The following is a 142,177-nucleotide window of genomic DNA, read 5'->3' on the forward strand; positions in this document are numbered from 1 at the left end:
TAATAAACATAATAATTTAAAAAAAATAATTTATAAAACTTAATAAAGTTAATAATCTTAATAAACTTAATTATTTATTAAAATTATTAAACTTATTAAACTTAATAAATTTATTAAACTAAATAATTTATTAAGTTCTGCAAATTTGTTATATAGATATATAAAGAATAATAAAAACTAATATAAAAAAGAAATATTTTCTATAATTTCGAATTATATGTTTTCAAATTCAAATTTGTTTTAAAAATACAATTTTTCTATTTTTCAAATTTTTGTTTTTAATTTTTCGTTTTGAAATTTGAAAATACTTTTTCAAAAACTATTTTCAAAATTTAATTATTTATTGTTATAATTATATATTCAAAATGATAAAACATAAATATAATTATATATTCAAAACTGTAAGTGTATATAAAAGTTAATGAATTATTGTTTTGGATATATAATTTGTATTAACGTTGGAATATATATTTGGTAAGAATTATCACTGGTTATATATGATATTTTGAAAGTTGAATCTTATGAGTAAAAATCAATAGAATTCATTTCCTAATAACACTAGATTTAGTGAGAATTAGAGAATCAATAACAACAAAAAAATTTGAACAACAAGGGAGTTCAATGAATTTCGAAATTTTTTAAACCAATAACAATGGATTCTATTAATATTTTTGAAATACAATAACCAATAACAATGAAATCTCAAAATTTCAAAGTTCATGAGAATTCGCTTACCAATAACCCCTAGTAGTGTTTTTAAAAACCGGACCGGAAACTAAACCGTAATATATTTGGGTCAATATGGTTTGATCATATCAAATTTGTGTTTAATAATTTAGTTCAATATATTTTAATACGATAAAATTTGAAAGTACCATAAATAATTAAAATATAAATAAATATCAAATATAATACATTGGAACATAGACTATTTTTGTTTATAAATTTTTAATAATTCTTATGGTGTTTATTCAGTTCAATAGGTTTGAGATCTAATCAAACTATGTTACCGGTCCATAATCGAATCATTTATTTTATTAGACTCAACCTGGCTACATGATCGGTTCATAGTCGAACATGATCTAACCACCAAGTTGGTTTGATTTTAAAAACACTGCATACTAAACTAATTCTTTTGCCCAAAAAAATCTGGTGTTGGGTTCGGCTTAGCGAATACTTTACACAAGTAGCTTTCGCTGGTGAAAAAATTATCCAGTGCACAAGTGAGTGGCTCTTACACCAGCTTTGTTAGCTTCTTAACCACAGGTTACAAAATCAAGACAAGATGAGCAGTAGACAAGATGAGGTCCTGAGGAGTCGCCACTTTAGAAAGGAAAAGAGGATAATCCAAGACAACTTAGTGGACCTGAAACTTTAACCACATCTAAATCAAATATGACACCAAATTGATCTACATGTTCACCAAGATTCAAGGCGGTGGAACCACAAACATCTATTTGATGCCGTGAAGCGTTAACCACAAGTATATTAAACCCAAGACCCAGTTACTCTACAAGTTACATTCAGGTATATTAAACCTAGGAATTACGGCTCCCTTGAAAAGTTGACTACATGAATTGTTCGGTCGAATGGCACCACAAGGATGGAATTCATTTGGTAAGCCGGTTGATCTTTAGAATAACACTAAAGATCAAAAGTTCCCAAAGAAAAAACATTAGAATCACTCTCAAAATGTTTCCAAAAATAATAAGCAAAATTCTGATTTATTTCAATGGAGATTTCAACTTATTCATAGTATTATTTATACTAAGTCCTTGACAAAATATAGTAAAAACATGCATAATAGATTCCTTGTAAATAACAACTACAATACTAAATCTTATGAAAATAAATGAGTTGTGGCTATAATCTAAATCTTCGACACTATAAAACTACAAAATAGGATGATGGCAATCTATGTTTCTTTTTGCAAAATTTCCCATGGGAAGCATTCAAGTAACGAGTCTGATGATACCAATAAAATATTAGATATATAAGGTACATTCACATTTAAAATATGAATCGTTCTATTGATAATGATACATATAGTCACCGATAATGGTATATATATTGTATTTGTAATTATATACTTAGTTCTGTTTCCTTATCTTGTTATGTTACTCTCATTTATATCTTGTTATGTTACTCTCATTTATAAAAACATCACTTTCTTTGCCTGCCACGGGTCTTTCCAGCTTCTTATGCAAGCTTACTCATCACTGTGATTGATTGAGCTACCAGAAGAAACGATGGAGAAATCTGGTTTAACACTAACCTAAACCGAGCTCATGCCGATAACTTTACTTGTTGCTTACCGCTTTCACCTCCATTGCTGTCATTACGTTCTTGTTCATCTCCAAGTTATATGTGTATCGTCGGGTAGAAACCAAGTCTAAGAAATCACAATACAAATTTGTTGACTTGTCAAGTCTAAGAAATCACAATATAAATTGGGTTGAAGGTGTAAATCGTTAAGGCTCTGATCCGATTCTTCCTGCTAACATTTCAACTGTGCGTAGAGTACCACTTCGTGTGTTGATGTTAGGAGTTTTGAGGCTCCTAAATCAAATGATAGTATAGTGGAAGTTGTTTGTCGAACCAGTTCTGAGGGATTCAAATGCAGAGAGAATGCAAGTATTTGCCTAATCTAAGTGCAATCAGTGAATTGGATGGTTTTTAAACTAAAACTAGAATGCAAGTAACAAAAATGATACTTTTAAGCTATTGGAAAGGAGAACTCATGGGTATAGGGATTTCAGACCTTGGGTGATCAAGTTTCGAACTAAGGATGACAAATGAATCAATCAAACTATTAACCTTAAGCCTAGACACAATTCTAAGCAAGCTCTATGTCTAGATGAATGCTCATTTGCTAACATGTCTCAAACATCAAATGTCTTTGGTTGAATAACATGCAAGCAATCATTACTAACAAGTCTATTAGCTATCTTAGCATCTTTAACAACAAATATCTTTGGCAAAGTACACTAAGAGCCTAGGAGAGTTGACTCAGGCATTTCATCAAACACCTTTTGGGTGGGAAATGCCTAGAGATCACCCTTTGAGTGGCCTACTCAAATGATGCATTAAGATCACTCTACTAGCAAGGAACAAGTATGATCTACACCTAAAACATCCTAGAACTAGCCTAATCACCCTTAATCACCCTAACCCATGAATTCAAAAGGTGATTACTCACTAATCTCCATGATTCCTCTTAAACTCATGATGGATTTCAGATTAATCATGTAGAGAAATAGATGAGAGATCACAAGAACAATAACAATCAATCCAAAAGAGAACTTTTCTTGAGAGAATTTTGTGTTCTTCAATAGATAAAAGATAATCTGCCAATGGTGGCTACAAAGCATACTTAAACATTAGGTTTTTCAGTGCAAAAACGTGCACAATAAATTGCAAAAAGGTCTTTCAAAAATAATAAAATCGTGCAGCTGGTCACGCGGAGCGACCCCAGAGAATCGCTCCAGCACGTCGCTCTGGCTTCGGGAGCGACCTCGGGTGGTCGCTCCGATGGGTCGCTCTGACCTTGTTTCTTCGTGTCTCCGAGTGATGAGAACGCGAGCGACTTGGAGTTATCGCTCTGGGAAGGTCGCTCTGAGAGGTGGGGCACAGCGACTCCGTAGGGTCGCTCCGGGAAGGTCGCTCCAGTGCTTTGCTCGTCCAATGATCACCTTTTTCACCTCTTTTGAGCTCCAAACACATCCAAATGTCTCCAATAACTTCACTTTGCACTCCAGTACCTAATAGAGACTTATGCATGCAAAATGCAACCTAAACATGTCTAAATCCTATTCTATATGATGAAAATGCATATGAATGAATAGCTAAAACAATGCAATTATGCAAGATATCATGTGTCAAACATGGTGAGCTTGTATAAAGAAGGGTTTGTTCATCACTTCATCTACTGATTAGTAATTTAGTATATATATATATGTGTGTATGTATCTGAAAGCAAAGAGTGATATGTATACAAAAGACGTGACGGATAAACAAAACAAAAAGGTACATCTTTGCATAGAATGGAACTCCATAAATTAATTGAATCCATGTTTTGAAGAAATGGCTTCAAGCGTCGGCCCTTAATTTCTTAGATTACGATCGGTGAAGAATAGCTGAAAATTTAGTGGAAGCATTAGATATAGTCAAACTAGGTGTTTTCCTGCACCATGTGCAGTAGAATTTTTTTATAATATTGTTTAATAGATAAATATAAATTATATTTATTTTTTATTAATATTATAAATTTTCTTTTTTCTTATCAATATTTTAATATAAATTTGATTTAACTGAACATTAAAATTAAGATATAAACAATTTTGTTTATTTTGAATATATTTAAGAATGTGCATGTATATATTTAAAATTATAATATTAGGTAGATTTTTCTATCTATTTATTTTAATTAAATATACTAAATAAATATGTAAAACTGCATAATTGTCAAAATTAAAATTAAACAATATTTATAAAATCTGTAGATATATATAAGAAACTAATGATTTTACGATTTAATTTGATTTTATGATTTAATTTTTATAATTTTCTAAAAATATGTATATATTTTTGAAATATTTTTAAATTAAATGATATTTAAAAATATGAAATGCCATAATTGAATATATTTATTTTAATAATGATTTATGAGTTATTACCATATTTTAAAAAAGTCCAAAAATATAAATCGGCAATAAATGTATATATGAGTTATTACCATATTTTAAAAAGTTTACCAAAAATATAAATTAACATTAAATATAATTGTCCATTTCATATTAATCTATAAAACATGTCATCAATTTTAGTAGTCATGTCACAATTATTAATCTAGGTGTTTCCCTCCACCATGTGTAGTGATAAATTTTTTAAAAGTTAAATTTTATATTTTAAATGTAATTTATTAATATTGTATATTTTATTATTTTGACCAATAATTAATATAAGTATCATTAATTAAGCATAAAATTAAGAGATTTTTTTTTAATTATATTTAAGAATATATATGTATATATATAAAGTTAAAATCTTAGATAAAAATATTATTTATTTCATTTGGTTAAATGTATTAAATCAACTTGTAAAAAATTACTAAAAATCATATAAAATTGTATAGTTATCAAAATTAAAACTAAATAATATTTATATAATTTGTAGATATCTAAAAGAAACTAATGATATTACGATTTTTTTTTTTAAATTCAGAAAATTTAGAAAATTTTAGATAATAAAAACTTCATAATTATAAAAGTAAAATTATATAATATTTCGAAATTTAAAATGTCATATTTGAATATATTTATTTTAGTGATGATTTATGAGTTATTAACATATTCTACAAAGTTTACCAAAAATATAAATCAATATTAAATGTAATATATGAGTTATTGCCATATTTTAAAAAGATTTCCAAAAATATATATAATCATTAAATGTAATTGTCCATGTCATATTTAACCATATGACATGTCATCAATCTTAATAGCCACGTCACAATTGTTTTTGTTAAAACGATTGTAGAGAAGACATGTGGCAAATCACTTCTCAAATATATACTAGGGGATTGGTGTCTCTTATCGGTGATAGGAGAAAAAAGTGCATGCAATGCAACTTGGCCATAGTGCATGCAATACTATTTATAAATGTAAATAGTGTTGTTTTATGTTTAAAATAAACGACATTGTTTCTCATTTTTTTGACACATCATAACTACCGTAAGGTGCCGCATGACTATTTTTTTGAGATAATTGGTTCCTATGCACCAACTAGCCTTCCTAATTAGCCATAAACACTCACAATGTTGAAACTAAAAGCGTTCTCATTTTACCCCTACCTTACTAAGCCAAGCTACAAGTATAGTTGTGTCAGTCAGTGTCGGAAACCATTCCCCAAGAAAAACAATACGCTTTGTTCGATGAAGTTCAAAATTGTGTCAGTTAATTGGAAGCTCATATCTTCTTCTCTCTTCTCTTATTCATTCTCTCTCTCTCTTTTTTTCCTTTTCTTCTTTTTTTTTTCTTAATCATGTTCTAGCTAGTTTATGAGAGAAAGATTCTATAAGACCAACTAAACCAACTAATTTTTCATCTATAAGAAGAAATCTCATCACTCTCAGGTGAAAACTAATTATTTTATTCAAATTTTTTTTTTTTGTATTGTTGATTGATTTGAATAAGTTCATGATAGATTCAATTATTCTATGATTTTTTTTTGGTGTTTGTGTTTTAACAAGAATAGTAATTGTCTCAAAAAAATTTATAAGATATGTTTTTGAGTTAGTAGACTGGATTCCAAGTATCAATTTAATAGAAAAAATCTTCATTTTACTGTCATGGTTTTTATGAAGGATAAATTAGGAGTTATAATCGTTTCAGACATATGTAGCCGTTATATTTTGTTTTTTCTATTAGCAGCTACTTAGTAGGTGAATTTGACTGATACATGTTTGTTGAGATTAAATAAAGTAGTTGAAGCTAACTGATAAATGTACTGATAAATGTTTTGTTAATTGTTACAAATCCCGACTGCTAATGTCTGATTAATAAAATGAAAGATGTTATAAGATAGTTATCGATAGTTGATACATAGTTTGTTGGTTGCTAAAAAATATACTGTCATTAGTTGATACATGCCAAGTTAGCTATTGCAAAAAAATGTGTGTTTTAATTGTTTAGATGTAGTGAAACATTATTGTTAGTTGAAACATGGTTTGCTAGCTGCTATGAAATTGACTGTCATTAACTGCTAAATATTTGGTTATATGTGTCTTTCAGAAGTTATTTTTTTCTTAAGCGTTTCACAAAAAGCAATTCTACTCCGGTGAAGACTGAAGAAAAAAAAGAAAAAGAAGTAAGTCAAAGGAAATAAAGAAAGAGACAATGATGTTGATCCTAGATGTTGAAGTATTTGATGCACTGAACACTAACCAATCTGACAACCTCGCGGCTCTATTCTAGAATCTATACACTACTGAGTTTAGATGTTGACATTTTCGTTTATAAACTTTAAATTATTCTTAACAAGTATGGTTACATAGTAGCAACTAACTAATATATTACCAGTTAACGTCAATTTGTAACAACAATTTGTATACTTGTAGTATTTTTAGTTTATCCTTCTAATGGTTCATTGTGGCTTAACTATCACTCAAGTATAAGTCTTCAATTTGCGCCTTATTTGTGGGCAATCTACTTATCACCATTTTGTTAACTGCTAAACGTTTTGGTTATTCATTATCAACTAATATCCTCATATAAATTAGCTACCACATATTTTTGCTGTAGTTAAAAATTTCACTAACCGCTACATTATATTCACAAATTACTCTTACTGCAGCGTTTCTATCCATGTTACAGCTTTAATTAATTTCTTCTTACAGGTTCTTCCTTTTGTGTCAATAATCAGAAATTTTCTCCCTGGCTTGTATATCTGATATTTGATTCGATAAATTGTTTGTCAGCTTGTGCACTATTTGATACTTGGGTTTTTACCTCATAAATAGATTGATACATGGTTTGTGTATTAATACATTGTTGATAAAGGACATATTTAGCTGATAAATCATTTTCTATATGATACATGTTTTGTTAGCTTGTTAGCTAATGTATATATTGATAGTAAATAATTCATAAAGTGATTAAGATGTTACAAAAGAGTTGTCTATAATTGATATTTGGTTTTTGTTTCTCATAAATTGTCTGTCAACTTGTATATTGTTTTATAATTGGTTTGTTAGCTGCTAAATGGCGGATACATTATTTGTGAGTTAGTATCTTGTTTGATAAATTGTTTGTTGTATGATACATAATATATTATCTGATACATGTTTTTTTAGCTGGTGAATAGTTTATTATTTTTTGATTCACAATACATGGTTTGGTTGTTCTTATATATGAGACTAATATAACATTATGAGGCTTGCTATCTATGAGATGATTGAAAATTTATTTCCAAAAATTTAGTGTGTTAAAATAGAAAACATACATAATAGTTTACACATTCTTTTATACCAAAAATATTAAAAGTATTATCGTCAGTTGATATATTGGATGTTATCTTCTCCAAAACAATGTACCGACTAACAAATTATGTACCAGCTAAGGATAACTATTGTGTAACAATTTACCGATTATTTATTACGTAACTGCAACTGGTTTTTAACAGCTACTAAAATATAATATCTACTAAATAAAAAAATATCAACTAACACATATGTTTTCGAAAGCGTGTTCTTCTTGAACTTCTGATACATCACTATATGAAGTATGGATTTCCATCGATTTTTTTGAACCTTTGTCGAAATATTTTTAAGAATTCATTAAAAAAAATTTGGATCTTAGAAGAAGGTTTGAGAGTAGACTGTCAAAAGTTTGAGACTGTTAAATCAGAGTTAAAGAAGGTTGAAAATTCAGCAAGACATGCAAATGAGATAAGAGTAAATAGTTTATATGGAAGTTTTGATTTCTCCATCAAACTGAATAAATTTGAAGACCAAAATTGTATCATGAAAAAAAAAATAAGAATCAAGTGTTTACTTACAGATGATATTGTAGGTGAAAATAAAATAAAAAAGGAAAAAATGTAAACGAAAGAGATGAGATAGAAAAAAAATGAATGTCTGAGGAAAAGAATGGCATAAGAACAAAATAATCGACAAAAAGAGAGAGTGAAAAGAAAGAGAGAGTAAAGAGAAGGAAAGAGAGTTAAAAAAGAGAAAAAATAGAGAGAAAACATGTGGATGAGAAGAGATGTAGCTGCAGTCTACTTTGGTGAACAGCTTTCTATGAAATCTGCAATCAAATCTTCATGTGTCAGTTTTAGCTGTATGTTGTCGACTAGTGTGTCAGACTCAAGGGGCTTCTTCGACATTTTTGGGGGTTAATTGTATGGGTTGAGCTCATAATGTTTAATCGATGGTGGATCTCTAATTTGAACCTCTTTTATGGGTAAGATGCTAATTGTCCCCTTCTATTTTTTTGTCAAAGTAGATTGATACGCTTCAATAAAAAGTGGGAAACATTTCAAATTAGTTCGAAGTTGGGTTGAAATATGCACTAACTTATCAAAGTTTCAAAAAAAAAAAATATGCACTAACCAATTGTATAAATATGAAAAAGCTCAAATGGTTTTGCACAGCTGGAAAACGCCTTTTTCATACGTGTAAGATTTGTTATGGGTCCCATAACCAAAATTGGTCATACCATTTATACCCTCTATTTGAAAAGAGGACAAAATCATCGCATGTGCTATTGCTCTCTTTTTCCAATCATTAAAATATCTAGAGACCATCACCGGCTACGCCCGGATTATTTCATTAATTTTTTTTACTCTAATCTATTGTATTTATTTATTACTAATATATATATATATATAAGACATAATATGACTACAAATAAAAATTGGTGAAGAGAACCTATATGTTCTTTTATGGTGCTAAATGTCTCAAGAAGATTCTGTTACCCATTATCTTGTACTCTCTTTATTATTATAATTGATGTTTATAAATTTTATTTTTGTTTCAATTTTGTGATTTTTTCAAATTTTGTGCAACATTTTAATGTAGTTTGGTGTTTTTGACCAATTATATTTTATGGAATGATATTTTATTGATTGGATTAAATTAATTAATAAAAAATTAATATTTTTTTAGTGATTATGCAAAACATTTAACATCAATTAATATGAAATTTAGAAATTACATTTCTTTATTGTTTGCTGAAACAAACATCTATTTTCATAATATATACATTTATGGTAATCCGTAATCATGAACATGTTCAGCTTTGGTTAGGATCACTTCAAAAAGGTTCTGAGGTAAGGTTTCTAACCTACTGACATATTTTTATAATCCGTTTTTGCTTTATGTTCCTTTGTTTTGTTTTATTTGTTGTTTTAGGTTTTTGAACATAAATTAATTAAATATTTAATTTCTATATATTTAGAAAATAAGAACATCATGACTTATATATTTAATTATATTTCAAACCAGTTAAAAAGTAAATTGGATAGGTAATAAAATTTGCATTAAAACTTAAACTACACTTATTTAGAAATTTACTTTGCAACGACAACTAAACCGAAATGTAAGTAGTATGTGGTTGTTGCTATTATCAATTTGGTGTTATTTTTTGTTTAAATAGTTGTGGGTTTGTTTCTTTAACAGAAAGAAGTTGTTGATTTGTATGTGATGTTGTTTTTTTGTATGCGATGTTGTTTTCTCTTGTAAACGTTTGAAGGTGGCTTTCTTTTATAATTATTTATTAGTATCTTGTTATGTTACTGTCATTTATATCTTGTTATGTTACTCTCATTTATATAAACATCTTGTTATGTTACTCTCATTTATATCTTGTTATGTTACTCTCATTTATATAAACATCACTTTCTTTGCCTGCCATGGGTCTTTCCAGCTTCTTATGCAAGCTTACTCATCACTGTGATTGATTGAGCTACCGGAAGAAATGATGAGGAAATCTGGTTTAACACTAACCTGAACCGAGCTCATGCAGATAACTTTACTTGTTGCTTGTCGCTTTCACCTCCATTGATGTCATTACGTTCTTGTTTATCTCCAAGTTATATGTGTATCGTCGGGTAGAAACCAAGTCTAAGAAATCACAATACAAATTTTTGACTTGTCAAGTATAAGAAATCACAATACAAATTGGGTTGAAGGCGTAACTCGTTAAGGCTCTGATCTGATTCTTCCTGCTAACAGTTCAGCTATGCGTAGTGGACCACTTCGTGTGTCAAACATGGTGAGCTTGTATAAAGAAGGGTTTGTTCATCACTTCATCTACTGATTAGTAATTTAGTATATATATATATGTATGTATCTGAAAGCAAAGAGTGATATGTATACAAAAGACGTGACAGATAAACAAAACAAAAAGGTACATCTTTGCATGGAATGGAACTCCATAATTAATTGAATCTATGTTTTGAAGAAATGGTTTCAAACGTCGGCCCTTAAATTCTTGGATTACGATCGGTGAGGAATAGCTGAGAATTTAGGAGAAGCATTAGATATAGTCAAATTTGTATCTCTTATAGGTGATAGGAGAAGAAAGTGTATGCAAATTGGCCATAGTGCATGCAACACTATTTATAAATGTAAATAGTGTTGTTTTATGTTTACAATAAAAGACATCGTTTCGCATTTTTTAAACATATAATCACTACCGTAAGGTGCCTCATGACTATTTCTATTTTTTGTCAAAGTAGATTGATACGCTTCAATGAAAAGTGGGAAACATTTCAAATTAGTTCGAAGTTGGGTTGAAATATGCACTAACTTATCAAAGTTTCAAAAAAATAAAAATATGCACTAACCCATTGTATAAATATATAAAAGCTCGAATATTAATTTTAGTTTTAGTGGACATGATGCACGAATATTAATTTTAGTTTTAGTTTTTATTTATTTATACTAAATAGTTTTTATTAATTTTAGTTTTAGTTTTTATTTATTTATACTAAATATTTAATTCTAAATTTTCTATGAAACTAATGATATATAGTAAAATTCTACACATACAATTAAATATTTTTTTAGTTATTGTATTAAAATAATTTATATATATACTATAAAATTAAGGAATTAATATGTGATTTATGCATTAATATGTGATTTTCATAGTTTTATTTTGTATTTGTAGTTTTTGTTTTAAAATATTTTTTGTGTGTTTTGATGGTTTTTTTTGGTAGGTAATTTTTTGGGTAGGTTTGTGTGTTTTGATGATAGTTTTTATATTTTATTATTTTGAAAATATTTTTTTTACTATTATTAATATTTTCATTTTATCAATTTAAAACCAAAAACTAAAACAACCATTCATGTTTTTCTAAAAACCAAAATCTCCTGCAAAATCAAAAAACAAAACTCAAAAACTAATATTTTGAGTTGTTCCTAGATTTGCGTATTCACACAATTTTAGAGGAATGTGTTAAGATTAGAAAATGCAATCATAACAAATTTAACAAACTTTGGAATTTGTAGATATCGTATTCCCTAGATGTAGAATATATATTGGAAGTACTATTACTGATTTTAATAAAAGTACACTGCCTAACAAATGTGGAATTGAATTTTTACTACGTCAATGGCTTTGATTGGTAACATGTATTACACTTGATTTAGGTTGAGTTAAACAAATAAATCAAAAATGTTACCAATCATAAATTAGTTTTAAGATTTTGAAGTTGTGTTTGAGTTAGAATTGATTGTTGTTGAGTTACAATTTTGAGTTATAGCCTTTGTAAAAATGATAACTCAAATCTTAAATCAAAATCAACAAAAATTCCATGTGTTAAGATTTGTGTTAAAGAAATTTTTAGCTTTGTCAACTAACTACCCACGTCTGTTTTTTTGAACATGAACAATTTAAAAATTTACAATACATTATACACGTAGCATAGCATGTACGTTTTGTTTACATTAATTAATACAATATATTTAACAATTTAATATTAGTTATATATTTGTTAGCCAAAGTTTTTTTTCTAAATTATACTAAAAAGCTTTTCTAAAATCATATTTTCATGATGACAAAAAAAAAATCATATTTTCATTTTAATTGCTCGAAAATTCTATCATTTTAGTTGTTAATTTTCTTTTGGTGAAAAAAAAATTACGTAAATAAAATATTTGTATAAGTTCTACTTAAATAGTCAGTTAAAGTTTTCAAATAGTTTTTCTTTTAAATATTATTGGATAATTAAAAATTATGTACACAAATTATTTGTATATATACAAAAATCTATATATCAACATCCTTAATTGATTTTAGTTTATATATTTTATTTTTAAAAAGAATCTTATTAAATATTATTTATATTTAAAAATAATATATACTGCAATTTATACATCAAAAATGTTACCAATCAACAATATTGATAAAAAAATAATTTATATTTTTATTGCGACTTCACCACATAAATCTACAGTTTTTACCACATAATTTTTACTGCAAGTTACATCAAATTGTAATTTTTATTGTAAATCAACTCTAATACAACATGTTACCAGTAGAATATGAAATCTGCTATTCCTAAAACAAAACCTAAAATATTTACATAACAATTTTTAGATCCCAAAAAAACTACTACTAAATTGATATGAGTATTTCTTCCGAAGTTTCTATTTTCGTAATATTTCCAGTCTATAAAATTATTTATTTCATTAATTTTGATAAATAGAAAAACAATTAAAATAAAAATGGGACCAAATGGTTTATCCCATTATAACAATCATTTTGAAATTTTGTTTTACATTTCTAATATTCCCAAGAAAAAACTGTGCTTTAAACTATAAAAAGGAAACCCTAAAAATATCTGCAAATCATAGACCAATAGTTAGCATGGCGGATTGGCTAAGGAGACGGCGCCAGCGACAACGTCGTAAAAAAACTAAACACCGCAAAACCAAACGAGCAAAGGATGTTCGTGGAGACTTCATCAGCTCCATGCCAGATGAGATCCTTCACCATATTCTCTCCTTTACCGTCACCATCTCAGCCATCAGAACTTCTGTCTTGTCCAGACGATGGAGGCATTTATGGCGCGAGTTAACTTCTCTCTACATCCAAGACTTTGGACCACAGGCTCGAGGGATAAATCAAATCCTAACTAACTACACAGCTCCCAAAATCATGAGCTTCCATCTTGGTATCTACATTGATGATCACTCTACTCCTCGGATTAATAGCTGGATAGAGTTCGCTATGTCCCGCAGGGTGCAGGATCTGTCAGTGACCTTCTATAATCGCAGGAAGTATATTTTTCCAGATTTTTTTTTATCATAGTTCTTCTATAAGGCAACTCAGCATAGAATTGGGGGATAGATATATGATTTCAGGAGTCACAGTCTCTTGGGAATCCCTAAGGAATTTGTCACTGCATAGCTGTCTTATTAGAGAAGAATCCATTGCGAATATTATCGCTGGCTCTCCAAAACTTGAAAGCTTGGCACTGTATGACTGTGGTGTATTTCAATGTCTTGACCTGAGTAAGTCATTGAGTCTGACAAGATTGGAAATAGAGCACCACCGTTGGAATTCACGACCAACCAAGATTATAGCTCCACATATCCATTATTTGAGATTGAAAGCCTATGATACATGTAATTTAGTGGACGTCTCTTCTTTGACTCAAGCTAACCTTGATATTGGCGTTAAAGGAAACTTTGATGTCCTTTTAACCATGGTGTTGAAGATGCTAGCAAAATTACAGAATGTAGAGAGACTTACCGTTAGTAGAACCGTTCTTCAGGTATGTTAGTTTGATGTTAAGGTCGTTAACTATTGTATAAATGCTTGTACTATCAATCAAAGCCTTGAAAACATGAACTTGCTATTTAGTCTTTGACAAATGTCCTTGACATGTTAGATTTAACCTTTGTGTGATTTTTTTCCAATGGATTTTTGTTAGATTCTATCTGTTGCTGAGATCCGCCGTTTTCCTTTCCGAGTGCTCAGAGTCCAAACTTTGACTATTAAAACCAAGTTTGTTCGATCTGGTATTCCTGGCACAGCATGGTTGCTACAAAATTCACCTGAGTTAAAGAAGCTAATAGTACACACTACACACGACTGACAAAGACAGCATGCTGGTAATATATCTATACCAGAAACCTCTTTTATCGTTTTATCTATGATAAGACTAATAATTAAGTAAGAACATAAGAGCCATGCATTTCTTCCACTTTTTGTGACCTAGTTTGATATAAGATTAGTATTTTTGTAGATCAACAAAAAAATAGTGAAAGTATGTCATAATTAATGTGCTTTTGGATTTACTCTTGATGTACGACATAATAACCATTGCAGCTTGTCTCTCTCCACTGATGTGTATGTTCATTAAAATATTTAGAGATTTAGAGTGCTCTCACTGAGATGGGATGGCACATGGCGTCTCATATTTTTTTAGAGGACCTGGATTCAAATCCAAGCCAATTCAGATTTTCCATTTATATGGCCATACGAGAAGGTATCAGTGGTCAATCCTCCAGAGGAGATACCCCGGGTAAAGAAGAAGATTATCTCTTTGCCTGTTCATTACAAGGGATAAAAGACCGTTTGGTCAAAGCTAACAACAAAACAAGCGATGCTTTTCTCTTGACAAGAACCGTAAGATGGAATAAATTCATAAAAAATCACAATCAGAAGATAACTTGACGTTACAAACCTTTTTTGTTTTTTTTTTGCTAAAAAAACAAAACCTTTAAACAGTTAAGCTTTGCTTTCTAATTTACCCAAACAAAAACACATCTTAATGATATTATCTACTTTTGAAGAAATTAAGATCCCATCGGCGTAATAACCCGTCTAAGAGGTTTCCTGATGTGCTACTACGTCCAACCACAGTCACTGTTGCCTTTGTTCGTGCTGACAAGTCAATAGCGTCACCTGTGTCCTGACTCATTTTGGGTGAAGCATAAGGAACAAAACCATTTACAGGTCCTGGAAGAGAATCTGATGTTTTGCATGTAGGATTGTCTTCAGAAGATGGTAGTGTTGGACCGGAAGCAGAATATGTCTCAGGATGTGCTGATTCTGGTTCTGTATCGGTCTTGGAAGGTTCTTTATTCTGATGAGTTTCGACCTCCACGTCCTTGAGCGATTTCATCACGGCTTCCATCAGCATCTGAAGCCATTTAAGATATGTGAGAACAAATGAATATCGAGCAAAGTCATAAGGAGGGATCAAAGGTGAGACAAATCCAAATTTTTATTTATTTTAATTTCTCACCCTCTCTTCTTCATCTGCATTAGATGGAAAATCTGCCAACTCGTCTACTTGAAACTCCACATATTGATCATCATCTAAAGCTACAGATAGATGAGGAGGATACGGATCCCCATTAGACAAATCAAAGCTGATCATATCAGAAGATGAACTACTGGAGACTTCGTAATTCTCTTTTTCCTGAAATAAAACATATCATGCAAAATATCAGTATATGTACAGAAGTTGGTCGCCCAACCACTAGTGTCTACTATTGTTGATCGAAAAGCCATCATATACATGAATCAAACTGATTAGAGTCAATCGCCAATGAACATGAACATGAACAGATAAAGAGAGAAAAAGAAGAGAAACTGATCATATACCTTGGTTTCTGAAGATGAATGATTAGATGGGGCGGTCGAAGGAACCTGAAAGTAAGTAATAAAAGGACCATCAAACACTGAGATGCAGAAGCTTACAATCCATACCACATTGTGGGTAATTTCTTTAAAGAAGCAAGCGAAGTAAACACTATTAGTTTGGTAGCTATGCAAAAACAGTTCCATGGCTTCTATGATTCCAAGTTTGGAAATAATCAGATGTGACTTCCTTTTGACGCTATAAGCACTGATGGTTCCATGTTTCTAGGAAATCAGTAAAGATAGAACCATATTTCAAACATGCAGAACGTAGTCACGAACCACCAACCTCTGTGCGACTCATAGGTCTTTTCATGCGGACTTCATTGATTGCATCAGAGGTACTGCCTGCAGCTAAACTTGAAACCAATGAGTAAAAGATGTTGCCACGTGGTTATATAAAACCTCCAGATGACTTACTTTTCTGAGCGGAGGATGGTTGAGAACTTAGCTCTTGCATGGTACTCCACCTGCCCTGAACATAGAACAGTTAACATCATTGACCTTTTCTCACTAAAAGAGACAAAACCACTCCAAAAGAAACTAAACAGTCTGATGCATCTCTGCAAGATTCACTACCTTGACAAAATACTCATGCACCGGGTCAAACAATCTGGTTCCAACCACCTCTGGAGGTTGAAGAACGTTATGGAAAAAGATGTTTATTGAGTCAAAGTAGAACTGTGGCCGCGGTGAATTGTGGTCTCCCTCGAATTTGATCATGTTTTTGTCTCCCTGGCATAAAATCAAAACGCGGCTACATGGTCAAGGGTTTATTGAGAACTTCTGAGAGGCTTAGAGGAAGTTAAAAGGATAATATGAAGAAAGTCATCTTCTGTGGCATGGAAAACTTACAATGTATGTTTCATATATACGCTCTGAGTGATGAGGGCGGATAAAGTCATCGTCTATGGCATGTCCAAATAAAACTGGAACAAAACATGACTTCGCTACCTGAAACAAAACATCACATACCATAAAAACAGAGAGCTAGAAAAAGAATCCTTCACTAACATCTGTATTTGGTACATGTACATTAAAACTTCTTTATACCAAAGAATGTGTGAATCTCAGAGGTTGAGACCTCACAGAATGTGAGCAAAATACGAAAATGATAAAAGATGTTATAAATTAGTTAAATCAACTAGAAAGACAAACTACCAGAGGAAACGACCTTAATGGTGTTGAGATCCGTTATGTCAAACTGGGCTTTCTTCTGAACAGCTCTCCGCATATATTGTATTGCAAATTTAATCTAAATACAAAAAATTGAAAAAGAGCTTAAGATAAAATAATGTGGAAACCTTGTTAGTAGGCAGAAGAAAAAAACTCACGAGAAACAGAAGTTACAAGTTTACTTTTAACTTACAGTAAACTTGGGTAATGGGAACTTATATGTATCTACAAGTTCCATCATCAAATCGACCAAATCAGAGAATGGACTGTCTAGAACCATCGCTGCGATAGAGGGATCCTCAGCTCCATACATCAAGCTAGAAAATAAGTGTAAGCAGTTCCAAACAGTTACTTGAAATGACAAAAGTAGATCAACAAATGAAAGACGTAAAAGGAAACCTTGTGACAGCACCCATTGAACGACCCCATAAGCCAATCAGGGACACATTTCCATCTGTGCGCAAATACTCAACCACCGCTTTCAGATCATCTTTCTGCAAGGAGACGCATCACGTTTAGCAATGATCAAAGAAGTAACTATTCTCACACTTGAGGAAAATGGCTAGTAAAACCCAGTGAACGAGGTAAATCTTTAACTATCGACAACCTAACCAAGACACCTACAATTCCACTTGTCACTATAACATGAACTAGGTAACAGTAAGGTAGCTCTACAGACCAAATCAAGCAGCAAATGTGTACTGATTTTGATTGGAAAAGACAAATACAGAATTCAAGAAACATATATAACCTAACAAATATCATTCGACAATCAAATATATCGACTTTGGACAACTTGTTTCCATAAAACAGCTATAACTCTAAGCCACAGAGAATAAAAGAAATTTTATAAAGAAAGGATCAGAGGAGCAATACTTCGTTCCATCCCAATGTGACATACTCCCCGCCAGAGAGACCAGATCCCGAGAAGTCAAGTGTGAAAATAGTGATGTTTGAAGGAAGTAAAACGATAGCAGCTTCACTGGCATCAGCTCTACATCCACTGAGAATAATAAGCCCATTAATGACTAATACGCTAAAGAAAACAACAATAACAACCAAGGAGTAGGGGTGGAATTACTGGACAATAAACAATTAATTATGACCAACTGAAGTACAAATATTATTACAGTGCAAAGCATGGTTGTCATAACAGCAATTGCAAGATGATTGATTTAGCTTATCTCACCAGTAGAGCTCAGATGGAAATCCTAATAAATTTAAAAAAAAAAAGAAAAGAAGTTAAAGATAACCTGTTTCCATGGCAGTATATAACACAAGGTAGAGGCCTATCTTCGGGACGCTGCTCAAGTGGCATGTAATGACTACACTTAAGGACATCTCCCCTGATGTTTTTGACCTGTCAGATATAAGATTCTCCACTATTAACCTTAGGTGAAGAAACGATTAAACTAAACTAAACTAAACTAGAGCCTCAAAAGGATTATATATATACCTCTAAATCTTTCCGCTGGTACCATCTCCCTTTGAGCAAGAACTCCTGTTCCAAGAGATCATGTTCCGGTTTGTATTCAGCTCTGCATCAGAAAACCAAAAAAAAAAAACAAATCTTGTAATGGAATTTGAAGATGTAAAGGGGTTTCCTTGAGTGATTTAACCTAATCTTGTAACTAGTCTGGTATAATTCATCTCAAAAGGAGATTATAATCACAAAAATAAAGTTACTAAAAAAAGTTCAAAATCTGAAACTCTAAACTTGATTCATAAGCAAATTGTAAAAATACTAAAAGAGGAAACTAAAACTCAAACTTCCAAAATAAGCAAGTTTTATAAGTTCTAAAAAAAATAAAGAGCTTCTTCACCTTGGAGGTCGAATGATGAAGTTAACAAGCTGCTCCATTTCAGAAAATCAACACCTTCTTCTCAGTCTTCTTATCTTTCTCACGATTTGTCGAATCGTTTGAGAAAAAGAACAATATGCATATAGAAGAGAAAGACGAAACGGAGGGACGAAGTGAGATGGAAAGGGGGGGGGGGACACACGCAGAGAAAGAGAAATAAAGAAGCAATAGAAACGGCTTTTTTGCCTGAGCTCAACTGTTTTTTCTTTTCTTTTCAATTCTCTCCTTTTTTATTATATAAAAACTCGTAAACTAGTCCCCACATTTTTGTCACTTTTGACATTAACGTCACAATATTTATTTTGGGTTTTGAAATTTACCCCGTTTTGAAGAGTAATTACGGAATTGTTGATATATAATCATTAACCATTATTGTTATTCAGAAGGTTTTCAGTGAAAGCTGACAAAGCGACAATTCAAATCAAAGCCTCTTTTGTTTTTATTTTTCTTTTCTTTTTCCGGAATTTTTTTCTTAATACTAAATTAAGGTTTTTACTTTTTACTCGAGAACACGTATTGTCGTTTATAGGTGGGCTTAGGTTAGGACTGTCTCATTTAGAAAGAAAACGAATAATAGGGTGACTTGGAAATTCCAACACCTAAATGCACATCTGGCACAGAGATTATCACAGCACTTGAAAGACTTTCTTCTCTTGTGGATATATGCTGGCACCATGTATGGAGTGGAAAGTTAGACTGGAAATACAGTTGAAAGAATTTGGATCAGAATCAGAATATCCGTATTTCTTAACATGAGAAAGAACACTCACGTAGAATTCATTGGTGTATTTCAATACCATACCTTTTCTATTTATTTATTTTTATACCTTTTTTTATTAGAACAAAGAAATCTTCTACTCTTCTTTATTTGCCAAAAACCGAATTGGCACCTTCAGTTTTATCCTCGTTTTTTGTTGTTGTTTGTTATTGGTTTACTGTATCTTCTAGTTGGATATTTGTTTTATGTTGTTTGATGATTGTTGGTGATTGATTTCGGGACTCCTAGAAATTTTCTAAATGAGTATTTGTCTGAATATTCACATCTCCTTTCTTTTCAGGTGAGTTTGATGAAGTGTAGGAACAGTCGTCTTGGTGTAGTGCAAAGTTTTTGGATGTTGGGTTTTCTGTATGTTGTTTCAATTTAAGATTTGGTAACTTTATTTAAACGTTTTCTATTTGTTTAATATCCTTTTATACGATTTTTGGTTCAATCCTTGAAAATAAGTTTCGCATTGATTTCAGTGTGTTTTTTGCCGGTGAAAACAATGTGAATAAATACCCCTTTTTTGAAGTACTTGAACATCTATGGATTCAATCAGATTAAGTCTTGTCTGATTAATGCTCTGTAGATCGTGGGGGCTAACATAATCAACGTTTCTTTTATAGAGAACGAGAACATTCTAGAATCTCTAACTTTAATCAAACTCCCCCTATTTTTACCACTCCTTCAGGTAAAATTTAAGATTTAAAAAAAAATCACTCTAATATTGTTCTTGGTATTAATGCTTTTTCATGAACAGATCAAGTTTCAAGTAGGTACTAGATTTTGACCCGCCCTTAGAAGGGCGGGTATATTTTTTGTTTTACATTTTTTTATAAATTTAATTTTTATATTTATTTTTTTATTTACGTTTTTTTTTTCATTATATAATATCAATATACTAAAACAGGAATATGACCTATTGATATATGTGTGGTCAAATTATTTTACGATAATTATTAAAACTTCTTATTAATTATTTAAAAGGAATATTATACAAAGAAAAATATAAATATGATTAAAAACATAAATATAAAATTAAATTTCTAAAATATGTAAAACAAAAAATATACCAGCTCTTTTAAAGACGAATCTGAATCTAGTCAATACTATTAAAATAGAAACATAACATATTGATATATGTATGGTCAAACTATTTTAATACAATGATTAAAACCTCCTATTAATTATTTAAGAGAAATGTTATACAATGAAAAACACAAATATGACTAAAACATATAAATATAAAAATTAAATTTCTAAAAGAATATAAAACTAAAAAATATAAAAGGGCGGGTCCAAATGTAGAAATCTATTTAAAACCCGTTAAACTAAAATCTGTAGAATATCGGATCATGATCATAATTTTTAATTTTAATTTTAGTTGTTTAGTTTTAGTTTTAATTTTATTTTTAAAGAAACATAATTTTTATGTTTGTGTGTTTGTATAATCATATTCTGTATGATATGAATTTAATAGAATATATAAGTTTTGTAAGTATGTACATGTATCATATGGTAAGGCTTGGTTTTTTTGTCAATATTCAGTTCAAATTATTTGTTTTTTTATTTGAACATAAAAACAGGAACATAGGGAAGTTACGAACGGTTAACAATATTCGAAGCTCAAATTATGGTTTCATATGCTGAGGGAAGTTACGAACAGTTAACAATGCTCTAGATATAATTATATTATATTTTATGCAGTTATTTTTTAAGTTAGACCCAACCTTTTATTAATTGGTCATACAGAAGAATTAATATAATAGATATATATATATATATATTTAATTAGATTTGATTATCTAAAATAAAATGTACTTTTAACTTTTAAAATATTAAATATTTACATGTGGAGTTCATACATTTCAGTTATGAGTCGTATAGGTATATGTATATGTAGTAATGTAACAAATAATTAATAATTAATGATAAAGGATATTAAGCATTGGAGTTTGAGTTAAATCGAGAAGTAGTAATAATTATTTTCAAAAGTAACCGTCGCCATATATAAAGATTGACAAAGAAGTGGGTTCCTATAATTATGGAGATAAAGTGGAGTAAAAACTGAACAATAACAACGTTTGCTAAATTAATAATATTGATATATGTTTGACTTTTTTTTAAATTGGACCTAACACATATCAATTGGACATATTGAAGAATTAATAGTATTGATTATCTTCCATCAGCTGGTCTCTTTGGAGCTATATACCCTAAGAGGGTGGAATCTTCTTCCACTCATGCTCGAGAGTTGTCCTAAACTACAAATCCTTAAAGCTCACCAACGTAAAGCATTTTCATTAGTTTTGATGATCTAATTGTATTTTCACCACAAAAATGTAATTCTGATTGCTAAATTAATCTGTTAGTTTTTCTCTCTGGTTCAATAATCGAGACAACGTCGCCGTCGCTGCTTCTTGACGCCGATAAGGCCTCTGGTCGCTGGCGTCGGGAGACTTGCTACATCTTTCTCATGGGTTTTCTCGCTCCAAGTCAAAGCTCTCGTCTTGTTTCTTGCTTCGCACTTACTCAATCAGTTTCTCTGGATCTGGTGTCGTCGAAACTGGAGAAGATCTTCGTGGTCTCTGCTCCGGTTTTCAAGACCACTGGAACTGCATCGTTAACCGGGGTCTCTCGGAAAAGTTGTACACGGTTCACCTTTCACCTCTTTCCCTACTCTGAGCCCGGTCTTCACATGCGCTCCAGATCTGAGAGGTCCTCCGTGGGATGTTCCGGATCTGAGCAGGATAAAGCTCAAAACTCAGCCATAAAGAGCATCTCAGGCCACCGCGGTGCATCATCTTCGAGTTATAAACGGGGTTCCGTTTCTCTTCTCGGTGGTTGCTCAACCCCCAACACTCCAATCATCACAGCCTTCTCTCCTCCATCTTGCGCCACCGATGAAGTGTTCCTTCACGTTTCCGCACGCACTCTCCGTTCCAGCTCCGCCTCCCATCCCGGATCTAGGGTTTCTCCAGCCAGGCTGGTTGTTAATGGGCCAAATTTCAATTGTTTGTGGGTCTGGCTCAATACCACTAAAGAAGAAAGCGGTCATTTGCTTAGTCAATCAATACCCACTGGTTTGATTAGTTTGGCTAGTTTAAAGATTTCTAAGGGGTTCCTTGGGATCTATGTTATGCGCGTATTGCTATATCAATCTTATAGGATGAATTGTTCGGTGGTTTCACCGACTTTTCTACCGGTACTATTATCCTCTTCTACAAAGAAGAGAATCTTATTACCATGCCTCTTTTCTGTGAAAGGAGATGATTCCTCGGTTATTTTACCGAGAGTTTGCTTCAACTTACTCACCGGTTTGTCACCTTGCGCAGCGGTCTGTACGGGATTTGAAGGTGCAAACGAGAAGACTACTTCGGTTCTTCTCGTTGGTGAGAGTTGGCTTTCAACGTCACAATATAAGATGATTAAATCCCAGCTGTATGGCTTTGTCGTACATGCTTCCTCGACGCATCTAAGCTTTGGCTTGAATTCGCTGTCATCTTCTGATGAAGACTTATCATGTTTAATCTTAATTGCTGTTGTAGCTTATGTTTATTTTCCAAGAGGATGTCTAATTCCCTCTGGTTATTGTAGTTCTTCAAGTTGATTTAACGAAAGAAAGTTTGTGTTCAAAAAAAAAATGTATTTTCACCAGTTGGCTAGCGAGGTCAAGGTTATTAATTCACGTCTCCTTTTTCTTACTACTACTAGTTGTTAACATCATATTTAGTTGTTACTTTCTCTTGACATTTAATCGACGAAAACAGAGTCTTTACTTTACGCAATCAACGAGTGTGGCTTCTTCTCTTGTTGTATTCTTAGAGGGCTAGAGAATTGTTTCTGGAAAAAAAAAGGAATTGCAGATTGTACATAAGATACAGTCCTTTGAGCTTTTCTGCAATTCGGGAAAAGGATTCTTCCAGATTCAGGTCTCTATGCGTTCTTGATCACTGCAGATCGGGCTTTCAGGTTCAAGAAAATGCTCCTGGATGTATATGCGGAAGAAAAAGATGTTACAACAAATCTTTTTTGCATGAAAATTTTTGATAGCAAAACCTGAAAGAAAGACTATAGATTTGCTTATACCAGCAGGAGGCGATGAAGCTGCCGAACAAGACGCGGAATTGCAGAGGTACATACTGATAATTAATCCATCCCACAATAGGCCAGAACTTTGTGTTACATACAATAAATTTCACAAACAAGATCAGAACACCACCAAATTGAACAACAATGTCAAAAAATGCAACATAAGTGTTATATGTTTTCACGTTTTGTAACTGAAATATAAAAGTTATTATGTTTTCTTTTACCTTCCAGGCTGTTAACTGTATGGTAGAGAAGTCTTTCCCAACTTTGTGCTTCACTAGCTTCCATGGCCTCCCTGTAAAAAAAAACGTTGCAAAGATTTTACTCCCACTAAAGAGAGAAACAAAAAGGGATTGAATTGTGAGTTGTACCTTCAACTACTAAACCATAGTAAGACATAAAAAGAAAGTTGTTCCAAGGAGAGGATGTAACTTGTTCCAACAAAACCTGCTCCAACACAGTTTTCTTGTTACTTAAAAATACTCGTTCCAAAATACAAGTAAGTTTCTAAATAAAAGAGGTGACTTTCTAGCTCTAATTCAGAGTTCCAAGCACATTCAACTTCATAATGCAGCAAAAAAGGTTTCAGGATATCCACATATATCTCAATATCAACTAAGGAAGAAGCGTTCAAGAGTAACATTTACATAAATTTGCTGCACATATGATCAGATTCATCCAAAGGAAGGTATGTTACCACACCATTTATTAATGCATTGTAAAAGAGGAGGCTTGTTTGGTAACTAAAAAAGAACAAAACATTTGAAAGCGAAAGAAATAAAGAAAAACCTTTTTGGCTACAGTAGTCTTGTCCTTCTTGCCTTTGAAAAGAGCATCCATCAATTTGTGGAAGTAGTGAGCAAATGGCCCACCATAACATAACCCATACAACTACACAGAGATGATCATCATCACTTTCGGAAACAAGAAAAAGGTGTTGAAATGATAGGAGGAGAAGAGAGCAAAGGAACGAACCATAAGGAGAAGCAATCTACGGAACTGAATCTTTTTAACTCCAGAGATCTTCTGAGCTATGGCATCACTGCAACCTGCCAAAACTCCAGCAGTGATCGCCTGACCCACAGAAACAAACATACAAAGAGTTAAAAAGAGCTCAAAAAGACAAAAAAAAATTATAACGAAGAAAACCATAACGAAATGATGATCATCGAATAATCAAAAAGTGAGGACCTTGGTTCGTAAAGGGTGAGCTTGGAGCTGAATCAGATATTTCCGCCATGCGTCTTTGGCATAATCCGACATGGCCCCAAGATATAGTCCTGATTCTTTTATGTCAAAAGAAAAAAAAAAGAGATAGAATGGAAGATAGTTAGGAAGAGCTAATGAGCAAGAAGACTAGGAGGGGATCCAGATTTGATTACAAGAAATTAATCATGTTTTTGCCTTTATTTAAACAGAAAACAAATAGATTTAAGGGTTAGGTGGAGATTCTCTTTGGAGTATCGAAACAAATAAACAAACACCTAAATCAGGAATATTTTTTAGTCTGTGCCTAAAGAAATTGCATCTCTTCTTGTGTTAGTCCACAAGTTGTCATGTAGTTTTCTGATTGGCTGTTTTATTCTTACAAGAAAAAGTTAGGTTAGAGAACAAATACAGTAATACTTAACACAACTATTATCTGTCTATTCATAAAACAAGCTTCATTGCTGTCCATGTCTATTTGCAGACTTTGTTATTATTGTTCACTCCAAGATAATTGATCTACCTAATTATGAATTTATGGTGCGACTTGCCTACTTGTTTTTGATGCAGCTCTTTCACTCTGCCATCCTGGGCATATTGTCCAAAAACCAAAAAAAAAAAAACAAATCTAACCAAGAAATCAAAATTGAACCAAAATTTACAAAAATGCGAATGGTTTCTATTTTTTCAAACCAAAAAACCGAAACCGAACAAGTACCTGAATATTTTATTATAATAAAATAGTGATTATTTTATTTTTTACATAAAATATAATTTATAAACAAAAATTCTAGATTATCAGAATTACCGATACTTTTTGTTTTTACGGGTTTTCCTTAATTTTTTGAGTTTTTGGTTTTAAACCCAAAAAACTCGACTATCGCTAATTCGACTCCGCTTTGGATTTTATAAAAAGAAAACTGAATTGAACCCAATATTACCCGAACCATTCTGATCCGAAAACATTTGGTTCCTAACCACCCCAACTCGAATAATATGAAAACCGAATAACCCAAACCGTAACAAACCAAAAATCTGAATGCCCATCACTAGCCCATCCTGGTCATATCTTTGATTTCATCTGATCTGATAACCTGTTGTCAAAAAAAAAAATCTGATCTGATAACCTACAAATAATCTGATTAACAAGAAACCTGAAACATTGATCAAAACACCACAATATATATATGTACAAACTCAAGTCCAATAAGAAGAAAGCAAACAACAAGAGGATTCATAAGAAACAAAGTTTGATAGCTTTTTTTGTCTTTAACACAGCATAAGGAGAATTGCCCATATCAGATTTTTTTGGCTGTTGCAAGGTCTCTTCTTTGGCAGCATCAAACACGAAAAGTCCCATACCAAAAGTAACCATGACACAGTTTGAATTTCACAAGACTTGGGTTTTATTGCAGAATGGTTTCAGGTAGACTGTACGTATTACTAGAAGCTGCTTAATGAGAATTGATGTACTTGAGAAGAATCAAACGTTGTTTCTTAGCAGATGAGGATTTCAGATTGGTACATCCCAAAAATACTCAATCTCCTCAAGATGATACACATTGCGCATTAACGCTGAGCTTGGGAATTCTAGCTCCAATGCTAGATATAGGTTAATTGTTAAGGAAATATGTTATACTCTGAGGTTCTCTTTGTAATAGTTAATACTTGTGTTTTCCCTATGTACACCTCTGTATAAATACTCTCTCGATACCTAATGATAATGTACTCAGTCTTCTATCTATATTAATTGAATCACTAATGCAGAAACTGCATTGTTGCCTTCAGCATTCATGGAACTTACTCTGCATTTCAGGTGACGACAAAATATTAAGTCAAATGAAAGAGATGCTAAAAGTATCTACTTGTTTTAGCTTCCTATATGTTCACAAATAATCCAACATGTAAGAAAAAAGCAAGGAGAATATAAAAAGAGGCTATGATGGTGAAATGAAGTTTTTAAAAATTTGATGACCCACCACAGGACAAAAAAAAAGGATTTTATGTATCATTGTAATAGCCAAGTCGATGTTTGATGGAACAGGACGTAGTGATGGAGTTAAGAAACCTGAAAACGGATCACAGTCATCATCACTACTATGGAGAAGACAGTTAAGGAGCAGCATGTCCCTCTAAAGAACCTTCGGAGTGATGCAATATAACCAACAGATGAGAGAACATATATACCGAGAGTGATTTCTATATTTTTGGGCGAGCGAGAAGAGAAAAGATTGTGGAGTGGAACTCGCCAGCAAAGTATCTAGTGGAGTCGAAGAGAAAGGAGAGGAAAGTGAAAGGAAGACCCTTTTGGGCGACATTTGTTTGATGTTTGATGCGAACCAAATGGTTTGATCAAGATAACCGAACCAAACCGGAGACTTGGCTAAGAAGATAGAAGGTATTTCTTAATTTTCTAGTTGCTGTTTAGTGTTTCCGTAAGTGTATGATTTTGATCTCCATATCTCCATTTATTATTATGTTTACTAGTTCTTAGGATTGTGGAACGATCCACTAGTATTCTTAGTTTGTATTTAAGAGGATTCATGGGTTTAGAATGGATATGCCGAGAAAAATTGTATTAACTCGTTCTTTAAGTTTTTGAGATCTATCATTGTTCCTCTGTTAATTGTTCCTCTGTTAAGTAGTGGAAGGCTCTCTATTGTATGACTATTTAAGTGGAAGACTTTGACTTTTATAAAAAAAAGCTATAAGTTTGGTTATTTAGGAGCTTTCGTTACTTATGAGTTGGACTTTGTTCATTCATATGACTGATGTTTTATCTCGCTTGGTTGCGTATACATTTTAAATTTGGGTGTGACTGATTAGATGCTCCAAGTTTGAATCTAAAGATACTAAGGAGTTAGAAAATATTTTGTGGATTAGAAGAACGTATGCACTGCAAAAAGCATAACACAGAACTCAATCTATACCATTAATGAAAAACTGAAGGGTTTGAGTATGATCAATTCCCTGAGATGGAAAATTGATCAGAGAGATTGTTACATGAATAAGATATAGACATAAGAAACAAAGTAAGTAGACTTGGAGAAGTTACTAAGAGAATAACTAATATACTCACTCCTCTTCAAGACTGCAGAAACTGAGTGAGATAATCAGAGAAGTCGGTGTCTTCATTCAAAGCAGAGGCATCATAATCACAAGCTACATAGTAACTATTACTCTCTTGAGTAGTAGTAGTGGTAGTCTCCACAAATCCATCACCAGACTCCAAAAGCCAATCGTCAAGGAATAGTGAAGTGGTGTCCAAGTCAAAATCAATGAGTTGATTGATATCTTCTATCTCGTAAGCTAAACTCATCTCTTCAGTTGAAAAGTCGTTGCTGTCTGGAACACAAATATCAGATGGGAAGATGAGTGGTTGATCCACGGGCTCTGTCATCTTGTTGTTGTTGCGGGGAAGACAAAAGCTTTCACAGGTAGACATGATGTGATCAAGCTCCTCCTCCTCTGTCATAACATTGTTGTTGCAATCTAGGGTTTTGTGGAGACCTAGGGTTTGTTCCACTGTGGGTTCTGTTTTCTTCATCTTCTTCAGAGGAGGAGGAGGTTGCTCTTGCTCGTCAGCAGCGTCATCAGCACGCAACTCTTTTATTTTTGACAACAACCTAGACATTGAGTTGACGGCACGGTTCAATTCTTGGAGATTCTTGGATTTGAGAAGAGCGTTGTCCTCCCACCACTGAGGTAACCCTAATTCTTTTCTTGCAAAACAGATCCCAAGGTCCTCCTTATCATCTCTTTCTTCTCGTACAGGACGCTCTCCCGTGAGAAAAGCGTTGACGATGGAATCAACCGAAGAATGACCGAAGGAGAAGAAGCTTACGTTGGAGTTAGCAGAAGGAGGTGTCGCCAATACGGCGATCTGTGCGTCAGTGAGAAGACAGAGCTGTGCGATTTTGCTATGGAGACCGTAGGTTCGTTTCGTGAAAGTCGTCGCCGCAGATTCACGTTTCGCGATCCTCTCAATCGTAGGCTTTCTCTTTGTACCTTTCTTCACCATTCTTCTCTTTCTTTCGAGAACAAACAGAATCAGAATCAGATTGTGTTTTGCGAGAGCTATTTTTCTTTGTTTTGTGTTGCGTGTGGACAAAGCAAAGTGATCGATGGACTCTGGTAGCTCTCTCTCAGTATCCCCTATATATTAATCCTGGAACATTATAACATGTTTTGTACCCACTTGTCATCACTATGATGATTCTCAGAAATCCTTAGAAAAATATGTTGGTCCATATACATATATATTATACTTTTTATTAAACTAATTATCATATTAATTAGTAGTCTTAAATTCTTTCCTTAAATTAAAGCTACGTAAGTTTATTTCCTTAAATAAAAGCTACGAAATTACCTAATATGATTAACGTATATATGATAATTAATGATTACAAATCAAAAATATTTGATAAAAAAATTTGTATCCTCTACATTTTATTTTAATTAATATTATAAAAAATCACTTAAACATATTTAAAAAAATAGATTTTTCATATATGTTATATTTTGAATTTTTTAAAACGTCTATAAACTACCAAAAATTGTAAGATGTTATTAAGATGATATTTTTTAGAACAGAACCTGATCCGAAACGAAATATTTTGAATATCGAATATATCGAAACCAGATTTATACACTTAAATATATTAATTATTTTTAGAATTTAATATCTAAAAGAATATAAAAATATATAAAATGTTATTAAGTTGTCCAAAATACTTGAAAATATTTACAAATAGTTAAAAATACATGATTAAAATAGTTAAATGATATTTAAAATACCAATACTTCAAATATTTATTGATTTCTTATCCGAATATTGAAGCTAACCAAATTTTATGTTAAGTTTAAGTATTTTAGCTTGCATTATACACATTTATATGTTATAAATAATTTTTTATTTTTATATTTTGAGAAATATAAAGTATATACAATTTTTTTTAAAAAATAAAATGAGTTATCTGAGTTCAAATCCAAACCGAACCCGCAGATCCGAACCGGATCAAACTCACAAAAAATCGAAACATAACTGGACCGAACCAAACCAAACTGAACTAAATGGTATCCGAATGTCCAAGCTAACCAAATTTTATGTTAAGTTTAAGTATTTTAGCTTGCATTATACACATTTATATGTTATAAATAATTTTTTATTTTTATATTTTGAGAAATTTAAAGTATATACAATTTTTTTTTAAATAAAATGAGTTATCTGAGTTCAAATCCAAACCGAACCCGCAGATCCGAACCGGATCAAACTCACAAAAAATCGAAACATAATTGGAACGAACCAAACCAAACTGAACTAAATGGTATCCGAATGTCCACCCCAAATCAAATGTAAAAAAAATCTTGATAACAAGATGCATTCTAATTGTAATATTTCAATACAACATATTTTAAAAAACTCATTCCGCGCATGGCGCGGGTTATCATCTAGTTATGTATATATAGACAAACAAATTAGTGAATGGATTGGATTCTGTAACGGTCATAAAATAAGAAAATCTTTATTTTGATTCTGTTTGTTCAAAAACGGTAAAATTTTAATACTAGATGACGGCGCTGTCATTACTAGAGTCTGAAACCGATGCCGGTTTACTGATGATCCAATCCCAAACCCTAATCAAAGTATGTGTAGGTGCCGTTTTTCAACAAGTTAGTTGTAACGGATTGGACTCTACAGAAACAAAAATAAAATAAGAAACATAATTTCAATTATGTTGTTCAAAGATCAATTCCACTCCACAGCGGAGGAAGCTAGTAGAAGTCAGTTTTTTTTTTGGTCTAATAGTAGAAGACAGTTCATCAGCAGTTTCAGTGCCAACTTCTCATCACCAACAAGAACAAGGAACAAAGACTCGGTTCTCCAAAAACGGCTGTTCCAATGTTTGTAAGATATAAATATATCTAACTGTTCCAGTGTTTGTGAGATTACATAGTTTCGATCAACAAGGAGAAACGGCTGTGTGATAATAGTCAAATAAGCTTTTTATTAAACAAGAGATTTACTCGCTGGGATATTTCGTCAAACACCTTCAGGACTCTTTTAACAAAGACTAAACATAAACAAACTCCATAATTAAAGCTCAGAAGCAGATTGGCATAACTATTCAAGCTCTTTCACCACGGATTCTCCTAGCGAGCTGTATATCCTTAGGCATGATAGTGACTCTCTTCGCATGGATTGCACAAAGATTGGTGTCTTCAAACAACCCAACAAGGTAAGCCTCGGCTGCCTCCTGTAGAGCCGCGACGGCGCTGCTCTGGAACCTTAGATCCGTCTTGAAATCCTGAGCGATCTCACGAACGAGACGCTGGAAAGGAAGCTTGCGGATCAGAAGCTCAGTGCTCTTCTGGAACTTCCTGATCTCTCTCAATGCCACCGTTCCTGGGCGGAATCTGTGTGGCTTCTTCACGCCGCTGGTGGCCGGTATTAAAGTACTATCGACGGCTAGTATTTCATGACATCATCAATCCGCGTGATTCATTTTTGCTAATGTTGATCCGACAGATACTAGAAAGATAACTTGTTATTTACGTTGAACCTTTACATCATGTATATATACAACAGACTAGAGAGATAACTCCAAACATACTTAGAGCTTATCGTAATCTAACTCAATCTTCTCTATACTTATCTCTACCGTATATTCTCTCTAACAACCCAAGTCGGTCTAGAGCTATCTAGACCCTCCTTAACACTCCCCCTCAAGTTGGAGAGTGTAAATTACATACTCCAAACTTGAATAACAAGTATCGAAATGCCGAGCCCCCCAAAGCCTTTTGTCATGATGTCTGCTAACTGCTCATTTGTACGAACATGGACTGTGGAGATGAGCTTCGCCTTCACTACATCTCTAACCGCATGACAGTCAGACTCTATATGTTTCGTTCGCTCGTGGAACACCGGATTCTTTGCAATATAAATTGCAGATTTGCTATCACAAAACAACTCCATAGGCGTCGGATGCTGAACTCCCAAGTCAACTAGCAATCGCTTAAGCCACATTAACTCCTTCAAAGCATCAGACATTGCTCTATACTCCGCTTCTGCCGACGAGTGTGACACTGTATCCTGTTTCTTCGTTCTCCAGGCCACCGGTGAGTTTCCCAACAGTACAAGATACGCAGAGAGCGATCGTCTAGTGCGAGGACAAGAATTCCAGTCCGAGTCACAATACGCACGAACCTGCAGGTCGCTGTCGGCTCGCAGCATGATTCCTTGATCCGGACTCCCCTTCAAGTACTTGAGAATTCTCATAGCCGCATCCCAATGTGCTTCACGAGGCTCATGCATAACCTGTGACAGAACGTGAACAGAGTAGCACAAGTCAGGATGCGTAATGGTCAAATACACAAGCTTCCCAACTACTCTCCGAAACTTGACAGGATTCACTAGCAGGGGACTCTCATCCTTCAGTAGATTATGATTAACTTCCATAGGTGTAGCAACAGGTTTACTCCCAAGCATTTCCAACTCTTCTACAATGTCTAAGGCGTATTTTCTTTGAGATAGAAACATTCCCAAAGGTCCTCTTGCAATCTCTATTCCAAGAAAATACTTAGCTTTCCCTAGATCCTTCATATGAAAGCACTCACTCAAGTACTTTTTAAACTTCACTATCATCTCCAGATCATCACCAGCGACTATCAAATCGTCTACATAGATCAAAACACGCACACTCTTCTTGTCTTTAACATAAATAAATAGCGAGTAATCTTCGTATGATTGCACAAACCCAAAACTCGTGAGGGCTTTTGTCAACTTCTCAAACCAGCACCGTGGGGCTTGCTTCAAACCATATAAAGATTTCCTCAGTCTACACACTTTGCCTGGAGCATCAGATTGGAACCCTGGTGGCAAGCGCATGTACACTTCTTCCTCTAACTCACCGTGCAGAAAAGCATTGTGTACGTCCATCTGGTGAACCTCCCATTGCTTTGCTGCTGCAACCTCCAGTAGTGTCCTCACTGTATCCATTTTCGCCACTGGCGCAAAGGTCTCCTCGTAGTCTTCTCCCTCCGTCTGATGGTTACCACAACAAACAAGTCTAGCTTTGTACCTCTCGATCGTCCCATCAGCGTTATATTTAATGGTAAAGACCCACTTGCTTCCTATTGCCTTCTTACCCTCAGGTAAGTCAACCACATCCCACGTCCTGCTTAGTTCCAGTGCATCAACCTCTACTTTCACTGCCTTCCTCCATCTACCATCTTTAAATGCTTCTTTATAGTTTCTCGGTATCAAACCCGCGCTCACAGGCTGCTAGGAAGGCTTGATGATGATCTGAAAACTGAGCATCACTCACATAATTAGGGATGTCAATTGGGCTGTCCGAATGGAAGTGGACATGTCCAGATGAGCTTTTTTTTGGGCGTTTTTGGTCTTGATGTCCAAATAGGTCCATGTCCAAATAGTCCATGTCCAAATAGAACCATGTCCAAATAGTCCATGTCCAAATAGGACCATGTCCAGTTGGACTGTCCATGGAGTCCAGTTTGCCCACTTGATGTAAAAAAATATACAGATTCTAAATTTTATATATAACAACAGATACTTAGATTAAAACTACATGTTTGAGCTCGATATCGAGAGAGATTGAGATCGAGAGATAAGAGTGACGGCCAAATGAAAAAAAATGATTTTTCTCCAATTAAAAACCCTAGACATTTTAATAATTTGGACGGCACATGTCCATCTGGTCTTGTCCATTGGTTTTTGGGCGTATTTGGACGTTGTCCAGTTGGACAACAAAATATTTTGGACGGATTTGGGCATGTCCATATTAGTCCATATTAATTTGGACATGGACGTCCATGGACAGAGTGTCCAGTTGACATCCCTACACATAATCAGTAATGGGATATACAGAGTTTATTTTACCTGAACCGGTTGTAGAGGACTCTGCTTGTAGACCAGTTGTCGAGACGGTGCTATGTTTATCAGGCGTACTTCGTGCATTATAAAGAACATAGTCCTTCATTCTCACTGGTGGTGCCGTTTTTCTCTGTCCTCTTCCCAACATCTCAGTCTCTGTATCTGCAACCTGCAGATCATCAACTGCAGTAGCTCCCGAGTCTACTTCTTCTACCACCGCATCAGTCTCTGTATTCCTCTGTTCCTGTTCATCTCTTTGAACCTCACTCCCCCTCTTTGCGTTTGACTCAAGCAAGGGAAGATCTTCACAATCATCAATTCCCACCGGAACAGGAACTGTCACTCGTTTCTTCACTTTCTCAGTATACGGAAACTTCGACTCGTCAAACACTACATCACGTGAGACCAAGAACTCTTCAGTCTCAAGATCATACACCTTCCATCCTTTCTTGCCGAATGGATAACCAACAAAAACACATCTCCTACTCCGTGGCCCAAATTTATCTTTATCTCTCTGTGTCTTGTGTACAAAGCACAAGCAGCCGAATGTCTTAATCTCTTCATACGCATGACTCTTCCCATACAAGCACTCATATGGTGTTTTGCCTTGAAGAATCTTCGTAGGTGTTCTGTTTATCAAATGGGCAGCTGCTAACACACTCTCTCCCCAAAACTTCACCGGTAGATTGGCTTGAAATAACAGAGACCTCGCAATATTCAAAATGTGACGATGCTTCCTCTCTACTCTTCCATTCTGCTGAGGTGTATTAACGCAAGACGTCTGATGAACAATCCCTTTCTCTTCAAAGTATCTCGTCAAACACATGAACTCATTCCCGTTATCACTCCTAACCGACTTCACCATCTTGCCAAACTGCCGAAATATCAAGGAGATGAAGTTAGGCAAAACTGTCTTGACTTCACTCTTCTCCAGAAGCAAATAAATCCAGACGGCCCTAGAGAAGTCATCCACAATTGTAAGGAAATACACAGCACCACATGAAGAAGACACACGATATGGACCCCAGAGATCGATATGGATTAAATCAAACAAAACCAAACTTTTATTAGAACTTGCAGGAAACACCTCTCTTGTTTGTTTAGATTGGAAACAAATCTCACATCCACTAAACTTATTCGAAACATCTTTAACACCAGAAATAAAAGGCAACATATTCAAAACACCATAAGCAGGATGCCCCAGTCTCCGATGCCACAAACTCTGATCCTCAGAAGCTTTAACTCTATGACCTCTTGCAACCGTTACATCCCGATAAACATAGACACCATTCCTGACTTCACCGGCTCCAATCAGAGTCCTCGTAAAACGGTCCTGCAAAATACACAATGTATCAGTAAACATCGCAAGACAACCTGTCTGTCGAAGTAATTTCGCAACAGACAGTAAGGTACAGTTCAAGTTCGAGAAATATAGCACATTCAACAATGTCAACTTTGCTGATAATTTCAAACTACCACTCTTAGTAGCCATCACATGACTACCATCAGCAAAGCCCACATGACATGGAATAATACTCGTGACATCAGACAGTAAAGTAATGTCTCCTGTGATATGGTGTGAAGCACCCGTATCAATAATTACTTCACCCGTCTGAACCGTACCATTCAGCCTATCTGGTATGGGAGCAGTCTTCTGTCTCTCCAGGAAGCTAGTTAACGACGCCCACTGCTCTTGAGTTAACGTCGGCACTCCACCAGTTTGATTGCTTGCATTAGCAGATGCCGTAGAAGCCTGCACTGCATTTGCTCTAGGAGGACCATTAGGACGGTTACCTCGTCCTCTGCCTCTGCCTCCTCTGGCTCCTGCTTGACTCCGCTCAGTAAACCACTCAGGGAAGCCGATCAACTGCCAACACTCCTTCTTCTCATGCCCTGTCCTTCCGCAATGGCTACACACAACCGAACTTCGGTTCCTAGCAACAGCTGCCATCGTCATCGTTGAATCTTCTCCACCACGATGATCAACCTTAGCTGTAAATCCAACTGGTGTCTCTTTAGGCTCAACACGTGAAGCACTTATCCTCTTCTCTTCTCTCACAACTCGTTGATAGACCGTATTAAGATCAGGCAATGTCTCTATTCCAATAAGCGTAGTACACACGTTACCATAACGAGCCTCATCCAGCCCCATGAGAAATTGATGGACTTTCTCCTCTTCATACTCTCTCGCATACACATCTGACGCTTCACACTTACAAGACGGTATCGGTTTGCAACTCATCAACTCTTCCCACTTCTGAGACAGCTTCCCGAAATACTCCATGACACTCAATCCATCTTGTTTACAAGAAGCTAACTCAGCTTTGAGTTGATGAACTCGGACTGCACTACCCACCGAGAACCTCTTCCTCAACTCAGACCACATCTTACAAGCATCGGATGAGAAAGGTACCGTCGATCGAATGGCTGGAGATATTGACGCCCTGATCCATCCAACGATCATTGAATTTACTGTTCTCCACATCTCTGCCTCATCTGGTTTGTCTTTGTCACAAGGAAGCTTCAACTTTCCATTGATAAAACTAAGCTTTCGCTTGGCTTGCAAGGCATTCTCCAACTCAGATGCCCACTCAGCATAGTTGTCGCCGGTCAACACAACCGGAGATATTGCCGTTCCAGGGTTGTCGGACGGAGCAAGGTAGTAGGGAGACATCCTACCTTCGGCTTCCACGCTCGACTTTACAATTGCTGACTTTTCTCCACTCATGTTCTCTTAATTCTCTCAGAAACAGAAAAAAAAAATCACAGATCTTGCCTTGATGGCTCTGATACTATGTCAATCCGAGAGATACTAGAAAGATAACTTGTTATTTACGTTGAACCTTTACATCATGTATATATACAACAGACTAGAGAGATAACTCCAAACATACTTAGAGCTTATCGTAATCTAACTCAATCTTCTCTATACTTATCTCTACCGTATATTCTCTCTAACAACCCAAGTCGGTCTAGAGCTATCTAGACCCTCCTTAACAGCTAACCAATTAAAACATTCCTATCGACCATTTGACCTATCTGTGTGATGTACTAAAAATTAAAATACAAAAATCATTTTTTTCCAAACCAGGACATCGTTCGTTCGCGCGACTTTTTATTGAAAAAATTCATATCTAAGAATTGACATTGCTGTTTAACTTTTGGTTTGGTTTTGTTTGGTTAATTTGGGTTTGATAAAATTCCAACCAATCACACTCAAACTCGCATCGGTTTAGTGAATTAGTTTGCTTCGGTTTAGTTTGGATCATTTTAATTTGATTTGGTTATAAAATTATACTAGATTTTGACTCGCGCTTCGAAAGCGCGGATATTATTTTTCACTTTTATAAAATATATTATTTGTTTGTAATTATTGAATTTATTTATTTTAATAAAATTTTCTTTATAATAAATTTGACACATAGAATGTCTCTGATAAACTATGTATTTCTCTAGTTTGTTTTATTCGCTCTTCAATCAACATATTTATTTGGCTTGTTGTTAAAATAAATGATTATAGACTTGGATCTCTGCATCTCCGCGGATGTATATTTTAAAAAATATGATGATATTTGTTTTTCATGTAACTATTAGGGTTTGGCAAAATGAATCTGAGGAACAGAACTGATAACAATCCGTAAATATAGTATCAAACCTGAACATAAATTGATTAAATATTCGAATTATTCAAAATTTTGTTAGTTAAATAACCGAATCGGATCCGAACCAAAGTATTCGTGTACCTGAATTTATCTAAAAATAGATTTATATACTTATATATTAATTATTTTTATATTTAACGTATATTAAACATCAAGAATGATACTTTTAAATTGGTATATTAAACATCATATAAATAATTACATATATTATATTTTAAAAACTTAATATGAAATATAAAAAACCATAATTTGAGTTGGTATTTCAAATTGGGCTTTGTATTGTATTTTTATTATATATATTGACAACATTCTTTTATAATGGACTTAATGACTTAATCCTATTAATTTTTCTGTTTAATACTACTATCTTTGTTTCCAAACAAAATTAATTTTTTTTAAAAGACTACAATCCATGTTTCCAAACACACCATTTTTTAAAAAACTCTTATCCAAGTATCCAAACACACCGAAATTGTACTTCGGCTTTAATAAGATAGATGCTAGTAGTTCGTTCACTTAAAAAGAAGGAAAAACAAAACAATACAAAAGCTTTGAATGTGATTTGTTGGGTTGTAGGAGGTGGTTTTAACTTTAATTTTTACCTACAACCTCTAAAATCACCAATTATGTTTTATATTGGTTTTTAAAGCTACATCAAAAATGTAGAGAAAATGACTGTAACTACCTTATTTTCTAAAGCTCTATTTTTTTGCTGTAGGAAATATATTGCTGTAGCAATAAATTTTAAATCTACATCACTTAAAGTTAAATCAAAAAATTCTACAACCTAAATCCTATATTAAATTTTCTCTAGGTACAACCAAACCAATCACTCCCTGTCTTGGTTTATAAAATTTGTTCCAACTAAAAATTCACATTAAAACCAAAAATATCAAACTTATTTCAAAAGCATAAGAGATATGAATACCAAACGCTAAATTTTTTTTTTTGGTAAAATGTTAAGATTTATACAATTTTTTTTTAAAAAAATTACAATATTGCAGCAGCAACTTATTACAGCAAACTAGAAACCACAACAACCCTTAAAACAAGAACAGAAACAAGAACAGACAAGAACAGAAACAGAAAAGAACCTCAAGGAGGTCTGGTACAAGAGAAATAAAATTGCAGAAGAGAGTGAGTTGAGGATGACGTAGCCGGGATGGAGAGCAAACGATCTCTGATGAGTCTGTCTAGGGAGGCGCGAAGGACTTCCGGGGTTGAGACTGATGAGGTAAAAATTCTTGCATTTCTCTCCCTCCATAGGAGATATATTGTTGATTGCAAGAGGAGTTTGAGCAGAGAAGTAGCTTGAGGACGGACTCATACCTAAAGATTATAACAACACCATCATCGCACTCATACCTAAAGTTCCTGAAGGCTGTAGAATGGGGAATTCCGACCTATCAGCTGCTGTAACCTAATGTATAAGATCATCACAAAGATAATATCAAAGAAGTTAAAGCGGGTTCTGCTAGAATGCATCAGTCCGAATCAAGCTGCATTCTTAAAAGGTAGAAGCTTGGGTGAAAATGTTTTGCTGTCCACAGAGCTTATAAGGGATTATCAAAAGGCTACTTGTCAAAGAAGCTCCATGCTCAAGGTTGATATACGAAAGGCATTTGATACGGTCACTTGGGACTTTGTTCTTAAGGTTCTTGAAGCGCAGGGGTTTCTTCCTCTATTCAGAACCTGGATACGTGAGTGTATATCAACGCCTAGATTCTCGGTTGCATTTAATGGAGAACTGGCTGGTTTTTTCAGGGGCAAAAAAGGGCTAAGGCAAGAAGACTCTATCTCTCCATATCTTTTCATTATGGTTATGGAAGTGTTGTCTAAACTTCTGGAGAGAGCTGCTGAAAATAGGCAATTTCGTCTACACCCGAAATGCGAAGATCCGAGACTCACTCATAGACAGGAGTCCTTACCAAACGTTAATTTGTCTCGTCATATGGAACATTAGGGTTAGAAGTCAAAAATATATAAATTATACTCCCTCCGTTCCTAAATATAAGATGTTTTAGATAAAACACGTTTATTAAGAAAATCATTTTTTATCTAAAAACTATTATTAAAGTTATAAATTAAAAACTATCTTACCAACTATAAAATAGAACTATTAAATTTGATTAGTTACACAGTTTTTGATAAAGTTAAAGTTACCTAGAAATATGAGAACATCTTACATATTGAAACAAAAAAATTATTCTAAACATCTTATATTTAGGAACAGAGGAAGTATTACTTTTTATCATTTTGAGAAATTTTGAAAACGTGGTAGTTACGAATACATGGATTTTAGTTAAAGATTCCACAATGTTCATATTATATAGATAATACTACTAGCTACTAATAGATAAAATAAACACACTAGTTTATCATTTGGATTTCGAGTTAAAGTTGCTTGAAAAAGACTTAGGATGAGAGGGTAAATTAGGGCCGTCTTAATATGTACAAGGGCCCTGGGGCAAACATTTTTTTAAGGCCTTATAGTAAATTAATTTTTTTAGTTGGTAAAAAATTTCTGAAATTGTGAGCATCGAATATGCTTATATTCTCTTTGTAATTTAACTAGAAAAAATTGTGATACAACTTTTTAATCAATACTATTAAAACAGAAGGCCCTTTTTTTAGGTGCCCTCCTGTTTCAACAATATTTACCATTTTTTGCCACTGTATTATTTTTAAGCTATGTTTTTAATTAAAATCAGTATTTTTGTAATTTTTTTTATTCAAACAGAAACACATATGTGATAGCTATGTAATTCTTTTTATTTTCGTAATACATTCAAAGTAATCGAATATACCCTAAATCCCTAATAATACTGAACGACATATTACCTGAAATCCCTAATAATACTAAACGACATCTATTTAGTTTGATTTTGTACCACTTTCAACCGTGGTTTTTCGAAGATTATACAGATGAAGCTTGATACAAATGCTTTGAAACTTCCATTCCTACGATTGGCAAAAATATGCTTGATGATTTTTCTATTCTATCCTCCACTGATCTCCCGAACATCATATGTGAGTTTTATTTCTTTGATGCGATTCTTTTGTGTTCATCCGATAAGCAATATGTGTTGTTGATTTTAGTTTTTTTTTCTGGGTTTCATTTTGATGAGTTTAGTAAGAAGCTGTACAGATTGTGAAGCCTGCGGAAGGAACAACCACACCCGCTTTTTTCTTCTGAGTTGTCATGGTCGCTGCTGATTTTCGGGCTAGGAGAGGAGGCGAATCAATCGAGATGAAGGAGAAGATTGATGTCAATAAGAAGCCAATGACTAGGTATATACTTCTTTGCCCGAATTGAGTTTTATTTTGGAAACCCCAACACTTGATTTTGCTAAGATCCCAATTTCTTTCATTGTATGGTTTTGTTCTTGCTTCCACTGTCTGGGTTTCTTCTTGCGTATTGGGTTCGTATCGTACTTATTCCGATTTCGTTTCAATTACTCTGTTTTATTCTCAGTGAACGGTTATCTTCACCCATCTTTAAAGAGCTCAAAGTTTAAGCTTTTTATGTTTCTGCAATGTCTTTACAGAAAATAGTTTCTTTGTCTTCCCAAATTGATATGCTGATGAATCATTAGTAATGAGTACCTTATTTGTCTCAGATATTTTAAGGAAGCCAAACATTAACCCTGTTGTCTGTTTATTTGACCCTGGAGAAAAGACTTCTGTGGAGGGTCCTGTCACACCTTTTATTCTCCATAATTCTTTTTCTCTGCTTATGTATTTCCAGCTAATAAGTATAAGTGTTCTTGCTTTGAAACTTGGACTTTATTATATGTACTGATGCTTTTTGATCAGCTTAATGAGCAGCGTCAAACTGATTCCTGAGCAGCGTCGAACTGGTGGAAGGGTGATATGGAGAGCAGGAAGCGTGATGGTGGTTTATCATGGGTGTGACTCCTTCTGCGATCTCTAATCAAATTGCCAGACCTGAAGAAACTCTTTTTTTTTGTTCCAGATGTATCTTCAGCTGGCATTAAAGCAACAAAATGCCAAGTAGTCTAAACGCACCTCCGGAAATCAAAGATCCGATTGTCAAGAACCCGATTCGCAAGGAGAGTATGACAGAAGAAGAATCTGAGTTTAACAGTCTATTAAACAGCTTAGGCTCACGTTTTCACGAGTGGTGGGGTACTGGTGTGATTCCGGTGAGCGCTGACTTACTACCTCATACGATTCCCGGTTAAAAAACACATTTCAGGCTTCTTCCTATAAAACTCTCCCTTGCCATTTTGCTCTTGGTAAGATGCTTTCTAATTCCTACTTACATTTTTCTCGGAGGGTTCTGTTTCGTGTGCCAAAATTTTTGACTTGAAATATGCACTTTACAGGTAGGAACAGGAATCACTAAGAATTGGCAACGCTATACTTAAGCCCTGGGAGAAAAGTTTGATTGCAAAGATTGCCGTGAAGCGAGGTATCCAGAATTCAAATAACAAACTGATGGCGGATGAGATATTAGTGTTTGTACATAATTCTCTTTCTCTGCTTATGTATTTCCAGCTTAGAAATAAAAGGGAAAACAGAATTTAATATAAAAAATAAGTCAATGTTTATATACCTTTGTATTTTTATATGTGGCCAAGAGAACGTACCCACACTGAAAAAAATAATATATAAAGCATGTATATATTTTAATTTTTAATTAAAATTTCTGACAAAAATAATTAAATCCATATTTTGAAATGGGTGTAAAAATCAATATTATTAAGGTAGAATCACAAAATTGGATCCAACTGGTGTCTAAAATTGGTTACAACCTTATATTATTTAAAATAAATAGATAATTATTGTGAAATTTGAAAATTCCTTTTAAACTATTTTAAATTTTTTATTTTGAATTTTAAATATTTATTTATTTATTAAAATATTAAACTAACAAAATTCAAAATAAATAAATATATAGATAAATAAGTATATTTATTATTTAAAAAATGATATCAGTCTTAATATTTTGTTTATACACTCCATAATTAAAAATAAGTCTAAATCAATTATTTATCAAATATAAAATACATATATATATATATATATATATATATATATATATATAATTAAGCTTCAGGATATAAATCGAGAATCAAAGTCTAACAGAAACAGAACCGAATCAATTTAACAAAATATCTGAATGGTTCTTACATCTCTAAAATAGAAAAACTAAAATCAAACCAAGAATCAAATGGGTATCCGAATATCTCAAACACATTTTATATATCTAAAAATATTAATTATATTTAGTTTTAAAGTTATCAAATAGTCTAAAAATATTATTTATAAATCGAACTGCCCAAAAACTAGGTTACTCTATTATTTTTTATCTGTAATATTTAAAAGTATCCTAATTTCTTGATAGAACTGAATCACTTGAATATACTAGAGGCATAGCCCCCGCGCAAGCGCGGGGCCGGATACGTTATCGATACGTGTTTCGTTTTTTATATGGGATTTTGTTGTTTGTTTTTTTTTAAATTTTGTATTCCTATGTTATCTATGAGTGTGTAAATGAAATTTGGAGGTTACACAGTTTAAGTAGGTTAAATACAAAATGACCAACTAATTCATATGTCTTGTTATTTGCATATCTTATCTTTGTAATTATTGGAACAAATATTACTGTTATTGCGTTTTCATGTTTATAAACTGAGGTTTCGAAGGTTGGTAGTGATTAGTAAGATAGTTATTAGTATGTTTATCAAATAGTGTAAGGAAAAAGATATGAAAGTTTGAATTTTAAATTTGAAAATTTATATGAATAGTGAAAAATTAATTTTTCTTATTCTAGGGTAACATATTTCTAAGAATGATGTTTTGATGAAATTTGGAACCAATTAAGTTAGCTACATTTAAAATTATACAACGACAAATAAAGTTTTGACAACAAAAGAGTTTTGATTTTTTTTTGTTACTCTTATAAATAATCAACAACTGTTTGTAGTTATTAAATTATTATGGGATTTGGTCATCTTACCAAAAAAAGCCTGAAAAAAATATACCAAGAAACAGAATTTTGTATACTTTATGGGTCAATGTAATATTTTAATTAAAACTTGTTTTTAAATGTTCGGATTCGCCCTACGCGCATGTAACAAATAAACGAAATCATAAAAGTATATTTTAAGTTTTAATTTATTTTCAGTTTCTTTTAATTATAAATTTCACTATTTTATTACAAATTTTACTATTTTTATAGAAATTATATATTTTTGCTATATTAACAATTCATAAAAATCATAACTATTTTACTTTATTCTCAATATTTGTATTTATTGAATTTAATAGATTTTTCTTAAATTTTATAATTTAGAAAAATGGCCAATTTATTATTTAAAATAAGGCAAGTGGCATAATAATTTGATATTAACTCAATGCAACTCTTTCTCAGAATTATGCTGCGAACAAAATCAAACAGGAATTAACGAAGATTGTTCCAATGATCATAAGCTCAATTCAGAGCGCAAGATAAAAGTTCAAAGACAAACGTCAAACAGAAACCGATTACAGTGAACGATGAGAGGAGGAGCGTGAAGGAAAAATCAATTTCTGTATCCAGACACCATTAAAATCGACAAACCAGAAGCTCATTTCGCTATATCAAGTTTACACCGATCCGAAGATTGCAAGCCACCATTGCAAATTATATGAAAATTTTCATATTAAACAACCTGTTCTTGGGAAGATACTTAGGGTTCAAAATTGACGTGCGGGATGTGATGTAATTTTTATTGCTGTCTTTGGTTCACATGGTTAACTGATTTTTTTTTTTTAATTTGTTTGGTATCATCTGGAACAGATTTTTTGGATGTTATATTCAGCCGCTTGAAGTGTAGTAAATGCCTTAAGAGCGTTGTAGGATTATAATTTGTTATGGATTATACTGGATGTTTCTTTGGTTTGATGTTTATTAATTTTTTGGGCTAGTCTGCGTTGTTGAAGTTTTGTTACAGGCATTTTTTGTCTAAAATGTGTGGTTAATTAACCAAAAGCGGGAGTGTGGAAAAGACAATTATGTTGAAAAGTTGGTTCTGTTTTATTATAGTTTTAGACTTTTAATAAACCATACCAAACTACATAAGAGAAAATATTTTGAAATAAAAACAACGTTAATACATAATCTATAATATAATGCCTGGAAGATGCGTGCTTGGTATTGGCTAGGCGAAGAAGCAAATCATGATCACCGAACCTGACATTCTTCAGGAACAGGATATTAGCACATCTAGACTGGTTGAATCACTGAACCGGATTTTCAGAAGTGAGTCTGAAAGCCTGAAGTTCTGGCTGCACCGGTGAACCAGTCTGGAGACGGTCCTACCGAATGTGAAAAGAGATCTTTATCAAAGAGCACTATGAAAAAACAAAAATAGGTTCAATGAAGATCTAATTCTATATAAAAGTTTCATCCTTATGAAGATCATTACCGGAATTATAAAAAATACTATGAGCATGAGAAAAAAAAGGTTCAACTCACCAAGAATCAGCTTCCCAGAATCAGAGTAATTGCACATGGATAGTGGATGAGCAGTGACCAGTCTTCAAACCACCAAGAAAAACAGATGAAGTTGCCATGATTGGGGATTTTTTTTGTTTTCTTGAGCAAAGACTCTATTCCATTCAGAGTCTTTGCTATCCACCTTGACCATCTTTGTCTCATATGTTTCTTCTTCCTCAAGCTTCCATTCTCTTAATTGCTCTGCTCGTCCTACGAACTGGAACCTATCACAGTATCCTCAAGTGTCTCGCATTTGTCGGTCATCAACATTCCAGGCTTCACTATGCTTCTTACATATTTTCTACCTGAAAAATTAGCAAATAAATAAATAAATAAAAAATGCGAGACAAAAAAAAACAATAATCTATGGTCATTTGATCTGTTAAAAGAAAGTCAACCTGGCGATGAACTTCGGCAGCCTGGCGTACAGAGTTGTATATAGGCTTCTCCAAACGCTCCAACTCTCTCTTCTCTTCAGATGTTGTTCTCCACAAACTGCTACATCGCTCAGATCAATACCATAGTGTCATGACAACAAAAAGACTCTTAACAGATGAAAAAAGACAAAAGCTATATGAAACTTACTCATCCTTGTACTGTTGGATTTCACCTTCAGGAAACTCTCCAGATGGAAAAAGCTTAACGACAGGGATTGTAGGTGGATCAGTCTGTTGAGGCTTCTTCCTGCAAACATAACCGAAACCATCACTAAAGCAAACACCAAACCAAGTAAACTGAAAGAAAAAGACAAAACAAAACAATGTCTTACTTGCTTTTACTCTTTTTTTCTTCTTCTTCTTCGTTGATGTCTCACCTTAAAACAACAAAAGAAACATGCAATATATTAATCAACCTAAGAACAATGAATCAATCTGAAACAAAGAGATATCTAACGGATCCTTTTTTATCCTAATGGGTACATGAAACAGAGTCAGCAAAAAAAAGCTCAAAACTACATGATCAAAACAGAACACAAAGAGTAAAGTATTCACCTTTGCTTCCATCTTCTTCTGCGTCTTCTTCGTTCTCTTCTACTGCATCCTCTGTAATCTCAAGCTTCTTCGAAAGCTCCGACTCTAATTGTTCCTCCTCTTTCCCTTTGGAGGAGGAGGAGGACTCAGCGCCACCATTCTCCATAACGGGAGCAACAACGACTTCAGGGCTTTCGCTCGCCATCTTTAATCGATTCGTCGTACAACGAATAAGAGGATCGGAGAAAGCTTATTGTATTCGAAGAGCCCTTTTTATAGTTGAAGAAACCGCCTTGGAATTGGATGATATCATTGTATGAGACGTCGTGCTTGATTCTCGTCGGTGGAGTTAAGACATCTCTTAAAGCCAATGAATGAAGACAACTCATAACGTCTGGGGTTAAGTACCAAATACGAAACGATGGCTGCTTGATCTCGAGGACGATTTGGATGCTCGATTTGATCACAATTGTTGCTAGAGCTCATTCATCGCAGAGAACGGCTAACCCTAATTCCTGAAGAAGAAAGTTCAAAATGGACACATAAAAAGTCAAAACATCATGAAGCCCAAGCCCATACGCAAAGCCCGCAATAGTTAGAAACATCAGTTAAATAAAACTGTGCGTTTTAGTGAAAAGGACACGTGTCTTCTATATGGGGAGTGAACTCCGGCATTATATTATAGATTTTATTCAAAAAATTAAATTTATCCTATTTATCCGTTATTTTATCCAAAATGAATTTTAACTGAACTATTTAAAATTAGCCAAAAGTGGGAGCCGAACTCAAATGTTAATTATCAACAAGATCAAACTCGACCAAAGCAAATCTCTGAAACTAAAACGCACACACACACAAACTGAAAAATGAAAAATCCAAGGTAACAAACAGAAATATATTTTTTCTTTATTTAAAATTTTCAAAATACCTGTCTTCCTCTTAAGGAATTCATTTGTTTGACGTTTTGGATTGCTATAACTGATTATCAAACTCCTCCTGCAATTCGATCACCATTCTCTCTTCATCCGCCAAGAATAACCACCTATTAAAAGACATATAAAGTTTAGGCAAACAAAACAAAGACTGAAGAAGAATAATAAAAAAACCATGGATTGGATTAAGTTGTATACTTTTTGAGATTGGGCGGAGTATGTTGAACCAACGGAGACGGCATGATTTCCCGGTGCGTTGAAGAAGACCTTTGGATTGAATTGAGCTCCACTCACGCGGACCGTATCTTTGATGAACACTTCGTCTTCTTCGGCTTTCCATGGCCCTTTCTTTATCAATTCTTCTTTGCCGCGTCCATGTATTTTTGTTTTAAATCGGTCTCTGTTTGGTAAATCGTGATGTTTTGTCTCAAATATCTAACCTGAAATAATAATTAGGAAACAAGAATATTTAACAAACAGATTTAATTTCTACTAAAATATTAAACAAAAAAGCTCTAACCGGTGATATAAGGAATCAAAAAGAATGACCAATTCCTATGCGTTCCTTAAAAATTACATCATTTATGAATAATGGTAATGACCAATTCCTATCTATTCCTTAAAAATTACACCATTTATGAAGAATTTTTGTTATGTGTAACAAAAACAAAAGTAATAAATTTTTCTTTTCATTTCTTTTATTTTGTTCCTGCAATTTTTTTCCTACTCATTCATATTCCTATTTTAATGGTCACCAGTTAAAGCCAAAGACAAATGAATACGCAGTTGACATATGAATTCGTAAAAGAACAAAGATAGAAAAGAGAACATGTTCATATTGGAGAGCAACGAATCCGCGGTGTCCTCCGGTTTTGGTCGCTGAATCGGCATAGATCGTAGAAGACTTTTTTTTTATGAACAACGATCGGAATCGACTTTGGTTTGTGTTACATAGAATATAACTTATGGGATTTTTTTAATATAACTCATGGGCTTAAGACTCATTTTGCTTAAACCCAATATTAAAAAAACAATTCATCAAACCCCATTGTAAACTAAGGTTTTTATTTTCAAGTATAATTTAAATATTGACTATGTTTATTAAAAAATTTAGTTTATTTATATTATTATTTAAATATCTCATATTCATCAACCTCTTTTTTCATCTATAATATTATTTAATTATCTCATATGAATATATATATATATGTAAATTAAAGAAGATATTATTATTAAATTTTTTACATAATAAAAATTTACCAAAGCAAAGTTTTCAATTTTTTTAACATCTTATAATTAAGTTTTAGATCTAAACATAAGTAAAAATACAAACTTATCATAAATAACCAAAGAGAATAAGTTTTTTGAAATACAAATATAAAACTTTAAAATAACTTATTCTCTAATCAAATGATTTTTTTTTCAACCATTCACAATACTAACATTTTGTATATATGAAAACCAATATAAACCTAAAAAACAACTTCTAACATAAATCATTAAAACACTTGATATACATTTTATGTTGAAACACATAATATATACAAACATAAATTTGCCAAAGAAACATATCCGCCATTGTCACTTTCTCAAAACATAAATTAAAATCTCAACTATTTAACTCGGTATATTATCAAAACATGAGTTACAATCTAAAACGTGTAACTCGAATTAGTATTACGCATCGTTATAATAGTATAGATTATACTTCAAAACCAAATTATACAATGTTTGATGTTTAAACTTTACAGGAAACAAATCCCGTCCGTCCAAAGGAAACATACCCGCCCTCTTAACGGTTGCTTGCCACGCAATCTGTCGGTAAGATTATACGTTATCGTAGTTGATATATATATATGTTGGACCAAACCAAATTTATTAACGACAATCGATCTCAATCCAGATATTCATGCCTAAACACACTTATGAAAAATTGAATAAAAGCATAAATTTAGAACAAAACGATTATCCCGCCCTTTATCCCGCCCTCTAAAGGGCGGGTCAAAATCTAGTACTGTTTAAATCTAAATCAGAAATGCCAATGATAATAATTAGGGCCCCTAGTATTATAGGATTTGAACCGGACCCGGGACAGTCGCACCGCCACCCTCCCTATTGAGCCGACACCGTAAATATTACGTTTCATGGAGGCCAAAGAATTCCTTCTTCTTGATAATGAGCCATCTTGGAGCTTCAAAGTTGTTCCTTCGTCAACAAGGGTTCGTACAACCTTCATTTCCCAGTTCCTCTATGCGCTTTTGGTTTGCAAGGTTCGGTCTCTTTTTTCTTTGAAATTTGTTAGAAGAAATATGGATCTATACATCTATGACATACATTCATTTTAGTAATAGATGTTTTAATTTTTGTTAGTTTTGAAAACAAAAAGTGCACGTAAAATAACTTTTGTTTTTTTTTTGCATCCGCTTCTAGTGTTTCAAAACGTAAGACCGAATCTATAAACTGACATTCGAGTTATGTAAAACTCCATCTGGTTGATTTAAATATAGAATATTGTTTGGTTTGGGTTGATTTTTATTTGATTCGGGGTTTTTTTTGCCCTACTAATCCACACAATCTTGATACTTTTTCTCATAGCTTAGCCTAGTATGTTTCTCATTACCTGAAAATTAATTTTAAAAATTGGTGTGACAATTCCATAGTTTTTTTGTGAAGAAGCGCTTGACTATTCCATAGTTTTATTTTTGACAATTCCATAGTTGTTGCTCATTTTGAGTTATTCTGTGGACCAGGTGGGTTTTTCATATGTTGTTTTCGAAATTCTATATATAGCCTTTTATCCATTAATTTATCTTGAAGTGTTCACTATAATTTGAGTAATTGCGTGAATATCCAAAAGATTCGAAATTCTATATAGAGCCTTTTATCCATTGAAATGTTCACTATATTTTTGAGTAAAGATCCAAAAGAACAAAAATAAATCATTGTCAAAGTATACTTTTTGGTTTTTAATAAAAAAACTAATTAAATAGGTAGATGCAATTATTGATATAAACCTCTTGACAAAAAAATATTGATGCAAACTTTAATGAATGGAATCTTGTAACTTTAGATTTCAGATTAAAAAATCAATTCACAAATAGTAATATATATAGATAAAATTATATAGTAATTCATTTATTTAATTTTCTTTAACATTTTATCATTATTTTATTATTTTAATAATTTACTACTATTATTTTAATTTTAGTTGAATGATATTGGATCCTGTGGGTACCTGACGGATCTAAATTCAAAAATATATTCTTTATGAGTTAAATCTGGATTCCATCCGTGGCTATCCTAGTATGGCTCTGATGTTTTGGCTAGTAGTAAAGTTTATAAGAATTATTTACTATATACTATTTGAGAAGAAGTTAAAAAATATACTATTTAAGAAACATTATAATATTTAAATAATGATATTTGTTATCAATAGAATGACTTTTGGGATTTTTAGAAAAGTAAATTGATCCACTTAAAAATATATTATACTTTTCATTAAATTAAACAAATAATAAATGATATATAACAACTATTTTTCTTTAAATAAAAGTTACGAAATTATCTTATATGATTAAAATACATGTCAATTAATGATTTTGAATTATAAAGAGTCATTAACAATTTTTGTATCCTCTATCATTTTTTTAGTTTTATATTATTAAAACAAATTAAACAAATTAACCATATAACAACAATTTAAATTTTTGGTATATTTTAAAATTTTAAAAAAGTTATAAATTAATAAAACTGTCAAATTTCACATTAAAAATTTGTAATCAAAGGTTTCATTTGTTTGCCAAAAGATACATATGATCATAAAACTATATGAGTAAGAAATATTTTTTAACAGATAATCAGAATAAAATATATATTTATTTAATATAGTTTAATTAAATTGTATATCATATCCTAAAAAAATATATTTAAATTTCAAAACTTGTATTAAGGAAGTATTGAGAATTGAGTATTTTAATGTCAAAATTTACATTGAATTTTTAAAAACGATTTTAAATTACTTAAACTATTAAAAAATTCTATATTAATTTTTTATCAATGATTTAAGGTTTTGTTATAAGAAAGATACACATGATCATAAAATAATATGAGTAGGAAGCCTCATTTAATATATAATCATATTAAAATATATTATATATCTATGTTTATACTATTTAAATTTAATTGTATATCATATTAAATAGGTAAAAGTGATTATTTGAATTTGTTTATTATAAAATAATTGTAAATAAATAAAATAATAGTTTTGATTTATGTGTTTACACTAATTAAGTTATATATGTAATAATTATTGGCTTCTCAATTATTTCATATATATTTATTATTTTATTATTTGGTAAATAAATGAAATATGTAAAACTATGTACTCCTGTACCATTTTAAGTAATGTTTAAGGTTTTTACATAAAGATTAAGAATATACAAATTTCTATGTGATTTATCTTGGTTACATAAAATTGCATTAAATAAAACCAGTTTAACAAATAAGAAAAACATGTAGTATTTTGTAATTGGTTGCAAATTTTAATTGATATTAAATTTTATTTTGAAATGTGAGAACATCATTTATTATGAAACAAAATAAAAATGCTTAAACACCAATTAAAATGGTAGGGAGGGAGTATAATAATGGTTATCATACGCAAGCACGCATCGTAATCTAGTATATATATATTTAAATAAGGAACAATACTTAGGTTCACCCCTGAGGTGAACTTCTTAAATTCACCTCACTTCTATTAACCAATTAAATCTCCACGTAGGATTAATGATAAAAAAATATCAAATACATTTTTAAAAATTCAAAAAATCTTTTAAATGTCAATTTTAACAAAATTAATACCGTAAAATAAACTCTAAATCCAAACCGTAACCCTAAACCCAAACCATATACCCTCAAGGGTTTGTGTTTAGGGTTTAGAGCTTAGTTTTAGGGTATAGAATTTGATTTTAGGGTATAGGGTTTGGGTTTAGTGTATGGGTTTAGGATATATAATTTTATTTTAGGATATAGAATCTAGAATTTAGGGTATAGGGTTTGGGTTTAGGGCTTAGGATTTGGGTTTAGGGTATAGAGTTTAGGTTTAGGGTTACGGTTTGGATTTAGAATTTAGTTTACGGTATTAATTTTGTTAAAATTGACATTTAAAAAAAATTTTGGCTTTTAAAAAATGTATTTAATATTTTTTGTCGTTAATCCTACGTGGCGATTTGATAGGTTAATAAAGGTGAGGTGAATTTAAGAAGTTCACTCAGGAGTGAACCTAAGTATTTTTCTTAAATAAGCAGTGATCCACCTCCCAAAGCATCCAGCTATAAATTGTGATCTTTGCATTTGGAGAAAATCAGAATTTTATCACCACAAAACTCACTAAAAATGAATGAGAAGGAGCTCCCCGAGCAGTTGAGAGATGATAACTTAAGCGAAGAAACCAAGACATTAATCTCTTCGCTTCCTTCGACCAAAGATTTTATAGGGAAGCTCTACAACTACCAAGGATGTTGGTACTATCCCAACACCCTCCAAGGTGTCCTGAACTTCCAGAAAGGTTTCAAGCCTCAAGAAACCGACATAATCATCGCTTCTTACCCTAAATCTGGCACCACTTGGCTCAAAGCTCTCACTGTCGCTCTCCTTGAGAGATTGAAGGACATTTCTTCTTCTGATGCGCTTCACCCTCTGCAATCAGATAATCCTCATGGCATAGTACCCTTCTTGGAGTTCGGTTTGTATCTCAAAAGCTCAACACCTGACCTGACCAAGTTCTCATCTCCCAGGCTGTTCTCGACACACATGCCGTTACATACGCTTCAAATACCCTTCGAGGACTCTCCATGCAAGATCGTATACGTGTGCAGGGACGTGAAGGACGTGTTGGTATCGCAATGGTATTTCAGGTGCGCTTATCTTCAAAAAGAATTAGACAAAAGGCTTCTAGAGTCTTTATTTGAGTCGTTATGCAATGGAGTTGGCTATTTTGGACCCTTTTGGGAACATGTACTAAGCTATTGGAGAGGTAGCTTGGAATATCCCAAGCATGTCCTCTTCATGAGGTACGAGGAAATGAAGTCAGATCCTGCTGTTCAGGTTAAGAGACTTGCAGAGTTCTTGGGTTGTCCATTCACCGAGGAGGAAGAAGAAGAAGAGAGCGGATCTGTGGACAAGATCTTGGAACTTTGTTCTCTGCGTAGTCTGAGCAGTATGGAGATCAACAAGACTGGAAGTAAGTACGATGTGCATCATTCTAATTATTTCCGCAAAGGAGAAGTGGGCGACTCCAAGAATCATCTGACTCATGAGATGGAAAATAAAATCAACATGATCATCGAGGAAAAATACAAAGGCTCCGGTTTTAAATACTGAATGATGTGTAATTTGTGCTTTCCTTCAATGGATATATATCAACTTTAAAAAATAAAATCATTAATGATGTCGGATTTGTATTTTTTGGAGATTGGCCTTTGGTTTGGGCTAGTCTAGTTTTAAGCAGTGAATTGGTGTTCTTTATCTTATGTTCAGAGTGTTTAGTTCTTATAGTTTGTTGTAGTTGTTGTCTCCGGAAGTATTCCGGCTTGTCTCCCTAGTGTAGTGCTATTATCTCAGGAGACGGTTTGTCCGGCTTGTGGCTGAGGCCATTGGTTTTGTCTCCTGTGATATTTTGGCTACTCCTTAAATGGAATAGATAAAACAGCATATGTTTAAAAGAATGTTAACACCAAACTCCCATGACACACAAAGCTGTTCATAGCTTAACGCTGAACGTGCAGAAGATATCTAATGACATTGATCCAGAGTTTTTTTTTTTTTTTGATCCAGAGTTCTTCAAAGAAGGTCTTGCTAAGTTTAGAGAAAATGAATCCAAATAATCTGTAAGTTGATGCGAAACGTGAGTCCACATGGTGGCGGTTAGAAGAAGCTGGGATGCAAAAAGAGAAGGGTTCATCTTAAGTTGTTTTAGTGTAGAGAGAGGTTTTGTTTTTATATTAAGATAATTATTCAAACCAGTTCTGGATTATTCATTATACAGAGTTTACATGAATGGATAAGAGCTTTAATTAAATTAATTGCACACCTTAAATTGCACACATGACACACACAGAAGCTGAATAAACCCTAAACCCACTTGCTCTTCAACTTATCAACATGTCTAAACTCATATGTCAACACCAGACTCGCATTCATTCTCTTTAATTCAAAGCTCTCTACCAACACATAGCATTTATAACTCTTCCAGTGTGATGAACCGCCTTCGAATCTCTCTGTTCTCTTGATGCTAGACCTTACTTCGTCGCCTTTGTTTAACCACCCGAACCTCTCCTCTTCCCACTTAATCCTCTCCACGACCACTGAACCGAGACCTATCTTCTTGTCTTGTCTCTCTTCCCTTAAGACACTAAACCAAAGAAATCCATCAGCTCTTGTCTCTCTCAGATTGGTTACTTCTCCATCAAGCTTCACCACTTTTGTTTCTACTTCAACATCAACTACCACCTCACTTTCTTCTTTGTTGTAACTACATGAGTAAACCTCTTCCCATCTTTGTTTAAGATTCATAACTGTAATAAGTTGAGTTTTTAATCTGATCCTTTGCGTCTCCTTCTTTCACGAATATGAAAGGAACATACCATTTTCCTACCACAACGCTTGTGTTCACATCTTTGGGAAACTCGGAACGAAGCTTAGCGTTGATTCCCTTTGCATCATCTGTCAAACCAAAGTCTTGAGAGTTCGAGTACCCAACGGTCCAATACTTTCTCTTAAGGAACCTAGGTGGTATACCATTAGGAGCAACAGATGTGGCTGTGTAACGACCAGATGATGCTGGGCGTTGATGGATCTCGAATTGTTGGTATATGTCATAAGGATCTGCTTCTTGTGGCTTAGCATCAGGAACGTAGCTAAAGCAAAAGCAGGAGGGGACTCTGTCTTCTTCTTTTGCACTTTCCGAAGATCCTCTGCAAGAAAAAAAAACTAGGGTTTTAGGAGTTTTGTTGGGCAAGTTAGGTCTCTCAGCTTCGATTTATTAAAAATATATGGATTGAAACCTCAAAGCGTTACTTAAAAGAAAATAAAATTTTCATATTAAGATACAATTTGTGAAGAAACTAATGGAAAATTATATCAAACCGAACCAAACAAAATGCTATAATCTATTTTCATGAACCAAAACACAGATAAAATAACTCAAAGATTATTTGGATATACATACCCTGAGTGCTTCCCACGTCTTTTAATGACATAATAACGGTTCAAAAACAGAGGCTGTCCAGGAACCGGAATGAACAGAACCGGGTCTAAGAAACTGCGCCTGTTTTCACCTCCGGTTCTGTACGTCACAGTCAGCTCTGCGTTCTGTGGGAACGGTAAGCCTTTGAGTTCACCAGCGTAGCAAGATCCGAAGCAACAAGTCGGCTTTGACTCTTCATCTTGAATCACAAGTACTCCTGAGTTTGGGCCTTCCGGCAACGTTTGTGTGAAGTTTCTCTGGCATTCCGAGAGATGCCTTGTAACGTACATCTTTAAGGTGGTGAATTATAAATCAAGAAAATGTGATTTGTTTATATAGAGCACCATGGGTTGAGGGATAAAGACGTAAGCTAACTTTACAAGTTATTTTTTTAACGACTTATCAAATATTTTGAGCTAGATGGTCTAATTTTTTTATTTTGAAACACAGATGGTCTAATTTATGACCTTGACTTGGTCTCACAAACTTATCATAGAAAAGTCTATTTTTCCCACAATGCAATACAGTGACACCTTTGCATTATTCTTCAACTATGGGTGGTTGAAACATTTATACGACTGTGTGTTCTTATTCCTCTCTCTCTCTCTCTTTGCTGCAATGGGAGGTTTATTCTCGATCTCCATGCCATGTGACCAAGTGGTGAATCAAGTCTCTCAATGTCTTGGCACTCACGGAAGTTATATATTCTAGCTGCTTTGAAGAAAGACATAGAAGTGCTCAAGGCAAAACGAGATAATGTGCAAAGAAAGGTTTTCAGAGAAGAGTTTACAGGACGTCGTGAAAGGCTTTGTCTGGTCCAGGTATGGCTTACTAATGTCCTCAGCACCGAGAACAAATTCAATGATCTACTTATAGCACTAACAACGTTGAGCTTCAAAGGTTGTGTCTCTGTGGGTTATGATGCTCTAGATAAAAATACACTCATCAATACACAAATCCTCTAGAAAACCAAATTAAACCATCCGATAGAGAAACTATCAGTGAATCCCAAAGGCACACTCAGGTTCCAGTTACAGAGAAATCAGATTCCATATAACTCTGTTTTTCTCTACTCCAAATGCTCACAATACTGAAACGTATTATAAAAATTATTTAAGAGTATCAAGCAAATACTAATCCGAATTATATATATCCGACAAATAGTTTGTTATGACTTATGTATATATGATTCACCTAATGCAACTGCCTCCACTTCCAAAAGTAGTGATTGAGTGGTTACACTGTACCGATCCAACCAAGGATGTTAAGAAGAAAGAGATCAAGCGGCAAACATTGCTTGAGGTTGTGGATTATGTAGCCACTGCAAATACCAAGTTCAGTGAAAACGTTATCCAAGAAGCTGTTAGAATGGTTTCTGCTAACGTATTAAGAACATTGAATCCTCAACCGCGCGAAAACAAAGTTGTCGATGGTCTAGACTTGGAAGAGGAAGAGCCTTCCATGGATCCTTCTTGGCCTCATCTGCAGCTTTTCTACGAGTTTCTCTTGAGGCTCATTGCTTCACCTGAGGCTGAGACCAAAGCTTTCTAAAAAGATTCAATCACAAGGGGAATGTTGAAGTACTTGTGATTGAATCTTTAAAAAATTTACAGGATGCAGAAGCAGAAGAGTGCATCATGAAAGTTGTTTTAGTTGTAGAGAGAGGTTTTGTTTTTGTATTATACTTTTCTACTACATCAAAGCAAGATAATTATTCAAACCAGTTCTAAATTATTCATTATACAGAGTTTACATGAATGTTTAAGATATTCTATTAATTGAACACACCATAAGTTGCACACATGACACACAAAGAAACTGAATAAACTCAAGCCCACCTACACTTCAACTTATCAACATGTGTAAACTCATATGTCAACACCAAACTCCCATCCATTCTCTTTAATTCGAAGCTCTCTACCAATACATATCATTTATAAATCTTCCACTGTGATGAACCGCCTTCGAATCTCTCTGTTCTCTTGATGCTAGACCTTACTTCATTGCATTTGTTTAACCAACCGAACCTCTCCTCTTCCCACTTAATCCTCTCCACGACCACTGACCCAAGACCTATCTTCTTGTCTTGTCTCTCATCCCTTATGACACTAAACCAAACCACTCCATTAGCTCCAGTCTCTCGCAGATTGGTTACTTCTCCCTCAAGCTTCACAACTTCTGTTTCTACTTCAACATCAACTACCACCTCACTTGCTTCACTAACGTTTTCATATGAGTAAACCTCTTCCCACCTTTGTTTAAGATTCATGCTGTAATAAGTCGAGTTTTTAATCTGATTTTTTGCGTCTCCTTCTTTCACGAATATGAAAGGGACATACCCTGAGTGCTCGAAATCACTGGGGGTGGTCAGCTTCTGATTTTCTTCTTCTGATCTCTCTCTCTCTCTCTCTCTCTCTCTCTCTCTCTCTCTCTCTCTCTCTCTGCTGCAATATAATGGGAGGTTTATTCTCGATATCCATGCCATGTGACCAAGTGGTGAATCAAGTCTCTCAATGTCTTGGTACTAATGGGAGTTATATATACAGCCTTTCAGAGAATCTAGCTGCTCTGCAGAGAGGCATAGAAGTGCTCAAGGCAAAGCGGGATGATGTGCAAAGAAGGGTTTGCCGAGAAGAGTTTACAGGACGTCGTGAAAGGCTTTCTCTGGTCCAGGTATGGCTTACCAACGTCCTGAACGCCGAGAACAAATTCAATGATCTGCTTAGCTCTAATGACATTGAGCTTCAAAGGCTGTGTCTCTGTGGGCTCTGCTCTAGAAATGTGAGATTGAGCTATCTTTATGGGAAAAGAGTTGTTCTGATGCTGAAGGAGGTTGAGAGTCTGAGTTCTCAATGCCAATTTCCTGAGGTGACTGAGACAGTTTCGGTGGCTAAGGTGGATGAGATGCATGTTCAACCCACCATTGTTGGTCAAGAAAAGATGCTCGAAAGAGTATGGACTCATCTCATGAAAGAAAGAGTCGAGATTGTGGGTATGTATGGCATGGGTGGAGTAGGCAAAACCACTCTTCTGACACAGCTCAACAACAAGTTTTATGAAACACGTGGCGGCGGCTTCTTCCAGGTTGTGATATGGGTTGTGGTGTCTAAAACTCCAGAGATCCGTAGGATTCAAGGAGACATCGCCAAAAAGCTAGGCCTTGATGGAGAGGAATGGGACCAAAAGAATGAAAACTAGAGAGCCCTTGAGATACACAATGTCCTCAGGAGGAAAAAGTTTGTGCTGTTGCTGGATGATATATGGGAGAAAGTGAACTTGAAAGAGGTCGGAGTCCCACATCCAAGCAGACAAAACGGATTCCAAGTAGCATTCACCACTCGTTCTAGAGACGTGTGTGGGCGCATGGGGGTTGATGACCCTATCCAAGTTCATTGTCTAGAACCAAAAGAAGCTTGGGATCTGTTTAGAAAGAAAGTTGGAGAAAACACATTGAAAGGCCATCCGAACATTCCTTGTATGGCAAGGAAGCTCGCTGGAAAATGCTGTGGTCTACCATTAGCACTTAATGTCATTGGCGAGACCATGGCATGCAAAAGAACGGTAAAAGAATGGTGTACTGCTATTAACGTTTTGAGTTCAGAGTTTTCTGGCATGGAAGACCAAGTTCTCTCGATCTTGAAGTATAGCTACGATAATTTAAAACACGGAGCAGGTGAAATCATGCTTCCTTTATTGCTCTTTGTTTCCTGAAGATTACCGTATGGAGAAAGAGAGGCTGATAGACTACTGGATATGTGAGCGGTTCCTAGATGAGAATGGGAGTAGAGAAAGAGCATTAAGCCGAGGCTATGAGATCTATTGGGATATGTTAAGATTCCATATACAAAGATTTAGTCATATCAAAAAAATAAAAAAAAATATTTAGTCATATCTTCTGTTATGTATAGTTTCCTATATACTCGGGTTTGTCGATGTATATATATTACGGCTAGTTAACGCCTAAGATAATAAGATTGAGATATTGAAACCTAGTTTGTCATGGTATCAGAGCTTGACCTAAATTTTTGATTTCGACCTAGAGTTTATCTTGCAATCGCGAGGAGGACGAAACTGAAACAAAGCGATGGCGCTCACGACGAACGAGTTGAAGTACAAGACGATTTCTCCATACGACCTAAGTGCTAGCAATAACCCCGGTGCAGTCATCTCTCAGCCACTACTCAATGGTTTGAACTATGATGAATGGGCCATGAACTTGCGGATGGCGCTTAGCTCTCGGAAAAAGTTTGGTTTCCTCGATGGAAGCATTCCGAAACCAGCGACTGACTCGCCGTACCTTGAAGACTGGATGGCGAACAACCATCTGTTGGTGGGTTGGATCAAACAGACAATTGAACCAAATATAAGGTCATCTATTTCCACGCGAGAGATAGCTAAAGACCTTTGGGACATAATTAAGAAGCGATTTTCCCTTTAAAAGCAGAGCAAGACTGCAGCAGCTTAGGAACTCGCTTGCAACATGTAAGCAAAACAGGTCCACTGTGGATGACTACTTTGGTCGACTGACCAAGCTGTGGGATGGTATTGCTGAGTGTATGAACTCAAAAACCTGCACCTGCAATAAGTGTGAGTGTGACCTCGATACAGCGTATGAAAAAGAGAAGGAGATATTACGAGTTCATGATTTTTTGGCGGGGCTAGATGATTCTGTTCATGGCGTTGTTAGGTCACATATATGTGCAATCTCACCGCTTCCAGACTTGGATAGTGTGTATCAGACAATCTCACAAAACGAAACATTACGTCTGAACACTACTCCTGAAGTTCCGGTGATGACTTTCGCGACTCAAGCTTCGGCTGCTAGGAAACCAGGTTCTGTTTATACACGAGATATCTCGAAACAGAGCTTGAGTGACACTTCTGGATCTAGAGGCGGACAAGGGAACCGAGATTGGTCAAAGCAACAATGCTCGGCGTGTGGAAGAACAGGACATGAAGCTTCAGCGTGCTTCAAAGTCATTGGGTATCCTGAATGGTGGGGAGACCGTCCTAAATATAGAATAGACAATCGCGGTTCTCAGGCAGCAACGAATGGACGTGGGCGTGGATATCCTCCTAGAGCAAACGTCACGCAAGTTAATACGGCAGCTGCAGGATCAAGCAGCGAGCTAACTGAGCAGGATCGACAAGGATTGAGTGGCCTTACGGATGATCAATGGGCTACAATTCAGAAGCTTATCAACACCGGAAAATCAGCGACTAACTTGAGCGGTTAGAGTTATGATACTCTCTGGATACTCGACACTAGAGCGACTCACCATATGACTGGACAACTCGAGTTGCTCGAGGACGTTCGAGACATTGTACCAGTGTCGGTTATGTTACCAGCAGGAGCTGACTTAGTAACTATCAAGCAAGGAACAGTTCGGCTGACAGCACAATTGTCACTGAAAAATGTTTTCTTTGTCGATGGGTTCCATACGAACCTGATATCACTTGGACAGCTTCTAACAGACAACTATTTGGTGGGACAAGTAACTGATAGACTTATGGTTTTGCAGGACCGAGTTACGAGGATGCTGATTGGAGCGGGTGAACGAGAGGGAGAGGGGTTGTACCGGTTTCGTGGAGTGGAGATCGTGACATCCCTACACACTGAAGTTCGCAGTGATTTGGTTTTATGGCATAATAGGATGGGTCATCCGTCTCTCCAAGTAACTGAACGCATACCTGGGGTGCGGAAATCATCTGATAGTAGTAGTAATGAGCTTTCTATTAAGAGTTGTGATATTTGTTTTCGAGCTAAACAAACTCGACAGTGTTTTCCAGACAGTTTGAATAATGCAAAAGATAATTTTGATTTGATTCATTGTGACTTATGGGGTCCGTATAGAATCACAGCGTTTTGTGGATCTAGATATTTCTTGACGATTGTAGATGATCACTCTTGAGCTGTGTGGTTATATCTCCTAGCAGACAAAACGATGGCGCCATTGCAGATTCGTAATTTCATAGCTATGATAGAACGCCAGTTTTTTAAAAAGGTGAAACGGATTCGCAGTGATAATGGAACTGAGTTTATGTGTCTTACACGATTCTTTCAAGAAAAAGGGATCGTACATGAGACATCTTGTGTTAATACACCGCAACAAAATGGCCGTGTCGAACGCAAGCATAGACATATATTGAATATTGCGCGGGCTCTCAGGTTTCAGGCGAAGCTTCCTATTGAGTATTGGGGAGAGTGTGTCCTGACATCAGCTTATTTAATTAACCGGACACCCTCTGTTTTGCTGAAGAACAAAACACCATTCGAAGTGTTGTTTGGTCATGCGCCCGGCTACAAGCATTTACGAGTACTTGGGTGCTTGGCGTATGCTCATAATGGAGATCATAAAGGTGATAAGTTTGCTGCACGTAGTAGGAGGTGCGTCTTCTTGGGATATCCATATGGGAAGAAGGGTTGGAAGTTGTATGATCTGGATCGAAAGGTCATATTTGTTTCGCGAGATGTCGTCTTTCAAGAAACAATATTCCCGATGGAGAGTAGTATGGCAAGTGGGTCTGATAGAAATCTGGTGGTGTCTCCTCCAGGAGAAAATATTGACGATGAGGATGATGATGATGTACCGCCAGCTCCGACTAATACTGATATACCTTCTACTGCGATCACAACTCAGACAGAGGAAGACACATCTTTGCCTAATGTGGCATCTCAAGCTCAAGCGACAAGCTCTACTGAGCCTCTTGGAAGAGGACATCGACAGAAGTATAAGTCTACACGACTTAAGGATTATGTTGCTCAAACAGTAACAACGAAACAACCCCCTTCTCTCTCGACTACAACACTCACTCCTCAGCCATCCTCAGGTACGAAATACCCTATCTGTAACTTTGTTTCGTGTGACCGTTTTTCACAGAAACACTTGGACTTTGTGGTGGCTTTGTCGGCAACCATGGAACCACGATCTTTTATTGAAGCTATGAAAGATGAGAAGTGGGGTGTTGCAGTTGAGTCCGAGATTACTTCGTTGGAAGCAGCAAACACATGGCGACTTGAGCACTTGCCTCCAGGAAAGAAGGCACTCGGATGTAAATGGATCTTTACGATCAAGTATAACTCTGATGGTACGATTGAGAGATACAAAGCTCGTCTGGTGGTATTAGGCAATCACCAGGAAGAAGGAATTGATTATATGGAAACATTTGCCCCCGTCGCACGCATGACAACAGTTCGACTCTTTCTTGATATCGCATGGCATCAGATGGATGTCCATAACGCATTTCTTCATGGAGATCTACATGAAGAAGTATATATGAAACTCCCGCCAGGGTTTAGAGATAAAGGAGAAACACGAGTCTGTAGACTTCAAAAGTCATTATATGGTTTAAAGCAAGCTCCTCGGTGCTGGTTTGCGAAGCTTGCTAATGCGCTCCGAACATATGGGTTTAAGCAGTCACGATCTGATCATACTTTCTTTTTCTATGTTAAGCAAGGAGTTCGACTGCGTATACTGATTTATGTTGATGATTTGATTATCTCTGGCACGTCACCTGAAGATATTCAGATATTTAAGGACTACTTGGCGACTTGTTTCAATATGAAAGATCTTGGACCAGTTAAGTATTTCTTGGGCTTGGAAGTAGCACGCAGTAAAGCGGGTATTTATCTCTGCCAGAGAAAGTATGCTTCTGATATAGTAGCTGAAGTTGGTCTGCTTGGATGTCGTCCGGCGGGTTCTCCTATCGATCAAAATCATAAGCTAGCAAAGGCGGATGGAGCGTTGCTTGCTGATCCACAAACATATCGAAGGCGGGTGGGGCGCTTTATCTATTTGTCAGCTACTAGACCTGATCTTGCATACTCTATTCATGTTCTCTCACAGTTTATGCATGAGCCACGAGCTGAGCATTGGTTGGCTGCGTTGAAGGTGGTTCGGTATCTGAAAGGGACGATTGGGCAAGGTATTTTGCTTCGAGCTGATTCACCAATGCATTTCACGGGTTGGTGTGACTCTGATTGGGGATCATGTCCTCTCTCTCGGAGATCGGTAACATGATGGATAGTTCAGCTTGGTGACTCACCAATATCATGGAGGACACAGAAACAAGACACTATCTCGAGATCATCGGCGGAAGCCGAGTACAGAGCAATGGCAGAACTGACTGCGGAACTTAAAGGATTGAAAAATCTTTTGGATGATTTTGGTATTCAGCATAAAGGACCAATGACGATAATGTGTGATAGTAAACCAGCTATCCATATTAGTAACAATCCAGTTTTTCATGAGCGCACTAAACACGTTGAATCGGATTGTCATTTTGTTCGGGATGAAATTGTTCGAGGTTTTGTTAAACCATTTCATGTTTCTACGAAGGATCAATTGGCTGATATACTGACGAAGGCTTTGGGACGAAAGGAGTTTGATGCTTTTCTTATCAAGTTGGGCATTCAAAACTTGTATGCTCCAACTTGAGAGGGGGTATTGGGATATGTTAAGATTCCATATACAAAGATTTAGTCATATCTTCTGTTATGTATAGTTTCTTATATACTCGGGTTTGTCGATGTATATATATTACGGCTAGTTAACGCCTAAGATAATAAGATTGAGATATTGAAACCTAGTTTGTCAAGATCATTGGTATACTTGCCCGTGCATGTTTGCTGTTAGAGGAAGCAATCAATAAAGAGCAAGTGAAGATGCATGATGTGGTTCGGGAGATGGCGCTATGGATAACATCTGATCTTGGGAAGGATAAAGATAAATGCGTTGTGCAAGCAAGAGGTGGGTTACGCGAGATACCAAGAATCAAGAACTGGAGTGGCGTGACAAGGATGTCCCTCATGGAAAATGAGATTGAGATGGTCTCTGGCAGCCCTGAGTGCTCGAAACTCACAACTCTCTTCCTTCAGAAAAACGATTCACTGATACATATCTCAGCTGATTTCTTCCGGTGTATCCCAATGCTCGTTGTCCTGGATCTTTCAGGGAACTCGAGTCTCCGGAAACTGCCGGAACAAGTATCAATGCGCTGGTCTCCTTGCGCTATCTTGACTTGTCATGGACTTACATAAGGCGGCTACCTCTTGGCTTGCAAGAGTTGAAAAGGCTCATACATTTGAGGCTGGACTACATGAAGAGACTTAGGAGTGTTTCAGGGGTATCAAAACTGTCGAGTTTGAGGAAACTGCAAGTACTAGAGTCTAAAAATGTCGCTAGACATGAGCTTAATGGAGGAGTTGCAGCTCTTGGAGCATTTACAAGTTTTAAACATAAGTATCAAGTCAAGTCTGGTTGTGGAGAAGTTGTTATATGCTCCCAGGTTGGTGAAATGTCTTCAAATTATAGTACTTAGAGGGCTAGAGGAAGAAGAATCAGCTAGATTGTTGGCTTTGCCATGTATGGATAGTCTCCGTAAAGTCATCATAAGGAACTGTGGAATGTGGGAAATAAAGGCAGAGAGGAAGATTTTATCATTAACTCAAGGCTTCCCAAACCTCTCTAGTGTGCATATAAGTAGCTGCAGTGGTCTGAAGGATTTAACGTGGCTGTTGTTTGCTCCAAACCTTACTAGTCTCATGGTTCTAGACTCAGAACTAGTAGAAGAAATAATAAGCCGGGAGAAAGCTATGAGTGTTAATATCATTCCTTTCAAGAAACTAGAGAGTCTGCGCTTACACAATCTAGCTACGTTGAAGAGCATATATTGGGTGCCTCTGTCTTTTCCATGCCTAAAGACAATCCACGTTACAGAGTGTCCAGAGCTGAGAAAGCTCCCATTGGATTCTCAAAGTGTCTTCAGGGTTGAAGAGTTTGTTATTAAATACAAAGAGGAAGAATGGTTTGAAAGGGTCGAATGGGATGATGAAGCCACTAGACTCCGTTTCTTACCTTTCTTCAAGTTCTTCGGACCTGAATGGCATGTTACCTATGTGCGGTAGCAACTTTTAAGAGTTTGAAGCAGTAAAATGATTTCAATGACAAGGGAGAAGATAACTATTTATAGAAATTTTTTAGAGTTACAGTCTTAGCTTACCAATCTTTATTTTTATTTATTTTTAATTCCTTAATCACTCATAAAGGTTGGAGGTAATATCAAAACACAATAGACGGTAAAACAAATTAAAGTGTAAATAAATGACACCATAGAGACTAAAAAAGCCATTGCAGATTACGTTGCGCCAACAAGCTTACTCCATTTACTCTTGACCTTATCAACGTGTCTGAACTCATATGTTAAGACCAAGCTCTCGTCCATTCTCTTCAGTACAAAGCTCTCTATCAGAACATAACAATGATAACTCTTCCAAAAACTCCCATCTTTTGGTTTCTCCAATCTCTTAACCACCATTGCTCGCTCCTGGTCGACTTTGCTTGTCCATCCAAATCTCTCTTCTTCCCAATTCATCCTCTCGACAACCACTGACACTAAACCGATCTTCGGAGACCAAACCAGACAAATCCATTTTCATTCACACCTCTTGTAGTTTCTTGTCCCTCAAGCTTCACAACTTTATCTTCTACTTCGACATCAACCACAACGTCATGGTTCTCGCTTTTATCGTTCTCATGAAAGAAAACCTCTTCCCATCTCTGTTCAAGAGTCATGCTGTAGTAAACGGATCTCTTGATTTGATCCTTTGCGTCTCTTTCTTTCACGAATATGAAAGGGACATACCACTTCCCAACCACAACGCTCGTACCAAGATCAGGAAGCTCGGAACGAAGCTCTTTGTCGAGTCCTTTTGCATCATCTCTCAGTTCAAATTCTTGGGACCTCAGAGTATACAACCGTCCACTCTTTCTTCTTGAGGAACCATGGTGGGACCCCGTCAGGAGCAACAGATGTTCCGTGGTAGTAACGCGAGGATGGTTTCTTTTGATGGATCTCGAACTGTTGGTATATGTCATAAGGGTCTAACTGCTTTGGTTTAGCTTCAGGAACTTGCGTAAGGCACAAGCAACATGAGACTATATCTTCCTCTTTCGCACTAGTAGATGCTTCTCTGCAACCAAAGAAGTCAGCAACCTTTTTTAGGTTATCTAAGATTCAAGAAAAAAAATTAAAAAAAAAAAAAAGATTTTGAGGATTAAAAGCCATGCCCTGAATGCTTCCCACGTCGCCTAATAGCGTAGTAGCAGTTTGAAGACATAGGCTTATCAAGAACAGGAATGAACATGATTGGGTCATTAGTACTGTCGTCTCCTCCACTATTGAATTTGATACCGCTAGCTTTAGATTTTGCGTTAATGGCAAACCATAATGATAACAATCCACGACCTCACACGAGCCAAAGCAACACGTAGCTAGACAGTATCTGTGAGTGTTGGTCATGGATCACCAAAACTCCAGAGCTTGGACCCTCAGGAGGAGGCTGTGTCAGCTCTGATGGATTCCTCCGGTACTCTGATAAACGCCTTGTAATGTACATTTTCACCGGTTTGTATAAAAGTAAACCGGTTATATGTTGGGACTTGGAGAAGAACTCAGATCATATCTTATTGACTTAATTAGTTTGTAGAGCAGCAACTCATCAAGGTGACTTGACTTATTTTGGATGGCACGTTGTAGGAAATTTCAAGGAAGCTTACTCCATCTCTAATATGATATTTGACCATATCATAATATTACTTCATCAAGTGTCTCTACAATAATATAAACAAAGTCTTTGCCTCTGTATCACAAAGATTCTATACACCCTTTGGTATTCAAACCTCCAACCACTCTAACTCATCCATGACATCAGTGGGGGCTCATTCGTAGAAGCTAAACTAAGTAAAGACCTTCAAATCTTAGATTCCTAGGATAATTTTAGTATTTTCCACATGCATCCAAAACAAAACAAAAAATTGTACAAAGTTCTACATAAATTTGCCTATCTAGATCAAACAAAGATAAGAAGAAATTGATTTCTCTACAAGGGATATGCCAGTTCCAGTTTATATGAGAGAGCGGCTATTGATGCCTAGAAGAGAGCCAAGCTTCCCAGAGAATGGGAAGGCAGTCATTTGATGCCCGGATAGTCTCCATTAATACAGGTAAGATTAACTCTTTCAACTTAAAATGAAAGTTTGTTTGGTGACTGCATCCTCAAAGAGCTAGATGTGATGGCTTTTTATGTCTTGTCAGGGGGAATGTCTGAAATGGATTGGTTTGACATGGAACTCCCTAAGGCAGAAGTTTAGATACTAAACTTCTCTTCAGTTTAGATACTAAACTTATCAATAACTCTAATTTTCCAGCGTTTCTACATGGCTTCCCCCTCTCTGCCAGTTTGGGCAAAACTACAGCTAGGGATGTCAACTGGGCTGTCCGGATGGAAGTGGACATGTCCAGATGGGCTTTTTTTTTTGGGCGTTTGTGGTCTTAATGTCTAAATAGGGCCATGTCCAAATAGTCCATGTCCAAATAGAACCATGTCCAAATAGGACCATGTCCAGTTGGACTGTCCATGGAGTCCAGTTTGCCCACTTGATGTAAAAAAATATACAGATTCTAAATTTTATATATAACAACAGATACTTAGATTAAAACTACATGTTTGAGCTCGATATCGAGAGAGATTGAGTCATGGAGAGCTTGAGATCGAGAGATATGAGATCGAGAGATAAGAGTGACGGCCAAATGAAAAAATGATTTTTCCCCAATTAAAAACCCTAGACATTTTAATAATTTGGACGGTCCATGTCCATCTGGTCTTGTCCATTGGTTTTTGGGCGTATTTGGACGTTGTTCAGTTGGACAACAAAATATTTTGGACGGATTTGGGCATGTCCATATTAATTTGGACATGGACGTCCATGGACAGAGTGTCCAATTGACATCCCTAACTACAGCCCCCAAAATCTCAGGGCCGGCCCTGCCTATGATCCCTCATAAATTATTGCTCATCAGAGCAAGTTAAGTGTACTTTAAAATCTCTCTCTGTATTATATAAAACAACTTTTAGCTAACATTCTTAATAGCTTAGCACTACAGAGTAATCATTAAAGTATTCAATTCAATAACATCAAAATGTGAATTTCAAGATAAAACTAAATGTAACTGCTAAATTGTATAAGGTGAAAACCATGTTCTGGAGTTCGAAGGTTAAAACGCTCTCGGCCCAAACGGTATAAGGTCATTCTGCTATAGACTATAGTACTCCGATAAATATTTATTTTAAAACTGGTTAGAGTATTATAAGCTATTGTTTTGGATTCTTGTAAAGCGCAACAGATAATCATGTCATCTATAGTTTTGGATTCTTGTAAAGCACAACAGCACTTGAAATGTTCGGCATAAATGAATTTCAAAAATATAAGTAAAAGAGATTTGATTCATCAGTAAACAAGAAGTAATAGATGATACCATAGTCCCGCGTGATAGAAAAAGTAATAGCTGATAGTATTTTGTGCAATCGAATGTGATACATTGTTGTCAATTCTTATTTGAAAAGATGGAGGATACGTTATAGGAAGACTTGGGTGTCTACCAGTCTTGTGAGTCAAAAAGTTTTGGATTATGTCTCGAGAAACTATGAAAATGTTTTAGATTTCAGTATGTAAATGTTCAAACTATGCAAGCACTAGACTGTATGGAGAGAGACTGAGATCCATCGCTACATCACCTTCTCTTCTTACAAAATGTGTCTCAGTTTGCATTTGTCTTGTATAGATAGAGACCTTGGACGATGTTGTATCACTAACGCCATCCTCTCTTTTTGATAAATATCATTGGAAATGTTCCACCTGTGTGCCCAAAAGAGTTAGATAGTTTCAGATTTCACCATGGTCAAAGGTTGAGAGGAAATCGTCTGTTGCATTTTTCGTCAGCTTGCCTGCAAATCACATTTAGGATTGTTATTAAATCGATTTCATGTATTACTGAGACTGTTATCTGTGTTACTATAACTTGGAATACACGATTCAACTTGGCCTCTTGCTCAGAATCCAACAGCTGAGCCTGTATAATATCTCGAAACAAAAGTTACAGTTTCTCATTCAGATTCTGAATCATATGCTAGAGATGCAAGACTTCAAAAAACAGTTCTCAGTGAACAACTCCAAAAGACAATAGTAACAAGCTACATCAACCACAATACTAATTGTTGAAACCAACTACAAATTCAACATACTACTTCTGGAAGCTCCACAAGTGCACGCTCCATCTGGCGATTGGTTCAGAACCAATGAAAGAATGTCTCGCAAGCTCCCTTCTCTGCTTTTGTTTGACATCCGCATAAACATTGTGAAGTACTTCGCTCGTTTCCAACTAAGCAACACATCTAATAATATCAATGAAACCAAAGTACCACCGGATACTGGTATTCTCTTGTTTGTGATAGGTTGATTGCAGTAGCTTAAAATTTGCTTGATGCTAATGTGATTTGGTTTTATTCAATGCCATCATTAAACGTTCATCAAAATGTAAAGTTTTAATGAAACTTATGAATTTAAATTTCAAATCTGTAGACTATCCGGCTCAAAGAGAAATATATTCACTTCACAGGGCCATCGGTTCAAAAGTTTACGAATACACCAAGAAGTTACAGTTGCCGTTTCTTCCGTAAATCTGCAGATCATTCTAAGTTTTGCGCCAAAGTTTAGTCTAACTTGCAAATCGGTAGACAAGTAAACACTCTCTACTTAAATGGTTTGTTTTGTAATAATAAGAAGTGAAATTTAGAAACAAAGGTTCACGATATTAAAAGATATTCCATAGGAAAATGTTGTCTAAATTAAACCTGATAACCATTTCTGGAAGATTCAAAATGTATTCAAGTATCGAAGCAAGAGAGTAGTAACAAACAAAAAAGGAAAGTAGACAAGAGGAGAAAACTTAAAAGAGAGATGTTCCTTTTCCCTTTTTGTCTCCACCAATCTCGAAGTGCTTGCACCTCTGCAAAAACAAAACAAATGTAAGAAAAACATCTCAAGACTCAAAAGAGTGTTAAGAAAAGAGTGCCATTACCTTAATCGAGTGTTGAGAGAAATGCTTGCATGTTTGGCACTGGAGCCTCAAGACAATCTTCTTGGTTGTCTTGGCCTGTTCCAAAAAAATACAAAATAATGAGCACATACGATTTAACCGATCATTTGAATAATACTAATCTGAGACATTTCACAAAGTCTCAAATATGAGAATCGGTTCTTAGATGGAAGATAGAAGTCGATATAACACAAATAAGCCAATGATAAGTCAACTAAAATCTGATTCTTAACTATAGTGTTTTGGTTATACCTTCTTGTGGAAGACGGGCTTGGTCTGACCACCGTAACCGGATTGTTTGCGGTCATAACGACGTTTACCCTGGGCAGCAAGACTGTCTTTACCCTTCTTGTACTGGGTGACCTTGTGCAAGGTATGCTTCTTGCATTCCTTGTTCTTGCAGTAAGTCTTCTTAGTCTTGGGAATGTTCACCTACCAAATTCACCAAAACCGAAACAACTTTGAGATAACTTCCGCAAACACAACGGTTTTTCACCAACATACATATTGATAGGAATCATAAGATCACTATTCAAATATTCAAGACTGAAGTGTATGCGTGTTAATAAATATTCCGCTTCTCACAATAATCATCAGAACATACTTGAAGTAGCAACAAAAAACAAAATATCATACAGAAATGGTTACGAATAGTCAAGACTGATAGTCTCCTCTTAAATTTTTTTGGTGATTTAACAATTTTCTAAACTACGGATTAAACTCTAATTCATGAAATGTAGAGTCAGAATCAGAAGCAAACCGATCAAGGAAAAAGATAAAATCAAACAACAGATCTATAAACAATAGTTTCCTTTTCTTCAGAACTATTTCTCTAAGTGTCTCCGGGATCAAACAAACCTCTACGAAACACCAAGTGTCCTCCTAAACTATGAGAAAAACTTAACATGGAAGAAGAGAAGAGAGTCTCACCATTTTCGCTCTTCGGTGAAAGCTCGTGCCGTCGTGGTCCTCCGCTGCCAAAAAAAAAAACAACCCTAAAAGAACTAAGTTTATAAGAGAACCTCGTGAAACCCTAGCGCCTCCTCAAACATACATTGGGCCTCTGTTAATATTAAGCCCCAGTTATCTAACAAACTATAAGCCCAGTTTCTCACTACTTTTTAAAAAGAGTCGAAAATAAATAAAATACTTTCGCCGCCACGTGGATAAAAAACTAGCCGTTAAAGTTACAACGGTTATGTTTCTTTAGTTCAAACTTCAAACCTCGAGAATCTCAAACCCTAAATCCCCATTTCACTTTCTCTCTCTCTCTCTCTCTCTCAATCTCTGAGATCCGAAAACTGAACCTTCAAATCTTGAAAAAATCTTCTAACATGGCTCCGACGCCGTCGTCCTCCTCTAGGTCAAATCAAACCCAATTCACCTTAATCAGAACCCCAACAACCAAACAACGCCTCAATTTCCACCCGAAAACCCCAAACCCAGACGCCTCCAAAGACCATGAGCATCCGGTCGAAGTCGTCGGCCGGATCCGAGACTACCCAGACCGCAAGGAGAAACCAGCTTCGATCTTGCAGGTCAGCCCAGACAACCAAACGGTCCGGGTCCGAGCCGAAGTCGGGTACCGAGACTTCACCTTAGACGGAGTATCTTTCTCGGAGCAAGAAGGCATCGAGTCGTTTTACAAGAGGTTTATAGAAGAGAGGATTAGAGGCGTCAAGGTTGGTAATAAATGTACGATCATGATGTATGGACCCACCGGTGCTGGAAAGAGCCATACCATGTTTGGTTGTGGGAAGGAGGAGCCTGGGATTGTGTATCGTTCTTTGAGGGATATTCTGGGAGATTCGGATCAAGATGGTGGTGTTACCTTTGTTCAGGTCTCTGTTCTTGAGGTTTATAATGAGGAGATCTATGATCTTCTTTCCACTAATAGTAGCAACAACTTAGGGATTGGTTGGCCCAAAGGAGGTAGCAGCAATAAGGTAACTTAACTTCTCGTCCTTTCTTTCTGTGAAACTGTACCTTAGCATCTCTAGCTAAAGTCGTGGGCTTTGTTGTTTTTTACAGGTGAGGCTTGAAGTAATGGGGAAGAAGGCGAAAAACGCAACCTTTATTTCAGGGACAGAAGCTGGCAAAATCTCTAAAGAGATTGTCAAAGTGGAGAAACGTAGGATTGTTAAAAGCACTCTTTGCAATGAAAGAAGTTCCCGGAGTCACTGCATGGTTTGTTTTTTTTTAATGATTTTGAAGCATTCTTATTACGTTTCTCTTTGTTATAACTTATTGTTGTTTCTTTGTGTAGATCATACTTGATGTGCCTACTGTTGGGGGAAGGTTGATGCTTGTTGACATGGCTGGTTCTGAAAATATAGACCAAGCTGGGCAGACTGGATTTGAAGCAAAGATGCAAGTAATGTTTGCTTTCTCTCTACCCTCTCCTCTCTCTCAATATATTCTGATAAAAGTTTTGAAAGTAACTGACCTGTGTCTTTATTTAATGTATAGACTGCTAAGATCAACCAGGGAAATATAGCACTAAAGCGAGTTGTGGAATCTATAGCAAATGGAGACTCTCACGTTCCTTTTAGAGACAGCAAGCTGACTATGCTGCTTCAGGTGAATTTGATTTTCTTGTTCTATTGCTCTATCCTCTGGAATGTGGCTGCTTTTCAGATATTTAGTCTTGTTTCTGTTTTCTTTTGATGCAGGACTCTTTTGAAGATGACAAGTCAAAGATTCTAATGATTCTATGTGCTAGCCCGGATCCAAAGGAACTGCACAAGACCCTTTGCACTCTGGAGTATGGGGCAAAAGCAAAGTGCATAGTTCGCGGGTCACACACTCCGAACAAGGATAAGAATGGGGGTGATGAGTCTTCTTCTGCTGTGATTTTGGGGACAAGAATAGCAGCGATGGATGAGTTTATTTCCAAACTCCAGTCTGAGAAGAAACAGCAAGAGAAAGAAAGGAACGATGCACAGAAGCAGCTGAAGAAGAAGGAAGAGGAAGTTGCTGCTTTGCGATCTCTTTTGATACAGAAGGAAGCATGTGCTACCAATGAAGAGGCGATCAAAGAGAAAGTGAACGAGAGAACACAGCTTTTGAAAGCAGAGCTTGAGAAGAAACTTGAGGAATGCAGAAGAATGGCAGAGGAGTTCGTTGAGATGGAGAGGAGGAGGATGGAAGAAAGGATAGTGCAGCAGCAAGAGGAGCTGGAGATGATGAGAAGAAGGTTGGAGGAAATTGAGGTTGAGTTCAAGCGCTCAAGGGATGGAGGAGATACGGTGAGGTCAATGGATGAAACTAGTGGGTTTGCCAAGAGACTCAGGGGTCTTTACTCCGATGATGATATGGTGAAGTCAATGGATCTTGACATGGGTGATCCAGAACCAGTCAAGCAAATCTGGGGTCAATCTCCTGTTTCATACCAACCAAGCAACACAATCAGTAGCAATTTGTCTGATGTCTTGCAACCAAAGCCTTCAGAGAAGAGTATGCTTGCGCAAATGTACCCTGACCGTGTATGCCTGAGCACTGTCTTTGAAGAAGAAGAGGTCGAAGAAGATGAAGAGAAAGTGATAATCGAGGATAAAAGCATCTGCTCGATAACAACAACACCAGTGCCTAGTTTAAACTTTGGAGGTATGGGTGAAGAGAATAGCTTCAACATTACAGACGACAAAGAATCAGAAATGTCTAGAAAGTTGAGAATTCAAAACATATTCACCCTTTGTGGCAATCAGAGAGAGATGTCCCAACACACTGGCCAAGAGAATGATCAGTTGCTTCCTACGACGAATAAGGGCGAGGCTCTAGCAGTAGAAGACGCAAAGGAAAACAGTATCTCAGTTGATGAAAGTAACAGCGGACAGATAGATATCTACGTGAAGTGGGAAGCAACTACTGATACCCCTCGGAAGCAGCTCATAACAACACTAAAAGTTACGAAGGATGCAACACTGGCTGACTTGAGGAAGCTTATTGAGATCTACCTTGGATCTGATAACCAAGCTTTCACGTTCCTCAAGCTCGGGGTAACCCAACAAGCTCAAAACGCTTTTCATTTATCTGTTTCTGTTATATTCTGGTCCTAAATGCAGTTTTTCATATCAATATTTTGAAGGAACCATGTGGAGCTCAAGTGGCAAAGGAGAAAGAATCATCAGTTCAAGCTACGAGTCTGCCTTTCTGTAACGGACACGCTTACCTGGCTACTCTGAGACCGGGAAAGAGCTCACAACTTCAAAGTCTTACAGCAGCGAGTCCACTTCCACTAACTCCCATAGAAAACAAGATGCAATTTACTACGCCCATCTCAAAAGTTACACAAAACCACCAGGTTGATGAACTTTCATCATCACCCATTGCAGCTCATCTCAGCTCCACTCCTTTCATCACTCTCCGCAGACATTAGCCCGCTATGTCTGTTCAAAGACGGCCTTAGAGATGTAAACCTTTGTCTCAGAGGATATATGTCTCCTTCCTTTATCTGTTCAAGTAGTCTTAGAGATGTAAACCTTTGTCTTGTTTTCAGTGTTGGAAAAGAACTTATATATATATGTACGTCCACATCTTCATCAATATATTCTACGATATTTCAGCAGAAGCAGTTATTATAGCGACCGAGCTATTATAGCGACAGTTGCCCAAAAAAAAGAAAAAAAAAACTATTATAGCGACCGAGCTCGGGAACAAGCACATACAGTGTACAACTTCAAAATGTTTCCACATTATAGTTCAAATTCCGACAAGGTAGATTTTATATTTTCATCTCTACAATAAAGTTTTAGAGAACAGAAGAGCAAAAAAAAAAAACTGTAGTCTTCACACGTTACACTTTAAGGATGTGAATAATATTTCTTCAACACAAACAATGAGATTGGGAGAGGCAGATTAAGATTATCTCTTTCAATTTCTTCAACACAAACAATGTACATATGTCTTTTCGTTCTTATCCACTTCTCCGTCCCTATCTTCATTTCCTGTTCTTCGCAGAGCCGATGGTAAGGAGCTCAAAGCTTCTAATGGCATCATTAGGCCCAGGCTTGACAGATGCAGATGATGCCTTAGACTCATAGTTCTGCTGAGTTGTGGCGAGCCGTGATCCACTTGAAAAGAATCGGCTTGAGCGGTTCTCGCTTGGTTCAGCTGAGGAGGAGCCAGGTCTGCTTGACATCACACCTCTCTTTGAGGTACTTCCATTTCTATCAGACTCGTGCTGCAAGTGAAGCCATCAAATCAAACACACACACAAACTTTCTCACGTTCTATATGATTCTTACTTAAACTGACCATTACTTTGGATCACTAAGTAGGGAAACCTTCATGATAGATTTCCAGGATGATGGCTAGCGAAAGAACGAGCAACAAAAACTAACCACTTCTCTGGAAGAAGAGGGTGGTACATCATCAGAAGATCTGTGTCTAGAGTGATGGTCACCCTGAGCTCCTTGGCCTGAAACAGTTCGTCTGGTGAATGCCTCAATTGCGCCTGAAAATCTTCCTCGGAGGTCTTGTCCCACTAGACAAGAGCAAGGAAATCAAGTTCTCAGTTCTAGATCTCTGAACAGAAATTCAAAATTCTTCCAAGTAAAACAAGTGAACATTACTATCTAACAGTCCAATTTTTCAGCACTCAAACTTCTCATAAAGCTATAAGAAGACATCTTTCAATATATCTCTTTTTATTAACCCCATAGGGTACAAAGACAGAGAACAATGTACCTGTAGTTTTTTCAGATCTTTCTGCAGGTGGTCCTGGAGGGTCCAAGGCTGGTCTTGGAGTCAGCTGTTGTGAACGATAGACAAAACAAATAGCAGGATAAGATTTTGGATTGTTTATGAAAATGTGGATCTCCACACTTAATTGAAACCAATTATATAACTAACCCTTGGTCTCGAAGTAGAGCCAGTCTGAGGATATTTCAAGGTCGTCCAATCAAACACGTAGTCCAGTTGGTAACCTACAAGCATAGTTCTTTTCATCAAAACAAACAAACAAGCTATATAAAGCTGCATAGACGACAATCGAACAAATACAGCAAGAAGATTCTCACCTTCACGAATGAAAAGGTCTCTGAAAAGTCTTCGCAGATATGAATAATCTGGTTTGTCCTCAAATCTCAGTGATCGACAGTAATGAAAATACGAGGTGAACTCTGATGGATGTGACTTGCAAAGAATCTCCAAAAAAAAAAGAGTAAAACCAAGCTAAGTGAAAAATCTATTGGATTATATCTGAAAACATTATCCTCATACAAAAGCTGTACCTCTACAGGAGTAAGCATCTTCTTTTCACTAATCTTGTCATACTTCTGCTTCTTTGTACCACCTTTTAGACCTTGCCACGGAAGACTGAGACATGGACTCAAGTTTAAGGATTTAATATTTGTAAGAAGTTATAAGCTGATACGCAACCAAGAAAGTTACACACCTTCCTCGTAGAAAATACATCAACACATAACCAAGCGACTCCAGATCATCTCTTCTACTTTGCTCTATAAGAATGCATACAACATGGCTTAGCAAGGAAGAACAGAGATTTCAAATGCTTAGATAAGAAAGAAGTTCTTACCAATCCCAAGGTGCGTGTTGACACTTGCATAGCGTGCAGTTCCTGTTAGGTTCTTGTTTTCCCTGTCAATTTATAAGGATTCTAATAAAGCAATTCGGTGTCTAAACGAAAGCAACAAAAACACAGGTCCTGTCAATAGACAGATGTTTCTACTATCACACCAACACAAAGGTCTAGGAGAGACATTATAAGGAAACACCACGCGGCACAAGCTTAATAAGAAGATCTCTCACCTGTATGGTATATGTTTTTGCGTTTGAAGATCCTTGTATTTTTTAGCAAGGCCATAATCGATGATATAAACCTGAGGAGGTTCAAAAATTAATTTTGGTTAACCAAAAGGCTTTAGCAGGATATATGCTAAGGAGACACCTTCAAGAGACATACACAAACTCATGATGATGCAAAAGTAGGAGGATTACCTGGTTTGCTTTGCGGCCAAGACCCATCAAAAAGTTGTCAGGTTTAATATCGCGGTGAAGAAAACACCGGGAATGCATGTACTCAACTCTGCATATCTACATTGATCCAACAGAGGAAGAGATTAGCATGGTTCTCAAAGATGAAGCAGAGTAGTAGTAGTAGTCCTTACCAACTGATCAGCAAGCATTAAAACAGATTTCAAAGAGAACTTCCGATTGCAGTAATTGAACAAGTCCTCCAAGCTGGGGCCAAGAAGGTCGATAACCATGCAACTGTATTCAGCCTCGACTCCAAACCATTTGAGGTGGGGAACACCAGCTATATTTAAAACAATGTTAGAATGAGAGAACAAATAAACAAAGCGTAGAAGAAACCAAAAAAAAAGAAAGAAACTCAACTTCCTCCTTGAAGAAGCATATATATCTTGGACTCATACTGCAGTTGAGGATGCCTCGTCTTCACAGCTTCCTGGTGTCGTCAAAACAGATATGTAACAACATTCTCAGCTATAAAGTCAAATTGAAACCTTTTATTAAGCAAAAAAAAAAAGTTTTTAAAAATTTTGAAAGAGAAACTAAAGTTTAAAACGTTTTTACCAGCAAAAAGAAAGTTAAAAAAAAAATTTGAATGAGAAAGTAAAGTTTAAAACGTTTTTTACCAGTTTAACAGCGACTTCTTCTCCAGTCTGAATATTGATCCCTAAAAAGAAATAAAATATGAGAGATTAAACAGGAACAAGCAGTAAAGAAGAAAAGTGAGAGAGATACCTAAATAAAGTTCACCGAAAGAACCACTACCGAGTTTCCTACCCAACTTAAACTTTCCGCCGATGACGTGATCCGTCTTCTGATTCCGTTCCATCCTTTTTCCGATTCAAAATTCACGACCCACAATTCGATTTACGACTTAATGGTCATCAAATCAGTAAACCCAATACCACATAACACCTCAAGCAACAGTGATTGAAGCTGGTTTTAATGGTGAATGTTGCAAGAAAGAGAAGAGACGAAAAAAGAAAGCAAGAAGATTAAATTTGAGGGGGAAGGGAATTTAGTAGGGGGGTTAATGATTCGGATCTGAGGACAAAAAAGTTTTGTGTGAGAGTCAAAAGTGTGTGGAAAGAACAGAGAAGAAGGAATAATAAGAGAAGTGACGAGGAAAATTGTTAAATCAAAGTACTGTAATTATAATATTCCACCAATCAGATACTATCTTTTGTTTTTGTTGTGCCATGTTATTAAAAAGAACTTACCAAAAAAAAAAGTCGCCAACCGAAATATATTCTCTTCTTCTCTGACAGACTATTGGTTTGCCCGACAGTTAAAATAGAGGTTTAAATAATAGGGATCGTACAGTTTCCATCAGCAACTATAGCTTCTTCTTATCTCGAACGTCGGCCGCTCATCTACTTTCAACCTTTCGAACCACTATCCAGTGCCGTGCTAATGATCCAACCGTAAGAATCAGTAGGTTCAGAACTTAAGCGAGACGTTAGGAAAGCGTAAGGCGACGGAATTGTCTGTTTCTTGGCGCAGAAAAGGACCCATATTGCTGTTATAAGTAGCATCAACTTTTGTGACACAAAAAAAAGTAGCATCAACTTACATTAGCTTTGATACGAAACTAAAGCTCTGGGGACCATCATCTCTTATGAAAATAATCAAGGGAAGGACGGGACCAAAGGGGATCCAATGATCTAGACAGACCCATTTCTCACTTTGCACTTTACAAACTGTGTATGGCCAAGATTTGAAAGCTCAAAAACACACACACATGTCCACCTACAAAAATCACCATTTGTTTTATTCCAGAAAGATTAATGCCAGACTACCCACAGAAAACCAATGAAAGAGAAAACAGCTAGATAAACCTCAAACATAGCACTCAATTCCAGCCTAGGCCACCTTTGCGTTTTTTTTTATAGCATAGTTTTGACCAGACGATTTAAGGATGGTTCCTTTTATAGATACTTCCAGTTCCAGATCAGATAAATTTTGCACAAAATAAAAGTGGAAATCTAGATGACATAGGCTATAATTTGAGTTCGTCCTACATAAGTTCAAGTGTGATGTCTACTTTGAAATCCACACGGATGGTTTGGGGGCACAAACGCAGAGACGGTCATAATAAATCCGTTCACTTTGCTCTGTTCCTGTAAATCGGTGGTGAACCATTTATTTTGGACGGTAAAACTTTATCGTCACTGCATAAACGAGCGCAATGTAAAAAAGACGGGAGCAACGTAACTGTTTTTATAACAACAGAACACCAAATCTGACAGTTTTATCACTCTCTGAACCCAAACTAAACATTTCCATCATAAGTCAGAACATCAAACCATCCTCTCCTAATCGTCTTCTCTCTCTGGAGGAAGGCCGCACGGTAACAACATTTTCTGCAAATCACAAAAAGACATCCCTGAATTATTCCAAATAATATTTCTATGAATTTAAATGAAAAAAACAAACAGATTCTAAGAGTCTGTTATATCATTATTTGTTAACAACCTCTTTTGCATTATTCCAAAATAAAAACCATAAATATATACTAGTTCACTATCTCGTCTTCCATTATTATCCAGTGAGACCATATAACCTAATGATTTCTGATCAAAAAATACCACGACGACAACACAAGTCCATTCCTAATCAAAATGGCCACAGAATCAATCATAAATCCAAATATCGAGAGAATGAAAACAGGGGAATGTGGAAAATAAAACACAAAAACTTTTAGGGATATGATTCCAAGTAAATAAGAAGAAAACAAGGAGCAAAACCTGCATGAAGTTGTAGCGTTCGCGGCCAATGGACTCGTTCTCAGCGATAGCAAAGTAAGCAAGCATTGGGTAGTGGCCAATGTATGAAGCATAGCTATCACGCTGAATGTTCACTGCCCACTCACTGCCCACCATTTAAAAAAAAAACATTTTAGATTCTACAGAACTCATATTGAAAAATCTTAAAAAAAAAAAAAATCAAAAGTGTAAGATAAAAGAAACTCACAATCTGCTTAAATCAGCATGACCAGTTCCAACGTATTTAGCTTGAAGATGCTCAAGCTGAGAATTGATGTTAAACCTATCACTTGCCTGCACACACACACAAACAAGAAAAAAACAATCTTTCAAAGAAACAATCTCTCATAACGAAAGCCTTAAGCTAAAGGAAGCTGTTCCCAATTTCATCTAAAGCTACGCTTAAGAAACTAATAGTAGATGAAGCTAATAATAAGGAGGAGATTAGAGGCTAAAGAGTGATGCGAAAGTTAGGGTTTCCGATCGAGAAATCGTACCTGCATCGTTGGTAGCAGCCGAGGAAGAAAGGAAAAGAGTCTTCTCTTCCTTCAAAGTCTCCAGCAAATCCCTGTTAAACGTTGCCGTTTAGAAACTGAAAGGAGAAGCTATATAATTAAAAACTTAATGGATTTGTTTATTGGATAGCAGAATTTTGTACCTTAATGTTGTGGCCCATTGATTTTAATTTTAATTTTTTTTTTCAAAAATCGTGTTATTACATATTATATTAGTCCTAATTCCAGTTTCTTTTCAATAAATTATGTTCATTAAATTACTTTTAAAAATTTCCTTGGATATCTCTTTTTATTTTATTTTCACATAAATAATCCTCAATGAAGAAAATGACCAAAATAGATTTTATTATAGTGTAAAACTAGATTTTATATTTTATTGGTTTATAACATTGTGCTTCTTTTTAAAAAAAATGGAAGCGTGGTTCCATCATAAGCTTTCAATATATTTTTAAATTGAATATTTTAAAAGTGTTTTGGAAACGAGATTTTGTAAGTTTCCACAAGGTTTCGATTCCGATTCTGGTTCTGAAACAGGGAACAGAAATATGATAAAGCTTTTGTGCAACCTAAGTTTTAAAAAGGGTAGAGTAACTTGGGAGTTTGTAAATGATATTTAAAATCTAAAAGAAAATGAAAAATAAAAGAAAAATATGAGAGAAAATCACGAAGTATCTATTTTTACCAATTTTTAAGAATTTTCTATTCACCTCTACTACCATGTGTTTTTTTATCTCTAATTCAATCTTCTAAAAATAATTAAAATTTAATTATATAATTACATAATGCTAAATATTATCATTTTAGTAATAAGAAACTATACTTTAGATACTAATAGATAGAGCTCCTCTTGGGCAGCATCTCCAATCATTCTTAATTCTCATATTTTAAGTTTTTGCATTCCAGCAAATCTTCATTTTAAAAAAATTTAAGAGAGTAGACAGTTTACTTTCAGTTTTAAAGTTTTAAAGAAGTCTTATTTATTCTCGTAAGATATTATTTACTTTTTATTTTATTCATTAGAATTACTAGGTATTGAATCAGTACAATACCACAAACAAATCATTTTATAAAAATGATATACAACACTTTATATTTTTAAACTACTTACATTGTTTTCAAAGAATTCTATATGTCACAAATATAGATTGCATGCGGCCATTATACCATACATACTAGGTATTTCGCCCGCGCATGCGGGCTTAAACATTTATAATTAATTATTATTATAATCATTAATAATTTAAAAATATAATGATAAATTATTTATGTTTTCTAACAGATTATTTTATATTTTCAAACACCCATAAATATCAAATATAGCTTATATATATATAATTTTGTAAAGTTTCCATAAATTTTTAATATAAAATAACTGATATATATTTAGTACCAACAAATGTTTGTGAAATTAAATATGTAATTATTACATTAATTTCTCCAACACATATTATGCATCTTCTTCGGCCTCTTCTTATTTTTTTCGTTATCATTTCAGTTTTTTATTTATTTTTTCTGATTTTTTCCTAACTTTTTACATATTTTTTGCTAAATATTTATTTCTCACTCTAAATAATAATACAAACTATAAAATCAATGAACCAGAAATCTATCTTTGAATTCTTTTCAATCATAACATTTACTTTATTCACAATAATATTTGACTTAAATACAAAACAATTTTTAAGTCAATATTCTCACATGTTTCGTTATATATATAATTCGTCCAATCTTCAAACCTAATTATTTATAAAGTACATATAGATAAGAGACTAATAATTATCATAGATACAACTATATTTTTATATTAATATGAAATCATTACATCGATTTATATAAATTGTTGTTATTATTTATTTTATGTAGTAAATAATTATAAAAGACTAATCAAACATTATTACACTTTCTATAATTTTAAAAAATAGCTACCATAAATTATTATTTGTAATATCATTTAAGTTATTTGGAAAGTGATAATTATATACTATCGAGGCCTTATCTGACTTCTCTATATCACATGTATGCCCAGGCATGATGCATCCCATCCCTTAACGAAACAAAAACATGAGTAAAATAGTATTTTTGTCGCAGATGGATTACATTCTTCGTCGAAACTCACAAAACATGAGCTGTGTTGTGGGTTTCACAGAGAGGTATCTGACACATGTTCATCACTGTGGGTTCTATTATCTAATCTGATCTTTGTTGTGTTGTGTCTCTGCAACAGATGGATTACATTCTTGGAAACAACGCCTAGAAATATGAGCTTCGTTGTGGGTTTCGGAGAAAGGTATCACACACATGTTCATCACCGTGGAGCTTCCATTCCAGCGCATAAGAAAGAGACTTGCAAAGGAAGCTGGAGATGGAGAGACTCCAAAAAGAACAATCCCAACTTGGGCCGGTGTAAAATATGATATAAATCGATAAAATAATAAGATAGCAATATTTTTAAAACTCCCATGTAAATATATAGTTCCATTAAAATCATAAATTAATAATATATATATATATATACAAATTAAACATTATATAGTTAGTTTTATATTCATAATGAAAATAACTCTATTTTTCTTAACATTTCCATATATTTTGGTAATATTTCATAGAATTATATCGAAAACTGCATGAAAATTCTATGAAACATAAAAAATATACACCAAATAAGATAATAAAACAATATGAAAGTCAAATTTCTAAAATTTAAATAATGTATATACAGTAAAATAAAATATTTTTATTTTATAAATAAAAATAGAAAAAATCTTTAAAATAATTTTTTTTTGTAAATTAACATCTCCAGAATTAATAAAATTTTAAAATCCGACATTATTAATTTACAGAGGTTACTATATATGTTAGATGTTTAACAACATCTAAAACTTCTCTTATATCAAGTCTTCCTGAACACGTTTTTTTTTTCTTTTTTTTGAACACCCTTCCTGAACACTTATATATATATTATTAAAACTGAAATATCTTTGAAAATTTTGAAAACATGAATATCCATATAAAAATATAATGTTGTTTGGATAGATAGCAATATATTAAGAGAAAAAATAATGAGTTTATGTTATTTATTAATCATGCCCATAGATATGCATTTACACCCTTTGTTTAATTAATCTAGATTTAGGGTTTAGAGTAAATGGGTGAGTTTTGAGGATGAGTTTAAAATTTCAAAAAATAAAAACTAAATTTAAACACTTTTAATATAAAAATGAGATATTTTGGTCTTTTATTTTTTAGAACTATTTTGTGGCAAAAAACTTATGCTATTTGAGAGAATTGTCCAGTTACTTTTATTTGAATTTAATAGATGTGCAAAACTACAATTTTGGAGTAGATATTTTTTAAAAATAATAATAATTAGAAAACTCGCCTTAGAATACAATTTTAAATAACAAAAGAGTCAATAGAGACATTTCTTAGAAAATCTTATTTTCTGAAAACAGTATACTAAAGATGTTAGGAAATTCTAAACACTGCTCAATCTTTACATAACAGTAAATCAGTGGTTTTTTAAAACTGGATATGCTAACGAACCGGAAATATTTGAGATCATGGTCATTGTGGTTCGACCGGGTTTGAACTGGATTTGATTGGATTAAACTGAATTTAATGATATTTTGTAAATAATATACATATTTTTACAAAGATAGATCATAAATAAAATGTTTCAATAACCATAATATTTAGAAAAACTTAAAAAATAACGACTAAAATATAACAAAATTAATAAAATAATTTAATAGTTCAAATTTCAAATCAATACGAAAACACATTTAAACTTTATTATCCATATCTTTATCACTCTAAATCTTCATCACATTTTTAAAAGTTATATACAATAGTTAAATTTATATTTTGAAATAAAACAAGTTTTTTGTTCTTTCATAAATTATACAAATTCAAAAACTTAAATGGTTAAAATATTAAAGTCTTCAACAAAATTGATCATGAAATAAAATTTTAAAAAGTGAGAAGTAAGACAAAAACAATACCGTGACATGAAAATTAAACTTTGTGAGTTACAGATATGTCAAAAGAAAAAGACGAGAGACAATACTTTATTAATCTTTCGTAAATCCCTATTTTTACTTTAAAAGAAGAAAAGTTAATTATTTTATTAACAAAAGTTTGGTTTAATTCATTCAAAATTTTTTTTATTCATTCAAAAAAAAAGTTTGGTTTATATACGAACCGGGGTTTGGCCGATTCAATGGGTCACTAGATTTATTGTTTTTGATTGTTAGATATGGGTTTTTAACTGGTTCAACTTTAGTTGGATTTCAACATTAGCCCAACCCGGATTATTATCAGATTCATGGGTCAACCCGGTTCGACCGCCGGTTTGGTCCAGGTTTAAAAACGCTGTAAATCAGATTATTTCCTACAAATACAAATGAAAAAATTTAGGTATGGACGTGACAAATGAAGGATCAAAAATAAAACTAAACGAATTCACAAATAACGGAACAATTTCTATACTTTTTATAACCGAAATCGAGAACAAATAAGTATCCAAATATTTAAAATACAATTTATATACCTAAATATTAATTATATTTTAGTTTTAAAATTACCAAATATTTTAAAATACTAGTTATGAACTACTATTGAAAAATACAAAATACTCGAATAGTTTTTATCTATAATATCTAAAACTATTCGAATTACCCGAAAAAACCCAAATTACCCAAATAATTTATGTGTAAATATTTAGACTTATCTTAATTATCTGACATTTAACACGAAAGACCAAATCTGTTTTTTTACCTGAATTATCATAAATTAATCAAAACAATGAGAAACAAAATTTTATCAATTGTTAGATGTTTCTTATATATGTTATGCAAACCGAAAACCGAAATAATCATATTGACAATCAAAATAACCGAACTAAAGCTGATATCATAAATAACGGAACCGAAAAATAAAATAAAAATGAACAGAAGCCTAAGTACTAATTCGAGTCCAACAACTAAAAGTTTAATCACGTATTAGGTGTTTTCGTGCACCAGGTGCAGTAATAAAAAAAAATTAGATTTAAAAAAAAAGTTATTATTTTAGATTTTATTATTTTCTTACCAATATTTTTGATACAAGTGTTGATTTAATCGAACATAAAATTAAGATAAAATAAACAATTTAAAATTATAATCTTAGATAGATTTTTTTATCTATTTTGGATAAAATATATTAAATCAACTTGTACAAAATTAATAAAAATATTTGATATAATTTTTTGTAATTATTAAAAGTAAAAGTAATCAGTATTTCTAAAATTTGTAGTTATATAAAATAAACTAATGGTATTGCTATTAAAAATTTATTATTTTTTACGAAAACTGTAAACAAAATTAAAAATCTTTTTAGTAATAAAATTGATGATTATAAAAAATAAAATAACATTTTGAAATTTATAAATACTATTATATTACTTAATGTCATATTTGAATAAATTTATATCAATGATGGTGTATAATTTACTATCATATTCTAAAATGTTTACCAAAAATATAAATAAGCATTAAATATTATTGTTCATATCATATTATCCATAAGCAATGTCACCATTATTTAGTGAAAATGATTATAGAGAATAGATGTGTCAAAATCACTTTGCAAATAATGTTTATGGATTTTTTGAAATATGCTTGTTTGGTAATTAGATTTTTACATTGTTTTGATTAAAAGATACATTGTCCAAATATTTTCTCAATAAAAACCTTGTAGGCAAATCTTAAAATGAAGAGAGAACCGACTTGGGTCATAATATTAGTGAGTGAAGAATTCATCTTGAGATGTTATGTAGTACAATCAAGTTGATCAACCAAATAAAGTGAATGAAGAAAATACTTAAACAAAACAATTCCTCTCCATCTCCTTGTGAAAAACAATAACAAACAAACCAATTCCGAAAAGAATATTTACTTCCTTTTTTTTCTTGGTTGGCATTAATAAAACAACCCTATGTTGAAACAATTAAACATAACCCATATTTCACTCCTTGAGGGAGAGCCTTCGCTTCCAAAGGAGACTGTACGTTTGTTGAAACCCCCATCATCATTTGCTACTCTCTTATGGAGGAAAACAACAAAAAGAAAGGCTTTTCAACGAAATCAAACACACGCATAAGTTATATAAATAAGAAAGAGTCTCTGATTCAGGCTGTGCAAATGTGTCAGTCAAATCACCCGGATGAGCTGCATTTACTACCTTCTTTCTCCGGTTCTTCCATCTGCGTCGGTAATAGATTCAAGAAGCTTCCTTGGTTTGTTGTTGAGCCACCAGATGATTCATCCTCTATATTCATGTTTTTCAACAATGTCGTTAGAGAGAATCAACATGGATTGTATAATAATACTCTGCCACTTGCTTCCAACACATGATAAACGAAGAAAAAAAAGCATTTACCAAAGAGGGACTTAATGGACGGCCGCTTTGGCTTATTGCTCTTCTTCTTAAGCTCAGCTGCACATCACAATGCAGCAAGACAAGCAATGTAAAAATCACAAGGCAATCTAGTTATGTTGTTTCTTCTTCAAACACAATAACGTTAAATACCTATCCCAGGTAATTGGTCATCGTTGACGATTTCTACGTTCTTGTAAGTATAACCCACAAAGTTAATGTCCTTGGACGAGAGCATCTGGAGAAAATACAAGAAACCCAACCTCATGTTAAGAAAGCACAACACAACGAAAAGATATATACTGTTATTAAATCACAGAGTTTCTTTTGGTTCATGACACATTACAGGTTCTTATTCATCTCATGTTGGTCCCAAAAGATATAAAAACATGCACAACTGACAGATTAACAACACATGGTTCGATAGCATTCCAGCAGCTCTTTCAAATCAACACAAGGAAATTTTCAAATCATTCTGAGCTTTTTGTTGCATACTAATCTACTAGAAAACTTGATAATGCACATAAATGTCATACCTTTCTCCATGGACCTGACTTTGACGACTTTGGAACTTGCTTGTCAGTCTGTTCCAGAAGAAATTAAAGAAGAGTTATACATTATTTCTATTAATATCATCTGTGGCACCAATTCTTCAGTATATATACATTATGAGCTCTGATAGTATGAGTATGTTACCTCTTCAAATTTCTCAAAGTTTTGGGTGTCCAACTCATCATTGACTTGAGGAATAAAGGCAGCCTTCATTTGATACAACTTCCCCCATTCCGTACCTCTGAACCATGGGTGACCCTATATGAAAACAGTGGAAAGAGATCGTTTTTCAAGATAAGGGAACTTCGAATCTCAGAGCTGAACAATGCACACAACAAACACCTTAATTTCTTCAGCTCCTTTTGTTCCAAGCCTCTGTTCAACACTGCATAAGAGCCTACAAATAAGATCCTTGGCTTCTGGTGATAGTCTAACCTCTTCTGGGAATTTCAAGTAATTTCTCCAGTTTACAATCTGCCGTAAACAATGATTAAAGAAAAAATGTAAGTTTCCACATTAGAATCCTAAACAAATACCAACAATGAAACGTAAGACTTGAGATGGCAAAAGCAATGGAAGATTAGTTACCTTCCTACAAGTTGTCATTGGATCATCTGAATAAAATGGTGGAAACCCCACAAGCATTTCATACATAATGGCGCCAAGGGACCACCTGTAATGATAATCTAAGGATTAATTATCTGCACCAAATAGAATAAATCACAATAGTTGGTTGCACCTACCAATCACATTCCATTCCATATCCTTTCTTAAGCAGAACTTCTGGGGCAATATAGTCAGGAGTTCCAACTGTGGAATACGCCTGAAACCAAATACCCTTAGCATAATAAGTTATCCTAATACATATTTATATATCAATGGAGAGACAGTGTCTTCGATGAACTGAACGAAAAATGATGCATAAGTGAGACTTACAAGCATCCTTCTATTTCGCTGCCAGTTAAGAAGCTGCTCCTGTTGGGTGCGTCTTGTGGCCACAGGACGGCCATCACTTTGTAAAGCCCCACTAACGTTTCGTGCAACTGTGAAATCTTTTTCCTGGAGATTACTACAATCTAATGGTTTACATAATCCAAAATCTGACAGTTTCATGTGTCCCTCTCTGTCAAGTAGCAAATTATCAGGCTTGATATCTCTGTAACACATCGAAACCCAAAAAAAAATGATGTTAAGAACGTAATAACATGGGACCTAAAACCAAGCATATGTCCTCTGCTTCACTGACCTGTGGATGTAGTTGTGCTTATGAATGGACTCAATAGCCAGGACAGTTTCCCCAATATAAAACCTGGCTTCATCTTCAGTAAGGGTGTCTTTCCTCATAAGTAAAGTCATCATATCACCACCAGGTAGATACTCCATTATGAGGTAAAGATACTCCTCGTCTTGGAAAGAACAATACAGTTTGACAATGCAGTTACTGTCAACTTCTGCAAGTAAATTTCTCTCTGCTTTTACATGCTCCACCTGAAAGTCAGATTTCAAATACACATGAACCAACAAAAACAAACGTCAACCAGAAAGGCTTGGAAGAGAATCTCTAAAAGTACCTGGCCTCTGCGAAGCATCTCCGATTTCTTAAGCTTCTTCATTGCATAGACATTGCCTGTTCCCTTCTCCCTACAGATCCTAACCTGCAAAAAGAGAGTAAAACAAAAACAAAACATTAATCTTAGCATGAAATTTGTTTTCTCGTGTCACTTTAGTAAGTAGCCATTTAAACTAACTAATCGTATGATCTACACCTAAATCTAAAATTATACATGTTCTTAGTTGGTATTAAATGCTACAAGCCGCTAGGTAACTAATATGATAATTATGCATAACAGGTCAAAAGGCAACACCAAGGTGTTCAGTTAAACGGTACTCATGTTTTTAGGAAGATGCAAAACAGAATACTCAAGATGATGCCAATAGATGGATGCTACCTCTCCGAAGGCGCCCTTGCCAATCATTGTCAACGGCTCGAAATCATCAGCTCCCATTTTATGCCTCTGACGGCGCATGTATTCAGTTTCCTTCATCTCCAAATCCTTTATCAAGTTGTTTTGCTCTTCCTCTGAGACTTCTGCAGCAGCCAACTTTTTCTCTAGCATTTTGCGTCTGAAATACAAATATATATAAATAAACAAAAAAAAGGTAAAGGCACAATTTAAAAAAAAAAAGAATTGCAAGCATGACAAAAACATTTACCGCTCCTTTCTTTCCTGGAGACTCTGCATTTGCATTTTGTAATGGTTTTCAATATAAAGTTTAGCAGCAGCAGCCTTCTCCTTGGTTACATTTGAAAGCGCTTCTTCGCCTCCTCCAGGTGGTGTTCTCGCTCCTTCTTTTACATTATTATTACTCGTGGCTTCCTTCTTTTTCGAAGACTTGGCCTTGTCTTTAGATTTTAACTTACTCAGCCAAGCTTTGGCAGTCTCCATTCCTCTTTCCCCTTTCTTTAGATTCAGAGTCAAATGCTAAGTGTACAAGTGAGCAGAGAATGAGTTCAACTCCAAGTATACATCTAGTGACTGCTTCACACCTACAACAAGATGATATATTAGTAAGAAAGGTTCTATTAAACGAACTCAAAGTTGAAAAATTTCTCCCACCACCAAAATTAAAACATATTTGAATCTAAAATTGCCAAATTCTCCATGATTATTCTAAAGTAGAACAGAACCTAATAGATCTGAAAATATCAAATGTACATTACGAATTGGGGGAAAACCCGAAATCAAACCGGAAACCCTAAACTTGGGTCAGCGGTACAAACCTCAAATCACACAATTCCTAAAAATAATAAAAAAAACAGAAGCTCGATCTCAAGGAAGCAGGAGCAGAGGGCACGGATGTAATGAAAGCTCAAGAAGAAGCGTTAGGTTAGGGGTAAAAAAAACAAAACATGGAGACAACACAAAGACAGAGACCCGCAGTTTGTGGTGAGAGAAAGAAATAAAAGAAATAAAAGAAAGAAAAGGAGCTTGCTTGCTTCCTGGGGATTCGATTCTTCAGTTCTTTTGCCTCTCTTCTTCGTTTCTTCGATTCTTGAGGATCCAATTCTGAAATTTGAAACTACAAGTAAAAAAGGAGAAATAAAAAAGTTGGAAGCTTTTTTATTATTAGTTATCGCTTTCGATGTTGTGTGAATTGCACTAACTGTTCTTCCCCTGCATCCTCTCTCTCTCTTTCTTTCTCTCAGTTTTTTTTCCCTCTCTCTCTCTCTTCTTTTTCTTTTTTTATTAGCAATAATCTCTCGTAAGGGAAATAAATTTTAATTTATTTAGTTATACTAAAGTTGATTACCGCAAATTAAGGGTTTAATTAGTTTTCCTTAAAACCAGAATAATATTGGAAACTAGTATTGTAAATTGATTTTTGAGATTTTTAATACCAAAAATTGAATATAAAAGTGAATATATTATTGTTCAGATTGAGCGGCTTTATTATACCGCGTGGACCCCTCCACGGGAAGTATGTTTGATGGCAATGTCAAAAGCCAAGAATAAATGTCAAAGTTATTGAATTTGTTTTGTTTATAAATAGAAAAAATATAGCTAAGAGTGGGACAAGAAGTAAAAGCTGACTCTCTTATATATATACAAATATATTTATACTTGTTCCAAGACTGTTTGGTGGCACATCTAAATTCCCACTCCATTAATAGTAGTTGGATACTTGTATATATAAGTGTGATTCAATATTTTTTTCCTAAATCTTCCGTTTTAATTTTTGAGAATTTCATTATATTATCTATTACCCGCATAACAAAATAGTATGATATTTTTTATTTGTAACAATTATTTAAATATTTGTTAACAAAAAGAAGCAAATATTTAAATATAAATTATGTGATATTAATATATCTCCTATATATATTAAAAAGAAGGATTACAATATTTGGAGTAGTCATGTGTTATTCTTAGAGAAATAAGTTAGTTCATCTAAATATATAATAATATTTTTATTAAACTAACCATAAATTAATTATTAATGTTTTTCATTTTTTCCTTAATTAGAATATAGAATTTTCTAATCTGACTAAAATATATATGTCAATTATTGTTTTAAATAATAAAAATTTGATAAAAATTAATGCGTCCTCTATCATTTTTAAAAAAATTTTAACTTATCAAATTAAATAAATAAATCACATTAACCATATAATAAAAATTTTTATTTTTCATATATGTCATATTTTGAATTTAGAAAATGACTATAAATTACTAAAACTGTTATAAGTCTCTCACTGAAATTTTTATGATCCATGGTTTAAAATTTTTATTATGACAAGATATAAATGATTATAAAATCATATAAGTAAGAAGTCTCATTTTATAAATATTAAAATTATATATACATATATATACATATATATACATACATATATATATATACATATATATATATATATATATATATATATATCAGTATCATTTAAATTAAACTATATAGCATACAGTACCTAAATTTTTTCATTTCAAAATTTGTCCGAACAATTTATTTTTGATAAAAGCTTTGAACAAATAGTGACAACTTAATATTTTAAATTTAAATTTTCAAAAAAATTATAAATTACTAAAACTATTAAACATCTGACAATAAAAAAATTGTTATCAGTGATTTAAAGTTTTTGTTATAAAAGATACAAATAATCAAAAAAATTGTAAGAAATCATTTAATAAATATCAATATTAAAATATATTATGTCTAATTTATATCATTTAAATGTAACTGTTTACCATATAAAGTAGAAAAACGTTTGTTTGGATTAATAAAATTTACTTATGTGTTCACATCAACTTAATTATATACATTATAGTTACTGAATTTTTAAATATTCAATATCTGCCTATTATTTTATAATATGTAAAAATATATATAAAACATAAAAATAATTTATATATAATGTTTATACCGTGCAAGGTGCAGGTCTTAACCTAGTAATCTATATATAATAATAGTATATTAATACTTTGGTAGATTTACGGTTTTGTGATCTAAATTTGATGTTAAAATATACAATTCTTCTGCTGACAAAAAAAACAACTCTTCTCACATTAACCTAAAATATTTTAAAAATTAGCATACGAGACTAAAGAGGATACCAATTTATATTACTAAAACAAAAATATAATAAAAAAAATTTGATCGTACATTATATTATAAAACTAGATCTGGATACATTTGTCCGGAACCGAAGAACCGAATCCAACCAAAAATGAGATTTGGTTTGGATCATATATCTACAGAACCGAATCAAACCAAACCGATAACCGATTAGATATCTAAATTTCTATAATATGTTTTATATATTTATAATATTAAGTTATTAACTATATTTAGTTTTAAAATAATAAAAGAATTTGAAAATATTATTTATAAGTCGGAATATTTGAAAAATAAAATTACTAGAATATTTTTTTATCTAAAATATTTTAAATTATCTCAGTTACCGAATTTTTATCCGGATACCCAAAAAATCTGATATTCAATCCGAAAATCCTTTTTGTACCTTTTAACCTAAATTTAACTGAAAGACCAGAACCGAATAGAATCCTAAATTACCTCAGATATATGGCGATTCCCTAATTTTTTTATCTGAATCGAACTAAAAACCAAAATAACCGAACTGAACAAACCGAACTTTTTAAAGACCCTAACATATCCTAAACCTCTAGAACAAAAAAAAACAAAATGAAACCGAGCCGAGAACCGAATGGCCAGAGCTAATGAAAAATGTGTGCCACTAAACTTTTCAAACATGTTAGCAGTTCTATAAAATATTTTAATATTTTTGTTTAAAATTTATATAAATGTTCTTATTATGATAAATTTTATTAACAAAAATTAAGAAAAAATTCATAATTATTATACATAATAAGTATTTTTCAAAAAACTTAATATATGTTTATTTTGTAAATTTAATTTTAATTCAAGTAATTATAAACAAATATAATATAAATTCATGAATTTTACCCTATTTCAATTTATTAAACAAATATAATAAACCAAATAATTAAATAAATAATGACTAATTTGAAATATAAAATAAAAAGTCTTACAATTAAAATATTGAAATTAGATATATACATATATATTTGATAAAATTGAGAATACTAAATTTTATCTAATATTTGTTACTTCATCTGTTTCACACAAAAAATGTCAAGAATAATTTGCTTGAAATTCCTCATATTAAAAGGATGTTTTCAAATTAGTACTCTATAAAGAATTTATAGAAATATGTTTAGGGAAAATGAACATTTTATTCCCCAAGTATTTGAAATCGGTATTTTTTATAATCAAGTATTGATTGCGCATAATTATTTCCAAACTAATAGTTGAAAGCCCAAAATTGAAAAAAAAATAGTCAACCGTTAACTGTTGAACGGAAAAATAACGGTTTCTGTCAACTTTTTAGCGGTTGAATATTATAATCATAATTTTGCACCGTCAATGATCAGTTGGGAAATAAATATGTGCATATAATACTTGAGTATTTAATTTGCTGATTGAAATAGTCGAAGAAATTAGAAACTCACTTTTTATTATGTTCCTTATAAGATTAAAATAAACAACATCAATTCTTTTTATAAAAAAATATAATTGAAAATATTTTCAAGTAAAATAAAATTTTAACACGAGATATATCTTTCATGTAAACATTGTTGATGTTTTGTAATGACATATAAAATGATACAAAATAACTACAGTTACATCGCGAAAAAATTACATCTACAGACACTTTTTCGGTTTTCAATTTCACCATAAGTCACATTGTGCTTGCCACACACTTTTTCATAGGAAAAAGACCTTAATATCCTTAACTAGAAAGAGAGTTGAAATCAACATAGTGACCAAACTTTTTTCTTCTTACGAACTCTAGTTACCAAATCTCTGACACATGATTAAATATATCTTCATATATTTTTTAACTAAAATATATTTTTTACCTTATATTTCTACAGTATTCTCTAACCATTTCAATTCAAACTCCAGAAATGGAACACCTCCAACAACATCGCCAGTAACTTCTTTAATATTAGCATATGATCTTCCTAATAGCTTCATCCACACCTCCAGCAATATCCTTTTTGAGATTTGTTCGAAGATGCTATGAATCAAGATCTGTTTTTTTAGCTAACCCGAATGATAAATGGTTCTTAGGCAACAAAGTTGAAGATAAAACAAGAGAAGGGTTGGTGCCTTGGTGGGTCTAGGTACTGGATTCGAGTTTGTTGGGTTTAGGGGTCAGATTCGGAATCAAAGATTGAACAGTGTAAAACCGGGTTTTAACGCATCCAGAAGAAGAGCCGCGGCGAGAGCATGGATTGCGGTGGTCGTCATTATCGGAATCCTCTTTGGCAGCCATCTTCTCTGTCGATCAGTTGCAGAGATAAAAGCTTTTGCAACAATGGCCAAGTTCCTCTTTTTACACGTTTAGTCCTTTAAGTTCTGGCTATTTACAGTTTAACCCTAAAATTATTTAATTTCCTTATAAATCCTTTTGATTTTGCTCAAAACTTCAAATGATGCATTCTAACCCCTAGCAACAACTCTTCAATCAAAAAAACTTTATATCCACAATTTCTAAATTAACTAATAATTTAAAATTTTCAAAAATATATGAGTAAAATATATTTTTATATATATTTATAAGTTTTAAATTTTTTGAAGGATTGTAAACTTTTGTCCACAAATCTTTGTCCATACAATTTTATCCTTAAAATCCCATCCACAAAACTTTTGTCCACAATATTCGATTGTGATATTTCTCTTAGCAACAAGAACGTGGATGTCTTATTTGCTTGCAAGTTCTTTTCTTTCTTTAAATATGTATAATACTCTTTCTCGTATTTCTGTGAACAAAATGCTTTTTCTTTATTTTTGAGACAATTGAATTGTTGAGACAATTGAATAATCTTTTAAATCTGGTCTAGTCCTAGTTTCCCAATTTCATATAGGAAGTTTCTGGACAACAATTATAGGGTATACATAACTACATATAAACCATCCACATTGACCACAACATATGTGTTTACAAATATTTCATCCACAGACGTGTTTATAAAATGTGTAAGGCACACAATTTTGTGCTTGGATACTACTATTTTTATTCTTTGATATAAACCAAACACCATCCATAATCAATTCTTAGAAATTGACCGTCCAGGATTCATTCGCTCAAACCATATCATCCACAATTTATTGTCCACGAAACTTTGACTACTTAATTCATTTTTAAAATATTAAAATAAATATATACAAAATGGATCTCAAAATATAGAAGAAAAAAATTACAATTTATTATATATATTATATGGATTTTACATATTGTAATAAGAGATAATTACAAAAAAAAGAACTAGAAGAGTTAGATCTTGTTTTGTCTTTTCACTCAAATGGTCAGAAAAAAATCCACAAATTTATAAACCAACTTTAGTTAGTTTTCTAACAAAAGAAATATTAGTCTGTGATTCTAACCAGACCACTAGTAACTTTAACCAGACCACAAAACCTAACTTGTTTTTTTGCTTTTATGAGGGTTAAAACCGTTCGAAAATTGCCTAGCAATCTGTAAAAGTGTGTCTCATGCAACTTGTGTCTTATAATGACAAAAAAAAACGAAAATGTCTTATTGTGGAAGTCTCTCCTAGGTTTTTGCAAGACCTATACAATAATACAAAATAATTACAGTTATATTGTGTGGTTGATGTACTTCATGTTTATAAATTCACTTTAGATGATTTTCAAAATAAGTTCTAGTTAAAAGTAATTATCAATTTAAACCAATATACAAGACACTTAATCCCATAAAATACTACTTAAAAAACCATATGAAATAATATTAGCTAATTACATTTACATTGTACTGCTGATGTCTAATATATGATTGTCTAAAGTAGAGATAATTACATATGATTATTTAGTAGAGATCCAATGTATAACATATGATTGTCTAAGCAATATGAAATCATCCAGTAGTGATTTTATAGATATAAAGTACATCAACAATTCGATGCAACTATAATTATTTGTATTATTTTATAGATCATTGTAAGAACTCAAAAATCACTTTTAAAAGACAAAAATATTTTATATTGGTTATATCCAATGCTTGACATTTTAAAATATATATCTTGAATTTGGATTTTGTTCAACAGTTCAACAAAAATGCTTCACATTTTAATAACTTTGTTCGCAATATATTTTATTTTCTTTTCAATCAAATTAAACTGCATTTTCTCCCAATACACTTTCTCCTCTTTGTTCATCAAACTAATCTCTAAAATATTGCTTGCAGTCTAACAATATTTAATTAGTCTTCCTTACTATGTTAAACCTTATCTATTTTTAATCACTCTTTGTTACTTTCTTAAGCCTTCTATATGTCGTGTGCAATCATTCAAGTTCATAGTTCTGTCCGAATTTTAAATTATTGTTCTTCTTTTGTTCTCATATGTCATTGTTTATTGTTGTTATTTATGCTAGGTTATCCGTTAATATTTTTATAGAACAAATCTCATCCTTTTAAATACTATTAAGTGTACCAAGTTAGGTCAATATTATAAAACGATGAACATAAATAACCGGTCTAGTATCAAGATGATTTCAAGCTAAAGTTCAGATGATGTCTTCATTTAACATTAGCAGTTACAAAACATACGCAAAGTTTTAAAAATAAAAAACGACTTCATAACCCACAACAACATGGTATATGCATACTATTATTTCGATTGCAGAACTCATGCTCTTGTGAACAAGAAAATATCAGGGGTCAGCTGTCTCTTACACTATGAAATATATTGACTAATAGTTTGTACAATCCAATGTGGCTATTTAAAGGACATTTAACTTGAAGGAGAAGTTTCTGATGCATGGGGGTTTGGGTGCAATAGACATCATATAAGAAATGCATTTTATCTTGGACGTTATTATTCACAACAAGATGTTCTCCACCTACGCTCCTTGAGGAAAACCCTATAATGATTAGTAAAATAAATAAACCTTGTTTTTTCTACAGTCAAACATCTACAAGTATTCAGAGTAGACAACATTGGTGTGGACATATAGATAACAGTAATATCCAGTGAAGCCACAACCACTTAAAAGCCCTGTTCGAAAATTCGTTAGGCGCTATGCGTGCGGTCGGGTAACGTCTAGCGCCGAATCAATAAACCGTGGATTATACGGAGATTACTCGGGGAGTTATTTTAAGGGTTTTGGTTATATTTTAAGAATATATAGTAGGTCTATGGAAAGACTACTGTAATATAACCTAGTCTAGTGGACTGCGGCATGTTTTAAATTCTTCTGGACCTGGGTTCAAATCCTTGGAACCCCAATTTTATTGTTTATATTTAAAATTTAGGTTTAATGACAGAGAAAAGACAGAAATATCCCTGTCTTCAACCTCTATGACCTCTGCGATTTTTTTAAGATCTACATCAGCTTTTTTCTTTGTTTTTCGATTTCAGTAATTTTTGTTGTAATTTTAATAGAGTTTGTAAAGTATAATAGAATATATATATTATTGTGTTGTATTTAATATGAGAATACAAGACACATATATATAGCGATAACATTAACATAATGTTAACACCAGATAATGCTAAATTTCTTAAACACTTAAGGAAAATATGCTAAGAATATCTTGAGGTTAATTTGCTCATCAAATCTTTCCTTTTAGTCTTGAAGGTCGTCATGGATTTCACGGGCTTCACAATCTTGGTCCGTAAGATACACATCTTCCGGCCCGACATATCTTTAATACTCCTCCGCACGACAAATGTGGGATGCAACACGCAAATCTGCAATCACAAAGCAGACCACGTATGTCGTGGACACTATGTCGAGGAAAACAAATCAGTAGGTTCCTCCGCGAATAGACTTCAACTTTAGATAAGGGGATGAAAACTTCAGCTCTTCTTTGGTCTTGACAATGAGAATACATCCCGTGGGTGCAACTGCATCTCCACAAATAATCGTCCTTAACTTGGACAGTCCCGTAACTTGGACTAAAACAGACCTAAAAACATGAGCGTTCAACTAGAACTCCTCCGTAACGGTTAAACTATAACCAATAAATTTCAAACTATGAGAAAACAACACTTTGAAATATTCTAAACTATAAAATAAATCTCATAAAAATTTGTGAAAACCCTTATCCCATGAAAGAAAACATAAACCTTTGAATCTCTTTGTAATTCTTGCACTCACCAAAACCAAACTAAAATATTTGGTGTTAAAAAAAATCCCTTTGACTTAAAGCATAAGTCCAAACCAAAACTCTATAATATAATTAGAAAGTAATTAAAAAAAACGTGAGTGAACTTGACGTCAAGACGTCTTCGTCTGGATCATCATCACCACTTTCTTTGCCATCGTCAACACCACCAATGGTTAACATCTTCAAAGCTTAAACTTGCGGAAACTTTATAATAGATCCCTAAGAATCGAATGCTCTGATACCATGTAAAGTAGAATAGAATATGAATATTATTGTGTTGTGATGAATATGAAAATACAAGATCCATATATATAGTGTTAACATTAACATAATGTTAACACTAGATAATGCTAACTTTCCTAAACACTTAATGGAAATATGTTAAGAATATCTTGAGGTTAATTTGCTCATCAAGTCTTTCCTTTTACTCTTGAAGGTCGTCATGGATTTCACGGGCATCACAATCTTGGTCCGTAAGATACACATCTTCCGGTCCGACATATCTTTAATAGAGTTTCATCAAACTATAACAAATCTAAGATATATACGTGATTACCAGCTTAAAATCTACGAAAAAATGAATTGATTCAAATTTCCGATTTTTAGCCTGATTTTCACCAAACGCCACGGTTCCACACCGTCTCACGCTGTTTCGCCGATTAACCACCCGCCGAGAACGCGTTTTAGAACAGTGCTTAAAAGACATACACATTTGGAGAAGTTGCACGGCTATGAATGTGTTTTAATTTCAGTGAATGTGAAAGTTTTGGGGCAACCTATCTCTGCGCTTGGACATGGAAGCCGAACTACCCTCTCCATTATAATCCCAAGAATAAAAGATACTAGAATAGATATATAACGCCCCGACCCGCCCACGGCTAATGGGCCACCCACGCCCGCTCTCTCGGCCCGTGGGCCCCATCCCATCCGACGGTCGGTCGTTAATTTTCCAAGGCTCGAAATCATTGTTTACTGACCCTGCAATCACCACCCGACCTTTCCCCGTGTTTTGGTCTCACTTACACGGTATCGCGAATCACTTCCCGATAGGTCACCCATCTTTTCACTACTCCAGCCCAAGCACGCTTAACTCTGGAGTTCTAAACGGATGTGTGACGGAAAAGGTAAGTCAACTTTGGTGATATAGGTAGCCAAATCAATTATCTTAAGCATTTTTCACATATCACAACTCGGGATATTACAATTCATCCCCTCTCAAAGAACGCAACGTCCTCGTTGCGCTCCACGACAGGTCTCAAGATGCCTCTCAGGTCAGAACTGAGACGGCTAACCAGCTCCGATACCACTTATAACGCCCCGACCCGCCCACGGCTAATGGGCCACCCACGCCCGCTCTCTCGGCCCGTGGGCCCCATCCCATCCGACGGTCGGTCGTTAATTTTCCAAGGCTCGAAATCATTGTTTACTGACCCTGCAATCACCACCCGACCTTTCCCCGTGTTTTGGCCTCACTTACACGGTATCATGAATCACTTCCCGATAGGTCACCCATCCTTTCACTACTGCAGCCCAAGCACGCTTAACTCTAGAGTTCTAAACGGATGTGTGACGGAAAAGGTAAGTCAACTTTGGTGATATAAGTAGCCAAATCAATTATCTTAAGCATTTTTCACATATCACAACTCGGAATGTTACAAGATAATTGTTAGTCCAAATCAAATAGTTAAGCAAAACACACTCAGTTTGAGGCTATAATCATTATATTTGAAATCAGTGAATTTAATCTACTTATCATGATATGGTCATACTGTAACTCGTTAATTTCTTTAGTTCAACGTGACCTCAAGTTTAGAGATGCGATTCATGAGGCTAGTGAAGTAACTATCAAGCATTTCCATGTCGTTTTCTGAATCCGATCCATCTATATCCATGTCAAATGGGGTAAATCTGAGAGGGAAATGAGTGAAGAAGCCATTCTTGGAATATCAAATCTGATGAATGAAGTTCCAAAGACCTAATATTTGCTTATATATTTAATGGGCTCAAAACCCCTATCAGACCCTAGTCACATGTTTTCTTGGATGTCAAATGGGTTATCATTCACTTGTTTAGAGCAATATACACGACAAGAATATGGAAATAAATGGCAAGAATAAACATCCATAGAGATCCTTGTAGCCCTTTTTCCAATTTTGTTATATACTTTGCTAATTTCTTTATTTATTAATGTTATGTGTAACTAGAATATTGCTACACTAATAAAAGGCTTTAGTTTGTACCAAATCCAATAAAAATCAAAATAAACTACAATTTAAAAACGTTCGAAAAGTAAACTGCAAAACACATAATTTTCCATCCCGTCCCTAACCAACTTTCTCAACTCTATTGATTAATATGAGTATGTCGGTGGCATAGCCCAAGAACGAAAGAACATGAAAAGACTCAGGTGGTAGGTTTTTGCTTGCACTATTAGCTCTAACAAGTATCTTGTTTCCCAAAGACAATATAGCTGTTGAACATACTGCCAACTTTCAGGAAAAGTTTCCCATTCAAGGGACGTCAGACGCAATACATCTTACATCTTACATTGACGATCCACAACAATAAATTATCCTGCTCCCCTACTTTGTTCCTTGAGAACTACATATGATGAATAGACATTGTTTCCACATTCATTCATCTGCAAATCCTAAAAGTGCCCACTGCTGGCATAGGCATACAATTCACTGTATGATCCCGTGAAGCCGCAGCCACTAAAAAAGGCAGAGGCAACAGTTGTATTCACACTTTTGTAATGTTTTTCCATTGAAAAAAAATATGAAAGTTGTGGGGCAACCAAACTCTGAGTTGGGACACGAAACCTCAAGCACCTTCTCTTTATAGTTACATTAAAAATATTTTGGGATCAATCATTTTTTTTGTCCAGTAGCCAAGGCTTTAATCGAAGAACCAATATATAGTAGCTACTCCCTCCGTATCACTTTAAGTGGTGTTTAGAGGAAAAAAATTGTTGCAAAATAATTGATGTTCTCATTATTTTAGGTTGACCAATTACAAAATATTGAATTTTTTTTTATTGGTTGAATTAGTTTCATTTTTTTTTAACGTCTGGATCGATTATTATCGATTAATTATGCTATTACAATGATGAGAATATTACAAAGACGATTATACAGCCGACAATTCTACCATCTTGTGAGAATACACGCCTGACTGCACCTCTCCGAGCCATCCTATGAGATCCATGTTCGATGGTACGCCATGCACCAAGCTGAAGATCTCCTGTAATCCGTTTCTCCATAAACTGCATAATTTGGTATTTTCTGGGGTTTGAACCCCAGACCTCCGGGTGTAGAAGCATTACATGAACCCTTAGTCAAACCATTGGACCAAGGGGACTTCCACAATTAGTTTCATTAATAATAATTTTTATGTAACCAAGATAAATTGTATAGAAGTTTGTATTTTTTTAAATTCATGTGCAAAAACCTTAAAAGCCACTTAAAATGATACATAGAGAGTATTATTTACAGTTACCTTAATGGTATCCATCTTATGAACCGTAAATAATCTTTAACTAGGTAGAGACCTGCGCCTTGCGCAGGGTGTATATATCAAAAAAAATAATTTTATTCAAGAATATTTTTGTGCATAGATTAAAGAATGCATTAATTAACAACATGTATAGTGCATTGTTTGAGCTCTGTGTAATGGTCCGAACTCTGCAATTATTTCGCTATTGTTCTTGAATCTTTAACTATCTAAGTTATTTTATATTCAAAATAATGAAAATCTTTTTTTCAGAAAACATTTATTGTATGTAAAGCCTAATCATAAGCATATACAGTAGAACCTCTATAAATTAATAATGTTGGGACTTTAAAATTTTATTAATTTATAGAGATATTATAAAAATTTCATTTTTTATATTTTTCTAATTTTGAATATTTTTATTTGTAAAATAAGAAAATATTTTAATTTACCGTGTATACATTTTTTAAAATTTAAAAATTTTACTTTTATATTGTTTTATTATTTTCTTGGTGTATATTTATGTTTCATAGAATTTTTATATGATTTTTGATATAATTTTAGTAAATATTAACAAAATATAATGAAATTTTAAGAAAAATAGAGGTATTTTCATACTGAATATAAACCAACAATATAATTTTTAGTTTATATTTATATATAGAATATATATGTGTATTATTAATATATGGTTTTAATGGGACTATATTTTACATGGAAGTTTTAGAAATATTATTATTTATTATTTTATCGATTTGTGTCATAATTTACACCGGTCCAAGTTGGAACTAATAAATTTTATTATTTTATAGAAATTTTTAATTTATCGAGTATTAATTTATAAATGTTCTACTGTAAAAGGTTTTTAAGACTTAGATTGTTATATTTCTTTTACCAAAAAAATTGTTATATTTATATGCACACTTTTGGGTTTTAGAAGAGTTGATGGGTTTTTATCCTTCTGATACAAAGAACAAATTATTACAACTCAGCGTTTCTAAATCTTGTTATCTTCAGTTTCATGGTAGTGTTTGTTTTAGTCAATCATGTTTGTCTTTTTCTGGATTCCACTGAACTTGCATATATAGACATTTTTATTTATACAGGGAGAGCATGAACAGACTTTCTAAGTTGTTGTGTAATATTTTAAGACTGCTGATTCATGCATATACTTACTTACTGTATTGTCTTAGAAATAACTCGTGAGGTTAAAATTAAACAAATGCTTACACAAAGTAAAACTTACAGAAGTATGCAAAAAACTTCATATAAAACCCATAATACGAACTCTGAATATAATTTATGTAAGAAGCCATAATATAGTGAATCACAAATTAAAATGTAGAAAGAATATATAACTAAAACAAACACACCAGTAAGCAACCATGTTTGTTATAACGAATGAGTAAGCCGGTCATTCCATCTTCTCTTATATAGAATGTAGGAAGTATATCAAAGAATATTTTTTCAGCAAAAAAAGAAGAAAAGTATACCAAGAATTTATTTCAAATATTTATGGAATTAATACATTGATACAGCTTGTCAATCACACAAAATATGATATCGCCATAAACATATAACACATTAAGATTAGCCTTTTTAAAAATATATTGATTTGATTGTAATTTATACGTTTGTGAAAATTTACCAAAAACTATAGTTATGATTGCCATATATAATGGATTGCCATGCACACAAAGCATTTAATTAGTTAAATACTATATATCTGATTTCCTAAATTACATAAGAAATAATGATCAGCGTTTCTTTTACAAAAAATAAAAATAAAGTAGATTTAATTGTATGTATTAGCCTATATTGAGGCTAATTGTATGTATTAGCCTACGTGAATATATTAAATCTACCCGGAGCTCAGCCAAAACATTGTACAAATATATTTTCTTAGATTTTCATAAACTTTAAAATAAAATTCTTAAAATTCTAAAATAAAGTTTTCTCGAATAAACTCATATGAACATATATGATGGAATATGTTTTGCAGATAACTTTGCAAACATTGAATGTAATGGAGTCTCGTACATATAAAGTCATGTGAATCATGGTTTGTTATTAATAAATAAAAAATATTGTTGAGAATAATGGATGTATTAGTTATGTTAGAAGGAAGTATACGTATAGTAACATATGTTAATAATTGGTACTATCATTAGTGGCATTCCTTGTAAATAGTCTAGTAACAGATGTCTTATTAGTTAAATAGTGTGAGAGAGTCTATGGTAATGACACCTAAGCAAAAATGGTATTTCTGTAAATATATTACACATTTAAGGTTAGTCTCCCAAATTGCTTCCCTATTAATAAGTAAGGGACTTTTTTGGGTTGTTCTATAGAGTAAGACCAAATATATAATTGGCTTGATGGTGCTACTACTTTATATACTCAAGAAATAAGGGAAAGGGTTTCGTCATTTCACGTTGTTTCCTCTTTCTTTTAGTAAATCCTCAGTATAACTTCCGGAGTGGCTTGAAACACACATATTTGAGTGGCAAATATGTTTCATCCGTCACCTCAGCCTGAGACCTATTGGGTTGCGTCTCTGCTGGTCGCCTCAGTATTTTTATTCCTCTGTACATATCTAACCCTTTTATTTTATGTTTTTGGTGTAGGGACTATCATGCACATATTGACAAATTTACAATATTATAATTCTAAAATTTTAGTAGCAGTTGTTTTGTGTTGTCAAACTATTTCCTATGTAATGTCCTTCATCTGATTTTCCATTTGGTGGATCCGCCTACATCCATTGCATTCTCGAATATTGTATTTGATCTACCAAGTAACCTCTGTGATTCTTATTTTCTATTGAATTCCGACATCATCCGAAGGAGCTTATTGGCATCTACTGACGATTATTTTTACCCTCCACATTTGGAAAAAATATGTCTATTTTTTTGGTAATCCTATTGCCTTTTATAGCATCCATTTTATCAATTTAAAATCAATGGAGGCTTTAATCGAATCCTACACCCACTTTGATTTCATCTCAGAAGTTTCTTCTACACTGCATAAGAGATCCCCGTCTCAAATTTTCCCGATGAACCTGGTTCTGTTTCTCTACGAACTTGGGATGAAAATTATTGGGAATCCAAATAACCCCATCGCTAGACTTTCTCATCACTACTTATCTTATCTTTTGTAATGGTTATCATGTACATGTTTTGAATCACAAATTAAATGTAATGAAAAAAGAGATATATAATTTTAATATTTACCAAATTATTAATAGTTTTATACCATTTTCAAATATAACAATTTTATAGTTTGCATGAAGTAATTTATTTATTTTTTGTTTCAAATTATTAGTAATATCTCTTTTATTAAAACATGAACACTAATTAAAATATTACATTCTTTGATATTTGCGATAAAATCCATTCAAATTAATATTAACTTAGATATCAATTTCCTTATAAGTATACTTGTATTTTAGGTTTTGATTATACATATATGTTAATCGAATTATTTGTATGATTTAAATATTTGACTGAATAATTTTAATTTATGCTAATGACAAAAATTGGTATAATATCTATTGCATTTTCAAAATTGCACAAGATAAAAGATACAAAACAATCACATTAATGAATAGTATATGAATATGGTTTATATAAAAATAAACTTGATTATATTTTTGTAAACGAAACAGTAATATACTTCTATTATCAAAATATGAAATAAAAAACCATCTATTATATTTACTAACATTTAAAATAGCACTTAAAATAGAAACTGGATGCACTTTTAAAATAGCACTAGATTTTGATCCGCGCTTTAAAAACGTGGGATTATATTCTTGATTAACTATATATTCGGTAAAATCAAAATTTGTACATACTTTATATATTTTTGTTTTCCAATATGTATATATATATATATATTATTACCAACACATACATTATTTATAGTTATACAAATTAATATGAGCACTATGTAAGTTTTTATGTGGATAAATTTTTTGTTGCAAAAATTTGTTTCCAAATTTTGAGACGATAGTTTAAGAAACAGAGCCGGACCCAAATATTTTTATCTAAACTTTTTCAATAAAAATATGGTCTTTACATTTATAAAATTAGTTTAAAATCTACTTACAAAAGTCAATGTTGGATCATTAAAGTATTTAACTTCATATTATTTTTATTTTTTCATATAATTAATTTCATATTATTTCTCATATAATTAAATTATTTACTATTAAATATATATTCTAATGTAATATGTTATTTCAATATTTTCAAAATAAGATATCGAAAACATATTCTGAAGTATCTTTGTCTAAGAATACCTTGTAATAATATATTTTATTATTTTAAATGGAAATTATATATATAATTAATTTAAATAATAAATTTCGTAATTAATATTGTATATTATTATAGATGAGTCTAATACCTTTTTGATTATAGAAAAATAAAACAAATTACTAAAAATATTTATGTATACACAAAATTCATATTCAGAATTAAATTGGTATACCAATTCAAAATAATTACATATATAGGATAACATATATTCATGAATTTTAAAAACTAATTCAAATTATTAAACTAAAATATTAAAGCACAATATATAAACTAAAAGTAATTACATATATTTAATTTGTTAAAAATACAATACTAAATTTATTTGGTATTAATATTGTTTGTTTATATGGTACATCGAACTATAGGTTTTGTTTTACAATTATAAATTTTTGCGATTATTTCATAAAAATGTAAACATTTATCAAGTATGAGACGGTTTGAATGAAAAATAATTATATAATAATTAAATTTTGACTAATATAAAAATTTAAATTAAATTCATATATATAATTAAATTTTTAAATTATAAGTAAAATTATACTGGGCGGGTATATAAATGAATTGTATTATTTTTAATAAAATTATATTTATAGAAATATTATTTTAAATATCTTTACTTTTAAAATATTTTTTTATAAAAACACATATGTATAAAATGTCTAATTTTCACTATATAATTATTTTAATTCAAATTAAGTATAAATCAAATACCGTAGATTTCAGTTGGAAAAGCTGGGAAAAAAATAAATGTATACTAATACATGTGAGACTAATCATAGTATAAGTCTTTTTTTTCTGAAGGGTGAAGATTCTTTTTTTTTTTTTTTTTTTTTTGTCATCAAACATACAGACTCATATAGACTCTGCACACCAAACTGGTAGCTCTGCATCCATGTGAACGACAAAAGACGATTGTTGCCTGGCACTACGTGCTAAACAATCCGCCGTTGAGTTTGCCGTCCGTGGTACATGAATGAGTTGTGAGCTGTGGAAACTACTTCGTAACCTCTTGATATCCTCCAGATAACTTGCAAACGCTGACCACTCCTCTGGTTCCGAAACCATCTTCACCAACTGAGAACAATCCGTTGCAAACGTAACATGAAACTGTCGTAAATTTCTCATGCATTCCATTGCCCAAATCAGTGCCTCCACCTCCGAATGAAGTGGTGACATACTAGGTCGAACATTTCTCGCCCCCATTAGTCCCTCGTATCCTTCCAGGCTACTAAACCAGCCTTGTCCCGAGAAAGGGTCTTTATCCTTCCACGAACCATCTGTGAAACACCATCTCCCTGGGATATTGACTGATTGATTTACTTGAGGTGGTATATTTTGCCGTATATCCAACTCTTGAGCCGCAGCCCACATAGTAGATTCCGTTTCTGCCAGTTTTAAAGTATCCCTTGCATCAATATCCAAATTACTAAATACCTTGCCATTTCTTGCTTTCCAAATATCCCCTTCTTATTAATCAAGAAGCATTTTTAAAGAGTAACCTTAAATGTGTAAGTTATTTACATGAGTGCCATGCTGACGTGTCAGCACCATATTCACTCTCAGCCCATATATAGAATCGCCCTTGATTCACTAGAGAAATTACAAAGAAATGCCATTGTGGTACCACTCGAATTTCCTCATATACATTATAGTTCAAAATGAATAATTGGACGATTTTCGTGTAAAAAGGAAAGTCAAAGATATGTCCAATTTCATCATTTCATGTTTAAGGAAAGTCAAAGATCATTACTATTTCTCTTAATTTTATTTCCCATTAACTCATTCCATGATTTCTTTTTCTATCAAAATATATTGTCATATATAAGGTTACCATAGATCATTGCCATATAATGTATTACGCAATTATGTAGTATAATGTTGTAAAATCTAATATTTGTTTTTTTTTTCAATGCAAGATGTATCAGAAGCCATTTGATTAAAAGTAAACTAAACATTTTTTATAATGTATCAGAAGCCATTTTATTATAACCGTATTTAATATATGAAAACTGCAATAAATTTTAAACTAATTTAGTATGTTATTTAATATAACCGTAATTTATGCCAAATCCTCCACAGAAATGGTTATCATTTTAAGTCTATACTATACACTTAATATTTGGTCAAATATCGTATTGAATATTGTTTCATATATTAGGTTCGAAAATATAGTACTAACCAAATTTTGGAAGGCGATAATGCGTGTAGTTAAATATAGTAATAGCGTAAATTTTGGGTAAACTACTGAATATTTGTTTCTGGTAATTCTTGTGTGCCTAAACCCTAAGTTGCCTGACTATATATGACCTTTTAAACTCATTTACTCAGCATCATTACCAACCAAGTTCGAACCGGTATGCAATCTAACAAAAAATGAGTTCTATGCACTCAATATCTGAGTTGAAACATTTCAAAGGTGAAAAAGAGATGTAAAAAGTTTTTGGAAGCAATACTAGGCTAAAGGTGTAGAAACTTTTATAATATTTTTTCATGGATGCAAAAATAAGTTTTTTTTAGTTTATTGCAATATGCTCTATATCAACTTAGCCCTGTCTAACCAAACAACTAACACTTTCATATGGTAAATTTTTGCAGGAGGACAAAATGCGACATTTAAAAAGGTTTTGGTTTCTTAGTTTGATCCTTTTCTGAAACAAGGATAAAAAAGATTTGATTTCTCTTTTTGATTCAAATATATAAGCAGGTGACTTCAAATAGACGAGAAGCTTCATGTTCTCACATTTTGTTTGACCTTGAACTCCTAGAAATAGAAGCCTTCAAAAACAAGTAAGCATATATGAACATTTTCATCTGTTAATTATTTTACTTCTATGTTTGCTTACACAAACTACATTGACAGGATTTGTTTTTCAGGATACCAAGAAGAGCCTTTTCATGTGAGTTGCATATTAATTCGAATTTTATTTTGGTTTTCAGTTTCTGAATAATAAAGCCTTTGCAACGTATCGTTCATATTTTGATTTGTACCATTGTTGTTTTTAGCATTTGATCTTAAGATTCTAATTGATGAACTATGTACCGTTTAAATTATCTTGCCAGGACTAAACTATTGAAAGCATTCTTTTTAGTTATTTATTGTCCATTGTTTAGTTTGTTTTATTTTGTTGCTAAATATTTCATTGAAATGAAATAATCGATTAGTTTATAAATATTATAAAAACTACAAAAGAGATTTCGCAGGTATAATTTTGGAAACAAAAGAAGGTAAGAAATATTGAAAGAGTAATAAACTCCATAGTTTTGGGACATATTTAACAACCATTGAAGGTTCGTCTTCTGGATTTTATATGTACTGGTATAAACTAATGAAATAATCGATTAGTTACGTTAGTTCATCATTATTATTAGTTCAAAAAAAAAAGAAGTAAACCCATGTTATAATATTTTTTGTACCTGCAAAATCTCTTTTGTAGTTTTTGTATATGTATTTTCTTATAGTGAATTTTATTTTACAATGCAAACAAAAATTAAATTACAGAAAATAGAATATTAATTTCCAACATTAAAAATATAAGAACAATTTAAGTTGAAATGTTTTCACAGATAAACTAATTTATTTGAAATCAAATTTCTATATATTTAAATGTAAATGATACACTTTATGGTATCAATTCATAATCGTGATTTGCAAGTTATGATCTTTAATTTAATGCATTTATGATTTAGAATATAAGTGAATGGTATTTTTTATCAATATATTAATCTCCACTCAAATTTAGATTATTATTTAGGTCAATATTGTATTGTATATGGAAAGTCTTGATTGCAATCTCAAAATTTTATGTGGAGATAAAATTAGTGCTGATTGCCGTTATTTATACTACCTTCTTAATCTTTACATCACAAACGAAATCCTTGATTCAAATTTTTAATATTAACCTAAAACAGTATTCAGCCGTATTTATCAACTTCCGAAAGCAAAAACATTTGAAGAAATCTTAACTTGCAATTTGCCAATCAGTATCATCGAGCGTATATTTGATATATTGATCTCATTTAATAAAGAAATAATTTGAAACTTATATAAATATAAGTGATGGAAGTGCTTCAACGATATCATCTTCTCTCTATTCTTTTGTCTCTAACTTTTTTTGAGATCCAGTACTTAAATAAATGGCAGGTTTAGATTTAATTTGTTGGCGATTTGAAGCCTGTCTACACAATATGCCCCTCACATAGAAGACCCACATTTAACATTTACTAGATCTTGACCCGTAGGACCGCACATGTATTAATTTTCAGTTTTAGTTTTCATTTATTTATACTTAATTATATATTTGTAATATTTGATCATTTTATATTGACTAAGCTAGGGGTGGGTATTTGGGTACCCATTCGACTTTCGTTAAAATTTATTCAAGTTTGAGATTTTTGAGTTTAAAGATTCTAGCTCTATTCGGCTATTTATAAATTTTGATTCCGGTTTAATTCAGATCTTTGCGGGTCCGGATAACCCGTTTAAACTATTTTTAAATTTTTAAAATTTATATACTTTAAATTTCCCTAAATCTAAAAATAAAAATACTATAACATGTAAATTTGAGTAATGTAAGCCAAATTACCTAAATTAAAAATATGTTTAATTTGAATATTTGGATGGAGAAGAAATATATATTTTAAGTATTTTTGGTGTTTTTTTATATTTCAAATATTTTAGTCAACTTTAAGATAGCTTATATCTTGGATATTAACTATAAAAATAGATAACATATTCAAGTATATATGATTCAAATACATTCGAATATCCGAAATATTTCGATCAGATCATGTTTGGTTCTGGTTATTTAGATACCAGAATGATAAATTTTTTTGGATATTTATCCACTTTTGATTCAAATTTAATAATATTTTTTTCGAGATATACGCTTAAGTCAAATTTTAGTTGTTTCCATATCTAAAATGACTTTCTGTACACGATGTTTTTTTAATTGTTTAGTTAAACAAACCAGTTGGTTAGCAGATAAACATGGTAAGTTAACTGATAATGTATATTTTATTGATTTCGATTTTGGTTAAAGCCGTGTGATACTGAAATTACGAAAAATGACATTAGCGAATGAAGCAAAAAAACGACCGAATACTATACCTATTTCCAAACATAATTAATTTTTTTAAATATTACTATCTATGTTTCTAAACAAAACTGAAATATAATTCAGTTTTAATAATATAGATATTTGGTTATCCTTTTATGGTATAATATTTTACATTCACGAACCTAATAAATGATATACTATAGAACCACAAAATCATATTATTTAATCATATTTGCCAATTAACCTAAAATTCAATATCATGATCTCAGTTATGCATAATGTTCCTCTCTTTATACTATAGAACCTATAGAATCGTATCATGTAACTATTTTCGATGGTAGTCTATCTATAGTTTAACTATTTTCAATACAAAATACATGTAACCTAATGTTACCTATCAAAGATTTGATTGATTCCAGTCAGTGCTTCAGATTGTCTTGGAATTTGTATTTGATTTTTTGTTACTGATTTGTTCAAAGCTCCCTCAGATAGATCTACACAAACCAAAATTAAATAGAACAAAGACACTGGTCAGAAGACCAAACCGAAATGAAAGTTTGGTTTATTATTTCATTAACGAACAAAAATCACTCAAGTAGTGTAATGTATACAAAAGGTCGCTATGTACCTTTCGAACGAAGAGATAGATGAAAATTAAAAATATATGTCTATCATCCGTAGTTAAAAATAAATGTCTATCATCTGTAGTTAATAATTATGAACAAAAATATGTTGAGAATGTTATTACATAACCGATCCATAAACTATGTTTACAAATTTAGAACATATGTTAAAATTAAATTAAAATTTTAGAAACCAATCTCACCCTGTGCAAGGCGCAGGTCCTACCTAGTACCATAGTATCCATGCAAACTGGGAATCATTCATCTTGGGTAACACTCTCCAGAATAAGTGATCCATATTAGTGAATAATGATTCTGTTGGGAAGATATCAGGGTTTGTCGGTATCGTTGATAAAGCCCAAACTTGCCTCGCTGGAGGACATTCAAAGAATACATGATTCAAGGACTCCTCTGCATTCCCACATCGATCACAGCTAATTTCCCCTTGCATCCCACGCGTTTTTAAATTCTTTTTAACGGCAACACACCCCGATACAATCTGCCATAGAAAATGTTTCATCTTTGGTGGACATTTAACCTGCCAACAAAAAGCCTTCAATGCGTCCACCGTTGGACCATTGAAAACTGGTTGTTTTTCTTTATCTGGGTAAATCCTTTCCACCTCGTATCCTGATTTAACCGTATATTTACCATTATTAGTAAAATGCCAGCCATCCTTGTCTTCCATACAAAATCTACTGAGAGGTATACTTTCGATAACCTGCGCATCCAAAGGGTCCACCAAGGCCCGAATGGCTTGTGAGTTCCAAGTCCTAGAACCTGGATTAATAAGAGAGTCCACTGTAAGTTCCGGATACAAATTGTGTTGATTTTTGTTTGCTGGTCTCGGGCGAGTGGTTGGGAACCAAGATCTGAAGGGTGAAGATTAGAAAGTTAGAAATGCATGACTATTTATATGGCTGAGATTACACGAAGGTTATATTGTGTTAAATGTTAATTCAGAATTTTAGTTATATGAAACTTAATTAGGTTGAAATATATTATAATCCATAAAATATATTGTCATAAACGAAATTTTGGTTATTAAGACTTAACAACCGAAAGATACATGGTATTAATGTACTATAATTCTTGCCTTTTACTTAATTTAAAAACTATATAGATTTCATTAATTTTTAGTTGCTATTTTTATAGGATGTAATCTTAACAAAATATTAAAAGATTTATGTTTAAGATACATTAAATTCTCTGAATAAATTGGTTGATATATATATGGAAACATTTGCAGTGGCATAAATATAATAATAGTCAAAAACTAAGGGCAAATACCTATTAGGTATTTTACTTTAATAGTATAGATTTGTAGACTTATTGTTCATATTGATGACATATTTTTCAATCATGTGATACAAATATTAACAAATCTTAATTGTTATAGATCAAAGATTTAATTGAAAAATGTTATATAAATTTATATCACAAACTGATACAAAATTGTACATGGATTTAATATAATTAGAAAATTAATTAGATACTTAAAATGTTTATTTTAATAAAAATAAAATATACATCTAGTCTATTATTAATTACGAAATTAATTAAATTTTTAAAAGATTTGTAAAGTGAAAAACGAATTATAACATTAATATTTTAAATAAATACAAATATATATTTATATAGTAAATAAATAGATTTGAAAAAAAAATTATTTGAATGTAACTAAGAGAAAATCTAGGAATATCAATTTATAATTTATTAAGGAAACAAATATATCTATGTATATCATTAATAAATGAATGAATTGTGATTTCTATTAAGAGTCTATTTTATTAAATATCACAAATGGATGAGAAGTCATGACTTCTTTTTTAATATAATAGATTTTTTATTTTTTTTAATCAAGCGGCATCGTTTTTTGCTTTGTGAATTGTGAGTGGTTGACTAACACTTCCATCACAATATATGTAAATTTAGGCACTTCTAAAATAGTTCAGATATTTTTCAATATTACAACTAAATTGTGGTTGTATCTAGGAATGATCACTTGTTTATGTCATGTTTAGCTTGACTGAAATGGTTAGAGTCTGGAATATCCGTTTTTTTCCAGGGTTCATCACGGTTATATTAAACCATGAAAGCAGCAAGTCGCCAAAAACAGGGAACCAGTGGTTAAGAGTTGCAACTGTACCCACCCGGTGTTGCTAAAGATCCACTGGTAACAGACTTTGTTTGGTTCCCACCTAAGAAATTCAAGGAATAAAACCTACCACTCTGAAACCGTGAAACTTGACTGCAAAGAAACATTTAAATCTGTATCTAATTTGGGTTACTCAGATCTACACTAGTGACATGCAATGATGCCTTGTTTTCCAATCTATTAAGTCAATTACTAGTATACACATAACTAGCTGTCAAGAACTTATTTTGAACCCTCTTCTTGATCATCAGAATTTGGCTGTGTCGGCGAAGCTGGTGGTTGAGCTGAAGTTTGTGTAGGAACTGATTCACTAGCCATAGGACTTGATGATGAAACCTGATGACTATAACTCTTAAGCAGCCTATCTTTTTTGCTATTCCACCATTCTTCTGCTTGATGCTCATCAAATCTCCGTTTACTGCAAAGAACTCAAAATGATTTACAAAATCTAAGACAAAGAAGAGAGAAAATTTTGATCCAGTTAAATACCTGAATCTAACTCTTCTAAAGATCTTTCCACCGTTTTTGTGCAATACATAAGTAACATAAACACCAGGTTCAAATTGTTCGATAAGCTCCTTGCCTCCTGATTTTGATGGAGATGATGATGAAGAAGCTTCTGCTGCTGGCCTTGAATCCGACAGGTGTGAATTTGTATTTGTTGTGTTTGAAGGTTCTTGAGACATCATGGCACCTCCATTAGATGATGATGATTGTTCTTCTATGTTTTGGTCTTGTGAGTTTTCAGAAAGGGTTGTGTCTTGAGATGTTTCAGCTGCTTCGCTCGCATTTAGATAGGCTTCAGCTTGAGAATTCATGGATTCAAAAGCTTCACATTTAGATACTTCAGGAGGTAGTTTCTCCTTTAACTCTCTCAACTATTAAAAAAATGAAAGAAAGGTCAATTAAAAAAATGATTAGTTAATAATTCTTTTGAACATTTTTATAAGAAACTTACATGTTCAGCCACAGATTTCATGACCTCTGTTGCTGCCTTATGCTTTGAAGAATGCCTTATAGCTAATTCAGAAGCTTCTCTTGCTGTTTTCCTTAATCTTTGAATCTCTATGCCTTGACTATCACATTTCTGTTTCAGTTTTCTAACCTGAAGTGGACAAGATTTTTCTTTAGTTTATTGAGATTAATCTTTTGTGATAAATTTGAGAATTTTGAAATAATAATACAAACCTGGCTCTGCAATTTTGTCATTTCTTGGTTTATTTTACCACTTGTCTTCTTCAAATTATTAACCACGCTCCTAGAAAATCCAGAACTGCGTGGAGGGCTTCCTCCTTTTCTTGATGTTAAATTTGGCTTAAAAGCATTTTGCATAGCGCTAAGGGAGCTGGGGAATGCAACATCTTTAAGCTGTTGAAGAGCTGGGACTTGTGAGGATCTGACAATAGAAGATTCAGATCTTGATGACCTAACTTCAGAGTACTTGACTGGTTCAGTTTTTGGGGACAATAAAATCCTTGACGACCTTGTTTCTCTGACTGGTCTTGCCGCGCTAGAAGTTTTGTTATATCTATTAGCAGCATTAGAGTTATCCCCGCCAGCTTTAAGTTTAGTGTAACAAGCATCACATACACGATGTGGCTTCCCTGGAGTTGGAGCTAGTGCTGCCTTCAGAGCTTTTTTGGAACTACAAGCATGACAGTGCACTAAACCGCAGTTGTAACAGTTATGTCTCTTTCTTGTAAAACCAAATGGTTGACGACAACCAGAGCAAACTGATTGATCAGCTCCTGAGACCCACTTATGCATGCATATGCTTGATGTAAAGTTAGAACCACATGATATGCTCTTCACATGCCTCTCTTTTAGAGCTTCAACTAATGTTGGCGTTTTTCGATCTTCAGTGTCACCATGTCCTAGTCTTCCATTAGAGCCTTTTCCCCAAGTGAAGACTTCATTTCTAGATGTTAACACAGCAACGTGATGGTCTCCACTCGCAATTTCCTCAACAAATTCACCGACCAATCGATCTTGAACCAAACAAGGCAATCTACCATCTGAATTAGAGCTACCGAGCTGACCATGTGAAGTTCCTCCCATAGTGAAAACATGTCCCGACGTAGTTAGTGCAACTGTCAACGTATTACCACAAGCTATTTGCTGGAAGTTGTAGTCAATTAGTGAAGAGACACAAGTTGGAATCAAGTAAGTCTCTTTGTTCCCATGTCCTAACCTGTTTTTATCACCATCACCCCAAGTAAACAACTTTCTTGATGATACACTCGTACTGGTCTGATTGATAACCTCGACTATAGCCACGGTATGCCACACGCCGCAAGCTACTTTCATGGTTTTAATGCCACTCAACATTTTCACTTCTTTAGGATATGAAACACTCTCTCTATCTCCATGTCCAAGAACACCAAACGCTCCATCACCAAAAGTGAATAGCTTTCCATTTGCAGTCGCTAGCGCAGAGTGCCACGTGCCACAAGCGACAGACAAGACCTGAAGTCCTTCAACAGGACCAGACACTCTTTTTGGTATCCAGTGACTAAGATCACTGCCATGTCCTAATAGTCCAACATTATGGATTCCATCTCCCCAAGTAAACAAATCTCCAGCGGTAGATACAGCACATGTATGATACTCTCCACAAGCAACAAAATCAACGTTGGTCAAAGCAAGAAACTCAACGAGTTTCGGACGACTGACATCGACTTGAACGCCATGTCCAAGCCTTCCTCCAGCTTCTTCTCCCCACGTAAACACTTCACCTTGTCTTGTCACAAGAGAGATGTGCCTTGTGCCGCAAGCAATCTGATGAACATCAAGAACGACGTTTGATTCCAAGGGTCTTGGAATCAGTACATCCGTTCTCACGGTTTTTGAATTCATGGTGCCATTGTATGATGACAATGTCCCGTCGCTCCAAACTTCACCCCAGACATAAACATCACCTAAAGACTCAATGTCATCAGGACCACCAGACCCTCCACTAGAACAACTTGGTGTGCTTGAGACACTAATCCTAAAACCATCAGTACTTGGCCTTAGCATGCTTACACGTTCCGGACCTACATCTGAGTCTCTGTGAGGAATTGGAGAGTTATTACGGGGTCCTAAATCAAGGGACGTTCTTCCTCTGCGAGTATTGTTTGGTATAAATTCTAATGATGCAGTTGAAGGACGACCAGCAGAGAAAATATCACTGTCATGTATCTGCATGATCAAAAGGGAGTGTTAATAGCATATGTTATATACGTTACGTTGAGTATGATATATAATATAAATACAAATTATTCACACACCTCAGGGACCTCACTTCTAGCTTGCTTGTTATGGTTTTTTCTAATTAAAGACTTAAGTCCTGTAAACCAAACTTCTGTCTCTGCTTTGTCCTTGCAAATCTGTGGAGTGTAAATTAGATGAAGTTGTGATACTAATTTTCTAAGAGTATATGAAACAGAAATATTATTAATTTTTTAATTACTAACCAGATCAAGAGATCTATCTCCGTTGTGATATATAAGAGAAAATGACAAGTAGTCTTTTTCTGGACGTAAATATCTTCGAAAAACAGCCTATATAATATATGTATTGTAAACAAACAAATCAATTATACAAATCAGTTAGCATTTATATATATTTGTAAACTAAAACACTCACAGTTCTTTGTCCAGGGAGAAGTCGCGAAACTGTAGATAACTTCAAACTTTTCTCTTCTCCGTGTGAGAGCCAAAGCAATGTTGTTTCATCCTATCATTCACCCCCAAGGAAAAAAACACATTGAGCATATATCGCATAGTTCTTGAAGCGTGACAACAAAACAAATTTAGCAGATTAAAGAAGAGTGTAAGATACACTCTTATATATGAAAGAGAGTAGAAAAATACCCTTGAAAGCCTGAAAGATCGAAACTTAGGCCTCCCTTTCCGACTATACTTAAGTAATTGACAACCTTTTTTCAAAGTTATGAGTGCCTACAAGCAAAAAAAAAAAAACAATTACTGATCATATGATGTAAACCATATACTCTTATCACTTTCTTTCTAGCTATAGAAATCTGAAATACCAACAATTGATTCATATCTATTTTCTTGTAGAAGATCAAGAAAATCATTCAGAAGAAGATTTTGAAAAGAGGAAAAAAAAGATAAGATGTGGAGAACAAACTTGTTCGACGTCACGGTCGTGATTGACATAGTTAGAAGGATCCGCCATTCCATCTGAGAATATCCGAAGAAAAGGATAAAACTTCAAGAAGCATCAGCTGATCTGTCTTCATGGATGCATCCCTCCTCGATTCCTTCTCCTACTTGATCCGCTAGTATGCTCATTCAGTTCTTTTTTTTCTTCTCGAAACCCACTAGGAAAATAGATCACTTGATGAAAATTAGGTTGAATGTGAATAATGATCCTAAAAAGTAGGAGATTGGTTTAAAATAAAAGAGAGAGAGGACAGTTTCAAAAGAATATCGACATTTTAGGAGTGTTTGAAGCTCCCATGCAAATAACCTCAGACTTTAGCTCACTTCTCCTTCTCTTTCCACATTTCACACTCAGAGGGATATAAGCAAATTATAGTTACGGGCTAACAATTTAATAATTAAACACACTCAGAAAAAGTTAATGACGAGAAAGAAGCTCGAACCTTACAATCTCTAGTATTCAACTTTAAACATTAAGCTCTGTGTTACTAAAGATTTCAAAGAGAAATGGCCTAAACATATATCATTTATATAAAAATGGAAGCACATGCTTCTCCAGCTTCTACTAGGGCTGGCACTGACTCTCAGCTTAAATTCACTTTTTGTCACTTCGATTTAATTAGCATTTTCGTGCAACCACTTTTGTGTTTTCGTAAATTTCAAATTTATATTAATAAAACAGATATTAATTAGATTACGCCTGTGATAGAACAATTTTGTACAAAAGTATTAGCAGAACTAACAGTCTAAAAGGAGCTGTTCGTTGCTCTTTCAAAGACAGTGGATATGGTCTGCATTGGAATCCCATCTTCAAAGGATGTACAAAGTTTATAATGTTAAAAGAAATTACAATAAATACAAATCAAAATAGCAAATGATGAAGCTAGTTAGAACGGGATAAAAGAAAGAGGCAAACCTTTGATAACTTAAATCCATGTGGCATATGACAACAGTCTCCGTAAAACTGTTATCGTGCTCTTGCAATACTTCCTACAAGTTTCTAGTTTTCATTTTATTTTAATATTATTTCTAGTTTTCTAACAAGATATAAAGTTTTATCAAAATGATTTTATAGTTATACACATTTATATATAGTTACTTAGTTTAACCATTGACCCAAGTACAATATTGAGTCAATGTCCGGTCCGGTTTTTAAAACATTGCTAAAAATCAATCAATCAAGTCGAGGGGGAAGAGAGGTAAATCTCCATTCTCTTTACAAAAAAAGAACTTGAACTTAGTTTTCCTTTTTTGCATTTTTTCTGCATTTTCTCTGCCGTCAAGTTGATGGGAGAGGCATCTCACCTCTAACATTTTGCTTCCATCAATTCTTCATTTGTGGGAAGGCTTTCTAAATTAGTTGATCTAACCTGCTTTCCACACCGATGATTTCTGTGCATAGCGGTGGGTGATTGGAGATGTTCTTTGGCGGTCTTTTTTTTATATGCTGTGAGGACTGGCTCCGGTGATCTTCTCTTCCTTCTCGACCGTTGTTGTGGTATCAGCTACGGTGAACAAACCGGGGTTCGTTGTTGCGGCTATGAAACTGAAGTCACACGTGTGGGGCAGTGGTGAGTGGTCTCATGGTTATAGCTCACCGGACGTCGCCTTTTGGTCTCAGGTCAGCATGGGGACAGTAGAAATGGTTCAGCTTGCAGTTTTTCCAATGGTGAAGCTTGTCCGAGGGTTCTTTCTCTCTTTTCCTTCGCTTTTGTCAGCGTGGAGTAGCTCTATATTTTCTTATTTTTCTACTGTAGATTTCCTTCCAATCTTATTCCACGCGGACAAAAGAGAAGAAAGAAGGAGAAAGAATCTTATGTAGCCGAGTTCAATTTTTGGTCTATAGAAAGGACACTAATGTAAAACATAACAAATGCACACAACTGTTTTAAAAAGACAATGTTATAGCTAGGAGCTAGAAATCATACAGAAACAGATAAAGCTTGTTTGGAGATTAGGCTAGGTACCCAAATTGTGCATGTATAGGTTGACTCCAGCAAGTTTTGGACGTCGTCGCATCCGAAGTATGAATGATTAGAAAAGTAAATGTGTGTGTGAGAGAGAGAAAAAAAGCAAACCAGTTACTTTTCTTCTATGTTTTTAGCAATCTTTGAGAGCAACTCTGTCCTATCTAACTCTTGCATAGTTGCCCCTTAGTTCGTTTGGTGTCACACGTAGGGGTGGACATATCGAATATTTGAGTTTTTTGAGGTTTTCGTCTGAATAGTTAATTATCGGATCTGATTCGATCCTTAGTTATCCGAATATACATGCCTGGTATCTGAAAATTATATCTTTAACGGGATATCCGATAATTAAAAAAATAGAAAATATAAAGATAATATAAAAATAATAATTTATTACAAAATGTAAATTATTTATGTTTTAAATTCAAATAAATAATAATAAATTTTACAAATAAAAATAATATATGTATTATAAATATTTTATTTTATGTAACTTTTACTATATATATTATTGAATCAAACAATAACTCAAACTCAAGAACTCTTTATTAATCTCTTTTAAGGAAACACTCAAAAACCTTAAGTTTCTCAATCTCAAATCTCATAAGTTATGCAACACCATTGCATCTCTTTATATACTCAATCTAATTTCCTAAACTCATTAGGAACACACAAATAGATAACTTCCTTATTGTTCTTAACTTTCCTATTCCATAACCAAATAGAAAAGTAATAGCTTGACCCCCAAGCTACTTCAAGTTTAAACCAACATTCTCCCCCTTAAACTTGAAATCTCCATTTGACACTTCTTGGACTCCAATGAGCTCCCTCATCTCCTTGAACTTGATTCTTCCCAACGCCTTGGTAAGAATATCCGCCTTTTGTTTGCTTCCTGCAATATGCTCTACTCTTACTAGATTCTTCTCAACACACTCTCTTATGAAGTGAAACCTTGTGTGTATGTGTTTGCTACGACCGTGAAACACTGGATTCTTGGTTAAAGCTATCGCTGACTTGTTATCAATTTTTATCACCACCTTGTCTTTCCCCTGCGTTCCAAAGATTTCACCAAGAAGGTCTTGTAGCCAATTGCTTGTTTGGCTGTCTCTGTTACTGCCATAAACTCTGCCTCACAGGAAGATAACGCAACAATCTCTTGCTTTTGAGAACACCATGTGATAGGATTCCCACCGAGATAGAAGATGTGACCAGTGGTGCTCTTGCCATCATCCGGATCAACATTATAACTGCTATCACTGTATCCAACCAAGCCTTCTTGTGCCTTTGAACTAAACACGAGACCGCATGCTAATGTACCTTGTAGATACCGTAACACTTGTTTTAATGCCGCCTTATGTGATTCCCTCGGATCATGCATATATCTGCTTAGCACCCCAACACTATATGCAAGATCAGGTCTTGTGTGTAGTAAGTACCTGAGGCATCCTATGTTCCTTCGATAATCTCGTTCATCAACACGTTGTTCCTCTTCTGCTTTGCTCAATTTCAACCCTGCATCCATTGGTATGTGTACATCATTACAACCAAGCATCCCTGCTTCCTCCAGTATCCTAGTCGCATATCGTTCTTGACTCAATACTATGCTTCCTTCTTGCTGCGTTACTTCTATCCCAAGATAATAACTCAATCTTCCAAGATCACTCATCTCAAAACGTGTTGCCATGTCCTGCTTAAACTCCAGTATCAAATCCAGGCTCGAACCAGTCAAAAGTAGATCGTCGACGTAAACGGCAACGACGAGAAGATGTCCTTGCTTTTCTTTTCGGTAGAGAGATGGCTCCTTTAAGCATCTTTCGAACTTTAGACTACGTAGGACGGCGTTAAGCTTCTCGTTCCAAGCTCTAGGCACTTGACGTAACCCGTATAATGCCTTTCTTAATTTATAAACCTTAGACTCATGACCTTTTCTTATGTAACCTTCAGGCTGTTTGATGAAGACTTCTTCTCTTAGCTCTCCATGGAGGAATGCCGTCTTAACATCAAGATGGTGCAGTTCCCACCGATGAGTAGCAGCCATTCCAATAATTAAGCGCACAGTCTCTATCCGGGCGACGGGTGCGGACACTTCGTCAAAATCTACACCATGTCTTTGCACATATCCTTTAGCTACCAACCTGGCTTTGTACTTGTTTATGGTTCCATCAGAGTTTCTCTTGACCTTGAATACCCACTTTAATCCAATGGCTTTACAGTTTGGAGGAAGATCTACTAAAGTCCATGTTTTGTTCTTCTCAATAGAATCTATCTCATCCTTGCAGGCATCTCTCTATACCTTTAACTCCATCGCTTCTTCAAAACTCCAAGGCTCTTCATTCACTAGCAACAGGAGATTCTCAACTTCAATTTCGCACAATGTTTCATACTCCTCATCTTCTTCGCATAACAACTCGTAATCCTCAAGATAACTCGGCAACTTGCTTATACGTGACGACCGCCGTAATACCGCAGGTGAGTTATCTGTTTCAGTCTCTCCCCTCTCTTCGTCTTTTGCTCCAGCTCCAGTCTCATCACCACCGAAGGTTTCGTCGTGTGACTCTTCTTGTGGTCCTTGATCTTCAACTTCTCTGAAATCGAAGTCTATTATACCAGTTTCAGTACTTGCTTCTCTCTCTGATTTATTCCACTTCCATCCTTGATTCTCGTCGAAGACAACGTCCCTGCTCACAACTATGCGTCGAGTTGTTGGATCTAAAAGTCGATAAGCCTTAGATCCGGGCTCTGTTCCAAGATGAACAAGTGCTCGTGATCTATCATCTAACTTCTTCAAGTGTACTCCATCAACTTTCACGTATGCAATACAGCCAAATACCCTTATATGCTTAACGTTAGGCGTCTTTCCTTTGAAACTCTTATAAGGGGGGTCTGGTCCTTTAGTGTTCGTGTGGCTATCCTGTTGATAAGATACGTCGCATGCCTCACTGCTTCTCCCCAAAGAAAGTTCGGAACTTCCATATGTTTTAAGACACTTCTCGTCATCTCAAGCAATGTTCTGTTTCTTCTCTCCACCACTCCATTCTTCTGTGGAGAATATGGCGCAGTCAAGTGTCGTTTGATTCCTGAACCGGCGCAAAACTCTTGGAACTCATGCAATGTGAACTCACCACCCCTGTCTGTACGAAACGTCTTGATCTTTTTGCTCGTTTCTTGCTCAACCAGTGCTTTAAAGTGCTTAAACTTAGAGAATGCTTCACTTTTCTCACTCATAAGAATGGTCCACATGTACCGAGAGCAATCATCAATTATAACGAACACATATCTTTTTCCTCCGGCAGTAGGTGGGGTGATAGGACCACATAAGTCTCCGTGTATTAGTTCCAATATTTCAGTAGCTCTGAAAGAGCTTCCTTGTGGAAACGATCTTCTCACTTGTTTCCCTCGCAGGCAAGATACGCATGTCTCCTTTTCCACTTGAAATCGTGGTATTCCAATGACCAGACTCTTATTAACCATCAACTTAAGATTCTCTAGTCCGATGTGTCCAAGCCGAGAATGCCACTTTGACGAATCACTAAGATGCATTAATTGTAAGCACTTTGTATCTTCTACCTTCATAATCATCTTATATAGTCTATTTCTAGATCTTTTTGCCTTCACCATCAACTTGTTATCTCGATCGTATAGAAGTAAGTGGTCTTCCTTCATCCTGATCTCGCACCCTGACTCTGTAGCCTGTCCTAGGCTTATAATATTGCTTTTAAGATCAGGTATAAAATATACATCTGAAAGAAGTTTTCTTTCACCATCTTTAGTCAAGAAACGGATAGAACCTTTGCCTTTGATATCTATCCGTGAGTCGTCGCCGAACCTATCTTCCCAGTTATTCTATTATCAAGTTTCGAGAAGAACTCTAAGTTTCCTGTCATATGATTGCTAGCTCCGTTATCCAAGTACCACATATTATCTTCAGTTGATCTGTCTACAAGCATGCTTGGCGTCACATTACGTTCATTGAGATATACAACTTCATGAACCATTAATTCTTCTGCTTCTCGGGTAGAATCTTCTTCATTCTCTTGTGTTTCTTGAAGCTTAAGTAATCGGTCAGGACAATTTTGCGCAAAGTGTCCCACTTTATCACATCGAAAGCACATAACCTTGGACGCGTCTCTGTAAAAGCCTTCTTTTGTCCGTAGTTCTGTCCATAGTTGTACCTCTGTCCATAATTATTCCGACCTCGACCTCTTCCTCGATAACCAAATCGACCTCCTCTGCCCCGAGCCCTTCCTGATTCGTACCTTTCTTGCTGTGGTTGTGAGTCAGAATTAGCATACATGAGTTTATCTTGACCCTGTTCCTCAAGCTTCTCTTCTTCCTCATCATTGATTCTCTCTTCATAAGCTTTTATTCTTCCCACTACTTCTTCAAAGCTTGCCGTATCGTGATCAAGAAGTTGCTCCAATGTTGCTGTCATAAGTATATACTTCTTGCGACGTAAGCTACAGAGAAACTTCCTAACAAGCTTCGGTTGTTCAATAACTTCTCCTAGGGCGGCCGATTTAGTTGCTAGTTCTGAGAGTTTCCCGACAAAGCTATCCACAGAATCAGTCTCCTTCATCTTCATGCGACTAAACTCTGCTGTTAATGTCTGTAACCTAGCTTTCTTCACACGATCAGCTCCTACATGCCTCGTCTTAATTGCTTCTCAAATCTCTTTTGCTGTTTTAAGGTTCCCAACCTGTAATAGCATAGGTTCCGATATGCTCTGAAAAAGTAGTGCCCTTGCCAAAGCGTTCTTCTCTCCCGCTTCTTCTCCTGGTTCGATAGCTTCCCAAGCTTTATGAACTTGTAGCGCAGCTGACATACGTATCGTCCAAACCGTATAATTAGTGTCGTTAAGTAGAGGACACTTGATAGATGCAGAACCGCTATCTTTTAGGTTATTGCTCGTAGCAACAACTTCTCCCATATCTCTCAACCTCTGCTTGATCCAATAGATTCTCTGATACCAATTATTGAATCAAACAATAACTCAAACTCAAGAACTCTTTATTAATCTCTCTTAAGGAAACACTCAAAAACCTTAAGTTTCTCAATCTCAAATCTCATAAGTTATGCAACACCCTTGCATCTCCTTATATACTCAATCTAATTTCCTAAACTCATTAGGAACACACAAATAGATAACTTCCTTATTGTTCTTAACTTTACTATTCCATAACCAAATAGAAAAGTAATAGCTTGACCCCCAAGTTACTTCAAGTTTAAACCAACATATATTGTTGTATATATAACAAAACATACATTTATTCATTAAAATATTAGCATTTGCTTTACTTCGTAAAATTACAAATATCTGAAATTTTCTTTTCAATTCGAATAACGAATTGAATCAGAATTTATAAAAATTTAGTTCAGTATTAGAGCATCTCCAATGTAAACTTCATTTTTCATTCAAAATGGAATAAAAAAGAAAATGAAGTAAAATTGCTCTAACCCAACTTCATATCTCATTACATAATGGAGTAATTAACAAAAAAATAGATTACTCTATTTATGGAGTAAACTCTATTATAGAGTGAGATATGAAGTTGGGTTGGAGAATTTCTTACCATACCCCATTTCACTCCATTTTAGAGTAAGAATGCTATTCACCTCTAAAATAGAGATTGCTATTTTTGACTCTATTTATAGAGGAAAATAACATTCTTTTATTATAGAGTCATATTTTTTATTTTCAAAACAGTCCTTAACTTTCAAACTTTTATAATTGTAACTAAATAAATATTTTATAGAAAAACACATTTTTATAAACATATAATCACACATTTATATACTTCATAATCTTTTAATGAAACATTAATTTAAATAAAATAATAATTTTATGAAAATTTTGTAAAAGTTAAAATTAAATAGGGTCAATTTTTAACGTTCATAAACAAAAAGCACTTACTGTAAAATAAAAATAGAATCTTATGAGAATATTTTTTTAGAGACAAAAATAGAGAAATATATTGGAGTGAAACACATCTCTATTTTAGAGTTATTTTATTTTAGAGTTAGAAATAAGAGAATATATTGGAGAGGGTCTTAATTAGTCACGACAACGAGATATCACACGTTTGGAATTTACGTCATAATGATGAGTTGGGTTTTTTTCTCTTGGGTTTCTTGCATTAGGCTTAACCTGTGTTCTAAAACTCGGGCACCTAGCCGCCTAGGCGCCCAGGTAATCGCTGATCGGAACCACTCCGGCGCGACTTTGCCCTAATTGGACAAAAATCGCTGGATGATTAATCGGCCCAATGTTTTAATTAATCGGCCTATTGCCTGATTAATCGGCCCATTATTGAATTAATCGGCCCAATAATTGACTCAATTTTTTTAAAAAAAACTTTAAAGATATATCTGAGATATTTTTGCTCTATTTCAACTTTCTTTTGTTACGCTTTCATCACCTACGTAGAAAAAAATGTTCGGTAAACCAAATTGTTTTTAAAAGCAAAAAAATCAATCAACAAATTAAATTTAAATAAGAAGTATCCATTGTGATACTTTGTTAAATCAAAGTATGGAAAGCTTTTCTTATTAACATGAACTATCTCAAACCTATGAGACTAATCTACAAAGAAAGATACAACCCATTGATAGTCTTTTTCTCTGAATATGTAAATGATTCAAAAATGAGTCTATATCTATATGGATATCCATGTCGAAAACAATGTGATTTAATTTCATACATTAGATGGATCGAATCTAAAACATGTTGGTATTCTAATCCCGTCCCCTAGTCACTCGACCACAAGATCATGGACAAAAATAAAGTTACAAACAAAATGCATACAAATGTAAGTTCCAAGTGGGAAAAATTCTATAAATTAGTATGTTAAGACTATAATATTTATCAGTTTTTAGAATTATTAATTTATAAATTTTTAGATTTGTATATATTGATGTATGCTTTTATGTAAAAATAAGAAAGAAATTTGATTTTACGGTATGCATATTGATTAAATTTTCTATATACAAATTTTATGTTATTTTATTCAATTATTTAGTGTCTACATTGTTTCAGTACTTTTCGGGTTTGCTACGTTGCCATCAAGATCCATTATTAGTTTAATTGTCGCATTCTGCTACAAGTCGTGCTACAAGTCGTCTCTGTAAAATTTATCAAAAATTCAAAAATTGCTATTAATAGTTTAGTATTCTACCAAAAAAACTTGAACTAGAACTAATCGGAAAATTGGACAGGTTTGAGTATGGTTATTTTATATCAATGAACTTTACATATTTTTATCAGTGGATATTGATTCGACTGTTGTACTACTAGATATCTAATCAACTATATGAAGACTCAGAATATTTTTTAGTATTTCATGTTTTTTTTTAGTTTTTCTCAAATTTTTGTGTATTTTTGGTATTTCATATGTATTTTTAAGTTTTCTCAAATTTTAGATTTACTTTATCTCAGATTATTTTTTGCTATATTTTGAGTATATCACCAATAATAAATAATTGAACCAAGCCATATACAAAAAAAACATCAAATATTAAGTAACCTATAAATTTGAGAAGTGAACCGATCTGAAATCGATAGAACCTGAACTAAAAGGAAGAGCGGTTAAGCTCCATCAGAACCTTTTTTCCAAGTCTTAAATAGGTCCAGAATCACTCTAGCTAAAGATCCAGACCGACCAGTATACCCAAATGTCAAAGGCTACTCCATACCTATAAAATGTAACCCATAGAAAAAACAAAGAGGGCAGAAAGTTCAATCTTTTATTTGCAGTTACTATTTAGTATTTACACACAACTCTGAGACACATCTCAGCACATCGCCGCGACCAATAAACTAGTCTACCAAATATTCCATCCTCGAAGAAGATAAATAAAAGTACACCTAAAGACTAAAGTGTTTTAACAGAAAACATCCGAGTTTTCTGAAACATGTAAGACATATTTAAGCAGATAATGTCAAAGACATGTCTTAAAAAAATTGGTTGGTATGAATGAGGAATATAAAGCTCTTGTTAACTAGAAAAAAAATAGAAATTGCAGATATATGTATGATTGATTGGTTGGTTGGTTAAGCAATAATTATTAGCTCAACAGTCCCATCCAATAATTACATTTAGTAGTAGTCTTTATCCATTAACATTATGGGCCTTCCCTTTGGTCGGATTTCACATGGTTCGTAGCTTCATGGAGCACAAACGTTTTCTTTACAGAGCTTCAAAACCTCTCATACAGTGCAAAGAAAAAAAGAAACACAACTCAGATTAGCTATAAAAGGAAAAACAGCTCAGATTCATACATCTTTAAACCCAATCTGATAGCTCAAAATTCTTATTTTATGCCGACAAATGTGTATGGAAATTGGAAAACACTTTTCTTTTTTATTCTTGAAGCCATTATGTATTAGTATATTCATAAAATATAAATTTAGTGTCATAATATTATAGATTATTAATGAAAATATTAACATCCTGAAAATGTGTAAATATGATCTGATTTTCTGCCGACAAAATGGAAATATAATCTCTTCACTACTTTTCAAATTATATTCATTTCCTAAGTATATACTCCCTTTGTTTTTAAATAATACATGTCTGGAGATTTTCACACTTTTTAATAAAACATATTAAAATTTACTTATTAGTGCATAGTTTTTTGTTATTTTATATTTCCTATATTTCTAAACCAATAAAATTTCAAGAAATACAATTAATGTTTTTGAGATTCACAATTATTCATAATTAGTTGACAAAAATTACATTGAAAATATGAAAAATACATCTGTTTGAAACAAAAAAAATTCCTAAAACATACATCTTAAAAAAACAGAGGGAGTAATGTATTTCATAATACACACACATATATATTAGCATCCTGATTCCCAAAGCTGTACAAATAGGCCCTTTTTGTTGCCAACTTTTTACCCAAAAGCAATGGCTTTTTGGTAATTAGTCAAAGGATGAAGGGCTCTATTAGCTATAGCCAAAATATAAACCATTTCTGTACAATAATACACATTTGGCCGGAACACATCGCCAAAGAAAAAAGACAGTGTCTGAATGGTTTCGTTAAGGCAAAAGAAGAAGCAAAATCCAGCAAAGCGAGCATGGAAGAGCTTCACAAACATGGTCAAGTCCAAACTCAGAGACATCGAGATCGCTGCAACGGTCAGAGAATCAACGGCTCGTGTCATTCGTTTCCTTTCTTGCCGTCTCATCGTTCCTTTCCGCACAAGGTACCTCGAAAACACTAGCTATTCAGACAAATACTACAGCCGCAGCAGCAGCAACCAAACTACTTCTCGGCGGTTTCTCAACTTCTTCTCTCGATCTCACACCAAAACCAAGCGTCGAAGCTATGCATACGATGACGATTACTCCCAGTTCTATCAATACCAAAACCAATCACGCTACGAAGGGACGAGTCAGAGCAAAGAGAAAGTAGTTCGGCGAAAAGAAGAGAAAGTTGTGAAGCGAAAAGAGGAGAAAGAAGAAGACGAAGAGGGGATGCCGGAGATTGCTGATTCGATGGAAGATGCGTGGAGGAGAGTGGTGGCTGCGTCGCCGCATTTGAGGGTTGACGAGAGAGCCGACGAGTTCATCTACAAGTTTAAAGAAAGTATGAAGATGGAGAAGGAAAGGTCGTTTCTTGAGTTTCAAGAAAGGTTAAAACGAAGTGCTTGATTAATTTCGCTAATCATGGTTTCATGCCTGTCTTCATGTTCTTATCTTGAAAGGATTGATTGAATTTTTCTGAGTAACTTCGTGTTCTCGTTCTTTCTTCTTTATTAAAATTTGGATAATTTCAAGTGTTAATTTTTTTTTTCTTTTTTTTTCTGATGTATTGTGAATACATATGGCTCACATATATTCAAGAAGTGGTAATGTACGCTTGAGGTGGTTAAAGATCATTCTTGATTAATGTTAATGTATAAACAGTTTCTTCTTACATATATATTCAAGAAGTGTTTTTTTTTTCTTGCCAGATTTTATGTCATTTTTATTGGCAAAAGAGTTTCCCTTTCTCTTCTTATTAAAAAGGTAAAATACAAAGAGGCAAAAAAAGGGAAAGGACAACTAAAGTTGGACCCAGAAGAGCAAATTCTATTTAAAGCTTCCATCACAAACAATGAATCATATGATGATGCATGCCAACTAATTCCACTCTCACATTCCTAAAGCTGCCTTCTTTACATCCTTCCATGAATTAATAATGGACTTATGGACTCTTGAGACCATATATAGTTTTATCTAAGAAATATTCCACAAAATATTTCACATATTAATTGATATTATAAATCTGTGAAAATAGTTCCTAGGTTTACTTTGGTTATGTTTTGGGATGCAAAAAAAAAAAAAGAAGCTAGAAGGTGATTTGTTTCTTACTGTGTTTAAGGCACAACCAAAACAAAAAAAAGCACTAGATGAGTGAACCGGGCACATACATACTGGTATCTGGATCATCTTCATCATCATAATCTGGTTCTGTAGATGGTCTGTTTCTCTTTGCATCTCTTGCCACTCCGTGTCCTCTCCCTTTCTTCGGTTTTCCCCTGTCAAACCCAAAATCATGTAAGCGATACAGACAGGTTATGTATGAACTTGGTAAAAGTAAGTAAGGTTTGGGAAACTAACTGTCCTGTGGACAATCCACCCTTGGATCTCCCTGGGCCCAATTCAGCTCGTCCATCTATAACATCATCAAGAGATTAAAGTGTCTAAACTGAACCATGACTAGGAGAAGTGAAGTCAGCTTTAATTAAAGTTGCATGGTTTACCTTCTCTTCCAACACCAAGTTCCTCAGCCTGAATACATATTACAGGAAACATTAACATACAAGTCTAAGAACACAAATGAAAAGAAACACTTTTTCCACTAATTATATCATCCACCTAAACTCTATATACTATAAAGGTAATCATTAGCTCTTTCGGCGGTGCTTTTATCACCAACCAATACAAGGTAACACACAAAAAAAAAAAAGAACGGTTTATGAAAATAAGAGAAGGTGACAAAACATACAGCAGGTGAGGTGACTGAGGATAATGAGAAGACTCTGTCTTCAGGCTGAAACTTTCTTGACCTCTTAGCACTACAAAGTAGGTTCATATAAAAGTCAATCCGTCACTTTACAAAATAAACATGCTAGAAACTCAAAACACTATGTAGAAAGCTACAGCAATCAATTGCAAATAAACAATGCGACAGAATCTTAGAGAGTGTCTACAAAGCAAAACCTGGCAGTGCTTTTGGAGGAAGAAAGGAAGCCTTCGAAACCCTTCAAGGCATTTCCTATATGGCTCGATTCTTGAAGATAGCTTGTCTCCAATTCATAAACCTAAACGACAAAAAAAAAAAAAAAAAAAAACCAAGTTGCAGTATCGAGAAATTCAAGATTCGAATTGACCAAAACTGACCTGCTTCTCGATGCTCCGTAAGTCTTGTCGAAGCTTCTCTCGCTTGTTCAAAAGAGAAGTGAGCATCGCACCAGGATCCCCCGAACCCTTTTGCCCTAACGACATTTTTCGAGATTAGTTTTTGCTAATAATTCGACGTTGCCTGATTTCAATCGATTACACAAGGAGATGAGATTGTGTGTTGGGTTGGGGTCGGGACGTTCCAAGGGTAAAGATTTTAATCTCGCGAATATGGATTTGCTTTTCTTTGTTCTGTTTCTTTAGTTTATCAAAAGTTCCATCGGAAAAGAAAAAAGATTTTGATTGGTGTAAAACTTTTTTTGGCAACAACAACTAAACCAATCTATGTGTTATCATTGTTGGACCTCAATCTAGATAAAGCCCATTAAAATAGGAGCCATAACCAACATTTGGCCCAGATTCCGTATGGTTAAGAGTGAAGAAACAAAATCAACAACCACCTCACCTCAGGATTTCGGCTTAGAAGTAAGTCCAAACGGAAGTCTATTTTCGAGGATTAATTCCAAACTCGACCAGACCAGGACCAGAGGCTGAGTTCATAGGATTATAGCAACGCTAGGTCAAAAAGAAGAAGAGATTTTTGGGATCACAACATCAAGAAGAAGAGAAAATATGCGGACAACAAGAAAAAGTAAGAGAGCCAGAAGAGAGAAGAGGACACGTTTTTCATACACACATATCTACCATCAACCTCGAACTCTTATCTTAGCAACCCATCAACCTCCTCCTTCCTTGTTAGTGTAGTTAATTCGATTGTAATCTATATTAGCTCTAAAACCCTTTTTAACATCAATATATATAAATCCAATTTCATCAACTTGAGTTTACTTGCATCTTAGTGTTCTAGAGATATCATTGTCCATAAAGTTCATCTTTCCTATTCTATTACAAACACTGCCAAATTTTATGATCTACGTTTTGACCCCATTTGTGAGGAAGAGATAAAATGAAATACATTCGTACTAAAAAATCCAACTTACGATTCATAAGCGTGATCATGGATCCCACGCGCACCCCTCCCATTTTCACCAAACCACAAAGCGACAATGTCGATCTTCCTACACTAAACTAATCATTTTTAACAAATATCACCTAAAAATGATCTTTCTTTGTGGATAGCTTTGACAGAATTCATTTAAGAGGATGTATTCAATTTAACATTTGATGTCACTACAACAAATATGTCTTTTCATAGCATACAGATAACGCTATTAAATAGTATTAATAGCGGTTTTACAAATGCTATGAAATAAGACGCTATAATAGAGTACCTATATACGATAGCGTTTTAGGAAGCCGCTATCGTAGAGTGGCCTTCCATAGCACAACATCTATGCTGTGGTACAGTTATTTATTACACATATTCTGTGCTATAGGAAATTGTAGAACAACTGTTCTTTATTGCTGTATTAAACTTACTAATAGCAATCAATTCGAATTATATTAAAATTTTTAATAACTTTTTATGATTGCTATATATATATTTAAAATAGCTATTTTCTGTTGTCATCAATTACTTTGTATTAGCACTTCATCGGTGCTATTCGATGATGGGTTGTAGCAGTGTTATTGAGTTATATATATATGAATGTTAGCTTATATTATGTGCTAGCAAGTTAGTGTATCATGACTTATTTTATATGCTATGTCGTGAAATTCTATTAACTTTTTGAACTAGAATAAATTTTTCAATAGAAATGTGATTTCTCCATAATGTGATTTCTCCAAGTCTCAAAATGTGATTTCTCCATAATAGAAACACAATATCATAATTAAGTTCGAAACAAAGAACATAAGTCTAATTTGCAACAAGCAGCATATGTTCATTAGTAATCTAAAGCAAGGAAAGTTGAAAACCATAGAGTTATTATTCCACCTCAAACGATGATAACTTTGTCTTCAGGCCATGCTATAGTGGTACCAATAGCATCCTCCATACACTCAACTGCAGACGTAGGCCTCCAAACGATGGCATCATTCACCTTGACTACATCAACCCACACACGAACTGCATTATTTCCCAACGGAACAAAATGCACTAACTGTTCTGGGTTGTTCGAAGACCAGCGTCCTTCTGCAACAACTACTTTCTGACCGGTAATGTCCAGTAGTTTGCACTTCTGACCCTCTTTCACAACCTGTATATGAGAATGATGTCTAATAGCATTAGCACCTTTAAATGATCACAACCTACTAATACACTTAAGGCTTACCTTCTGAGAGCTTGAAGGAGTTTGTGAAAATGGTTTTGAAATCTTAGCAGGAGCTGGGGGAGTGCGTACTTCTGACTGCGTATGAAGTGATGCTGGAGCTGGTGACTCTGTGTTTAAATTTTCGAATAAAACCCTGCTCACAGGCCATGCTACAAACGACTTCAAACAGTCACGAAGGCTTGAATGTTTTTCTGTTGGCCGCCAAAGAAAAGTCTCAGGTAGGGTAACTGCATCTATAAATACTTTAACAGCATTTGGTCCAAGAGGAAGACCATCCACCAAGGCTTTTGGATCACGAGACTCCCAACGACCTTCAGCAACTGTTTCTTCATCATCTGTTAGCCAATGTAGAAGTTTGCACTTGTTCATTTCTACTGTCTCTGGGCTCTGTCAAACAAATAAATCCAACATACAAAACACATAACTATATTTTACAAAATATAAACTTAGACCCGAAAATGAGATGAGGAAAGAAAACCTTACATTTGGAGATAACTCCTCCTCAAGAACAAGAACAGAATCCTGAGGCCACGCAACAGTTTCTCCTACAGCCTGTCCAATTGTGAAAAATTTCGGCGCGGGTCTCCAAAGAAAAGCATCTTCTTCAAATGCCGTCTCAATTACAACCTTAACTGAATTAGGGCCCAATGGTACATTGTTAACAAACTCCATTTCATCAGAAGACAGAACACGACCGTCGGCTACTTTGCACTCCTTGTCACACCAATCGTATAGAATACACTTAGGCTGCGGTGTGGTTTTGTTTACACTCTACAAATATTATTCAACACATCAGTTACATTCAGTTCAAGTTCACCAAGAATATTTATATTTGAACTACTACTTACTCTTTGTGCTGAATTTTCACCCTCTTCCGAGTCTGGACGCTGCAATTGACATAAATATTCGGTTACCATTTTGCAAAAATCAATAACCAAAGTACTGAGAGTCTTGCACACTTACTCGACTATTCATTTTTGCAAGAGCCTCTTGTAGTTCATGAACCTGCTTCTGCAACTTATTTTGTGTATGTTGCATTTCAGTCACATGCTTGCTCTTCACTTCAAACAAAGCAAGTTTGCTCACACTCATTCCTCTACCCATTGCCCTCAAGCGTCCAGGATTGTCGGGTCCTAAGATCTGAGTAAGAGTGTCTTGTTTTGGGTTTGATGATGATGATCCTGGATGATCATCAGCCTGAATAAACTCATTCGCCTTTTCCTGAAAATGTTCGAATTCTGTTCAAGTAGTTTAACTGTAAAGTAAAACTCAGAAACCAATAAAATAAAGAAACAACGATTTACTATTTTTTCAGCAGCATCTGTGTTTACTGCTGTTCCATCCTTTTTAGTTCTTGACTTGACCCAGACATTCAGCCTCGTCACTTCAGCGGGATCCGAGCTCTCTTTTTTCTACATTATGATTCAGTGTCTCTTATAAAAACCAATTTTATAAAAATAAAATTTGCATACAATTTGTAGGTAGAATACTTACTAAATCTTCTGCCAATCTAACCATTCCTTTACGGCTACATGTGTGAGGAATCTGCTTACGTCTTCTTTCCTTGTATGAATCGCTGACAGCCTATATAGAAGTGTTAAAATGCTGAAACTAAAAATGAAACTAAGTACAATTTCATACCTTGAACTCTTTACTAGTCTTCTCTTTCACAAACTTCCTCCACTCTGACAGCGGAATATTGTCTGGCCGCAACTTCAAACGCTCTGCGTGGTTATCAGCTTTAATAATCTGATTAACCAAGCGTGATTTAGAGGCCCTCCATATGCATCCCATCTGTTTCATAACAGCCGCTTTCTCGTACTCTCCATCCAGTTCAAACCGTAGCTACAATCACAAGAAAAGGTTAGAGTACTAAGACCAAAAAAAATTACAATGTTAATGAATACAATTACCTTAACAGATTTCCATAGAACAGTCTTCCGGTCCTCACCAATTTTTCTCCAATCATCTATGACCACAGGAACATGTTCCCTTACCAAGGGACCTAAGTAAGAAGACAGCTTAACTGATCCTTCTCCACAGGGTTCTCCAAGCTCTGTGAAATCAACTCTTATGCGTGCATTAGGATCTCTAGCAATATCTTTCATCTTCGTTGGTCCTCTGTGTTTCTTAGGCTGGGGCTGAACCATATCAGTATCATCATCACGACCCTTAGCACCTTGGGAATCTTTCTCGGGTTCTTTTTCTCCAGGCTGGGTTTCCTGATGTGTGTCTTCCTGATGTGTGTCTTCCTGCTGTGTGTCCTGAGTCATCGGTGTGTCTTCCTGCTGTGTGACTTCAGGCTGTTTGTCTTGAGGCAGTGTTTCCTCAATCCTTGTCTCATGCTGCGTCCCCTCAGGGTATATGGTGCCCACAAATTCAGGCGCAACATTTGGTAGAGTGTTCTTCCTCTTCTTTGTTGTCTTTCTCCCTTTAACCATGGCAATCCTACAAACAAACTCAAGGGAAACTCAACAATTAACTCAAAGTAAGACAGATTAGCTAATCCTACAAACAAACTCAAGGGAAACAGCAACCGCAAACAAGAATCAAAAATAGCTAAAAAATTAAAAAATAAATTCAATAATAAGTAATCAACCAAAAATGTCATGCAAAACACAGATTAGCTAATCAACTAAATCAAACGTATATTCCTTCACAATCATCTCTGACATTCTCAGCCTCATCTGATATGTCTTCTATACTCATATCCATATCCGATGGCAAAGGTCCTACATCTACTTGTCCAGCTTCTACTTTCTCATCACTGTATTTTCTACAAGGACCCTTCATTACTACATACCAACTCGATTCATCATTCTCCCTAGAGTAAAATATCTGTCTCGCTTGAGAAGCTAAAATAAATGGATCCTTTGCAAAGGATACGTGGCTGTGATTAAAATTAACCAGCGTAAAGCCATCCTCTACCTTCACACCGTTTCCTTTAACTGCCCACTCACACCTGAATATTGGGACGTAGAACGCATTGTAATCTAGTAATATAATATCAACTACTCTCCCATAGTAGGATACAACATCTACAACCTGCGCTGTGTCTCTTGCACTAGATCTACACATTGCTGTTGCCTCATAGTAAACCCCACTATTCTGACTTAGCCTATGCACAGACGTTGTATGAAACCGTAGGCCATTCACAATGTAGCCTGTATAAGATCTGGCTATAAGCCGAGGACCATAAGCCAGCCACTTCAGTGTCTCTTCCACATTTTCTTCATCAATAGGTATCTAAAAAATAATTAAAAAATGTCAGGTAGACTACATGGTTATAAATTCCACTAAAAACTAATACAGTAGAACATGCCTGTTGCTTTATCCACGCTGGGAAATTTTCAGTGTGCATACGCCATAAATAAGTTGCATCCCTACCACATCTACTATTTGAGTCTTGTAGATATTGTAAATGAGCACTTGCAAATGAAAAAAAAAACCACAGATTACATCAATACTTCCAAGTACTACGCATATGACTGAATAATAAACTAAGTACTGAGAGAAACTTACTCAACATATGGATCCACCATAGCCGTGTTCTGTATTACAGCTAGATGAGCTATTTTCTTATCCATATCAGTTAGAGTGAAAGAGCGGGCAGCTGATATAGGACGACCTTCAAGGATGGAGTGGCTCTCATACTCAGTGTTTCTGTCCTGTTTTTCTTCTACATTTGTGGTCGTTTTCAAGAAAGCCGAGCAGAACTTCATGCACTCATCTGCAAGATAAGACTCAGCTATACACCCCTCTGGTCTTGCTGTGTTTCTTACATAGTCTTTCAATACTTTCATGTACCTGTTTTAAATGAACATCAAATGTTAATAATAAGTCCATATGGAAGAAAAAAATTATTTAACAAGGAAGCATACCTTTCAAATGGATACATCCATCGGAAATGGACAGGGCCACCAAGCCGAGCCTCTCTTCCTAGATGCACACACAAGTGGACCATAATGTCGAAGAAACTAGGTGGCCAAAATCTTTCAAAAATGCATAGAGTCTCCACGATTTCATTTTCCATTTGCTGGAGTTGTTCCATATCAATCACTCGTTGGCAAAGAAGATTGAAGAAGGCACATAAGCGGAAAATGGCTACCCTAGGACCCTTAGGAAGTAAGCCCCTAATTGCTACTGGCAGCAGTTGTTGCATTAGGACGTGGTAATCATGGGATTTCAGTCCCATAACTTTACACTCCTCTAATGATACACAACTAGATATATTAGCACAATAGCCATCAGGACCCTTAAAATCAAAGAGCCGCTTACAGAATATCTGTTTCTCTGACTTTGACAAAGACCAAGGAGCTGCTGGGAGTAATGTCCTTTTACCCTGAGCTTTTGGATGCAAATCCTTCCTGATACCAAGACTTTGAAGATCCTTTCTAGCCTTTAGACCATCCTTTGAATTGCCACAATGTAACAATGTGGAAATCAAGCTTGCAGCCACATTCCTCTCCACATGCATAACGTCTATATTATGGCGCACAGGGAGCTCCTTCTCATGTCAAAAAAAAATAAAGAAATAATTTAGAACTTACTATATATAATAAAACAGTTACAAGATTGGAAGTTTTAACATACCTCCCAATATGGCAGTGTGAAAAATATCGAGCGTTTCTTCCATCTAGATAATTCCTCTTCGTCTTTGTCTTCTTGTTCTTCATCTTCATCAGATTCACTTACTTCTTCCTCGTTATCAGATGGTATGTCAACTCGAGCAGCTCTCTTTTTCCCAGTCTGTTTTCTATTACCAAAATCATTCTTGTAATTTCTCAGCACAAATGAGACATTCCTACCCGTGAGTATCCTTCCCTTAGTCCCATGTTCAGTTTTCCCATCAAACCAAGTCTTCTTTCCTCTGAAACTATGTAAGGGAGGCAAACATTTCCGGTGGCCCATAAATACAAATTTTCTGCCATGACTCAGCCACAAACTATCTGTGTGCTTCCCGCAAATAGGACAACCCATTCTACCCTTCACTTTACAACCAGCAAGATTCCCATAAGCTGGGAAATCACTAATAGTCCAGAGAAGCATTGCCCTAAGCGTAAAGGTTGACTTACTAACTGCATCGTAAGTTAACTCCCCTATGCACCACAACTGTTTTAAATCTTCTATAAGAGGTTCTAGGTATACATCTATACTATTACCCGGTTGATGCGGTCCTGGAATCAGCAGACTGAGCATGATGTTCTCCTCCTTCATACATAGGTCAGGAGCCATGTTGTAATTAACCAGTAACACAGGCCAACAACTGTATCGGGTGTTCTTCATACTAAAGGGATTAAACCCATCAGTTGAAAGCCCAAGTCGCAAGTTCCTCTCCTCTGCTGCGAACGAGGGATACTTGTCATTCATTGACTTCCAAGTAACAGAGTCTACTGGATGGCGCAGTTTCCCATCTGTGCTCTTGTTACTGAAATGCCATCGTAAATCCATTGCAACTTTCTCCGATCTGAACATCCTTTTCAGACGAGGTATTACTGGAAAATATCTCAAAACCTTCTGTGGAACACCCTTCTTGAATTCACCAGTGTGCATGTTGGTCTTCCATCTAGACGACTTGCATTTTGGGCAACTCTCAGCCTTCTGCAGCTTCTTTCTAAATAAGCAGCAGTCGTTCACACAAGCATGAATCTTTTGATATCCCATATCAAAAGATTTCAAAAACTTCTTGACATCATAAGTTGATGTGTGCAGCACATTGTCTTCAGGTAACATGTTTGGCAACGTTTGGAGTAAGTCATCAAAGCTCTTGTCTGACCACCCATTCTGAGACTTAATCCTAAACAATGAAACTACAGCTGATAGCTTGCTATGACTCGCACACGTTGGATACAAGGGGGTTTCAGCCTCTGCAAGTTTTGCTAAAAACTCATCTTCTTTCATGTCCTCACCCTCAACTGACTCACCTGACTGTGCCCCCCTAATAACTAAATCTTCATCTAAACATTTTGCTGCTTCGTATAAACTAAGGATCTCACCATTCCACAATCTATCTCTAGCTTCCACTACAGCAACAGAGTTATCTTCCCCATGGTGAAACCAATCCGGGCGTCCCTTGTAGGCGTCATCCATTCCATTTATAACCAAATGAGAGACAACCTCGTCACTTGTATGACGATCTAGATTGCGGCATCGGGCGCATGGACATACAATCTTCCCATTAACTTCTAACTTATCACTAACAGCATTGACAAAACCCCTAGCACCTCTCTCATACGCAGAATCAACTCTTAAGTACATGTAAATCAAACCAAAAAAAAAATCAGTTAAGACAGTAAGTGTTGAAATGCATAAACGGAACAGTTAAACAAATGTACATACCTGCATAAATGGACCCATGACTTGTCCAACATTGTTTGCTACAACCTAGTTGGGACCGTTGCGACAGTTCAAACAAGCGTACATGGTTCAAGCAGCAATTAAAACAAATTAATATTCAATGTGGTTACCGCAAACAACGAACTCATTCTATACAAGCATGAACAAAGTATTACAAAATGAGAAGTATATAGATGTGTCTAAATAAAATCTGTGATTTTAGGACAACTCTCAAACAACAAACGATGTCAATATATCACAAGATGCATATAAAATCTACATCTATATGCATCTAATCTATAAATAAAAAACGATGTCTATAATCTACATCTATATGCACCTAATCGATGATAAAAACGACGATGAACCCTTGGGAGAGTGATAGAGAAAATCGAAAACCTAACTAATGACAACAATGAGCAGAGCCAAAAACAACCTAATCAATAGACTTGAATCTATCGATGGAAGAACTCACTTTCAGTTTTGAAAATCGGATTGAAAGCGGCGGAGAACTCGAGGAGGGATGAATCACGGTGAGTTGGGCTGAATCGGAGGAGATGAGGGCCGAATCGGAGGAGATGAGGGCCGAATCGGAGTAGATTAGGGATGAATCGGAGGAGATGAGGGCTGAATCGGAGGTGAGCTTCTTGAGATTGGTGGTGAGCGAAGAGAAAGAGAGAGAGAGGAGAACGAAGAACGCGAAGAAGGAGAAAGAGAGAGAGTAGAAGGTTTTGTTTTTTTTTTAATGCTATTAAAACTATTGATTTGGCTAATTTGGCCGCGAAAACCATTTTTTTATTCTAAGTGTTGGCGCTAATTGTAAAAATGTGTCGGATTAGTGAGTTTTTAATTATCTTTTACTGATTTATGGGTATAGCATAATTTTAATGCTATAATATTATTACCCAGACTTCCAACAACCTTTTCATAGCAGTTACGAAAAATGTGCTATTATAATCTGCTATCAATACCCATATCTGTTGTAGTGTGTGATTTGATTTTTAATGGAGTTTTAGATGATTTTAATAAGTTACAGAGATTTAAGTGATTTTTGTTAAAGTACTCTAGAATATCACTTAAAACCATGGGATTTGAGTTTTAATTTTTTTAACTAAGAAACTCCACCCAAACACCCTAAAATCACCTCAAAACTTTAAAACTCCACAACTTAAAATATTTTCAATAACAGTGGATTTCAGAGTACTTTACGAAATGTCAAGTTCACTAATAGTGGATTTTAAATGAGTTTTTAAAATTCATGTTTGAATAACAGTGGATTTGTCATTTTAATACAAATCACCTAAAACTCTCGGTTGAATACACCCCTCTTAGTCCATTGTTCTTTGTTGTATCCAGTACTAATCTGCCGAATACGAAAGGCGGAACCAATAACAACGACAACGAAATAATTAAGATCCACTAACCAGTAAAATATTTTACTATGGTTATTAAAGAAAATGAAGTATAAAAAATTTAAAGAAATATTTTTAGTTATATTACTACTACAGTACCTTATTATTCCAAAATTAACATATAAAA

General features: G+C 34.1%; 16 protein-coding genes, 2 long non-coding RNA genes and 3 pseudogenes across 31 annotated transcripts; 7 read left to right on the top strand and 14 right to left on the bottom strand.

The window, feature by feature from the left end:
• The first annotated feature begins 13,312 nt into the window (after positions 1-13,312).
• On the top strand, positions 13,313-14,725 carry LOC108851145 (putative F-box/LRR-repeat protein At3g28410). Its single transcript, XM_057007575.1, is given in 3 exon segments — positions 13,313-13,805; positions 13,807-14,286; positions 14,446-14,725. Coding segments are annotated over 3 exon segments (1,074 nt in total). The 5' UTR covers positions 13,313-13,376; the 3' UTR covers positions 14,611-14,725.
• Positions 14,726-15,103: 378 nt separating this feature from the next.
• Positions 15,104-19,360, bottom strand: LOC108854943 (uncharacterized). Of its 2 annotated transcripts, none has more exons than XM_018628620.2 (14): positions 19,163-19,360; positions 18,796-18,877; positions 18,593-18,699; positions 18,216-18,342; positions 17,739-17,833; positions 17,533-17,656; positions 17,338-17,418; positions 17,019-17,117; positions 16,743-16,898; positions 16,584-16,638; positions 16,453-16,511; positions 16,128-16,172; positions 15,766-15,942; positions 15,104-15,660 (listed from the first exon to the last, which is right to left on the bottom strand). In XM_018628620.2, exons 1-14 carry the CDS (start codon positions 19,198-19,200, stop codon positions 15,295-15,297), a joined length of 1,611 nt encoding a protein of 536 aa, XP_018484122.1. In that variant the 5' UTR covers positions 19,201-19,360; the 3' UTR covers positions 15,104-15,294. The 2 variants fall into 2 exon arrangements, with proteins under 2 accessions (XP_018484122.1, XP_018484121.1); XM_018628619.2 differs by having other exon boundaries at positions 16,453-16,517.
• Positions 19,361-23,689: 4,329 nt separating this feature from the next.
• Positions 23,690-25,609, bottom strand: LOC108854945 (peroxisomal membrane protein PMP22). The gene is made up of 7 exons (XM_018628622.2): positions 25,245-25,609; positions 25,029-25,127; positions 24,843-24,944; positions 24,425-24,500; positions 24,278-24,348; positions 24,051-24,136; positions 23,690-23,949 (listed from the first exon to the last, which is right to left on the bottom strand). Exons 1-7 carry the CDS (start codon positions 25,314-25,316, stop codon positions 23,898-23,900), a joined length of 558 nt encoding a protein of 185 aa, XP_018484124.1. The 5' UTR covers positions 25,317-25,609; the 3' UTR covers positions 23,690-23,897.
• A 2,559-nt stretch (positions 25,610-28,168) lies between these two features.
• Positions 28,169-29,467, bottom strand: LOC108854944 (agamous-like MADS-box protein AGL97). The gene has a single exon (XM_018628621.2). The coding sequence runs from the start codon at positions 29,278-29,280 to the stop codon at positions 28,345-28,347; it is 936 nt and encodes a 311-aa protein (XP_018484123.1). The 5' UTR covers positions 29,281-29,467; the 3' UTR covers positions 28,169-28,344.
• A 9,773-nt stretch (positions 29,468-39,240) lies between these two features.
• LOC108837966 (uncharacterized) lies at positions 39,241-39,780 on the top strand. Its single transcript, XM_018610955.2, has one exon. It carries the CDS (start codon positions 39,241-39,243, stop codon positions 39,778-39,780), a length of 540 nt encoding a protein of 179 aa, XP_018466457.2.
• A 642-nt stretch (positions 39,781-40,422) lies between these two features.
• On the top strand, positions 40,423-42,390 carry LOC130511530 (uncharacterized). Of its 4 annotated transcripts, none has more exons than XR_008945004.1 (5): positions 40,423-40,847; positions 40,951-41,108; positions 41,438-41,726; positions 41,794-42,076; positions 42,167-42,390. It is a non-coding gene; the product is annotated as an uncharacterized LOC130511530 (long non-coding RNA). The 4 variants fall into 4 exon arrangements; XR_008945005.1 differs by having other exon boundaries at positions 40,427-40,847; positions 41,634-41,726; XR_008945002.1 differs by having other exon boundaries at positions 41,438-42,076.
• Positions 42,391-44,838: 2,448 nt separating this feature from the next.
• LOC130510493 (uncharacterized) lies at positions 44,839-46,915 on the bottom strand. Of its 4 annotated transcripts, none has more exons than XR_008944151.1 (6): positions 46,317-46,915; positions 46,094-46,138; positions 45,910-46,008; positions 45,723-45,819; positions 45,304-45,629; positions 44,839-45,143 (listed from the first exon to the last, which is right to left on the bottom strand). XR_008944151.1 is itself a non-coding variant. In XM_057006856.1 (5 exons), the coding sequence occupies exons 1-5, from the start codon at positions 46,498-46,500 to the stop codon at positions 45,626-45,628; spliced, it is 432 nt and encodes a 143-aa protein (XP_056862836.1). In that variant the 5' UTR covers positions 46,501-46,915; the 3' UTR covers positions 45,197-45,625. The 4 variants fall into 4 exon arrangements, 1 of the variants encoding a protein (XP_056862836.1); XR_008944149.1 differs by having other exon boundaries at positions 45,723-45,822; XR_008944150.1 differs by having other exon boundaries at positions 44,839-45,179; positions 45,723-45,822.
• Positions 46,916-47,032: 117 nt separating this feature from the next.
• On the bottom strand, positions 47,033-48,354 carry LOC130510954 (uncharacterized). Its single transcript, XR_008944730.1, has 2 exons — positions 47,426-48,354; positions 47,033-47,337 (listed from the first exon to the last, which is right to left on the bottom strand). It is a non-coding gene; the product is annotated as an uncharacterized LOC130510954 (long non-coding RNA).
• Positions 48,355-52,621: 4,267 nt separating this feature from the next.
• Positions 52,622-53,674, top strand: LOC108853139 (cytosolic sulfotransferase 1-like). Its single transcript, XM_018626593.2, has one exon. It carries the CDS (start codon positions 52,622-52,624, stop codon positions 53,606-53,608), a length of 987 nt encoding a protein of 328 aa, XP_018482095.1. The 3' UTR covers positions 53,609-53,674.
• A 638-nt stretch (positions 53,675-54,312) lies between these two features.
• On the bottom strand, positions 54,313-55,762 carry LOC108852821 (uncharacterized; annotated as a pseudogene).
• Positions 55,763-57,894: 2,132 nt separating this feature from the next.
• LOC130511384 (disease resistance protein SUMM2-like) lies at positions 57,895-59,488 on the top strand (annotated as a pseudogene).
• A 6,060-nt stretch (positions 59,489-65,548) lies between these two features.
• Positions 65,549-66,997, bottom strand: LOC108852563 (uncharacterized; annotated as a pseudogene).
• Positions 66,998-70,139: 3,142 nt separating this feature from the next.
• Positions 70,140-71,461, bottom strand: LOC108854462 (60S ribosomal protein L36a). Its single transcript, XM_018628026.2, is given in 6 exon segments — positions 70,140-70,319; positions 70,392-70,466; positions 70,662-70,841; positions 71,340-71,403; positions 71,405-71,428; positions 71,430-71,461. Coding segments are annotated over 6 exon segments (435 nt in total). The 3' UTR covers positions 70,140-70,259.
• Positions 71,462-71,644: 183 nt separating this feature from the next.
• On the top strand, positions 71,645-74,979 carry LOC108854459 (kinesin-like protein KIN-10A). The gene is made up of 6 exons (XM_018628023.2): positions 71,645-72,355; positions 72,441-72,596; positions 72,676-72,783; positions 72,879-72,989; positions 73,082-74,407; positions 74,497-74,979. The coding sequence occupies exons 1-6, from the start codon at positions 71,744-71,746 to the stop codon at positions 74,785-74,787; spliced, it is 2,604 nt and encodes an 867-aa protein (XP_018483525.2). The 5' UTR covers positions 71,645-71,743; the 3' UTR covers positions 74,788-74,979.
• Positions 74,980-75,115: 136 nt separating this feature from the next.
• On the bottom strand, positions 75,116-78,507 carry LOC108854460 (casein kinase 1-like protein 11). Of its 3 annotated transcripts, none has more exons than XM_018628025.2 (14): positions 78,138-78,506; positions 78,029-78,069; positions 77,769-77,838; positions 77,540-77,688; positions 77,370-77,465; positions 77,181-77,251; positions 76,948-77,009; positions 76,807-76,870; positions 76,643-76,727; positions 76,430-76,556; positions 76,263-76,336; positions 76,098-76,161; positions 75,752-75,894; positions 75,116-75,591 (listed from the first exon to the last, which is right to left on the bottom strand). In XM_018628025.2, the coding sequence occupies exons 1-14, from the start codon at positions 78,229-78,231 to the stop codon at positions 75,349-75,351; spliced, it is 1,383 nt and encodes a 460-aa protein (XP_018483527.1). In that variant the 5' UTR covers positions 78,232-78,506; the 3' UTR covers positions 75,116-75,348. The 3 variants fall into 3 exon arrangements, 1 of the variants encoding a protein (XP_018483527.1); XR_001949913.2 differs by having other exon boundaries at positions 75,451-75,591; positions 75,666-75,894; positions 78,138-78,507; XR_001949912.2 differs by having other exon boundaries at positions 75,451-75,591; positions 75,672-75,894.
• Positions 78,508-79,529: 1,022 nt separating this feature from the next.
• On the bottom strand, positions 79,530-80,788 carry LOC108851911 (uncharacterized protein At4g14342). The gene is made up of 4 exons (XM_018625385.2): positions 80,665-80,788; positions 80,376-80,461; positions 80,150-80,273; positions 79,530-79,765 (listed from the first exon to the last, which is right to left on the bottom strand). Exons 1-4 carry the CDS (start codon positions 80,668-80,670, stop codon positions 79,718-79,720), a joined length of 264 nt encoding a protein of 87 aa, XP_018480887.1. The 5' UTR covers positions 80,671-80,788; the 3' UTR covers positions 79,530-79,717.
• Positions 80,789-86,433: 5,645 nt separating this feature from the next.
• LOC108855591 (uncharacterized) lies at positions 86,434-90,901 on the bottom strand. Of its 3 annotated transcripts, XM_018629447.2 has the most exons (15): positions 90,643-90,901; positions 89,863-90,196; positions 89,598-89,772; positions 89,220-89,303; positions 88,895-89,136; positions 88,585-88,804; positions 88,392-88,471; positions 88,237-88,321; positions 87,991-88,122; positions 87,793-87,906; positions 87,633-87,680; positions 87,250-87,334; positions 87,100-87,156; positions 86,902-86,988; positions 86,434-86,762 (listed from the first exon to the last, which is right to left on the bottom strand). In XM_018629447.2, the coding sequence occupies exons 2-15, from the start codon at positions 90,093-90,095 to the stop codon at positions 86,749-86,751; spliced, it is 1,656 nt and encodes a 551-aa protein (XP_018484949.1). In that variant the 5' UTR covers positions 90,096-90,196; positions 90,643-90,901; the 3' UTR covers positions 86,434-86,748. The 3 variants fall into 3 exon arrangements, with proteins under 3 accessions (XP_018484949.1, XP_018484947.1, XP_018484948.1); XM_018629445.2 differs by having other exon boundaries at positions 86,434-86,988; positions 90,643-90,900; XM_018629446.2 differs by lacking the exon at positions 90,643-90,901 and adding an exon at positions 90,431-90,590 and having other exon boundaries at positions 86,434-86,988.
• Positions 90,902-114,670: 23,769 nt separating this feature from the next.
• On the bottom strand, positions 114,671-118,721 carry LOC108853053 (PH, RCC1 and FYVE domains-containing protein 1). Its single transcript, XM_057007338.1, has 9 exons — positions 118,674-118,721; positions 118,394-118,480; positions 118,167-118,256; positions 117,995-118,081; positions 117,818-117,907; positions 115,728-117,719; positions 115,498-115,644; positions 115,029-115,417; positions 114,671-114,957 (listed from the first exon to the last, which is right to left on the bottom strand). The coding sequence occupies exons 1-9, from the start codon at positions 118,719-118,721 to the stop codon at positions 114,762-114,764; spliced, it is 3,126 nt and encodes a 1,041-aa protein (XP_056863318.1). The 3' UTR covers positions 114,671-114,761.
• A 10,989-nt stretch (positions 118,722-129,710) lies between these two features.
• On the top strand, positions 129,711-130,599 carry LOC130511959 (uncharacterized). Its single transcript, XM_057009922.1, has one exon. It carries the CDS (start codon positions 129,711-129,713, stop codon positions 130,332-130,334), a length of 624 nt encoding a protein of 207 aa, XP_056865902.1. The 3' UTR covers positions 130,335-130,599.
• LOC130511960 (uncharacterized) lies at positions 130,212-132,365 on the bottom strand. Of its 3 annotated transcripts, none has more exons than XM_057009924.1 (7): positions 132,069-132,365; positions 131,889-131,989; positions 131,674-131,743; positions 131,429-131,456; positions 131,286-131,340; positions 131,096-131,203; positions 130,212-130,847 (listed from the first exon to the last, which is right to left on the bottom strand). In XM_057009924.1, exons 1-7 carry the CDS (start codon positions 132,171-132,173, stop codon positions 130,841-130,843), a joined length of 474 nt encoding a protein of 157 aa, XP_056865904.1. In that variant the 5' UTR covers positions 132,174-132,365; the 3' UTR covers positions 130,212-130,840. The 3 variants fall into 3 exon arrangements, with proteins under 3 accessions (XP_056865904.1, XP_056865905.1, XP_056865903.1); XM_057009925.1 differs by having other exon boundaries at positions 130,212-130,901; XM_057009923.1 differs by lacking the exon at positions 130,212-130,847 and having other exon boundaries at positions 130,910-131,203; positions 132,069-132,363.
• Positions 132,366-133,818: 1,453 nt separating this feature from the next.
• LOC130511707 (uncharacterized) lies at positions 133,819-141,620 on the bottom strand. Its single transcript, XM_057009128.1, has 12 exons — positions 140,642-141,620; positions 138,896-140,549; positions 138,184-138,809; positions 137,825-138,109; positions 136,216-136,750; positions 135,944-136,147; positions 135,797-135,886; positions 135,607-135,714; positions 135,266-135,523; positions 135,151-135,189; positions 134,303-135,073; positions 133,819-134,227 (listed from the first exon to the last, which is right to left on the bottom strand). The coding sequence occupies exons 1-11, from the start codon at positions 140,671-140,673 to the stop codon at positions 134,693-134,695; spliced, it is 4,212 nt and encodes a 1,403-aa protein (XP_056865108.1). The 5' UTR covers positions 140,674-141,620; the 3' UTR covers positions 133,819-134,227; positions 134,303-134,692.
• Between the last annotated feature and the right edge of the window lie 557 nt (positions 141,621-142,177).

The sequence above is a fragment of the Raphanus sativus genome, chromosome 4 (assembly GCF_000801105.2).
Source record: "Raphanus sativus cultivar WK10039 chromosome 4, ASM80110v3, whole genome shotgun sequence".
Taxonomy (NCBI): Eukaryota; Viridiplantae; Streptophyta; class Magnoliopsida; order Brassicales; family Brassicaceae; genus Raphanus; species Raphanus sativus.

Bases quoted from the DNA above. Each gene is read 5' to 3' on its own strand.
- LOC108854943 (XM_018628619.2), bottom strand. From the start codon at position 19,200: ATGGAGCAGCTTGTTAACTTCATCATTCGACCTCCAAG. The intron at 18,878-19,162 runs GTGAAGAAGCTC...TTTCTGATGCAG, and splicing joins TTCATCATTCGACCTCCAAG to AGCTGAATACAAACCGGAAC. The intron at 17,834-18,215 runs GTATTGCTCCTC...GTCTCCTTGCAG, and splicing joins TCACATTGGGATGGAACGAA to AAAGATGATCTGAAAGCGGT.
- LOC108854945 (XM_018628622.2), bottom strand. From the start codon at position 25,316: ATGTCGGATTATGCCAAAGACGCATGGCGGAAATATCTGATTCAGCTC. The intron at 24,349-24,424 runs GTACAACTCACA...TTTTTTTTACAG, and splicing joins CTATGGTTTAGTAGTTGAAG to GGAGGCCATGGAAGCTAGTG. The intron at 24,137-24,277 runs GTAAAAGAAAAC...TGTAACACAAAG, and splicing joins TACAGTTAACAGCCTGGAAG to TTCTGGCCTATTGTGGGATG.
- LOC108854944 (XM_018628621.2), bottom strand. From the start codon at position 29,280: ATGGTGAAGAAAGGTACAAAGAGAAAGCCTACGATTGAGAGGATCGCG.
- LOC108837966 (XM_018610955.2), top strand. From the start codon at position 39,241: ATGTATAAGATCATCACAAAGATAATATCAAAGAAGTTAAAGCGGGTT.
- LOC130510493 (XM_057006856.1), bottom strand. From the start codon at position 46,500: ATGGCGAGCGAAAGCCCTGAAGTCGTTGTTGCTCCCGTTATGGAGAAT. The intron at 46,139-46,316 runs GTGAATACTTTA...TGTTGTTTTAAG, and splicing joins AGAAGAAGATGGAAGCAAAG to GTGAGACATCAACGAAGAAG. The intron at 45,823-45,909 runs GTAAGTTTCATA...TGAGCGATGTAG, and splicing joins ATCCAACAGTACAAGGATGA to CAGTTTGTGGAGAACAACAT.
- LOC108853139 (XM_018626593.2), top strand. From the start codon at position 52,622: ATGAATGAGAAGGAGCTCCCCGAGCAGTTGAGAGATGATAACTTAAGC.
- LOC108854459 (XM_018628023.2), top strand. From the start codon at position 71,744: ATGGCTCCGACGCCGTCGTCCTCCTCTAGGTCAAATCAAACCCAATTC. The intron at 72,356-72,440 runs GTAACTTAACTT...TGTTTTTTACAG, and splicing joins AAGGAGGTAGCAGCAATAAG to GTGAGGCTTGAAGTAATGGG. The intron at 74,408-74,496 runs GTAACCCAACAA...AATATTTTGAAG, and splicing joins TCACGTTCCTCAAGCTCGGG to GAACCATGTGGAGCTCAAGT.
- LOC108854460 (XM_018628025.2), bottom strand. From the start codon at position 78,231: ATGGAACGGAATCAGAAGACGGATCACGTCATCGGCGGAAAGTTTAAG. The intron at 77,252-77,369 runs GTAATCCTCCTA...GAACCTCCTCAG, and splicing joins TTGGCCGCAAAGCAAACCAG to GTTTATATCATCGATTATGG. The intron at 77,010-77,180 runs GTGAGAGATCTT...ATAAATTGACAG, and splicing joins CAAAAACATATACCATACAG to GGAAAACAAGAACCTAACAG.
- LOC108851911 (XM_018625385.2), bottom strand. The intron at 80,274-80,375 runs GTGAGTTTCTTT...AATGGTGGGCAG, and splicing joins CATGCTGATTTAAGCAGATT to TGAGTGGGCAGTGAACATTC. The intron at 79,766-80,149 runs GTTTTGCTCCTT...TGTGATTTGCAG, and splicing joins AACGCTACAACTTCATGCAG to AAAATGTTGTTACCGTGCGG.
- LOC108855591 (XM_018629445.2), bottom strand. From the start codon at position 90,095: ATGGAGACTGCCAAAGCTTGGCTGAGTAAGTTAAAATCTAAAGACAAG. The intron at 88,322-88,391 runs GTAGGTGCAACC...TTATCATTACAG, and splicing joins TATGGAATGGAATGTGATTG to GTGGTCCCTTGGCGCCATTA. The intron at 87,335-87,632 runs GTATGACATTTA...TATTTTCTCCAG, and splicing joins AGTCAGGTCCATGGAGAAAG to ATGCTCTCGTCCAAGGACAT.
- LOC108853053 (XM_057007338.1), bottom strand. From the start codon at position 118,721: ATGGCGGATCCTTCTAACTATGTCAATCACGACCGTGACGTCGAACAA. The intron at 118,257-118,393 runs GTATTTTTCTAC...GGTGAATGATAG, and splicing joins GATCTTTCAGGCTTTCAAGG to GATGAAACAACATTGCTTTG. The intron at 114,958-115,028 runs GTATTTAACTGG...AGTTCTTTGCAG, and splicing joins TTTAGAAGAGTTAGATTCAG to TAAACGGAGATTTGATGAGC.
- LOC130511959 (XM_057009922.1), top strand. From the start codon at position 129,711: ATGGTTTCGTTAAGGCAAAAGAAGAAGCAAAATCCAGCAAAGCGAGCA.
- LOC130511960 (XM_057009923.1), bottom strand. From the start codon at position 132,173: ATGTCGTTAGGGCAAAAGGGTTCGGGGGATCCTGGTGCGATGCTCACT. The intron at 131,341-131,428 runs GTAAACCATGCA...ATGATGTTATAG, and splicing joins ACTTGGTGTTGGAAGAGAAG to ATGGACGAGCTGAATTGGGC. The intron at 131,204-131,285 runs GTTAGTTTCCCA...TGGGTTTGACAG, and splicing joins GGTGGATTGTCCACAGGACA to GGGAAAACCGAAGAAAGGGA.
- LOC130511707 (XM_057009128.1), bottom strand. From the start codon at position 140,673: ATGTTGGACAAGTCATGGGTCCATTTATGCAG. The intron at 135,887-135,943 runs GTATGAAATTGT...ACTTCTATATAG, and splicing joins AGACTAGTAAAGAGTTCAAG to GCTGTCAGCGATTCATACAA. The intron at 135,074-135,150 runs GTAAGTAGTAGT...TAATATTTGTAG, and splicing joins GTGAAAATTCAGCACAAAGA to AGTGTAAACAAAACCACACC.